The following is a 121,896-nucleotide window of genomic DNA, read 5'->3' as shown; positions in this document are numbered from 1 at the left end:
CGAACATATATACAATTCCAATATATACAATTCTATTTGACAAATATACTTCTGCAAAGCTGTGGGGAAAATAAAAGGAAGGCGTGGGCGGGGAATCTGAAAAGTGCAGGGCATTACTGAGAAGCTACCAAAGGCTTCAAAATTCAGAAATAAGGACATGGGGGTAGTCAAGGCATGCTCTCCCCTCAGAACGATCAACAGCCTGGTCTGGGGTTGCTCTTTTCTCGTACTCAACCTCAAATCACTTCTGTTAGCAAAGCGTGGCTGGATTCGCTAGAAAAGGCCTCTGCTAGAACAGGAGTAGGCCCCTGGCAGAATGGGACCCAGGGGGTCCCATGCATCCAGCCTCCAAAGGTCCCACCCGCACCAATATGGATAATGCTTATGAAGAACACAGAACACAGAACACAGAATTTGGAATCAGGAGACTGGGCTTCTAACCTTTATTCATGAAACCTCTAAATTCTTGTCCAGTTCTAAAATTGTGTATAAAAAGAGTAGGCTTTTGGAGGAGAAAACTCAGGATTGGACTGGCAAAGAGGTGGTACAAAAGTGACCCCATCCTACCCCCTAGTGACCCAGATCACAGTTCCTCGTTGGGAGCACACAGAGGGCCCCAGGATCCTTCTGTACCCACTCCTTTGGTCAGACTTTACAAAGCGCTCACCATCAATTCATGAGTTCAGACTCACCTGCCATCCCTGAAGATGTTGAGTTAACAGAGGAGGAGATGTCATTTCCACTTGGCCAAGGCCGGGCAAGGCTCTGGAGTAACAGCTTCTAGATCCCCGAAGCCTCCACTGGGCATCAGACTCTGGAGGTCAAAACGCAGGTTCGACGCTAAAAGGAAAGACAAGGAATCAGCACAGTCAAGACAAGGTCCCCGAGTCCTTTGGAAACAGTGCCTGAAGTCGAGCGCAGAGACACTTCCGCGTTGAGTTCTCAGAGATGCGGAGCAGTGTTTGTGATTCTGGTTGTCCTTTATAAATTAAATTCTTCTCGGCCAAGCGAGGAAAGAAAATACACAAGTCTGTACACCGTATTTATTTGGCTTTACCAGAAACTTATAAAATTCAGTTGTTCTATAATAAATGAAGCACCCACGGAATCCTTATACACAGAGGAGAGACAGATGGTATAGAGTCTCTCTCTGCTTGTGTGCACAGAGGGGATGAATGTATAAGATATACAAAGAATTGAATGTTTAGAGATTGTGTGTATATTATACACAGCTGGAAAATCCTGGAGTCATCTGCTCCAGAGTTTCTTGAAATGAGGTTTACGAACCATCTGCCCCAGAGCCTCCTGGTGTCTGGATGGGGGCCCCACCACAGACCTTCCTGAGTGGGTCTCTCCCAGACTCCACCAAGACTGGTCCTGGGCAATGGTGTCTCACCGGCTGGCAGCTGTCTCTTAAAGCAACAAGCGCTACCCTGTGACTCTGGAGACCGAGGCATGTGCTTCCGGGCACAGCTGAATTTCATAGGCAAATGTACATGCATTTTAGACTCAACAGTGGATTTTATCCCTCGTTAGCCCTTTCTTCCACTCTCGGCAAACTGTGGCTTTAATCAAGTGTGCGTTGCTTTCTTTCATTAGTCCTTCCTTCTGGGTTTGTAGTACACCATGTTGAGCTACGGTGAAGCTTCTAGAAGCATCCTTTGTTACCTCTGGACTTGCCTCTTCCTCCTAAGTCATTAGAGTCTCTTTGCGGTTTCCTGGCTGTGCCCTTGACACCATTAAATGCTCCTGATTTTCTGAAATCAAATAATGAAATGGGCAAGAATGAGCTAAGGCAAAATGAACATGAGCAATGCTGCATATTTATACCCTTCTCCCTGCGTCTGGAGGCAGCCCACAAATTGAAGCTCATATGATTAAGCCAGAACGCAGCGATCTCTTTATCATTATAGAAAAGCAGGCCCCTTGGAGGAGTACATTATGGCACCTGTTTAGTTGCATTACAATCACTACCCAAAAGGTATAGATAAGAATTAAGTAATATACCATAAGTGACAGAAACCGAAGGGAGAATTTCGGAAGTTAAATGTACTAAAGGTCTCAAGTTGGCCAGGGCCCCGAGCACAGAGCCTTAATTCGTGGAATCCAGTGACGGCTGCACCTGATAAAGGACGGACAGATCGAAGGGCCTCCTAGCATCATTTCAGGACCAGAGGGAGGAAGGTTGCTGTCCACTGACGAATTACCTGGACTATTCTGCACAAACAAGGTGGGCCGTCAGCCTGAGGGTGAAAACGGCAGCCTCGGGATTCCAAATGCTAAGCCAAGCTCCTGAAAAATGCTGAACCACATCCAACGCGTTTTGGGGTGTGGAGTGATTTTCTCCCGGAGAGCTATTTTCCCTTAGCATAGGCGGGCCTCTGGGCCGTCTTTGGGAAAAGAGCCGTTGGCAAAATTTCTGCTAACGGAAGAATCTCACAGATCTTATTATGCTACAAATTGTTACATGCAACCTGGAGTAAAAGTTTACGGCCTGACCTGTGGGAGTCAGACCCTGATACAACACCTTGACTGCTGCCACCTCATCCGGGAGCTAACATCACCCAAACCCCACTGCAGTCGTGCAGACGGGACTCTCATACCTTAATACAGAGGATACATCAGGCAGAACTGAGTGAGAACGCGTGACTCAGACGATAATGGGTGGTCAGGAGTGGCAGAAGAAATCAGCGTGAGCCACAGTGGTTGGGAAAGATCTCCTGGAGGAAGGGGATTTGAGGTGCATAGAAAATATGGTGATATCTGGAGATGCAGAGAGCCATTTAATATGCATCTTTGCACCTAATACTTCCATATGTTCTCCATGTGCTAGACATGGTGGGGAGGCTGAAGAAATATGAAATGCACTTTCTACTCTTAAGCGGCTTAGAGCCTAGTTGGTGAAATAGAACATATGGGAAGTGACAGAGATCAATACTAACCAATAACCAATTTAGGGCTAAATTTTGCTCCATTATCTCAAAGTGCTATAGAGTTTCGGAAGACGAGAGATCAGTAAGGGGGGTGGGGTGGTCAGAAAAGGCTTCCTGTGGGAGGTGGCCCTTGATCTATGGATTCAAGAATGCAGGGGCCGGAAGGAGGGAATAACGCCCCTAAATGCAGGCGATGGGGACAGGACATGCTGTGTTCGTGAGTCAGTGAGCAGGGGAGGGGGCAGAGGTGTTGGGAATCTTCAGTAGCATCTCCGTATTTGTGGGTTGGGAGAAAGCAGGTCCCTCAAATTTACCCAGAATAATTTGGAATTAAGGTCTATACTCTATAAGTTAAACCATGAAAGTCATATGCAGGGAATCAAAGCAAGAAGTACAAAATCACCCAAGAGAGACTGCCTCCAGCCCTGTGGCGCTCAGCAATGGCAGGGACTTAGACATGTTTTCTCTTCCTCTGTAAAGATAGGGCCGTCAGAAAGAGGGATCGTCGACCACAGAGCTAGGAGCCTCATCGAGTGAGTGTCCGCTATACCCGTCTCAGGTTGTCCACTCTGAGTAGCCGGGGTAGTTGATATTTTTAATCACAGCGGCCTCTGCGAGCATAGCGAAGGTGGGTCCTTCCCCAAGAGGACCTCGATTCTTCTCACAAATGAGGTGGTCAAACCTCTGAAATGAATGGTAAGTCCAGACTGTGGCAAAATTGCCCCACAAAGCCACTCTCTAGGGATGTGCTTATTAGCCACCAGACTTCCCGAGATGACCCCAGGGCCATTGCACATGCCTCCCTGGTTGTGCACTGTACAACTCCAGGTGTCGTCACCCTCTCTCATGTGTGCACCTGGCAACCCTGTGGGATCCCTTAAATGAGGTTCTATTAGAACTTCAATGAATAGATGATGAAGGCCCTCAGAAATTCTCGGTGCTGGAGAGCAAGGAGAGCTAAGTTAGAGCCCCTTTCTGGGCCCCCTTGGGCTCTGGCAGCTGATTGCTCTGAGTGCAATCACGGGCAGCAGGGAGCACATACGAGGGAATGACTTCTCCTTCGCCACCACCACGGGGGGAAATACTCCACATTCATGTCCTATCTTTCACAGAGCCCCGGGTTCTGGCAACTGTCAGAAAATCATCAGCGTTCCCAGGCTTGTGCACCAAAGAAACAAGATTGTGGGACCAGCTACAGCAGATACTTGAAAATTCCAGGCTGTGCTTATCTGACCTGACATTGACCTGATTTCAGAGACAGTCTTGTTTTCCTGATGGTTCATTTTGTGTCAGGAAACGCTGCTGTTTTATAAATGACCAGCCAATACCGCTGGGCAGTGCAGGGCTCCTGGTGTTGCGGTTGAGGCAAATGGCCCCAGGAATCTTGAATAGAAATGAGGCTAAAATGAACAAATCAGGAGACTATAGATGTGGAGAAACGGGCACCCTCTTGCACTGTTGGTGGGAATGCAAGCTGGTGCAGCCGCTCTGGAAAACAGTGTGAAGCTTCCTCAAAAAGTTAAAAATAGATCTACCTTATGACCCAGCAATAGCACTGCTAGGAATTCACCCAAGGGATACAGGAGTGCTGATGCATAGGGGCACTTGTACCCCAATGTTTATAGCAGCACTCTCAACAATAGCCAAATTATGGAAAGAGCCTAGATATCCATCAACTGATGAATGGATAAAGAAATTGAGGTTTATATACCCAATGGAATACTATGTGGCAATGAGAAAGAATGAAATATGGCCTTTTGTAGCAACATGGAGGGAATTGGAGAGTGTTATGCTAAGTGAAATAAGCCAGACAGAGAAAGACAGATACCATATGGTTTCACTCTTATGTGGACCCTGAGAAACTTAACAGACGACCATGGGGGAGGGGAAGGGGAAAAATAGTTACAGAGGGAAAGAGGCAAACCATAAGAGACTCTTAAATACAGAGAACAAACTGAGGGTTGATGGGGGGGGGGGGGGGGTGGGAGGGAGGGGAAGGTGGGTGATGGGCATTGAGGAGGGCACCTGTTGGGATGAGCACTGGGTGTCATATGGAAACCAATTTGACAATAAATTTCATATTAAAAAATAAAAAAGAAAGAAAGAAATGAGGACATCCCTGACAATAAGAAGGTGGCTCTTGAGAGCCCTGGGGTCTTTCACAGAGCAGGGGCTCAGTGCATCTCTGCACGTGGTGGAGGAGGCATGCCCACATTATCCGAGCAAGGGCATGATCCAAGCCACCTCGTCACTGATAACTTTCCCCTCGGTGGAAGGAAGCCAAGAGTCCTTTCGTGCCAGCTAATCTCGCTTGATGTGTTAGGGGCCTGGAACCTGGAGAGGAAGAGAACAGACTTTGGGAACGCTAAAGCAGGAGGGAGAAATCGTGTGCGTTGGAGGACGGTTAGGATAAGAGAAGGGTAAGGGGTTTTGTTGAAGCTGGCTGGGAACTGGCAGGAGGGCTCCTACATAACACCCAGTTTCTCCATCTGAGCTCAAAACCCATAGAGAGAAAGATACAGTCAACGGCTGGAGAGCCACAGGTCGGCTTTATTACGAATAAGACGGCACTCAGTGCGGATGTAGATCTGTAGCCTAAGGGGTGTCCCTGAAATGCCCAAGCAGATGAGAGCTCAGCAGTCCTCCCCCATGGGGATGGGCCCCTCTGCAGGCAAAGGAGCACCAGGATGGATCCCCCCTGTCTGCAGGCAGATCTGGAGCAGGAAGGAGCCAGGAAGAGCTGAGCCACAAAGACCGAGATTCTTCTCCTAACACACCGACCAGACAGCTGACTTCCTGCTAAGCCCGAGGGTTGGATGTAACTAAGGTACCTTAAAAGTAGCCCCCTCCTCATGGAAACATAAACCCAGGGAGCAAAGTCCCCCCAGCCCTTAACATGCCCTATGCAGGCACAAAGCAAGGGTTAGAATCCCCAGTCACTGCATGGCAAGGCTTCCCTCATGTGCGCCTGGTCTACACGGACTAGGATCAGATACCTCTCTGAATGTCCTGGAGACTTCCAGGATGCGCATTGGTCATTTGCTGTCACCAGGCTTGGTTTTCCAGGCCCAGAGAGGCCTGTACGTTGCTATAGTGCAGACCGAATTCTGGGAACAGAAGAAGAAAAGTGTCTGTGTAGGTAAAGAGGGCAGCCCCAAACTTGCCTGTATGCCTGTGCTTACTGAGTGTTGGTCATACCTCTAGACCAGAATGTTCGCTCCTTGAGACTAGGACACAGGCATGGTCTTTCTCAAAATTATCGCTGTCCGTCCTCAGTTTGCACACATGATGGTTCGGCGATCTGGTCCCCCTCTGTCCCATGTGACTAAAAAGTGGCAGACAGAGAGTCCCTAGGACCGTTCCCACCCATCATTATCGCCAACAATAGATCCCACAGTTGGAAGGTCACCTTGTCCAATCTCCTCCCCCATTCCCAAAAGATTCCCTCAGAGAGGCAGGGGCAGTGTGTGTGTGTGTGTGTGTGTGTGTGTGTGTGTGTGTGTGGAGGGGGGGAATTGGGGGAAGGAGGCCAAAAGGTACAAATGTCCAGTTAAAAGTTAAATAAGTCCCGGGGAGGTAATGTACAGCATGGTGATTATACTCTATTTTGTATTTGAAAAGTTTCTGAGAGAGTAGATCTTAAAAGCTCTCATCACAAGAAAATAATTATGAATATGTGAGATGATGAATGTCAACTTATTATGGCAATCATTTTGTCATATATGCATGCATCAAATCAATGTGTTGCACACCTAAAACGAATACAGTGTCATACGTCTGTTCTATCTCAATAAAACTAAACAAAAATTGGGGGCGCCTGGGTGGCCCAATCGGTTGAGCATCTGACTTCGACCGAGGGCAGGATCTCACAGTTTGTGAGTTCGAGACCCGCGTTCAAGCCCCGAGTTTGAACCCAGCCTCACTCACTTCGGATTCTCTGCCTCCCTCTTTCTCTGCCCCTCCCCTACGCATGCACTCTCTCAAAAAGAAATACAACATTAAAAAAGGGAAACTGAACAAGAACTTGTTAAAATTCTCTCAACAATCCCTTTCAGAGAGTTGCCTGCATAGCTTCTGTTTTCCATACCTCCTTTAGTAACGGTATTGAATCCCACATTCATTCCGGGACTATAATCTCAGTTAGCTGGACCCTTTGTGGTCAGATTGTGTTCAAGTTCATCTTAAGCTTACCTGGTGCCTCACCCCTTCTTTTAAAATGCTGTGGTGTTACAGAGCTTTCTAAAATATGTTGAAGGAGTTGAGGCTCTCCTTGCTGAGCCAGTTTGGTGGGGTTAATCTGAGACAGGACGACGCTAACGGGCTAGGGTTGAATATTTCGATGCCGGTGGGGGTTACAGCGGGAAGCCAGGTGGAAAACATGGGGGGACCCTCTCGAGGTTGCTAAGTCAGGCCACAAAGAGAAGAGGTCAGAGTCAGGGAGGGTTTCCCATTAGGGCCCAGAGTCACAAAGAGAAGGCCCTCAGGGGCAGAGAGGGAGCGGTGGGGTCTCAAGCACCAGTGAAATTCTCTTCACGAAATGAGGCTGCTGGGTGACTGTTAGTCTCCAGCGTTCTGCTTCCTTTTCAAATCCTGGCACCCTGCCGTATGAGCACCGGAACCTGGACACAACTACAGACGTTGCAACACCCACCAGAATAATTCTGAACCTCGTTGTCCTATGCCAGAAGACTTTGCCTATATTAAGGCATTAATTACTTCCGCGAAGCACTTCCATGTACCTAACAATGGTAGTAAAATATTGAACGAGGTCTAGCGCACCACGGATACAGATGGAATGGAAACTGGAGTTTTTGGTGTCCACGTTACAGAAAGGTCAGTGTAATCGTATTTAGTCTCCTTTCCAACTGGCTTCTTGGCTATGCGGTGATGTTCACCAAGACTGGGAAGCTCTTCTTCTTACGGATCTCCACCCAGATCTGAGAAAATGCTGCTCTCCCCCTGACGGAAGTAGATGAGGTTAATCTTGCTTCTCTGTGTGGCTCTGGAGGGCACCCAGGATCTAGACAATGCGACTTTAGGAAATGAGGCTGCCTGTGAATCCAGTTTATTTTTGGACTCCCGAGGCTGGAACATTCACCAGAGCAAAATAAACACGTAGGAGGTAACTAATTCCGTGAACTGCCTTCTGACCACTGTTTCTCTCTCTTTGCCCTTTAATATAGTTGAAATGTCCCAGTTTGAGCTAGAAAATGAGTCTGTGCTTGTTGATGAAATCCAATTGTGTGGATAAGATGGTGTTCATAAATCCCCTGAATTCAGCCCTCTGGAATTTTCCCAGATTGAAATCAAGTACTCACCCTCCTGCCTGGCTTTCCAATTCCAAGTCAGTAGAGTTTCCCATCACACACAGCCTGTACGTGACATTTTAGTGGGAGGTTATCATAGCGTAAGGACTGTGCGAGTACTTGGGGCTTATCTAATCGGGTTTTCTTGACGCTTGTTTTATTGCATTCAAATCTCACCACCTGATCAAGTGACTGCACTGTTTAGCCAGCTGTCGGAAAAGAGAGCTTCCTGACCAATCTCTGCCCTTGTTTTAAACCCATTCTCCCGCCAGGTAGAGGAGTTTCTCTTCCGGGTTTGGGCTATATCATTCGTTCCCGCCTTGTCACTGACCTGGAAACCTGAACCCTAAACCATCTCTCCAGTTTTAGGAAACATTGCTGAATGGGGTAGGTGTTTGGTCAAGAAGATTCTTAAGCTCCCTTTCAAGTGTTGTTCTCAAATGTGGTTGCTACAGCATTCCTGCCCACTGCCACCAAAATAAACATTCAATAAATGTTCGTGGAATAAATGAATGAGTGAAAAAAGGAACACATGAATGAATCAATGAATAGAATTGTCAAGTGACCACAGCCTCAAGTCCTTCTCCTAAGTTCTCCCCGGAAAACCATTCTGCTTTGGATAAAAATTCATGCAAATCGGTCCTCTGATTCCAAGCACGCTCCCTGATACGCCAGAGGTCCAGGTAGGCCAACAAATGTTACTCTGGGGGTTCTCACACCATGGAGATGTAACCGATACCCTTCAAAACAGATCGGGTTCCGGGGCGCCTGGGTGGCTCAGTTGGTTGAGCGTCTGACTTCGGCCCAGGTCATGATCTCACAGTTCGTGAGTTCGAGCCCTGAGTCGGGCTCTGTGCTGACAGCTCAGAGCCTGGAGCCTGCTTGAGATTCCATGTCTCCCTCTCTCTCTGCCCCTCCCCAGCTCATGCTCGCACTCTGTCTCTGTCAAAAATAAAAATAAACTTAAAAAACAAAACAGATCAGGTTAGCACTTCCCCCCATTAAGATGGCTATTATTTAGAAAAGGAAAGCAAGTGCTGGTGGGGATGTGGAGAACCTGGAACCCTTGTACGTTGCTGACAGAGATGAGAAATGGTGCAGCTACTGTGGAAAACGTTCTGACAGTTCCTCAAAGAGTTAGGCATAGAACTACCATGTGATCCAGCAATTAAACTTCTAGATCCTTATCCAAAAGAACTGAAGGCGGGACCTCAAACAGTTACTTGTGCATGAATGCTCATGGCAACATCACGCTCAATTGCCCAAAGGTGAAAATGACAACCAACAGGTGAATACGTAAACAAGATGTGCTTAATGTCTACGCGAAATATTATTCAGCTTTTAAAAGGGACATTTTGATACGTGGACGGTATGCACGAAACTTAAAAACATCGTGCTAAGTGAAATAAGCCAAACACAAAAGGACACATTTCGTATGATTCCACTTTTTTAGGAAATACCTAGAGTAGGCATATTCACAGAGGCAGAAAATAGAATAGAGGTTATCAGGTGCTGAAGGGAGTGGAGAATGGGGAGCTATTATTTAAGGGGTACAGAGTCACAGGTTGGGAAGATGAAAAAGTTCTGGAAATGGGTAGTGGCGATGGCTATACAATATTGCGAATGTACCTAATGCCCGTGACTTGTATGCTAAAAAATGGCCGTGATGGCAAATTTATGCGTATTATAGTGCAATAAGAATTAGTGAAAATAACTAAACAAAACGAAAGGGGTATGTAAGGGACCAGAGGTAGAAGAAGGACATCAGGTAACTTTTGCCTTAAAATCCTGCTAACCACAGGGGCTGGCATTTCATGGCACTCTCTCTCATATATCACGACCTCAAGCCTTACAACATCCCTGGGGGGGATTATTATCCCATTTCCCCAACGAATAAACTGAGGCTTAGAGATGTTGACTCACCCTACATCACGTCACTAGCCAGTAGCAGAGCCGTGACTCGAACACCTGTCTTCGCACTGGAAATGCGGAGCGCTTCCAGCCTCCCCCCCAGCCGCCTCCCTAGAGTGGTCCCCACGTCGCTTGCAGAAAGGCTGCCCACACTTAGGACCAGCCAGCGAGGCTGATGAGGCAGGGGGGTGTGAGGACCCCGAGAACAAGAGCTTGGCCTACAACCCCCAGCTGACCTCACTCTCACCCGCCCTAGGAGAGAAGGCAGGTCCCAAAGCCAACAGCTGCACCGAAGGCATTGAAAGGCGTTCGCTTTGAAGATAATATCTCGACTGTAAAATAAACAGAACCCTCAAGCCCCCCTTCCTCCTTAAGGCTTATATATTCAGGGATCTCTTCAAGGCATTTGACATCAACTTCTAATCTTCTGCACATAGAATCGCACACTTCTCCCACGGCCCCACAGGCAGTCTTTCAAGAAAACTTTCCCACAGTTTGACGTTTGAATCCAGCATCCTTGGTGTGAAATCAGTATCTGTGGGGATCACGAGGCATTTCCCCCACCTGGTAAAATTCATGCATATCATTTTTACTTTCTAGGTGAGGTTAATCTTTTCAGGGCCCCATTTACCACAGAGATAGCCATACATCTCCTGATTTTATGGTCGCAGAAGTCACTACATCAAACCATCCCCCGGCTTGTTCTGAGCAAAATGATCCATCTGTGTAATTAATCTTGACCACTCTCCTGCCAAAACCGGGCATGTTCAGCACTGCCTGTTGCTGTCCATCGCAGCTTGAAAGGTGGCAACAAAGGCCCCTCCATCCTGATTTTCACCCCCAAGCCGTTCACCCGTGGACTTCTGTTGTTCTTGGCATTAACAGCAAGTGTGCTGTTAATTAAACTCACCAAATTGGTATTTTCAGACAGTGGCTGCCTCAGGGTGCCAAGGGCAGGCCATGCACACTCCGCCTACCGTCCATCTGGCCTTGATTTCCAGTACTCTGTCTCTGAAACAGTGAGTCTTGAGTTCCCAGGCCTGACAGCGTGTTCTCCCAAACACCTGCCCACTGCAGCCAGGGGGCGGTAGTGGTACCTAGTGGGTAGGAATAGGGGCTCAGAGACACTGCTGGGGTTTTAACTGCCACTCCACCATGAACAAGTCCTGCGACTCAGTTTCCTCGTCTATAAAATGGTGACAGTAATAGTTTGCCCACCTTTGAAGTGGTTGGGGTTCAACAGATTCTACTGTGTAAAGCATTTAAAATAGTATTGGCAGCAAAGTAAGAACTCAATAGAGGCCAGTCCCTACTGCTCTTAGTATTATTAATACGTACCAGAATATACAGAGCAATTCACCGAAATGCTAATCTTCAAAAATTTCCTGGCAGCACCTTGTCAACACCCACGATTTAAGTTCTCAAGGGCAATCATGTTGAGTGACCATCCTTGGCCTTCCCCAGATCCTCTATAAATCTTCAGAGGCTGCAGCAACTTGGAAGTCGAAGATTATGAATGTTCAACTGCCAGAGTTTTTGAGTCACTTACTCCTACACTGATTGTTTGAAGAGCACTTCATAATTTACAGGAAACTTTGCCCTCATAGTTCTCGTCACCTGCCATATTGATTGAGCTCTTTGATGTCATGTGAGTTCTGGCGCTCCTTTTGCACATGCCTTTCTCTTTGTGTGGCATGGCTCCTTGAGGACATTTTGACTTTCCCCTATTCTCCATAACTCCTCATGTGGCTCATCCTTCTAGACCTTCATGCATTGCCTTAGGTTTCTCCTTCCTTAGGGACCTTCCCAACAGGTCTTGGCCCAGTCCGCATGACAGCATCTTGTATTCGTCACATCCCACTGTTGTCGCATGTTACTTTTCTCTGCTAGACCCTAAGTTCCTTGAGGACAGAGACCATTATTTCTTGTGTTCTCTCTGGTCCTTACCATAGTATTTGGCATCTCAAGAGTGTTCAGAAAATAACGTGAACCACCCCTTGAGGGATACAGAACTGGACAGGGAGGGTCCTTGGAGAGGAGAAGCAGTCAACATGACTGGGAAATTTGGGAATGGCTTCCCAGCATAAGTGACAAGTGGAACTGAGCCTTAAAATTTTTTTTTAATATTTATTTATTTTTGAGAGAGAGAGAGAGAGAGAGAGAGAGAGATAGTGTGTGAATGGGGGAGGGGCAGAGAGATAGAGGGAGACACAGAACCCGAAGCAGGCTCCGGGCTCTAAGCCTTCAGCACAGAGCCTGAAGCGGGGCTCGAACCCACAGACCATGAGATCATGACCTGAGGTGAAGTTGGTGCTTAACCAACTGAGCCACCCAGGTGCCCCTGGAACTGAGCCTTTAAAGGTGAGAAAGATTTGGCAAGCAGAAGAGGGAAAGCAAGGGTCTCCAGACTCAGCAACTGATAGGAGTGAGTGAGACTCGGGTTGGAGATCTGCTGAGGCCAAAACCTGGAGGGGTGGGGAGCTGGAGGGAGGGAGCACTGGGCTGGAAGGAGGTGGCCAGGGTCTGCCGAGAATGGGAATCTGTTAAAGTATTTGAAGCAAGATAGTGTTTTAATTTTTTTAAGTTTATTTATTTTTGAGACAGACGGAGACTGCGCACGAGCAGAGGAGTGGCAGAGAGAGAGAGGGAAAGAGAGAAAATCCCAAGCAGGCTCTGTACTGTCAGCACAGAGCCCGACGTGGGGCTCGAACTTCAGAGCCGTGAGATCATGACCTGAGCCAAAATCAAGAGTTGGACACTTAGCCAACTGAACCACCCAGGTGTCTGGATGGTGTTTTAGAAAGACCACACCTGAAACAGCCAGGTGTAGTGATGCGGCCTGAGCTCACATCCGCGGAGAACTCGGACAGATAGGTCCTTGTGCTGATATAGGCACTCGCCATCTCTGGAAAGACATACTCCAGAAACTGGTATCAGCAATTGGCCCTTCACAAGGGAGCTCTTTGGGGAGACAGGCGTGGTAGGAAGACAGTTTTTGTGACATTCTGTTTGCACGGTTTCCGTTTGCCCATGTGTTTGTATTATATTTTCTAAAAGAGTACAGGTTTTAAATAGCTGGTAAAACTGAGCATGAAAAATGAATTGACAAAAGGAAAGAAAGGAAGGAAGGAAGGAAGGAAGGAAGGAAGGAAGGAAAGGAAGACAAAAGGAAAGAAAGAAATGAATCATGCATGGCAATGTGAGAAAGTAAATCGGCGGGGAGACAGCGGGGACACGGAGGGGGAGGGGTGGTCATCGCCCACCCAGGGCTCTCCTGTCCAGATGGCCAAGCCCATGGCAGCCTTGAGCTTGCACGCTCCCAGACGCAAATTCTCAACCATAAATCTTATTTCAGGGGCGCCTGGGTGGCTCAGTGGGTTAAGCGTCCAACTTCAGCTCAGGTCATGATCTCACAGTTCGTGGGTTCGAGCCCCATGTCAGGTGCCGTGCTGACAGCCCAGAGCCTGGAGCCTGCTTCGGATTCTGTGTCTCTCCCTCTCTCTGCCCCTCCCCTGCTCACGCTGTGTCTCTCTGTCTCTCAATAAGAAATAAACTTAAAAAAAAATCTTATTTCAAACTGTGATCCCAGCCTCGAATGTTCAACAAGGCAAATTCCTCCTCAGTTGTCATCGGAGAAATGGCTGTCATTCCTCTGTTGACCTCCGCTCTGCCTCACCCCCATCGGCGTCCCCATCGGCGTCCTCAGCTGACAGAACCTCTGTGGGCAGGGTCTGCTTCCACTCAGCAGGTCACATTGCTGCAGCTCTGTGCTCAGGCCAGCCTCTCTTGGGGACACCAGTGGACACTAGCAGGAGGAAGGAGAAGAGGTGCTCCCTTCCTTGGAAAAGCACTTCGGAGTGTTGACCAGAGGCTTCCCCTCCCAGCCTCCAAAGCCTGCTGCTCTGTTTTCAGAACATTCGGAAGCTGACGACCAGGGTGAAATGCCATGTCATGTGAGAAGTCCAGATTCAGGAAGATCAAATCAACAGGGACACCTATCTGGGCTCTTACAGTGGCCTTGGGCTTGTGACGAGCTAACAGTTTTGGGCTGCCAGTGAGAGAAATTTCTAGAAAAAAATATTCACCGTATTTTTCACTCAGGGACGTATCATTTAAGGTACTGACGGCAACACCAATACAGGTATGCCTCGGTTTAAGAAAACCCAATTTTAAAAACTCTGGACTTCGGAACTGGATGTTTTAAAAGAGTACATCAAACAAAAACGTAACTTTCCCAGGTCTGGTCTCAGGAAGACCTCTCCGGCCCTGTCTCGTCAATCTTGAGCAAATCATTTCACCCATCTGGGCTTCAGGTTTTCTTTTAGATCCACGGGATACATTTCAGCTGTCTCCTTAATTCTAGCAGCAAATATTTGCCCTTGGAAAACTTATTTGATTTATTCATCGATGCCGTTACCCGTTGACCTGAAGTACATCCAGCACTGTTTCTCAAGCTTCTGGCAGCTGGTCTGAGGTCAGGTCGGGGGGGGGGGGGGGGGGGGGCGCGGGGGGGGGGGGGACCTGGGGCATTTCGATCACCCAGAGCTTTAGTCTTTCAAATATTGGGGAGGGGGCTGCTTCGTTTTGCTCTAAGAACACCCCCGGTGCCGCCCAGCATCTCACGACCCAAGCTGGGAGGTGCCCGTGATAGGGGCCCTCTTGGTGGCAGCAGGAACCTCCTCTTTTGCACGTGAATTTGTTGAGATGAAAACCACGCTTCTGACACTCCTCGCAGACCAGCGCTTGCGTCTGTCAGTTTTTCAAAAGCCTCTGTGGATGGGAGCTGGACTCCTGCTTGCTAACAGGGATCCGAAAGCGGTTTGAAAGAACTTGAACAAATTTTTCAAGATGTGCTTGCCTTTTAGGAATATGCAGCAAATAGTAAATATCGTTAAAATTAATTGCACCGAACACACTCTCACAATTTAAATGGAATTGTCAGCTTTGCGTAATAAAAGGTTAAAATTATGCGCCGCACAAGGAATAAATTTGACCCGATTATTTGACTCAAAATTAAATTAAAGACTGAATGCACTTACATGTTAATATGTTTTACATTGTTATATGACTTCCCTTAGAGTCATTTATATCTCAGCCATATTTCTTTAAAGCAGGTAATGTAAATTTGCTACTTCTAGTGTCTTTTACATTCCCAAAGCATACGATATTTCTTCTAAATAACTTTGTTAGCTGGTGATAATAGTTCATGCATCTTAGTATTTCTTTTTTTTTTTTTTTTAATGTTTATTTCTTTTTGACGGGGGAGGGTGGGAGGCACAGAGAGATAGGGAGACACAGAATCCAAAGCAAGGTCCGGGCTCCCAGCTGTCAGCAGAGAGCCCGACGCGGGGCTTGAACTCACAAACCATGAGATCATGACCTGAACTGAAGCTGGATGCTCAACCAACTGAGCAACCCGGGCGCCCCTGCATCTTAGTATTTCTAACATTTGCTCTCTCTTTCTCTCTCAGATTCACATGGAGAACAATCTATTTCCATATGGTCTTTAATCTGGGGTGACCCTATTGGCCATCGTAGCAAATGCTGAAGATACTGATCCTTACTCCTCCCTGTCCAACAGATCCTGTGGCGTGGAAAGACCAGACAAAAGAAAAGACCAACTGGCCTGGACTTTTATTTAAGTCAGGCAACCCAATACGAGAGCCCTGCTCCCATTCTCAGCCTTCCACCTCTGCCTTGTTCTTCCCCTCCTCTCTGTATCCTCTTCGTACTATGCCCACTGTCCGTGGTCTTGCTCACCTGCTTGCTCTCGTGGCCCCCTCCCACACTCACCCATCTTGAAGCGCTGACCCTGTGGACAGGGTGCTCCCCATTGTAGGCCTCCATCTCTAGCCTTGGCTAGACGGATGGATAGACAGCTAAGCTTCCCTCTCACTGCCTGGGCTCAGTCTTTTGCCGAATATTTCCTATGTCTGTCATGCCCACGTGCTCAGCTCTTTGCTGAGGGTGACAGGAGGGATTCACCCCGGTCCTGAAGCACCTTTTTTTCATGGCGGTGGGTGACCAGAGCACATGGATGAAACTAACAGGAGACAGAACCAAAAGACCATCACCCTGGGCTGGGTTCCTAATGTACAGGAACTTCTTAATGTGAGCAGCCCTCGGCCAAGACCACAACCAAACCATCCTGTGTGTCTACAGACCATCCAGACCCTAGAGGATGTGCATCTGCTTTCTTAGTACCGAGTCACTATGTCACGAAACGAGCTGGACTCAGAAGAGCCCAGGCAGAAGGCAGTGACACTATTTTCTCTGTGCTAAGTTGACTGCTTCTTCTTTGCTCCTGGATGAAACCCCAGGCAGGTGCTGTGGGATTAACAAACCTCATGTTTCAGATAATAAAGTGTCCAGGTCAATCCAGATATCCATTTGGCATACAATTTACAAGCCCTCGCTTCCTGCCAGATTGGGCCTGATACAAGATTAGGAACCGGAGGTGAAGTCAACTCCGTGATTGGCTTCCCTCACGACTTTCACTCCTCCTGTCGGATTCAGGCCACCCCGGAACCGGAGGAGAGTGAAAGGAAGGGAAGCTGGAAAGAAAGGACTTGCTTGATTGTCACCATTATCATCTGCTGTCAGGCTGATTCTTCGTCCTGTGCAGCATTTTTGTGGGTTCTCTGGGGGGGTCTTCCCCCGGCACCTTGCTTAACCTCATGGGGCTCTCCAACTCGAACTCTTTCAAAGAAGTCACAGTCGTACCCAGTTGGCCACGCACCCCCCGTGACCGTCGCCCCTGGTATACCCCACGTTAGGGTACCTTTGCCTTTTCATCTTGTCTCTTTAGTTGGCTTCCTGGCAAGGAACTCCAACCTCCCACCTTCTCTTTGGGCTTTCCAGATGGAAGGCAGACATCAGTCTACACCCACACAATTCCGGGCCACACAGGTGAAGCTCTCTGAGTGGTGTCTGAAGTCTCTCTCACTTTGCTTAGGTTGAAGGGAAGATACGTTTTCTCTTCCTCCCAAGCCAGGGTGAGGACAGGGTGGTGGGGACGCCCAGCTACTGACAACTGTCTTCAAGCTAATCCTTGCTACTGGCTGCTTCGACTTCCTAATAAGTTCCTGGCCTCCTCTTTGAAACTCTTGAAGTGGGTGGCAGGCAGAGCAAGTTTTGGACCACTCCTTTGCCAGCCCCACACAGATGGTCTAGCACCCTCTTTGGGGGAGTTCTCAGCTTTGGGGGCTCACCCAAATTTCAATGCAGGAAGAGGGTCACATTAATATCCTATTACAGTTACTACTTAGGAAACTATATGAGAGAATTGAAAAGTCATTTATAGTCAGAGAGCTTGTAGAAAGCTAATTATGCTAAATTTTGCCCTGTTTTTATCCTGCATTGATTTCTCAGGTGGGTGAGGATCACACAAAGACTACTGAATGTACTAGGGGTGTTCAGAAGGGAACACTGGACACAATTACACGAACTCCTTCTATTTTTGGAAAGGAGATTTCAAAGGAGGAAACGTGCATCTCAAATGTTCCCATGCGAGGCACTAAAAGGGACACGGGGCCTACGGTACTCTGAAAGTCAGAGTTATAACAAATGCTCGGGTGACCAAGACAAGGGGCGAGTCTCTAAGGAAAGCCATGTGGTCGTAGAGTATGTCCCGTTGAGCTGGGCACCCGAAGGACATGGGCGTAGGCTACAGGGAGACCACAGGCAGAAACACACGGAGAGGAGCAGCCCGAACCTGGAAGGGAAGTAGAAGGAGAGTCAGAGGCCACAATGAGTTGAAGCTTGTGAACAGTCAGGACAGCACATGTTCTGTGTTCAATGCAAAACAAACAAACAAACAAACAAACAAATCCACTAGGTTCCACTAGGCTCAGTTCTATGCACTTATATTTGAACGTGTCTGCGCATCACAACGACTAGGTACTACTATTATCTGTATTTTACAGGTGGGGAAATGGAGGTGTGGAGAGTTCAAGCAATTTGCCCACAGCCAGACAGCTAGAACGTGGCAAAGTCACGATTCAAACCCAGGCACCCAGACTTCGGAGACCGCGCCCTAGACTCCCACCCACTTCCTCTCTGTTAGTTCGTCCATTCTGAGTTCTACCAGGAGCTCTGATCCTCTGAGGGGGTGGATTGTGTTTTGCTCACATTTGTAATCCCAGGCTTTAGCTCAACGTCTGGCGTGCAGCACACCCCAAGTTTGTCCAATTGAATTAAACAAGTGTAACAGGTAGGATGAGCGCCTCCTGTGTCCTGCTTTTGCCAAAGCCTCCAAAGTCTTTTAGAAAGTATTATCTACTTTCTAAAGAGAGGGGCTGGCCACATCCACCTTGAACTTACAGGAGCCCGAGCAGACCCAGCAACCCCCTATGCATATGGCTTGTGGCTCTTAGGAGAGAAGAAGATTTCTTTGCACTTGTGGCCCCACAACATCTCCATTTCCCCACCTGTAAACATGGAGGTGGGGCCCCTCCCCTTCCTCCCCGCAGCCTCCTAGGAGAAGCGAGGAGGGACCCTAGGGAACCATTGGTGGATATTAGAGTTTTCTTTTAAGGAAGGGGGTGCTTACACCTCACTTGCTGGCCAGGTCCTGGCTGATCTACCCGACCTCTGGGGCCTTCCTTGTGCTATGGCTGGACGAACACGGGAGGGCTCCTGGGAGAACGTGATATACAGTTCTTGGGTTTGCTGGTCATTAGACTCTTCCCTCAAGTGTCCTGAAGGTAGGGGTTGGCTGAAGCCCCTACAGGTGGCTGGGAGAGGAGAGAGGGCAATGGTAGGAATGCCTTGCAATGCCCTGGCTTGAAAAGGACCACAGCCAAGAGGGCTACCAGCTTGGACGAAGGGAGCCCAGGAGCAAACTGCAGAGAGGCAGAGCTGAGGGGCATCCTAAGAGGCCATCTAAAAATGCATTGCCCCCACTGGACGGTAGTGTCTTCCTGAAAAATCCGTGTGCATCTGAAATAGAGTGGGTTGGGGGTGAGGGGAGTGATAGTGGTAGGGAGGCGTACCTAATGAACCTACAAAAGGATCCCCTGGGAATTTTCCAGTGTGTGCACATTAGCAGTAAGGGGGGAGCAGTACACAGCTGAGAAAAGTACAAACCCATAGGCCCTTTTCCCTGGCATTGGCCTTGGCCCTGGCTCTGGAGTAACCAGAAGTAGCAGAGAGAGCACCGGAGGGGCAGGTCTCAGACCTGAGCTCAGGTGGTGGGCTGGAGAGAACAGAGAAGCTTCTGCTGAACGGAGGGAGCAAAGTTTTGATTGGATTGTGCTGGACTTTCTAATGCTTGAAAGTGACCAGGGCACGGTAAGATCTGCTAGAGATGCCACCAAGGCATGGGGACAGGAGAGCCGACTGAATGGGCCTGAGGGAGACCGTGGAGGGAGGAACACAAAGCTACTTCCTGATTTCCTCCTACCAAATCTGGCCTGTTCAATAACCCACCACACAAGGAAGTTTCCAGAATGTTAACAGGTAACACTGAGTTTTCCAATTTTAAGACACACTTTTTTTTTTTTTTAACATTTTTAGTATTTCTGAAATCTGGTGCCTTATAAATCCAAATGCACATTTACTATTTTTCCCCCTGAAAACATTTTTTGAATTTATGCTGCCTTAAAATATATTGCATTTTAGGACTGAGACTGTTTTGTGGAGCCATTTAGAGGTTTTACAAGTTTTCAAGTGCTCTCACTTGCATCACTGCAAGTTGAATGTCACTCTCTGACCTTCTGGCTCTAGGAAGTTGTGTTGTCCAGCCTAGGTTGGGGTGTCAGAAAAAGGGCAGGATAGGAATGAACAGTGAATGGCCGGAGACCGTAGGGCAGAAAGTACAAGGATCTCCCACGCCCATTCCCCGCAAAAGATGTCCCGGGAACCACAACACAACACAAGGTTTCAGAAACGGACCAAAGGGGGAGGTGGGGGTGAAAATCCAAGCTAGAGTAAAGGGTTGGTGACACAGCATTGTGAGAGTGAGTCCAGAGAGATTTTAAAGGATGGAACCTTACAAATTAAAACGAAGCAAGACAAAACAAAACAACAACAACAAGTATCCATTCATCTATTGATGGATACTTAGGTGTTTCCTTATCTCGGCTATTGTAAATAATGCTGCAGTGAAGGGGGGTGGGGCGGCATAGATATTTCTTCAAGATAGTGGTGTTGTTCCCTCTGGGTATATACCCAGAAGTGCGATTGCTGGATCATACGGCAGCTCTGTTTTTAATTTTTTGAGGACCCTCCGTACTGTTTTCCACAGTGGCTGCACCAGCTTACATTCCCACCAACAGCGCCCAAGGCTTCTGTCTTCTCCACATCCTCGCTGACATTTGTTATCGCTGTGAGGTGATGGATGTTAATTAAACTTACGGTGGTCATCGTTTTGCAATATATACATACATCAAATCATTATGTTGTACACCTCGGAATAATACAATGTTATATGTGAATTATACCACAATAAAACTGGAAAAATAAGCTATGGCAAAAAAAATTTTTTTAAAAAGAGTTGTAAGTGCATTGGGTTGGTTCTATTGACAAAAAGGGAAGCTAAGGGGGCCAAGATAGTATAGATAGTCACAACTGTGTAAATTTAGCCTAAGAAAAAGTTAAGTTGAACACTTTAAAATAAGGTTAAGCAATTTGCTCAAAGTCCCGCAGCTAATAGCCAACGTCATGAATCACCCCCAATTTTTCTTCAATTTTATCCTTTAATGCAAAAAGCCTTTAAAATGAAAATGAAATAAGACAAAGACACATAAGGAAAATAAAGCTTAGGATGGTAATGAAATCGTGCAAAACATCTAGCTCCAGATCAGAAATACAGCCTTCTGACACAGCCATGCTTCTCATTGGGGCCAGTGACTGACCTTGACATTGCATGACAGCAGGACTTCTTGCCGAGCCTGGATAAGGCTTAAGAATCCTGCCAGGGTCGCGCCTTGGGCAATAACCACCAACTGGACCTGTCTGCCCCCACAAAGTTGCCTCTACTACATGAATTTTGCCCTCCCCGGCCTGGATGTGATCTCACAGCGTCCAGGAAGAATTTAGAGGCAGATCCTAGAACCTTTGTCATAATCTCTGAGACATCTTGGGGAAGGAGATCTCCCAAATTTCAAAAAGGACACAGGAGGATTGCTACTTCCTGGCAAAATTCTAGAATTGAATATTAAACAGAGGAACTGAGGCTTCTTAGAAAATAAAGATCTGAGAGTCCACAAAAACAAATCATGCAATAATAACCTCTTTCTCTTTTCATAGTGTTTCTATCCTAGCACGTAAGGGGAATTCACAGACAGAGTCAGGCGTTGGATAAAGTTTCTTAAAAACAGGTAGAAATGTATTCATTGAATGAACGACGGTTTGGTAAACTCATACGTGATTGAAAGCCTATACCCAAAGAGAAAAAGCTGTTCCATGAGTAGGTATTAATAAATCATTGTCAAAAGAGAAGGAACATTCATTTATTTATTTTATTGCCTATATTGCAGTCAACATTCCTATTAATGATTTGAGGCGATAAAAAAATATCTGTTGGCGGAGTTAACTGACATTTCTGACAAGAACATGATTACTTGGGGAAAATAACAGATGTCTGATCTTTATTTGTGGGTAAGGATGATTTATACCCCTTGTTTATGGAGAACAATGGCTTGTAGAATATCCTAATTTATACCCCAAATCTTGTTTTTGGGCGAAGGGAGAAGGAACTTCCACGCTTGGAAGCTACTTTTGACTATCCCAGGTCCTTGGATGGTACAGTATGGATGTTGCTTCATAGTCGTAAAAGTATCATCTGATCAATCTTCGTGTAGCTTTTGGTTGTTTCTTCTGGCTAAACATCCTAAATTCTTTTAAGGTGTCATATGTCGTGACATTTATAGTTTTAGCCTCCTACACTCTGTGCTCTGAACACAGTCTAGCTTATCAATGTCCTTCTTAAGACATGACACCTGATTATCAATTCCAATACTCCAGGTGGGGTTTAATCACCTAAGAGCACAGTGTAATGATGTCCAGACTTGATCTAGAAAGTATCAAAACAGCCTAGTATCACATCAATTCTTTAGTATGTGCTTCATACATTTGGTTTCTACTGACTTGTGAACTGAAGTTCTTAGATCTTTTTCATTTGAATTGCTGTTGAAACAAGTATTCTCCCCCTTGTCCCCGTTGATTTTTTGGAAACAGAATGCATGGCTATACATTTACTCCTGTTACATTTGAACTTACTAATTTTAGCTTAATACATCAGTTACAAGTTTTTAAAAATTTAAATGTATCACCAGTGTATTAGTTTAGCACAGCTCATCTGCAGTATTCAACAAAAATTTTTGTGCTTTGGATATTCTGGGCATGGCAAAAGCAACAAAATTTAGGTTACGAGTTCCAAATATTTGTAATCCACCATAGAACCAGTATCTATTTATTTAAAGATTTTTATTTTCTATTTTTTTAAGTTTATTTATTTTTGAGAGAGAGAGAGCGCATGTGCGTGTACACGAGTGGGGAAGGGGCAGAGGGCGAGGGAGCGTGAGAGAGAATCCCAAGCAGGCTCTGCACTGTCAGCACATAGCCCGATGGAGAGTTCAATGTGGGGCCCAAACTCACAAACCATGAGATCATGACCTGAGCTGAAATCAAGAGTCAGATGCTTAAATGACTGAGCCACCCAGACACCCTAAAAGATTTTTAAGAAGATTTTTAAATAATCTCTATAGCCAAAGTGGTGCTCAAACTTGCAACCCTGAGATCACCAAGCCAGCCAGGCACCCCGAACCAGTATCTTTGAGAAGACATGATGAAGGAATTCTAGACAGTGGGAATGTATCCCTACTTCCAGCAGATTTCTCTCCAAGCATCACTTTGTGAAGCAAGGTTGTCCTGAAACAGGCCACCAAGCGTCCCCTTGCACTCTGCTTACCAGCTCCCAACCCTGCTTATTGCAGACAAAGGTTAGGTTCACGTTTTTCTAATTGTCTAAACAAGCTCTTCCGAAAATAGATCTTCCAATGACCCCGGTCCTGTCAAATGTCCTGGATGCACATGTCACCTCTCATGCCTTTGATGCTGGTGGCTTGAACTTTTTGCCCTACCATTAATTAATCACTGGAATGAATAAATACGGAACAGTCAGGCATTCCTTGGGGGGAGCATGGTAGCAAGAAAAAAATTCTGAGAGTGAGGAGAGCTGATTTTTCCTAAAGACTGGCTGTGTGACGGAGAGGAAATCATGCCACATCTCCAAGCTTTGGTTTCTCTGTCAGCTGGGGCGGGGAGGGGGGGTGGGGCCTGGCCAGGCGAGGATGCATCTCGACCATGGGATTGGCAAAATAACCACAACTCTTCCTTTTGCATGAGAGCTATTAAAGTGGAGCATAGAGAAAAATGATTATAGTTGAACAAATAGTTGTAGACAGTATGCTCATGTAACCACTGGGAGATCCTTTGGGAACTGCTTAAAATGCTCAGATTGAAAGTTCAACGGGGTGCCTGGGTGGCTCAGTCAGTTGAGCATCCGACTTCGGCTCAGGTCATGATCTCACGGCTCATGAGTTCGAGCCCCGCGTCGGGCTCTGGGCTGACAGCTCGGAGCCTGGAGCCTGCTTCGGATTCTGTGTCTTCCACTCTCTCTGCCCCTCCCCTGCTTACTCTCTCTCCTTCTCAAAAATAAAATAAAAACATTAAAAAAAAATTAAAAGTTCAACGCCAAAGTGAACTCACCGATCCCAGGTTGTCAGCTCACAAGAGCTGAGGGCCCCGGGCCTCCGTCTGGCTGATTTCTCTCTTCCAAGGCTGGAAAGTGTAAATGGCCACCTGCATGCTAAGTGGTCCTGCCTTGCCCCGGCTCCAAAGGAGCAGGATGGAGAACCTCCCAAAGGAACAGGAGAACAAGGGGCTTGCTGAGGTCACCGTAGGCTTCAGCCAGGGGTCCAGCCCTGCCCTCTGTCCCACTGGAAAGGCCAGCCCCAGGAAAACTTGAGAAACAGGGACACACATCATTGGAGCTCTTCCGATCCCTCTCAGGTGTCCCTATTAGTTACCTAACTGTCTTCTTTTTGATAAGGACAGGAATGCATTCATTGCCGTTGTCACACACAATCCCAGTAAGCCGCAACCGAGAGTGAGCTGAAAAGGGCTTACAGAGTAAATGCTGGAGAACACCCTGCCAGGCCAGAAGGGAAGGAGCTCCGAAGCCGAGCGACAGGAAGAAAAGCGGAATACGTCCCTCTGCCCCCTCTCCCCTTGCCCCAGGGATGGCCGCAAGGTCACTTCGGCACAGGCACCTTCCAGCGGGGCTCACCAGCTGTCATCCGTCCTCCCTTCTCCCTCCTCCAGGCCGGTCTCCCTCAGAGGTCCAGGAGTTTGGTTCATGGGCCTAGACGCACAGCTAACAAGAAAGTGCATCCAGCAAAAACTAAACCAAACCTAAAAGTGTGCATTTGAGTTTGCTGCTGCTCCTCACACAGGTACTACAGCAAGTTCGTGGTTGAGTCTAGGTGAGCACGGAACTCACAGCAAGACACTTCTATGGACACCCCAAACCTTAGCTGGTGTCATCATTGTTATCAATGACAATTTAAGGCCACCTCACCGCTGAGGGCTAAATACGGCAACATCTACCACCTGCACTGTCTGTCCCTTCAACTGCTTCCTTTTTCTCCATAAGAATTAATACCATCAGACACACTGTATTTTTTCTCATTTGTTTGTGCGCTGCCTGGCGACGTCCCATGGAGTGTCATGTCCATGAAGGCAGAGGCTCTGTTTGGTTCATTGCTATAGAGCATAGATCGGCACCTGGCACACAGGAGGTTCTCAGTAAATACTTGTGGTGGATGAATGAATGAATGAATGAATGGTATTTATAACAATACTTGACACATAAGAGGTCAAGCATTGGGTAAATAAATGAATGAAGAGCATTTAGATTGGCACATAGGAAGCACTCCATGTTGAATGAATGGATTGAAGCATTTAGAATAGTAACAACACAGAGTAAACGGTAATAATCTGTTTATTATTCAAATATCAAAATTCCATCAACACAGGCTACTCCTTTCCCCCATACCCTCGAAGGACAGGAGAAGCTCCTAATTTGGCAGAAAAGGAAGGTCACATCAGCCCATTCCTGAGATCTCCTGTTTCAGAGGGCCCGAGGATAGGAACTGGGAACACAAGGACCCTGTATGGGACTGAAGGCTTTCCTTGTACGTCCATACAGAGGTTTCCGTGATTCTCATCTAATCTGACTGTGGATCTCCAAATATTTGAGGGTTACCAGTATCATCTGCTATTCCCAGATGCAACATTCCCTTTCTATCAGATTAAGGAGCACAAGAAAGGGAAGTCTCAAGACGTAAAACCTTTTTGCTGTTGGTGTTAATGAATGAAACACCACCATTCAAGAGCTTAGCTTTTAAACCCTGAAAGTGTGTAAGCAGGATGCTTGAATTCGCAAAAAGTGTTAGGATCGCTCCAAGGATTTATCAGCTATTTACTTGTTAGTGTGAATTCGTTTGCTCCAAACTCCTTATTGATGCCAGTCTGAAGTCGAGAATGGGGGTTTTGCTTGGGACGAAGAAAGACTGAGGGAGGGGAATTTTATAGCCAAGCCAGCAGGGGAAAGAACAGTGGAGGCGTTGTTGCAAATATTTGGGTCTTCGAATGACAGAGTCAAGAGGATAGGAGGAAAGAAGTTTGGGGGCGAGGGTGGGATCGAATGTAAATTTCTCCCAAATGAAAACCAGGCATCACCAGCGTTGACTGTGCTCATTGTGTGAGGCCAGGAAAACCAATTCTCATGACCCTGTTCCAGGGCAATGGTTTGATGCTAATTCAGTTGGGCAGCTGGAACCCAAGGGAAACCTCTATGTAAATGTTCCTCCAAACTTATTTTTTCTTTTCGCTCCTTTGAAGGGTGTCAGTTTGCAAGACTAGGTCAATACTCAAGCAGTCCAACCGAAGCATCTAAGTATACCGTGCTCTGTGGCCAGGGATTGGCCTCGATTCAGTAAACGCACAGGCCTGGCAGCATTTGCCTGCCTCTCCCCTACTTGCACAGATGTTTTATTACTTCTGTAGGCGGAGCACGTCACCTCTGCAAATGCTGGCTCTTATCTGGAAGCAGCACCGCCATCCCCTTGCCTTGACTCTGCAGCTACAGAGATGTTTAGGAAGCATCCACTGTCCTCTGCAAGGATCAGGGGAGTTGCATGAATAAAGTTATACACAGGAACCACATTTCAAGAACACTCGCCAAAGGAAACCTGAAAGTCAACCAATGAGGGGGCTGGTTTGCAAAGTTTATTTCTAGATTCTGTTCCTTGATGGGTAGTCTACAAGACCAAAGAAACCTGAGGCAAAAATGATAAATCTCCAGGGCTGCTTAGAGACCTGTGATGCCCATTTGGGCTCTCAGAAAACTTAAAGTCATCAACACAAACAATTTGCAGGTCCTTCCATGTCCTGTGCTATGTTCTAACCAAGAGGTCCACAGCCCTACCCTTAAGCCATCACCTGCCATGGTGATGAGCCCTCACCTCACTAAAGCAATTGGTCCATCCTTGGTTAACTTTGCCTGCCAGAAAAATCCTTTATGACTGGCAAGAACAGGCAACTCAAGTTAATGATACATTTAATTTTACAGAATTAATTATGATTTTTTTTATGATAGTAGGGATAGCTCTAAGTACTCCCATTTTGGTTCTTACAAATCCATGGTGGTCACTGCTGATAAAATCCAAGTCTCAAGGTCCATAAGAGTGGCCCCTCCACCCTGCACTGGATGCTGGGAGCCTTAACAACAGGCAGGTTGGACTCTGTTAGCCATGGATAACTAACAGTTACCAGTGATGCAGTATTTATCACAAGATGGGCATTACGCCAGCTGCTGGCCCATACATGGATCATTCCATTCCCACCATAGCCCTTTCAAAGAGAATGGCATTACCTCCATGTTTCAGATTAAAACCAAAAACAAAAAAAACAAAAAATTGAGGTTAGGTGACAATGTGAGTCAGCTGAGACTTGAAGCCCAGTGGGTTTGATTTCTAAGTTCAGGCCCCACACATAATGTTCCCACTGAGGGTGGTCCTATCCCCAGCCAGTCTGCATGGACCCTTCAGGGCTGGGCTGGATGACGGCAACAAAGGAGTTCTCAGCTGACCACAAAATGACCTGATTGCAGCCATCACAAGGTCATTTCCGTTCTGATTTCTCCGCAGCCTAGTGGAAATGTGACCTGCCAACTGTCAATGCCTGAAAGGGATTCCAAGAAAGCACTAATATGCAATGGCATTTCTGGATTGTCTTAAAAATTGTGAGGCATACCTTTATCTTTTATATAACATTGAATTGAATAACAGACTTGCCAAGTTAGTTGGGACTTTGAAGATCATCTAGTCCAGGCTTCTTCCTGATGTACCCGTTGGGAATAACTTTACAAAGAAGGAACTGAAAATTGATGGAAACCAACCAAACATGAATGTGGACATGAACGTGGCTGGCGGGGCTAGAATAATTGCTTTTGCTGTCCAGCACCTTTGGGGAAGACAAGAGAACCTGAGGTCCGGTTGTTTCCTTGGAAGGATTTGGAGAGTGGGGAAATGAACAGAGCTGAGTTGGAGTCCTACTGAGCTCTGGCAGTCTGTCTCAAAGTCTCCACGAACCAGCTCCCGTTCCACAGCTCTGTATATTGAGGCAAAGGATAGAGAAATATCCCTGAGCATATAGAAGGTTCTCTGCTAGCTACATGGAGCTAAGAAGAAAACTATCACCCACACTTTTCCTAGAAACCATTCAAGATGAGAAAGGTGGGGTCAGTGGCAGTCCCTACTGTGTGAGGATGACCGCTACCCTTTCAGGAACCCCAGCTGTCTGGATACCCTTCCATTTCCTGACCAGTTGTCTGCTTCCTCCTAAGTTAGTTCGCATCTGCAAGCCCCAGGTTTCTTAAAATCTGCAGAAAGAGAATAACAAATGTATTTCTCTCCCAGGATTCCCGTGAGGGTTAAATAAGACAATCTTAGGAAAACTTGTGAAAATAAACTTGGGAAAGACCTTGGCACGTAGAAAGCCCTCAGCTTACACTGCTTGCCATCATTATTATCACTCTACCTACTGGCAAAAGCTAGACACGTCTTAGGGAAACACTTTTCGAAAAAAAGGGGGAAGCTTTATGTTGTGTTTCACTTTCTTTTTTTCCCCCCTTGCATTGTTGTTGCTGTTGTTGTTGTTGTTTTTTTAATATAACGTATTGTCAAATTGGCTAACGTACTGTGTGTAGTGTGCTCTTGGTTTTGGGGGTAGATTCCCGTGGTTCATGGCTTACATACAACACTCAGTGCTCACTCTCTCTTTTAAATTTTCTTGAACCATCTAATGTACCAGTTTTCTTATAATTCAGGCTATGGGGTATTTAGAACTGATGGTGAGATTGAACTTGATTGAGATTGTAGATGTGACCCCAGCCCGATGGGGGTGGGGGGGACAGCAAGGAGAGGAGAAGGTGAAAATATAAATGAGGGAATTTTAGGGATTCTTGTCTCGTTTCCTAAATACCTCAACTGAGAGGGACTATTTCTGCAATGTTTTTTCCTAGGAGGAAATTTTACAGTGTCCTTAGTTAATGTTATTAATGATCTATCACTGATTGAGGATTTAATGTGCTTAATCCCTGCGTACATGATCTCTCTTGATCCTTACGACCACTGGTTGAGATGGACTAATTTGTCCCATGCCACATCTTGCAGGGCTGGGATTTGAACCCATTTTTATCTTACCCCAAGGCTCAGGCTCTCAACCACCCCACTATACTAGAAGCTCACTGGAAAGACAGTGGATCTGGGCCCTATGGTCAGGTTCAGACCAATGAAGCTGAGAAAGAAAGGAGTATGTCACTGTGCTATTACCCAGAATACCTGCCCTGGGAAACCTAGGGATCTTTGAATAAATCTCTTTAATAAAGAATGGTTCTTTGAAAAACAGTGTTGCCGGAATCGGGCTCTAAGGAGCCCTGCCGGGCAGGTGATGGGAGCAGCTTCTATGGGGAAGTTTCACCGAGACAGACTTCAAACTGGCCAGACCTGAGGTGATTCACTTCTGGGAACAAGAAGGCACATCCAAACAGCCTCCAGGGTCACCTATTGTGAAAACCGTCTGGGATCCCGCCATCATCCCAGGATATAAGGGCAGGGGGCGGTGAGAGAGGGCCCGCAGCCCCAGGCTCCATCACTTCTTCCATCCACCCCAAATACAAATGATAAAAATAACATTTGATAGGGACAATTAACATTTTCTTAACCTTGTTTACAGTAAATGAAATCATCTTGAAAATTTTTAAAAAAAATTTTTAATACATTTTTGAAAGCTTATCTATTTATTTATTTTGAGAGAGAGAAAGCATGAGTAAGGGAGGGACAGAGGCGGGGGCTGGGGGGGGGCGGGTAGCGAGAGAATCCCAAGCAGGCTCAACACTCTCAGTACAGAGCCCAAAGCAGGGCTCGATCTCCCGAACCATGAGATCATGACTTGAGCCGAAGCCGGACGCTTAACCAACTGAGCCACCCAGGCGCCCCTTGAAAATTTTTAGGTGGAGTAATATGAAATCTGTTTTTTCAAATGCAGCTTTAAGGTAAGACCCCAGGGCTGGCCTCCTTACTGCCCTCATCCATGTTTCTACTTCATGTCCCTCCTGGCTTCCAGAGCTGAAGCCAGATGAAGCCTCACTGAGAACAAAACAGTTTGCTGACTATCTTCAGGATGTAGGGGAAGGCTGGAGAGACAAGTCGTCAGGAAAGAGAACTCTCTGGTCGCAGGTGGGGTACAGATGGAAGAGAGGTGACAACAGATGTACAGGGACAAAACAGCACTCATCACAAAGGCCCTGCTTTACGCACTTCTCTGAGAAGCGTCTGTGAAAGAGAGTTGGTACTTTGACAGCGACCACTATCCAATTCTTTCTACAAAAGGTAACATCTTGACCCAAGAGCTTAGAAAACGTAGCCTGTTTTTAAGTGTCTTTATTCTGCCCTCATACATTTGGTTATGGTTTTTCTCTCCCTACATTTGATCAGTTGTCTACCAGGGTACGGAATTCTACTTTGGAAATCACCTCCTTAAGGCTCTCGAAACCTTGCTCCAATGTCCTCCAGGATCCCCTGTTGCTCCTGAGAAGTTTAAAGACATTCTGTTTCTTCTTTGCTTTTTAAGTTTATTTATTTATTTTGAGAGAGGGACAGAGAAAGTGCACGTGTGAGTAGGGGGAGGGGCAGACAGAGGGAAGGGAGAGAATTCCAAGGGGGCTCCATGTGCTGTGAGTGCAAAGCCTGATGCGGGGCTCGAACCCTCGAACCATGAGATTGTGACGGAGCTGGAATGAAGAGTCGGATGGGCACCTGACTGAGCCACCCAGGCACCCCAAGAAGTTTTGTTTCTTAATACTTAGTGAGTGTCTAGTTCTTTAGGATCTTCTCTTTATTCCCAACTTCCGAAATCTGACAATGATGTGTCTTGATAAGAATCTATTTTTACCTACTGGCCTGGCATCAGGTGGGCCCTTTCTGTCTGGGAATCTATATTCTTCAATGCTGGGAAACATCTGTCAGTTATTTCATTGAGTATTTCCTCTCTCTGTCTTCTTCGTCTGGATTTTTTTTTTTTTTATTTGGATGTTCATCTTCCTAGACCAGCAATTTTCAATGACTCTCCTACACTAATCCTTAGATTTTTCTTTCTTCTTCCTATTTGCTTTGTCTTTTGGCTTTACTTTTTCATTTTTTTTGTTGAATCCTTCATTTCTACTATCATATTGTTAAATTTTCAAAAGCCTATATTTGTTGTTTCCTAAAGGACTCCTTTCAAAAAATAGCTACCTCTTCTTGTTTCACAGATGAAATATTTTTTTCTTACCTCTCCAAGAGTATTCATGTTAGTTCTTTCCCCAGTTGGAGTTTTCCCACATGGACTCTTTTTCCTCAAAGACTGTTATTTCTTCCACTTTATTTTCATCTCCGTCTTTCTTCTGATATATGCCCATCCTTGACTGTCCATGTTTATAAGGAAGGGAAACTGCATCCACGGTGAGATTTGCTAAAGAGCAGCGGTTCTCAACTTCAGTGTGTACTTGAGGGTCTTAAGATTTCAGGGCCCCACCCCTAGTGGTTCTGATTCTGTTAAGTCTGGAGCAGGGTGCAAGAATTTGCATGAAAAAAAATTTTTTTTAAGTTTATTTATTTATTTTTGAGAGAGCGAGAGCACTCACTGGGAAGGAGCAGAGAGAGAAGTAGAGAGAAGATCCCAAGCAGGCTACACAATTTCAGCACAGAGTCTGATGTGGGGCTCAGACTTACAACCTGTGAGATCATGACCTGAGCCAAAGCCCGACACTTAACTGACTGAGCCACCCAGGGGTCCCAAGATTTTGCATCTTTATCAGGTGCCTAGGTGGTGCTGAACCACTGATCTGACTGGTTGTTTTCTTGGGGACTTTCCGAGATTATCCTGAGGTATTTCTCTTTGGGCTGGCCAGGTTCCTCAGACAAGGGCCTCCCAATCTCATGCTCAGGGTCCAGGCCTGGCTCCAGTATTTCCTTAGCCTAAGAGGGCCAGGAGGGAGGATCTCATCATTAGATATGTAAATGGCCATTTGACCCGCCTCTTTTATTGTGGTGTTCTTGCCACAGCTACTTCTGGAGTCTTCCAGTCCAGAGGCTCTCTGTTTCACACTCCCCAGAGGTAGACACCTCTCGACCTGTGCCAGTGTGGGGAGGGATAGTCCCTCAGCTGGGCAATGTGGAAGAAGAGATCTGGGGATCTAAATGCTCCCTAAGCAGACCGTCAGCTGATGCTTTTAGAGCCCCACCACTACTCCCCAGTTACCAGATCCCCAGTTTTGGGGGGAAGGGTGCGAGGGACAGTAGGTTTGCTTCTCACTTCCCAGTCTGCCAGCATCAGATTCCCCTTTCTTGGGCTTACAAACCCAACTGTCCTTGTTTTCCAGCTTCCAGCTTCCAGGATTCTGTTGTTCCTGTCAGCTGCTTAATTTCCTCTGACCTTATGGGTTTCTACCCCTTTTATGCCCCGAAAGGCTTTCAAGAGGACAGGGAAATAAATGAAAATGTTCAATCTATCTTTCCCCCAAAAGTCCCTCACCGCACTATGAAAAGATTTGGTTTGGTATTAACTTCAAACCATTCTGAGCTATTTGTATTTGTAAAGACAGATGTGGCCTCATTGTGACCATTTCGGGTTTATGGGCTATTTTTTTCTTTCTGTTGTAAAGAAAGCTTCCTATTTCAAAATTATGTTGTTTTAAGCACATCTCTAATAATGACCCCTAGAAGAAAATATGGAGACTCTCACTCCTCTGGCTTCTCAGACTTCTATTAATTAGCAAATGCCCTCAAGAAACAGTGAAGCTCTAAATCAGATTCATTTTGAGATTCCATGTAACATATTCAAGTTGTCAGAATTTTTACAATGCGTCTAATGAAGTGCTCAGCATAATGAATTGTACAATTATAACAAAATGGGGTTCTAATGAGCAATTCTCATTCCAAGCAAGAACATTCCAGGGTCTTTTTATTCTCCTTCTCTCAAACTGGAGGCTAACAAGTAGTTATGAAAAAAAATTAATGGGGAGTATGTAGCACAGAACTCAGTTGAAATGACTCTTACAAACTGAGTTTTGCTCTAAGTTTGTAGGTGGCAATATAGCTTTAAAAATGGGTTCTCAGGGCTGTTGGTGGGAATGTAAATTGGTGCAGCAACTCTGGAAAACAGTATGGAGGCTCCTCAGAAGGTTAAAAGTAGAACTACTATATGACCCAGCAATCCTACTTCTGGGTATATATCCAAAGGATATATATATCCAAAGGAAATGAAAATAGGATTACTATAGTTTACTCATATGTTTGTTGCAGCATTATTCACAATACAGAGACAATATTCATGTCTGTCAATGGATGAATGGATAAAGAAGATATTGGTGTGCGTGTGTGTGTGTGTGTGTGTGGAATATTATTTGGCCATGAAAAAAGGGAAACCCTGCCATTTACGACAACATGGATGGACATGTAGGGCATTTTGCTAAGTGAAATAAGACAGAGAAAGACAAATACTGTATGATTTCACTTGTATGTGGAGTCTAAAATAGCTGAACTCTTAGGAAATAGAGAATAGAATAGTGGTTATCAAGGGTTGGGCGGGAATGGGGGGGGAATGGAGAGATATTGGTCAAAGGTTACAAACTTCCAATTATAAGATGAATAAGCTCTAGGGATTTCATGTAAAGCATGGTGATTTTAGTTAATAATTCTGTATTATGTATTTGAAAGTTTGTAAGAGAGCAGATCTTCAATGTTTTTACCACAACAGAGAAATTATGTGGCATGATGGAGGTATTAATTAATTCTATGGTAGTAATAATTTTGTAATATATAAGTGTATCAAAATCAACATGTTATACACCTTACACTAAGGTCTCAGGTATGGTCCCAAGATCCTTCCTGATCCACATATATGAGATGGAGCTGTATGGATGCGGAGGTCAGGCAGAAATTAGTTACTAGCTGCCCTTGGCTGTGAATTGTGTCTCTTCCATGGAACACTACCCTTCCCTTCTGTCCTATGAATTTGTGGTCTCATGTGACAATAGAAACGTAAATGGCCCAGAGGTTCTTCATTGCCATCAAAGATCTGAGGCTGAAATGTCTGTGAATCATTGCTCTAGTTAAAAGCTTCCTGTTGCTGAATGCCCATCTTGTATACACTGCAATCACTACATTAGATAGATGATTTGCTGGAAGTGATTTTGTATTCTTACAATAATCTGCAAGGTGCGTATTGTACAGATGAGAAAAGCTGAAGCTTTGTGATGCTAAGGGAAATGGCCGAAGTCTATAGGCAAAAAGAACCAGAGGCAGGCGTGCCTGGCTCCACACTCCAGCCAGACTTTAAGGAGCCTCCATCTTGGCTGGACTCTCCCTGGTTTTCTTACTAATCCTCTCTGTGACCCAGATGAATCTGTTTGCTCCCTGCCTGCTTCCGGGACCCTGCTTTGCACAGCTCCAGGGGCGCTGATCACGTTATGGCCTAGACATTTGTAATGTGGGAGCTCCGCTTTGACCGTCTGCTTTCCTCACTGGGATGGTGAGTAATAATAAAAAATTATCATTGTTATTGATTAGAGTGCTTCTACTGCAAAGAATAGGAAACTCCAATGTGATGAGCTTAGAAAAGTAAAGAAAATGGATTATCTCATGGAAAAGAAGTCTTGGTAAAGAACACCTATAAGCACGGTAAAGTGGATGACTTCACAATGCCACCAGAGTCCTATGTTCCTCCTGTCGTCTTGCTCTGCCATTCTCGGGGCACTGGCATTGCTTCAGCTGGGCTTCCCCGGGGCTGTAAGGGGGCGACTGCTATTCCAGGAGTCACATCCAGACACAACAGCAGCAGGTGGAAGAAGAGAAACGATCGGTGTTACCGCTCTTCCAAATCAAAGTGACAAGAAAACGTAGGAAAAAAGCTCCTTTGCGTGGACCCTAGAAATGATTTTTTGGATATGCCATCTAAATCACAAGAGATGAAATAAAAAATAAACACGCGGACATCAAACTAAAAAGCTTCTGTACAACAAAAGAAATGATCGGCAAATGAAAAGGCAACCTAGAGAATGAGAGAAAATATTTGCGAACCATGTATGTGTAAAGGGTTGATATCCAAAATATATAAAGAACTCCTATAACTCAAGAGCAGAAATCAAAATAATCCAATAAAAAATGGGCAAAGGACCTGAATAGACATTTTTCCAAAGAAGACATACATATGGCCAACAGGCACATGAAAGGTGCTCACCATCACTAATCATCGGGGAAACGCAAATCAAAACCACAATGAGGTACCACCTCACACCTGGTAGAATGCTTATTATCAAAAAAGACAAGACACAACAAATGCTGGCGAGGCTGTGAAGGAGAGGGGACCCTTATGCACTGTTGGTGGGGATGTAAAATGCTGCAGCCACTATGAAAACCAAGATGGAGGGTCCTCAAAAAATTTAAAAAAGAACTGCCATATAATCCAGCAATCTCACTTCTAGGTATATATCCAAAAGAAATGAAATCACTGTGTCGAAGAGATATCTGCACCCCTATGTTTGTTGTAGCACTATTTAGAACACCAAGACATGGAAATAACCTAAGTTTCCATTGACAGTCCATTGACAGATGAATGGGTGAAGAAAACAATATACATAACAGATATATCCATATATACATAATGAATATGTATATAATATTTATTTATTTGTCTGTTTAGGTAGTTAGCTATGTAGTGAAATGGTGTCCAGCCACAAAAAGAAGGAAATCTTGCGATTTGCAGCAACATGGATGGACCTTGAGGACATTGAGCTAAGTGAAATAAGTCAGAGATAGAGAAATATGATATGATCTCACTCATATGTGGAATTTAAAAAACAAACAAGCAGATAAAAATCCCAGACTCATAGAAGAAGAGATCAGATTTGTGGTTACCAGAGGCAGGGAGTGGGGCGGGGGGGGGACTTGACACAAAGGTGGTCAAAGGTATAAACTTCCAGATATAAGATAAATAAGTACTGGGGTCATGCACAACATTACGACTATAGTTAACACTGTTGTATGATGTATTTGAAAGTTATTGAGAGAGTAGATCCTAAAAGTACTGCTCATAAGGGAAGACAACACATTTTTTTTTTTTTTTGGCATCTGTATGAGAAGATAGATGTTACCTAAACTTATTGTAATTACTTTGCCATATATGTGAGTCAAGTCATTGTGCTGAGCATTTAAACTTATAGAGCACTGAATGTCAATTATATCACAATAAAACTGAAGGAAAATAATCAAGGTGCTATTTCCAACAAGTCCCCATGTAGGCCTGTACTTACACCTCATTGGGCAGAACTGGGTCAACCTTAAGCCTATCACTAACAAGAGGTCCAGTTTTTGTGATTATATCAGACTAGTTTGGGTTTGCTCCTGAGTCAGGTTAGGAAGAAGTGGCCAGCTGGACAAAACCAGGGCTCTGACAGCAAGGAGTAAGGAAAGGACCGGCCTTTGGATTGACGACCGACAGCAACTTCTACTCAAGTGAAGTGTGTTTAAACTTCTCTGAAGACAGATCACATAAAAATCAAGATTTTCATGTTTCTGTGTTTTCTACCTGTTCTTTTGATTGGGGAAATGGGTCTGAAAGGGATTGGCTGGGACCTCTGTTGAAGAGCTGCAAAGAAACTAGGGAAACTTCATCTATGTTAGGACTCCAACTAAATCTCCATGCGTTTGGAAAGTGCTGTCATAGAGAAGTGCATGTAACTATCAATATTTCAGGGCAGCAAATAGGACTGAGAATCCACGAAGAAATGGATATTTGTCTCTTAGGTTAAAGATTAAGCTACAGGCTGTCATCAGCTGATGAGAAACAAGTTGAAGGCTGTGCCAGAGACGGCATACAAAAAGAGTCACTGCAACTGCCTGAAATCTAATTTTGGGGTTCCGAGCTACACCGTGGAGTTTCTAGTTGCTCTGGTTCTCCCAACAGCACTTGGACAGAGTTCTCTGCCAGGCTGACAAGTGATGCCTCCTGCAACTCTCCTTACCCATTATAGTTCCATCAGTAGGGGGTTGGCTCAGTTCAGTAAAGTGGGTCATATAGAGACATTTGATTCTCCTGTGTTACTCTTGCAGAAACTGAAGAGTCATAATCTGTCATTTAGATGTCCACTGACCTCAGCCAACAATCAAATACATGGAAAAGAAAACATCTCTTTTAATAACATAAATCTGATTATGTTACTACCTATTCAAAAAGGTTTCATGGCATCCTTTTGTCTGTGGAACAAAATGCAAACTATTCACCCAAACATCCAAGACCCTTGGGAATCTAGTTTCTCTTCCCCCTCCAGTCTTGATGCCTCCAGTCTTGCCAGATCCCTTGGTGTTTCTGAAGGTACGAACTTTCACATTTCTGTGCCTTGTCTAAACTCACTGCTTTATTTCGACCACTTTGATGATACCTAGTCATCATTTAAGACCCTGAACAAACTCAGTTCCTCTAGCAGACTTTGCTTCTCCTGTGTTGATTAATCAGAATGAATCAATCTCATCTTTATGGGCTCCCCTCTGTGTTTCCACTTCTGTTTAATGCTTTTGACAGTTGTCCCCTAAGTGTCTTCTGGTCAATCTGGGCCACTAAATTCCTAGACAGAAGATCAGCTGTATCTTCATCAACCCTATTTCTTCTTTCTGGGCACATAGGGAGACCTCACCCAGTTTCCCTTGAAGTTAGTTTGAGGTTATATGTTTGGGTTCTGACTGATGGACTTGGGTAGAAATATAAGCGTCTTCCAGGAAGGTCTTTAGAAAGCTAGTCTTTAATAATACCTGATGAGCCTCCAGTCCTGTTTTGACCTTCTGTGGATCAAGGCCAGAATCACAGGCTAAAAGGAGCCTGGATCCCTAAGCGATTGCTCGTAAGACAGCTACCTATGGGAGAGCTGCCTATCCTCGCTGGAGATTGTGTGAGTGAGGAATAAACCAATAGTGCACCAGGCCATGGAGATTTGGGGATTTCTTGTTATTGCCATATCACCTAGCTTTTCTTGACTAATACAATTCCTAACATAGAGAGGATCATGTATTATTCATTTTTTATTCCCCCTGGTGCTCAGTGCTTTGCATGCCTTTCCAAAGCGAAACGAAGAGTGAATAAAATACCTGTCCTAAAAATTATATATTTTCATCTAAGAAAGGACTGAAATTCCCTTAAGAGCAACATGTCTGTTTTCTGTGAACATGAGATTAATGATTTAACAAACATGTGTTTCTGGTATTTTCTGGCAGACTTCAGCAATGAGAGTGAGGGGAAGGTGGGTGGAAAGGGTTGCTGCAAGGAACAACCCCATGGCGGTTCTCCCCGTGGTTGGCTTTCCTCCTCCTTCAGGACACGACTTATCGTCCACCTCTGCAGCAAGACCTTCACAGCTCACCCCACTGTAGGAATCCCACTTCTCTAATATTCTCTATCTTAGCAGTTATCTTCATAGAGTTTGCCCCGGACTTGAAGTATTTGCTTGGTTTGTTTGAATTCCAGATTAGACAGGAAGCTCTGTAAGGGAAGCAACCACCTCTGTCTTGTTCACTGTTGTTTCCAGGTACCGAAAGTATGTGTGGTTCATGGTAGGCACACATGCATGATGATGAGTAAGGGAAGGAAGGAGACAGAAGAACCATGGAGTAACAAAATCACTATCTAGTGGTGGTCGTGGTGGTGGGTCCCAACAGCTCACATTTCAAGACCCCCGAAGTCACAGTTGTACACAGCAAAATAACTAACTCTACTTCCCAGAAGAGTTAAAATTATGTTCAGGAAAATATACTGAAGAAGAAACATGACCGATGCACTAAAAATATGTCCACATGGCATGGTTCAAACACATTTTCACATTTATAGAAAGAAGTCTTAGTTAACTGGAAAAATTATCCAACCCAACACAATTCCTCAAAGGGTCAAAATAAGTATGATATCGCCAATCATTCGTTCACCTATCCATTATCATTGCTCAACAAATATTTACTCTGTGTCTAGTACACACAGAATACAGAATATTTCCAGAAGTTGCTGGGAATTCTAAGCAATAGATGACACACTCCTTCCTCCTCCTCTTCAGTGATTTATATATAATTGAAAACATAAAGGAAAGAGACTCTTGTCTCTTAGTTATATCAAGACCAGGTGCCGTGGTCCTATTTCCATTTTGAGTCCAGTGTTGCACCTGACCTGGAACCCTAAGGAAAGTGAATTTTATACTAACCACAATCCCTATTCTCAAATCCCTGCCTGTAGCCACCCCTACCTCCTTCTATAGTACTTTTCATGAAAAGATGCAATGCATTCTACATAGTAAATATTCAGTCAATATTTGCTATGTGGTTAAACAAAAACACCCACAAGCTCACATTTCTATGGATTTCCCCTCGTGAAGAGAACACATCTCCCCTCTCTTGTGCTCTACCAAAGGACTGGTCTCCACATTGTCACTCAGTTCCTGTAATCTGTGGGTCAAAGGCCAGCAGTATTTCCTGAAACCCTCATGGTCACTAGGACCTTCTAGAGCCATTGCCAGCTTGTCTCCCAGACTTGCCAAAATGGCTGCCTGCCCCCTCTCCCCATTCTGAAACAGCGGCTCCATCCTGGAATCTGGGGTGAGGTTCTGAGAGGCAGAGGCTTTTCTTCCTTGATGCCTATCTCAAGTGTAAAGCAAGTTGAATATTTCTGTTGACTTTTTAAACTCAAGTGATTCCAATGTGTTCCCTAGGAGGCAGCTTAGTAAAATAGAAAGAGCCCTGAATCCACAGTCCAGAAAACTTGTTTTCGTGTTCTGGGACTGCCCATAACTAACTGTGTGATCTAGGGCGCACAGGGTCTTAACCTCTCTGAGTTGGACCAAAAGGTCATCACCTTTCAACTCTAAAAAACTACAAATGTGTTTTTCATCCAAGAAAATATCTCATATGGCAAGGTGTGCCTTTGATGTTTCTTAGTCTCGGTATTCACTTGACACGCGGGGCTTTATTTCTACGGAGGCTTTTCTAGAAAATAGGATGTTTAAATCAATAAGTCTTATGGTATTATTTAAGTTAAACAAACAGCAATTTTGAACAGAAGCTGATTTGAACGCCTTGAATTTATTTGCACGTGAGATGATAATTAGCTGCATAATCCACTGCTTTGTTCAAGGCTTGTGCTGAAATCCCATGTCCCTGGACTGTGATTAGACTTCCTAATAATCCAAAGGGCTGTTCAGAGATTATCTCCACTTCACTCTGGAGATGGGCATCTGAAGGATACTCTCCCCCGAGCTTCCTGAATATGAAGAAACAGCACTTACAAATCCTTCATTAAGTAACTATTTAACTATCAAGGTCATGAAACTGAATGAAATGAAGCACTCAGTCAATCATTAAAGATAGGCTTTTTAAGCAACGCTCATTGTTACTGTCATTACTTCTGCTATCAGGAGGGGAAAGAAATCACTACCTCGTTTCTTTTTGCCAAGGGGAAAGTAGCTTCAGTGGGTTCTGGATCTAGACCTGGAGAGTTTTTCGAAGTCATAGAAGTTAATGTGGAGATACAGACTCCCGGCAAGAAGACTGACAGGTGACCAGGGATGGTCTCTGCTCTGAACTAGTGGGGATGTCTGGCCCGTCCCCGTTTTCTCAAGTGGGCTCGTCTAGGGACACGTTCTCCCAGTGAGCCTACCCTGTACGTTCTTTTTTGTTTCTTAAGCCACCATCTGGAAGCTGCTCACGATGCTGGTCCAGCCTAAGGGGAAATCACTCCCTCTCCATCAACACCCACCAGGCAAAAATAATCAGATATCAATTACTTGGCTGAGGGAGTGAACAGTTGCTAGTTAGAAAGGGACTGCTTTCCTTCGTGAATTGATAATTTGGCTTATTATAGTAAAAATAATTTTTAAAGTTTGTTTCCTCAGGAGAGACATGGCATAAACTGAAGGGAAGAGTGGGAAAGGTCAGGCATGGGAGGTTTCTCCTGCAGGATTTCTTCCCAATGCTCTCAATCTAAAGCCTCTGGCTATTTCACAGTGGCGTTTCAAGGGATCCCACCACGTGCCTAGGTCTCAGGATTGGTGAACGGCTTAGCCATGCTTTTGGGAGGCACATGTGGACAGGGTGCCGCCATTGTTGTATTTTGCACATGCTGTGTAAATGACTAATGTAGTCACCCTCCCCTTCCTCCAACGTAGCAGAGAGACAAAGCGGTGGGTCCTCCACTTTGGGCAGGAGGTCATTTATGCCAGAATGCCAAAATGACACGATGAAAGTCACCTGTGGTTCACCGTGGCTTCGTCCTCACCTCACAAGGAGGTGGCAGGGGGGCTAAGAGGCTACAGTGTATTGTCCCGTTTTCTCCTCTGTTCCTTTTCCTCTAGGAAATGGTATTTCAATGGGCTCAATATGTGCCAGGAATTACTTTAAGGGCTTAACACGTATTAACTCCTTTTATCCTGACAACAGCCTATGTGGCAAGGGCCATCCCTGCCCCACTTTAAAGATGAGGTAAATGAGACACAGAGGATTTAAGTAACATGGCCAGATCCACAACTTGTAGCTGGCAATGCCAGGATTCAAACCCAGGCTCCCTGACCCCACTGCCCATGCTCTCTACCATTTCACAAATTGAAATTAATGAGTAGGTGCTAACTTTCAGCTATGTGATGATACTAAGAACACCAGCGAGGAAAAACCACAGATACGGTCTTGTGCTTTCGGATCAGTTGCCTTTAGAGACTGCTCTAGTTGGCGCCGAAAAAACTACAGACGAACAAAACTGGGCTGTTTTGTTCACTCCTTGAAATCTACCCTCCACCTCCAGCCCAGGTCTCTGCTACCTGCCTACCTGGAAAGCCCACATCTCTCACAGTCCTAACCTGTATCCTCCATCGACGCAAGTTCTCCCAATTGCTGGTCCTCGAGGCAACGATTTCGGCTCTGGGTTCTCCCCACTGGATGCACAGGGACTCCTGATCCCCTCCCCTCTTTCCTGAAAGGCATTCAGCTGCTGGCTTTCTTCCCTCACTTCAAGTTTCTCCTCACTAAGCATCTCATCCCATACAGTCTCTTTTCTTTGACGATGCACTGTTTGCTTCAACATAAATAGAAAAAAGGCCAAATTCTGACCACCCAATCCAGGCCCCTGCGGGTCACGTGCCGGGGTCCATGACCCAGCTGTCTCTCCGCCTGTGGGTCTTCTTGGTCTATCTGGCCCTCTTGCTTCCTCTCCACCTGCAGGATAGATGCCCTGTGGTGGGCTATACAGGGAGAGAAAAGCCGGGCACAACCAGAGACCAGGAGGGGCATCTCACAGTGGGAAATGGGCACAGCTTCCTGAGTCTATTACATCATTGCTGCTATTAAGGAATGACCAATACCTGTCCAAGAGTCACAGGCAGGAAGCTGAGCGGAGTTTCCAGAGCATGACATCGGAAATTCATTTAATTCAGACAAATAGAGGCAAACGTTAGACTAAATGAGAGAATGTTAAGAAATAGATGACTCACGGGCCGCCTAAAGTTGCCGTAGCTGCCAGACCTGGCAGTCCCCACCAAAGCGACTGTTTGCCCCTCAAGCCTCGACAGTTGCTGGCTTCCTCCTTTCCTTCACGTTCGGTCGGCAGGTCGTGTCGGCACCACCTCCAACGAACGTCCTAAAGCTTTCACGTATCTGCATCTCCGTTTCTGCCTCCCTGGTCCACGCCACCCTCCTCTCTGCCCACACTCTCCCTCCAACGTCCCGGTTCCACGTCGGCCCTTCCCGTCCACTGTCCACACAATGGCCAGAGCAAGCTTTTAAAAACACACAGTGGATCCTGTGACTACCCTGTTCAAGGCCTTCCAAAATCCCTAGACTGCATAACGGAATAAAACCCAACCTCCTTGCCATAGCTTGCAGGCCTCTGCAGTTCTGGACGCTGCCGGCCTTTCTGACCTCACCACGTGTCACTCTCTCTCTTGGTCCCCAAACTGCAGCCACACCACTTTGTCTCTTCACTGTGCTCACCTCTGAGCCCCTGCTCTTGCCGCTGTTCCCTCTACGTGGAGGACTCTTTCCCGAGTAACCAAGCGGTTGGCAACTTCTCATCACGCAGGCCTCAGCTCAGACGGTGTCTAGAGAAATCACAACATTCCACAGGTTAGAACAGCGCAGCTCCCGCCAGTGTTGGACGGCAGTGTTTCCTAAGTGGCTTCTGAGTAAGTCTACGAATCCACCGGTGAACAGCTAAAGAGCATCTACTCAGAGAGAGGCCTTCGACGATGTTAAGTCGAAACCACCCACTCCTGCCTGGCCCTTTGATTTATCATATCACATTCTTGTAATTTGCTTTCTTCATACTACCTGTGCCCACCTGGAGTGCTCTCGCTCCTTTGTGTTCTGTCTTCCCCCCAGGATGAGAGCTCCCTGGCTCTTGCCCGCTGCTCTATCTTTAGCATCCAGAAGTGCCAGGCCCAGGGCACAGCATAACAAAGGTTACACACGGACACAAGGTACAAAAGGGCCTGAGACTAGGCAGCATTGAGCTTTCTTGCTGGCTTTCCAGTTACGAGCTGTGTCAACTTGGAAATGCCGCTTCGGTTTTTCCTTCACTGAGGCTCGGATGATAATGAAAATGCTGTTAAGATCTAGGTTCTACACATGGGAGGAAAAGGCTTAACCAAGTGGAGCGCTTGGTGCTGGGTCTTTCAGAAATGGATGGGAGCAGGGCTCCCGGGTGGCTCAGTCGGTTGAGCGTCTGACTTCGGCTCAGGTCATGATCTCACAGTTTGTGAGTTTGAGCCCCGCGTTGGGCTCCGTGCTGACAGCTCAGAGCCTGGAGCCTGCTTCTGATTCTGTGTCTCCCTCTCTCTCTGCCCCATCCCCACTCGTGCTCTGTCTCTCTCTGTCTTAAAAATAAATACAACATTAAAAAAAAAAAAAAGAAACGGATGGGAGCAGCTCTCAGGCCCTGAAACACTTTATGATTCAAGAAAAAATGAGCTTACGTTCTTTTTCAGTTTTAAAAGTCACATGTATTATATTCTAATTTCTCCTTAAATTGTTCTCTGTGCAAGGCCTAGGTTGTATTTCTCAATCAATCCCAGCATTTTCTAGATTACATCCGCTTGTCTCCTACCAGCATGGGATGAGTTAGTCTGTGACTCCCTCAATGACCACGAAAAACCTGGCTCATCATCTGAGTCTCTTGTCTCCCAGGTGGGAAGCCGAGGTCCTGAGGGTGTTATGAGATACCGGGGAAGATCTCAAATCCAGAAACTGTTCTTGCCTCCAGCCCACACTACAGCAAATTTCATCACCAAGAGAGCCGTCTGGGCTCATGTCTTGTCGATGGGCTACCCTGGGGCCCAAACAATGGTCTTATGATTCTTCAGCCAATAAACGTTTGGGTGTCTACACTGCCAGATACCATCCTGTCTCACAGAGTTTTCCCTCTGCGGCAGAAACATCAAAGAGTCTCACTTCAAGAGCCCAGAGTTCTATAACCCAAAGCCACTTTGGTCTTCCCTTCTAAATCGTAAGCTGAATAAGACCAGAAACTGCTCTATGACCTCAAGCTGTTGTAAACATACGAGGGTCTATTAATCAATTAAAACAATAATAAATCTATGAATGAATACGTTGGAGGTGGGGGACAAGCAGATGTTTTCAAAGAACTGGCACACTATAATCTATGAAAACCTGCATATTCAAGTAGGACACTTGAGATTCTTGTATGAATGAAAAGACTGGAATTTTTTTTTAAGCTCTTCCCAAAGTTGAGAGCTGGCCAAAGAGTTTTCTAGCCTACTGCCTCTTCCCTAGTTTCAGGATTAAACTGTATTTGATTTGATTATATAAGAAAAAGAGAAAAGAGACTTTGGCCTGAATAACTAACCACAGGGCCATTCTTATCTAAAAGTGCACATAGAGGTATTTTTTTCATCCCTAAAGTAAGGTCATTTCACACACGCACAGGCACATGAAACATGCCAGCGTGACAGATGGCTCTTTTTTCCGGGTCCTCTGCCTGAGGATGCAGAGCTGGTGGGCTGGTCTACACTGGCCGTAGACACAGAGAAAATCCAGGGTTCCTAGGAACTGGAGGGCTGCTTTGTCTTGGCTCAATGTCTTCAGCAAGCCAGCTGCTGCACATGGTTCCCTGGTCGTAATTCAGTCACAATGCTCTATAAAGTGGTGGCCTCCCTAGGGCTCCAAGGATCTAAGGGATCAAAGACAGAAGTGTAACTTCTGGTTCCCTTTGTAAAACTACGCAGAGAGCCCTATGGTCACCCCAGAAACACCTTCACTCTGCTTGGTCCTGGGTTTAACCCTATGTGTCCCCTGGGGACTTCAGTGTCTACTGAGCCTTCTGATAAGCCTGCTATGGAAATGCAACTTGGATCCAGCCACTAAGATTTCCAATCCCAAATCGGGACCCATGGTCTGGAACATGATCTGGTAAGGAGTCAATTCTGGAGTATTAATTACTACATTTATCACTTTACCGCTCATGGGAAACTCTACTGGTTTTAAATACTGAAATATGGGAATATGAATCCTGGCTCTGTCCTCTGTTAACAAATCCCTCCTGATTTGTTAATAATAATAATAATTTTTATTAATTATTATAATATAATAATATAATATATGATATAATGATATATAATAATATATAATATATAATATATAATAATATATAATAATAATATATATAATAATAATAATATTAATTATATCATATGTTATATATGATATAATAATTATTAATAATAACGAATAACAATTATTAATTATTATAATATAATAACATACGGTATAATTGTTATTAATTATTAATAATTATTAATAATAATAATGCCCCTGCAACCACTTCCACCACCCAAGATGTCCACACCTTAATGGAACCTATAACAATGCTACTTTACGTGGAAAAGGGACAAAAATTCAATTAAGCCTCTTGAGATGAGATGGTGACCCTGGATTAGCCGGGAAACACAGTGTAATTATTTGGGGTGCTACAGGTAGGAGGCAAGAGGCAGGGTCAGAACCACAGGAGGAGATGGGACCATGAAAGTTTCAGTCAAAGATTTGCAGATGCCATCTTGCTGGCTGTGAAAATGGAGGGCGGGGTCATGGGCCAGAGGACGCCGGCAGGCTTCAGAACCTGGACAAAGCAAGGAAGCAAAGTCTCCCCCCAGCCTCCATAGGGACACAGCCTGAGTCTGGCCAGCACCTTGACTTTAGCCACATACAACCCATATCAGATTTCTGACTTCCACACCTGTAATAGAGTACATTGATATTGTTTCAAGCCACTAAGTTTGTGGTTCTTCATTGTAGCAACAAGGGGACACTAATACAATAGCTAGTGTCATCACTTCTTCTAATCTATGCACAAATGCCTCTTTGACCACGGATTTGATAACCAAAACAGAATATTAACTCACTGGATGCTTGAGGAGATAAAGTCAAGAAGACCAAGAGAAAGATGAAGAACTCAAAAGTAGGGGACCAGGAGAACACAGATATCTCACGATTGCCCCTGCAACTTGCTTATTAGATACAAAGTAGGTAACACTGATTCGTTTTGTTTTATTTCATTTCATTTTTAAATGTTTATTTATTTACTTTGAGAGACAGTGTGTGTTCACAGGTGTGGAAAGGGGCAGAGAGAGACAGAGAGAGAGAGAATCCCAAGCAGGCTCCACACTGTCAGTGCAGGGCCTGATGTGGGGCTCAATCTCACAAGTGTGAGATCATGACCTGAGCCGAAATCAAGAGTCAGATACTCAACCAACTGAACCACTCAGGTGCCCCTTCACTGATTTATTTTAAAAAGAACTTCTAGGTTATAACTGGAATCAGTATCCAATTTGGCTCAAACTTTCTTTTTAACAACATCAGTATCTGAAGCACTAAAGTAGGATCCCAGTAATGAACTTCAGATCTTACAAGAGGCTTTTAGTTCATTAGCCCTTCTTTCTACTATATTTGCTCCATCAGGAATATGAACCGAACACATTAGTATTTATAAACACCCTTCTACAACAATGTAAGAAAAAAAAAAGAGTACTTGAGAGTTAACATTCTTTGGACTAGAAAATTCAGTTAATTAAAATATTCTCTAAGCTTCCATTTTAATCAAAGTTTTATTTGAATGTACTAATGGGTATAGTAAATCACAAGGCTGAGACAAGAGGGAACTCTTTCTGCACTAGAAATGAATGGATCCGAGTGCAGATTTCATCACGCCAGAAAGCCCTTCTGCGACCCCCTACCCCATTGCCCGATTTGATCATCTTCATTGACAATCGGAGCTTATGTTAATTATTTCCTTATCAGGTCCTTGCCTCTTTCTTCTCGCTAACATGCCAGCCCTTCAAGGACAGGAACTTTATCTTGTTCACAGCTACCTCTGTAGTACTCAGAGCAGTGCCCAGCACATAGTACGTGCTCAATAAATAGCCATTGAATGAATAAACTATTAGAAATTAGTCAAAGGGTCTTTGACTTCCATTGGCTTCCCCCATTGGGCCAGCATGGTGTGGAATTTCATGTAATCCTTGCAACTAGCATAGTAGCACGAGGGTGTTGGTCCCATCCTACACACGAGGAGATGAACGGACAGCACGACTTCTCAGCGAGTTAACACCAGAAGCCAGAAGAATAGCTTTTTCTCTCCAAGGGTTGGGTGAGGATGGAAGGATGGTGAAAGAAAATATGCAAGTGTCAGCCTGAGTTTTAACTGAGAGTAGCAGTGGGGTTAGCTGGAAACCTAGACCTTCGCACAGGCTCAGCCTAGTCACTGGGGGCCTCAGGTCTGCCCGGCTTACTTACCCTGCTCTGCTCAAACGTCCACTCCCACCCAGGCTTTATTTCTCCTAAGAAACCATCACTCAGCTCCCTTCCTTTCCAGGGCATTTCCTCTGCACACCCAGGCAGAGGGGGCCGTGGCTCTCAGAGACTGAGGGGACTATTATGTCTGCTGTATCCATGCCGACGTGGTCGTTGGCGCCTCCTGTGGGGTGAGACGTGGGTACCGAAAGGCCCCTTACCCACAAGCCTCTTCTCCAGCCACCCCACAACGCCTACATTTCCGCTACTAGAATTCCACTTTTGATTGAAACAAGGTGTTTTCAGAAGGTATCTGTTAAAATACAGATTTATTGGTTTACTTATTTTATCTTGGAAAGGATCATGGACACTCATTAATGATCTGACGTGAATTATTGTGTAAGATTCAACATCTGAGAGCAGATTTCTGAGACAACGAATGCTTAAATAGGTAAGTGTGGTTGGGGCAGGTGGGAAGAGGTGGGTGGGGGTGAGGAAAGAAGGAAAGGAACACATATGTGCCAAGCAAGGATTTCAGAGTCCTAATGAAGACATGATCGAACATAAGGTGTGATCCTCATTATGGTGGAGTCACTGTATATTTATCAGGCACATTTAACCGATCTTAATTTAAAATGAAAGAAAGAGAGAGACTGAAAGAAAACTTAAATAAATCTACATACCATGGATACCGTGGGACCCCTGCCATCCCACTTAACGGCCCATGTGCCCCACAGTGCGTGAAAGGAAGGAAGCATGAAATCACTGGTCTCGTGTCCTGGGGGCCTCTCAGAGTGTGAGCAGCTCCCTAGGCTGCGAGGGATTCTAGTGTTTGGAGATACACATTTTCCCCCATACAATATGGCCCTCAATTAGAAGACAACTACTTCACCAGGTGTTCCATTAAAGAAACATTATGGACACTGGAGGAAAAAACAACCTGCATCGGATTTAGTGGCAAATAATGGTTATCTTTGAGTTAATTCTTGATTCCTTTCTTTCTCCCACACCCCATCCAACCCCTCAGTTACCCCCATCAACTCGCCCTCCAAAGCATAAACTCAATCTGTCGCTACCCCCCCATCCCCTCACCGCCCCAAGTCCCAGCTCCCAGCATCTTCTGCCTTCACTGCTACAAATTTCCTCCCCGGTCTTCGTGTTTCCCTCCTCCCACGCTGCCATCCCTCTCCATGCAGCTGCCAGAGAGAGCTTGAAAAGGGGGACCGGTCACATCCTGCCCCTGCTCAGAACCCTCCTGGCACACTTGGAAAACAAATGAGCCCGGAATGATGTAATTCCCCACCTTAACCCCCCAGCCTTAGTTTGGACGACTTCCCCTTAGCCTGCTTTACTCTGGCTCATTCTCTCCTTAGGAGCTTTATCCCGGCTGTTCCCTCTGCCTGGATGATCTTTCCTTTAATCTTCACGTGGAGGCTCCTTCTTATCACTCAGATCCCCGCTGAAATGCTGTGCTGTTGGAGGGGCCTTTCCTCATCATTCCCTCTTACTCCTAAGTCTGCGAGTAATGCTTAATGTTCACAGAAGGGTGAGGACTGTCCCCCTCCGCCAAATAGCTGGGCCCCATTAAAGCAGTGACTTTGCCTATCTCGATCACCTTTGGAGAAAGGTCTCTGACACGCCATACAGGCTTCACGTGAATTCATCAAGGACACACCTAACTATCTTCGTTCTCTGCTTACTTGCTCATTTCAGAACCTGACCCCTGGGGAAAAAAAATATGGCTCCACTATGAAAATAAATAAACATTTTATAGATGAGGAAAGTGAGCCTAAAGAGATTCAGTAATTTGCGCACACATTTGAGGCACAGCACATGTGAGGCCACTTCTCATGACCTTTAAGAAAATATATTTTCCACTTCAAGAGAGCAGACAGTGGCTCTTCTCAGCTGGAGACAGGTACTTCAACAGGGTAGAGTGTCAGTCTCTACAGAATACAAGTCCTCATTTGGAAATAACACCTATACAAGAAAAGTGTGCCCCTAAAGTGTGTGTCCATTTGGGTTTAATCCAAAGGACCAATGACAAACGAGTCTCTGGTGTTCAGTGTAGGCCCTGGAGACCAGGGTCCATCAGCAGAGGAGGCTGGACTGCACGTCCCGGAGCCTGGGCAGCCCTCACACTGTACTCTCAGCTCGTGGTATCTCTAGAGCCCGTGACTTTCTCTAGAGGCAAACTCCCTTGGCTACCTTGTCAGGAACGCCCAGGAAAACATTGGAATCAGGGTTTGAGTGGCAGTTTGTTGGGTCGGGCCAGAAGAGTCAAGAATCAGAATCCCAGAGCTACTAGGAGTCTTGAAGATCGTCTAGTCCAAGGGCCCATCCATTGCCTGGACCCTCTCTACTCCATCCCACCACTGCCCCTTCTGAGCTCGAACACCTGCAGCAACGGGGAGGCTCTTCCCCTTGCGGAAGCTCCCATCTCTGCAAAGATCTGGTCAAACTAGACTATTAGAAAACTTGGCTTGTATTGATTGGAGAATCTGTCTTCCTTTTGCTTTTCTGCTCACCCTTGTGACAGTTCAAGGCTTTTTAACATGGAAAAGCAGCTCTGTTTCCTCTCCTTCAGGCCAACCTCCTACTTCCTTCAGCCTCAGCTATGTGCACAGGGATAATCTTGGGCCCTTTCGCTAATCTGATTACATTTTCCAGTCTGTCTAAATCCCTTTTTCAATGCCGTACTCAAAATGGTGAACAGTACTCCACATAGGATCTGATATGTTGTACACAGTGTTTCAGACAGTGTGGAGATACCATCCCTCATTCTGTATTTCTCTTAGGGTGGTGCAAGCATATGGACGACCATGTGCCTCAGATGTCTGTTGCTGTGCTTACCATCCGATGGAATGCCTCGGTCTTTCAACACCCTCGCCTGCATACATAGGTATCTCAGAGTCAAGGAACATTTTAGGGAAATTCGACACCACAGAAATGGTTTCACATGCATCCTGTGGACTCTGGTCAACCAGTTCTAATGTTCCAGCCTTTATCCGTAGCAGGGTCCTCGTCAGGACCTCATTCTAGGGGCAGGGCTTGAGGACTATGGGCCAAGTCATACCTAGTCATGGTCCTAAGGAATCCAGTTCAGGTGGCCAGGGCTGGTGTTTTAGCATCTGATCTTACAGGTGTGGGCATCGTCGGGAATTGTGCAGAGCTATAGGGTTGACCATGGGAACGTGAATCCAAAGATAAGTCAAAGCCTGAAGGGTCACTCTACATGTTTGTGATAAGCAAGACATGCTTATTACCTCGTAAGAGCCCCAGACGTTGTCCAGTCCAGATCCTTTCTAGCAAAGATCCAACACACAAGTGAGCAATATCCAGAAGTCTGGGAACAGTCTGGAGAAGCTGGGTTCTCAGATCTGAGAATTAGTACACTGGGGTGCACAGCAGTCCTCAGTACCAGAGAAACCAAAATGCAGGTCAGGAATCAGAACGGGAACACTGAGGTCAGACAGACACTGACTGCATGATGAATTGCAGCCTGATTCCAATTCAGCAACCTATTTCCTCACAGCCTGTAAGTGGAAGTGAGAAGGAGCCTCATCTTTGCTTGTTGTCCAACAGCATCAAAGGCTCACCTTCTCCTGTGTTCTCTGGCTTCCCCCGCGGAACCTCTGGCAACCTCATCTCTGGGTCCCAGGACACACAGTCAGGTCTGCACGTTCCCTGAATCACCAAACAGTAACAGCTGGTGCAGCTATAGATGCAAAATGCAAATTAGCCAACCACCACTCGATCTTTGTTTCCATTTTAAAAACCGATACCACAATTTCCCCCTTGTCTTCAAGCAAAGTTAGGTGCCCCTTTAATAAACGTTCATTGTATGCTGTGTTTTCCTTTCATGACTTTCGCCACAAACACAAGTAATTGTCTGTGTAGTAATTTGTTTGGTATCTGTCTCCTTCATAGACGGCGAAAACAAGCACTATGTCCGTCTTATTCATTGCCTTATCGCTTAGTACCTAAAACTATGTCTGGTGAGAGGCTAAGAGAAAAATTACCAGGTGTACTCACAACTGCAAAGAAAAGATCTTTCCCCTCCCCCGCCGTTCCCGAAACCAGCCAGGGCGCGCCCGTCATAGTCTGACATAAAGGCGGGAACCAGTCAAGTTCTGCTGAGCGTTCAAATTTAAATGTCAACCTATAACAGCTCTGTAACCTCAAAAAAAAATCCCTAACTTGTTTGTGCCTGTCTATAAAAGAAGCTGTAAGATCCTTGCTCGGGGCCTCTTAGCGTCACCGGCAACGAGTGTGCGGAGGACCGGGTTCGAACCTGCAATAAACGACCCTTGCCGCTTGGCTTTGACTCTGGACTCTGGTGGTTTGTTTTCGGGGGGTCTCTTGAATCGGGGCATATCATCTGGCACACAGTGTGTTCATAAATATTACACAAATACAATGAGCAAGACAAATCAGGGCCAGAGGTGGGATTCCACTTTGAGACCAAGATATTTCTATTATTCCCTATGTAGTCTTAAAGGTTAAAAGGTTTACCAGCTGGCCCACTCCATTGACTCAGACAGTTTGGGATCCGGTGCGTGATTCACTCCCAGCCTGTTGACAATATCCAGCCATCTTTGATGTCGCCTCCCTTATCCATTTTTCTGGTGTCCTTCCTCATTTTCCTGTCTTTGGATTCCAATTTCTTCCATCTCTGTTCTCTGGTATGGGTCTGACTTTCTTATTTAAAGGACTGTGGATACTATTTTTTCTTGGTTTGTTTTCTTCCTATACTATAGGCTGTGGTATTCTTGTATTTAAGGCCACCAATGTTGGATTGTCTCTTTGCATATTTTGTGAACCCTTAGCAAGTTCCTACAGGAGTCCTTCTGCCAATCTGGCCTCCCTGAAAGGCCAGATGCTATGGCCTGGATGTCTCTGCAGAATTCAGTTGACTCATTTTTGTGATTAATCCAGGGGGACTTTCATGCAACATTTATTTACATAACGATACAGAAAATTTAAGATTTCCTCCTTCTCCAAAATTGACAGTAATTTTTGAGGGAGGTGCTCTTTTACAACAGAATGGAGGAGAGAGAATTGGGACAATATCTAAGACAAAGATATCAAGAGGGGCAAAGTTAAATATCATTGGCTAGTTAAGAGGCATAGGCTGGCCATTTAATGAGCCACAGCTTCCAAATCTCTAAAATAAAGGAATTAGATAGTTTCTCAAGTCCTTTCCATTATGATTGTCTAGTATTTTGAATTTTAGAAAAAAGTCCTTTATAGAAATATTATTTTAAGAATAATTGCTAACTGTCACAGTTTGAACAATATCAGAACTTTGTGTTAATTTTTTCATAGTCCAAGTTGGATTTACATTTGTGCCTTTGACAAAATAAGTATTGGCTTTTTAGATTTTTTTAATTACCATGGGACTAGCATATTGACATGGTTCTCAGAGCAATCTTAGAGCACAGGGAACTGCTTGTAATTCTAGTAATCCCGCAGTAGGTTACTCACACTTTGGTGTTTGGTTTGACATTTACTTTTCTTTTTCACTCAAATTGATTTAAATATCATTAGCCTCCCAAAATGCACCAAAGGGTAATTGCATTGACTATTTTGGCTCTGCCCAGCTATTACTTTGCAATTCATCTTTTACGGCAAAACTTCCCTTGTGAGCAGGCCAAGGAGGGCTGAGCTTGAAACTTGGTCACACCTTCTGAACAAGCGTAGAGTCTATTTTAAATGTAACTGAAGCAAATCAAAGGACAGGACAAAACACTTGCTAAATGGCAAATGGCTGATTTGGAACTGCGTATGTGAGAGTGTACGTTAGGCGAGGTCTGAATGGAACTGTTGAATTGTGCTGTATGACAAAGGAAAAAAGGATAAACCAATTCCCATGAAGGCATCTTCGCTGAAAAATCTCCCTGATTGATTACACATCTCACAACATGGGTTAATTTGAAGATTCAAGTAACCCAAAGGCTTCTAAGAGCCCATCAAAGAAGAGAGCAAGGACCTTTGGGACTGTGGGACTAACAGTCTCCAAATAAGATACTTTTCTTCCCAGGGGGTCAGAGCCTAGAAAAAAAGAAGAGAATAAGGCAGTCTCTGTCACCTAGGAATGTAAATATTTTGGGAAACCGGTTTTTTGAAATCTCCTTTTTCTAACTGAGATTCCAAATCTTGGGGAGGTTGGGTTTATATGGGAGGAATCTGACACCGTCATCTTATCCTTCTAAATATCTGTCATGATATTAACGTGGGTTCTGTTGAAACTGAAAAGGAGCACTACTACGGTGGTTCTAACCCTAAACTGAAGCAGTTTTCCTTGTGATTCTTCTGCTGAATTTGTGTTATGGATCTTACTTTGCTAATAAAGCAGCCAGTGCCCTGCCTTTAGGACAAAGGAAGAGTCAGCCAAGATGGGGCACGAGCAGACAAAAGAATAAGAACAAGGCAACAAGGGGCGCCTGGGTGGCTCAGTCAGTTAAGCATCTGACTTTGCCTCCGGTCACCATCTCACTGCTTGTGAGTTCCAACTCTGCGTCGGGCTCCGTGCTGACAGCTCGGAGCCTGGAGCCTGCTTCGGATTCTGTCTCCATCTCTCTGCCCCTCCCCTGCTCGCTCTCTTTCTCTCTCTCAAATGTAAAAAAAATAATGATAAAAATTTTAAAAACATCAAAAAAATTTTGAAAACTAAAATTAAAAAAGAAACACAAGGCAACCAAAGCAAAAATAAACAAGTGGGACTATATCAAAAACCCTGTACAACAAAGGAAACCAACAAAAACGAAAAGGCAACCTACCGAATGGGAGAAACTATTTGCATGTTTGGTAAGGGGTTAATATCCAAAATATGTAAGGAACTCATGCAACTCACTGGGGGAAGAAAGCAATCTGATTTAAAAATAGGCAGAGAAACTGCATGTACATTTTCCCAAGGAAGACATACAAGTGGCCAACAGGCACATGAAGAGGTGCTCAGCATTACAAAACACCAGGGAAATGCAAGCCAAAACCATAAGGAGATACTACCTTACAGCTGTTAGAATGACTATTATCAAAAAGACAAAAAAATAACAAGTGTTGGCAAGGCTGTGGAGAAAAGGAAACCTTTTTGTACTGCAGGTCATAATGTAAGTTGGTATAACCACGCAGAAGCAGCAGGAGGGATGCTCAAAAAATTAAAAATGGGGTGCCTGGGTGGCTCAGTCTGTTGAGTGTCCGAATCTTGATTTTGGCCCAGGTCATGATCCCAGGGTCATGACAAGGCCCCCTCCACCCACCCCCATCTGACTCCATGCTGAGTGTGGAGCCTGCTTGGAATTCTCTCCCCCTCTCTCTCCCTCCCTCCTTCTCTCTCTCTCTCTCTCTCTCTCTCTCCCCCTCTCGCCTGCTCATGCTCTCCTTTCTCTCTAAATAAATAAATAAATAAATAAATAAATAAATAAATAGAACTCCCACACCATCCCACAGCCCCACTTCTGGATATTTATCTGAAAGAAACAAAAACACTACTTCAAAAAGATACCTCTGTGTTGATTGCAGCATTATTTACCATAGTCAAGACGTGGAAACAATCTAAGTGTGCCCTGACAGATTAATGGAATGGATTATTCAGCCAAGGAAAGGTAGGAAATCCTGCAACATAGATAGACCTTGAGGGCACTATGCTAAGTGAAATTGGTCAGAGGAAGACAAATACTATGTGATCTCCTTTTACCTGGAATATTTTGAAAAATGAACTGAAAGATACAGAGAATAAATTGGTAGTTGCCCAGAGGCGGGTGGGAAGGTGGGTGAAATGGGTGAAACTGATCAGAAGGTACAAACTTCCCCACAGAAGATAAACAAGTTCTAGGGATGTAATGTACAGCATAATGACTATATTAGCAACATTGTATATTTGAGAGTTGCTATGAGAGGAGATCTTGAAAGATCTCATAACACACAATAATTATGTGTGTAACACGATGGATGTTAATTAGACTTACTGTGCTGATCATTTCACAATATATACATATATCAAATCCTTATGTTGCACGTCTAAAACCAGTACAATGTTATAAGTCAACTGTATCTCAATTAAAAAAAAAATTTTTAGGGGTGCCTGGGTGGCTTAATTGGTCCTTACCAGTTTGGCTCAGATCATGATCTTGCAGTTCACGAGCCTGAGCCCTGTGTCAGGCTCGGAGCCTGGAGCCTGCTTCAGATTCTGTGTCTCCTCTCTCTCCGCCCCTCTCTTACTCATGCTTGCTCTCTCTCTCTCTCTCTCCCTCTTTCTCTCTCTCAAAAATAAATACGTTCTTTAATGTAAAAATATTTTTAGAGAATAAAAACTCAAATTCCTGTAGAGATCCCATTTTGTGAGGAGTTCATGTACTTTCCCTGTGTATTCCCCTCCCTTCTCAATCTTCCCTCTCTCCCTCCTCTAGAATTTCTTCCTTTTCTATAGGTCACTCTTTTCTTACCCAAGTCTTGAAACTTGACAACTCCAACCCTGGATTGGCAACACCGAGTATCTCAAGAAATGTTGGAGTATTCTCCCAGGAATACTGCTCTATTCAAATTAAAGTTTAAAAAGTGTATTTTCTCTCTTAAAAATCGGAAGCAGTCTCTCTCTGGTTTCCAGGTCTGTTTGTAAGGAACTTGGGAGTTTCCACCCCACTCTACCAACTGGAGAGCTGAGCAGACTGAAAAATTAACAACTCTTATTGGATCTGCTAGAGATGGAAGGATACAGGGCAAACCACCGCCCCCCAAGATTGGGGAGACAGACAGGAGAATACAGGGGGTCATGGCTTTCGGGAGCAGAAACTTGCCAGCGGAAAGTGCCCTGGGGACCAGTACCAGGGTAGGAAAACCTGAACTGAAATGGAGGAGTTGCTGGAGACTCAGTGCAGACAACACAGGAAAGTTAAAAACTCCAGGGGACTGAGTCATAGGGGAGCCTCACAAAATATGAGATTTAACTCAAGCAGCGCGGTCGGGTTCCCACAGTAAATATCAGGGGAAAATCCCCTTGTGCTTCTTGCAAGGTGGAAAGGGAACAAAACCATTCTCAAATATGCAAGAGCACTCTGTTCTCCTTAACAAGACCTGCCCTGAGGGGGAAACTAGTTAACCAAAGCCTAACTTACTGGGATATCATCAGAGCTGAACACCCATGAGGGAAAGAAAATACCCAACTGCAGCCCACTCCAGACAATTCCCCCTAAGGGATAGGGGAATGAGGAGAAAAAAATCCAAAAACACTTGCAAAGTTTGAATTTAGCACAGGCTCAGTAAAAGACTGAGACCTAGGGGTGCCTGGGTGGATCAGGCGGCTGAGCGTCCAACTTTGGCTCAAGTCATGATCTCGCGGTCCGTGAGTTCGAGCCCCACATGGGGCTCACTGCTGTCAGTGTAGAGCCTACTTCAGATCCTCTGTTTCCCTGTCTCTGCCCCTGCCCCACTCCTGCTCCCCCTCTCTCAAAAATAAACATTAAAAAAAAGAAGAAATGACAAGCCAATTGAGACAGAACAAGCATCAGAACCAGACATGGCAGGGATGTTGGAAATATCAGACAGAATTTAAAACAATGTGATTAGTATGCTAAGAGCTTTAATGGATAGAGTAGATGGCATGCGAGAACACGTGGGCAACATAAGCAGAGATGGAAATCCTAAAAAAGAAGTATTCCTAACCCATTCTAGGAGCCCAGCTATCAGGCCATGAAAAAATATGGTAGAATCTTCAGTGGATATGACTAAGGGAAAGAAGACAATCTGAAAAGGCCGTATGATGCTGGCTGCGTGATGCTCTGTAAAGGGCAAAATGATGGAGACAGGAGAAAGGTCAGTGGTTGACAGGGGTGAAGGAGGTGGGGAGGGAAGGGATGAGTAGGTAGAGCACACAAGGCTTCTGAGCAGTGAAAATTACCTTGAAACACACCATCATGATGGATACATGTCATTATACATTTGTCCAAATCTATAGAATGCTAAACACCAGCAGTTAACCCTCAGGTAAACTATCGACTGTGGGTAATTATGTGTCAATGTAAGTTCATCAGTTGTAAAACATATAACACTCTTGGGGCACCTGGGTGGCTCGGTCAGTTGAGCATCCAACTGGTTCACATCATGATCTCATGGCTCATGGGTTCAAGCCCCACATCAGGCTTTGATGGCAGCACAGAGCCTGCTCTGGATATTCTGTCTCCCTCTCTCTCTGACCCGCCCCCACACGCATGCGGGCACGCTCTCTTTCTCTCAAAAAAAAAAATAAACATTAAAAAAACTTTTTAAATATATCACTCTGGTGAAGGGTATTGGTAATAGAGGAGGGCGGGGGTGATGCAAGGTGATGTGAGAAATCTCTACCTTTCCCACAATTTTGCCATGACCTAAAACTGCTCTAAAAACAAAAGTCTAAATCATTTTTTTTAAGCTTGACCATAAAATACTTTTTTAATGTTTTCAAACGGGGCATAGTGAGGGATTTGAGAAAGAAAATATAAGGAAGTTTCAGAAAACTAAACAAAGTTAATACACAACCACCATAAATGGATAGGAAATGTTGAAATCTACAAACATATTGTAGAGTTGAGAGAAAAGGAACCACCAGATCAACATGCAGGGTGAAGCAGAATGGGATGGTTGTTCACCAGAATCCACTCCCACTTGTTTTCACAGTGATGAGTGGAGGCTGGTGTGCAGCCCAGGGAGCCACTGAATCTTGTGTGGCCCCTTGGAGGGGAGGGTGGTCATGTGACCACATTCTGGCCAATAGAAGGAAGTGTGCCGTTTCCAGACAAGCCTGTAACATCTGGCAACACGCCTCTCCACATTCTTCCCACTTCCTGCTGGCTGCAATCTGAACTCGGAACACATAGAGACAAGGGAAATGGTTTAGATGACGGAGAGTAAGACAGAAGCAACCTGGGTCCCTGAGCCACCACATGGACAAAGATTCTTGCTGACCTAGAGCACCCATCCTGGACTGTGAGGTGAAAAAAGAAACCGACTTCCATCTTAACTGAGCCATTATATTTTGGGTCTCCTTGTTAAAACGATTTATTCTGATGCTAATAATTCAGGTGCTAGTCTTTAGAAGTTAAATCCAAAGCTGATCAACAATGGGACTTTTTGTCAACAACCTTATCGTTGTTTTCTCAGTGGGGGGCTCTATCTCCGTGTCACTGTTCCTGACTGTGGGCCCTCTGAAGACTGGAATCACGCCTCCCCTCTACTTAACCGTTGGCACAGAAGCACTGAGCACGCACCTCAACAGCAGTCATGTCAGGTAATGCTCCATAGTGATGATGGGGTGACAACTCTCATGAACCCTTGTGAAATAAGTCTACATGTCTTTGTCTCTCTGTCCATTTGCAAAACTGGCTGAAGTCAGCAGGAAGGAAACCTAGCGTCAAGGTCACTCGTTCTCTGTGCCCGCTGATAACCACATATAACCGACACCCATGATGCCCTTATTTTCCCTTCTTCCAGGATGCAGCAGCTGTCCTGTGGGATGCCACCTGACCAGTGGCAACTTCTTTCACCAAACCATTGTCCGTACTAACGTTCTATCATCCTGAAGCTCCCTTGTGTCTATGATGATCGGCTTACCACAGCATCTCTTGGGTCTCACTCCTTCTGTGCTGCTAGAATCTTCTTTAGTGCTTTTATAAAAGGCCTTGGATGCTCAGCCATCAACCTCACTTCCACTGCCTGACCACAGCCCATCTCTCCTTAAGAGTAACTTCGAGGTAAGTGGTTACCTTAGGATGGATCAATTCTTATCATTTTTGCAGAATATTGTAGATAAGGTAATTAACTATAGGAAATGCTAGAGGTCCAAGTAGCAGACATACAATGCCAACTGTCTGTTCAAATCTATTTCTTAGTTGGCATGTGGCATGGAAGACAGCGCTGTTACAGTAAAGGATCAATCTTATTTCCTTGTGGTGTATTGGATTCAAACCATAGTAATAGTTCACATGTCCAGAAATTAGCCACCTGACAATCTCACTCATCTTGATCACAGCTCAAAGTCAGAATGTAAGGAAAGGGGCTTCTGGGTGACTACCATAGAGGAGGAGATGGGGGTTGAATGGAAAACAGAGATGACTCACAACCTGGGCACTGAAGGGCACGTGTTTTGCTCAGAGAAGAGCTCCCAAGCCCCTCCATCAATGCCTGTGTTCTTTTTAAATAATAGTTAAGATAACTGATTTCATTTGGATTCCCAGTCCACAAGTAACCAGAAACAAAAGCTGATCACAACAAATGATACCTCAGAGGCCGAAAATGATGACAGAGACAAAAAAAAAAAAAAAAAAAGCTATTAAAATGAGTACAACTAAGAAACCCATAGAGCCCAGGGGGCATTTAGTAAGTAGCTCACTCACCAACTAGCCTTTATCCCCTGAGGACAGCTCTGTATTTTTATAATTTAGTTCCACAAGTGATGCACCCAGTAGGTTTTTAAGCTTTGGTTTTAAAAACAACAGACTCTAGTTATCTGTAAATTTTAATGATGCTGAATTTCTCGCTACCAAGAAATGCCTTTAAATGAGATATTCTTAACTCATTAATAGAGATAAAGTCTCAGGATTAATTGGCCTGTGTTGTATATACTGCTTATCTAAATTAGACCGCCCATATCCTAAAATACACTCACTCCAGAGGAGGCCAGCACTGGGGAAGCATGAGTGTTCTCCTTGGTGACAAAAGAAGTAGTTACACGGGACGCCTGGGTTAAGCTCAGTGAGTTAAGCGTCCAGCTTCAGCTCAGGCCATCATCTCATGGTTTGTGAGTTCGAGCCCCGTGTCGGGCTCTGTGCTGACAGCTCAGAGCCTGAGCCTGTTTCAGATTTCGGGTCTCCCTGTCTCTCTGCCCCTCCCCTGCTTGCACTCTGTCTCTCTCTCTCAAAAATAAATAAACATTAAAAAAAAATTTTTTTAAAGAAGCGGTTACATAACTTGCCCAGCCTGGAGGTGACCAGGACACTTGTAAGGTGCATGCGCACTTTCTTGAGGATGGCCAGATGGCAACAAGCCCAAGATATGGCTGGGATACGAATCAGAGCCACCCTCGTGGCTTTTGCACTCACAAAGCTGAGTGTCTTCTTTGCAAAGTTACTGAAGGAGGTAGTCCCCACCTAAAACACCCTTCCACTTCTACCCTTATCTATCACCTTCCTCTTCTCTTAAGGTCAAGTTCAAGGCCTACTCTTGCCCACAGTGCCCTCCCTTACCACATACGCCCTTCCTGGTCTCCTCTCTCTCCTCTGCAGTCTGCTCATATTACTATCCGAAACATTCGTTTGGTGCTTGCCGTAACTGTTTTATACCGTCAGCTCTCATTTCCTTGCAAACTGGTGAGTGAGGTCCTGGAGGCCACAGACTGTCTTAGAGACCTTTGAATCTTCCATTGAAAAGAGCATGGGGCCTTGAACATGGCATACCTTCAATAAACACAGGAGTGTTCTGTTCCCTGAGCAAATGTTTATTGACTGCCTGCTATATGTCAGCTACACAAAATCCCTGTCCTTGTGGAGTTTGTAGTCTAGCGGGTAAAGACAGACAGTAAAACACGCTTAAAATGGACCGGATGCTAGTATTAACTGCTAACGAGAAATAACTATAACATGAAATCTGGGCGGTGGGGGAAGCTTTCAAATTTTAGATTGCGTGATCAGGGAGAAAGTAATCTTTGAGTGAAGACCTGAAGAAGTTGGAGAGTGAGCCACGGAGACACCTGGGGGAAACACGTTTCAGACGGGCATCGGCAGACACTACTGTTGAACCTCTCAGTTTTCAAGTTGGGATATTTATTTTTTAAATAAATAAATGTACATTGATATCAACTTTAAAAATGTCCTGCCTATTATATGTAATATAGATTTTATATTGTATATAATAAGGGTAGAATTAACATACTATTATTAACTTTTCAAGTATATGCATTAAGATATACACGTACATACACACACACACACACACACACACACACACACACACACACACGTATACATATAGTGATTTAATAAGACTGGTGTTAACAGCAACTCCTGTCGAATCCCCGGGAGCAGGACATTTTAAGCTGTAAGAACACGAGCCACATTAAACAAATCACTACTCATACCTTAGAGGATTAGACTGAGAGTCTTAAAATTTTTGTGCCCTTGGCCATATTGGCAGGTGATATCACTCCTTAGATTATCAGCCCCAGGCAGTTAGTTTACTTTGCCACAGAAGAAGCAAGATTGGCCCTAACGGATGGAAGAGCAGTCTCACTTGGGGCACGTTATCAGTGACGCTGTTAGCAAGCACTTCCATTATTAGCTCCTGCCAGAAATTGTAGTCAGGATACCTCCTTAGCTGCAAGATACACTGACAGCGTGAATTTTGCCCATCGTGAGGTTTGGTTTCCGGCTAGTCTGGAGTTGCCCAGAGGGGCTCAATCTGATTGGCTAAGCAGGTTATTGCCTAGCCAATCAAAATACAGTTAGGTAGTTTCCCCTTATCCATGGGAGATATATTACAGGACCCCCAGTGGATGCCTGACAGCATACATAGTACCAAACCATATATATATATACTGTGTTTTTTTCATATATATATATATATATATACATATATATACACACATATATATATATATACACATATATACATATATATGTGTGTGTGTGTCTGTGTATATATATATATACATATACATATACATATATATATATATATATATATATATATATATATATGATAAAATTTAACTTAAAAATCAGGCACCGTAAGAGATTCACAACAATAAGAATAGGACATCTATAACAATATACTATAATAAACGTTACTCTGTCTCTCTCAAAATATTTTATTGTACTGCACTCACCCTTCTCTTGTGATGATGCGAGCTGATTAAATGTCTACTCAACGAAAGGAAGTGATGTAGGCATTGTGTTGTAGCGTTGGGTGACTATTGACCTTCTGACGCTATGTCCCGGGGAGGATCGTCTGCCTCCGGATATTGGTTAACGGCAGTAACTGAAACCACAGAAAGTGAAACCACAACCACAGATAAGGGGGGACTGCTACAGTCTAGACACCAGTTGAAGAAACTTTTCCCAGCCCGGCACTACAGCGGCCTCTGGCAAAATGAAGTGTGAACGTACTGTCCTGTCTAACTTCTCTTTCCTTCTCCAATGGGCCAAACTATTCTCTTGCTTACTTTCCTTAAAGACCAGAGGTAGTAACCTCAAAGCTATTGTCAACACAGGATAGCATCAAGATTTTTGTCCTTTGGGAACAGCTGCATAAGATCACGTCTCCTCTCCATGTCCCTTCCCACCCAGAGCCCCTGAGCGGCCATAACGCTCAGCCTTGAGGGAAGGTCTTGCCTCTCCCTCCACCATCCTCTTTCACCGCTCCCCCCATCCCGCCCTTCTCTTCTGGAACTCCACAGCTGACTTTCGAGAGTTACTTTCTGCCAAGACCTTTTTTTTTTTTTTAAACATCTGGTGTCTGTGCCACTGCCAAGCTGGGATTGACTTACCGAACACAAGGACATTCGAAATCCACAGAGTCAGATCAATCTTTAATGAAAAACCAACAAACATTCAAAAGCTGCCACTAAGCAGCTACGGGTTGAAGGCAACTCCAGCTTAATTGGCATCCGTAGCACTTTCACCTGCTGCCAAGTTCCAGAGAACTGGCTCCTAGAACTGCTCCGCCAAATTAGGCCAGTTCTCCATCGGGCTCGTGTTGCTATGTTGCTAATTAGGGCGATGCAGAGCATGCCTGTCCAAATGGGGTTTCATCTAGGCATAGATGCTCCCTGAAACTGGAAGGTTTCTAAATGCTCCCTAAAACTCACTGCCATTTTGTAACTTGCATTGATCAGTGGTGAGGAAATCACTAAACAGTCTCTGTTCTCACCAAATGGTGTAATATCAACTCCCTGATGGTTGGGCGACTCGATGAGTGGAGACGTCTTTGGACTAAGAAGTATAATTTATATTGGTGGGGTAATATAAAAGGATTTATGAAATCTAAATCTTTTCAAAGATAGAAATATAAGGATTCTCTTTGTTAACCTTTCAACTCTCAGGATTTTTCTAATCAGCTGATTTTTGAAAGCAATTTTTCTCACCCCCAGCTATGCATTAGGTTGGGCATAGGGTGCTGGCACTCAACACAGATCAATCATTCAGAACCTCTGGAGATGGGGCCGACATTGGTCGTTGGCCTCCAAATCCCTTGATTGTAAACAGGAAGCTGGGCTAGAGAACTGCTGCTCCACAGGAATCGAGTTTGTTGTTTGAAACATTTATTTTAAACGAAGAATGGAGACAAAAAGTGTTGTGTGGGACTTCGAAAAGTCTGATGGTTATAATCCCTGCTTACCCCGTGGCTTTGGGTATATTCTCTCGTGGGGTACTTTTTACCTGCACGAGGAGTATTTTTCTCAGAGATGTCGAGAAAATGCGTAGGGGTGCTGTATTAGTTTTCTCAGGCTGCCACAACAAAGTACCATGGACTGGGTGCCTTAAAGAACCAGAAATCGATTTTCTTAACGTTCCGGAGGCTGGAAGTCCAAGATCAAGATCAACAGCGTTCTGTCTTCTAATGCCTCTCTCCTTAGCTTATTGATGGCCATCTTCTCTCTGTGTCTTCACATGGTCTTCCTGCTGTACATCGCTGTGTCCCAATGTCCTCTTCTCATAAAGGCACCAGTCATGTTGATTAGGGTCCACCCAACAACATAACCTCATCTTACCTTAACTACTCCTTTAAAAACCCTATTTCCAAATACAGTGAGCTTCTGAGACTAGAAGTTAGGACTTCGACGTATGAATTGGGGGAAGAAGCGACACAATTTAGCCCATAATAGGCACTTTTAAATAATAGTGGATTGTGAGGGGGGAGGTGAAAATTCCTTTTAACAAGTTTATTTTTAGGGGCACCTGGGTAGCTCAGTCAACCGCGTCAGGCTTCGGCTCAGGTGGTGATCTCGCGGTTTGTGAGTTCAAGCCCCCATCAGGCTCTGTGCGGACAGCTCGAAGCCTGGAGCCTGCTTCGAATTCTGTGTCTCCTCTCTCTCTGCCCCTCCCCCATTCGCACTCTGTCTCTCTCTCAAAGACAAAATAAAAACATTAAAAAAAATTTTTTTAATTAAAGAAAACAAATTTATAAGTTTATTTTTAAAAAATCGAGAAAAAACTCAAAAGTTGCCTGGGCATGTGTAGTGTAAAGATCTTGAACCATGGCCCATCATGATGGGAAGATCATGCCAGAGGAAGGAAGTCTCAGGACCCACTGAAATCCCAGTGCTGGGGTATTGCAGGAGATGCCTTGTAAAGATGTAAAAGATCACCTACTCAATCTGAATTCTTCAATTGCCTCCATTGTTCAGAGTGCCCCAGACAGCCTTGGGTGCTGTATCTGCATGATGTAATAGACTTTCCCTTCCCAAGAGGTCTCTCGTTTCTTGGCCCTTCAAGTTGCTCATAAAATTTATGTTAGTATAAAAGGTATACGATGCATAAATCTTTGGTAGTCTTGAATTACAGATAACTTTTAGAAATAGTAAAAACTATTTTTTTAATAATCTGCTCCCTACATTTGTGGTTCCTGGGAAATACCACCTCGGTGGGTTTGACCTTAGACACTGAGTTTAACTTTTGTAAAATTCAATATTTCTAGAGAAGGGAAGACAAGGAAGAATATAGAAGCGAAACAGAGAGGTACGTGGCGTGTGTGTGTGTGTGTGTGTGTGTGTGTGTGTGGTGTGGGGGTGTGGGGGTGGGGTGGGGAGGTGCATAGATAAGGCAACACAGAACCAGAAAAAGCCAAATGTAGGCTATGGCACTCTTGTGGAGGATACCATCTACCAGGGTTGTGGACGTAGAAGACCCTCACTAGGCAGGAGATACTCTGATTCTGAGTTACTGTTTGAATAAATCTCTCTGTCCCTTTACTTCAACAAGGGCAAATGTAATCATCATTTGGGGCAGATTCAGTGCTCCAAATCAGTCATTGTACCAGTCCCTCAAGAAATTGTTTCTGAGAAACTAATCTGTGCAGAGTACTGTCCAGAGAGCTGTGGCCAACACACAAAGGTACAGCCTATACCCACTAATCTCAATGAGCTTAGAGTCTAGCTGAGCACACAATACAAACACAGGTTCAAAGGTAAGCAACAGCATGAAACTTAGAGAACAAGGCAAAGGCTATCGTAAGATGATGGTCTATAATTGCCCGCGTAAGGCTCTAAAGGAAAATTTCAATCATTTCAGATTGGAGGCTGCAGTAAGAGATGTGAATTCAGAACCATCCTCATAGGCTGGGCTCAGGGCAAAAGAGCCCAGAGAAATGGACAAGAGAAACTTCGAGAATGAAAGGCAAGGACAAAATGGACTAGCCATCATTGTTTGTTCCTCACTGGTTTGTTTTAGGATGCACTTATTAGATTTGGGTTTCAGTAGAAAAGCGCTGAACACATTTATAAAAAAAAAATGCAAGTCAATTTTCAGTCAATTTCTCAGTTTCTATCAGGTCTTTCAGCCTCGTCCCCACTCCAAACAACTAGGCAAATAAACACATGACCTGATGGGCCAGCTCACACTATGACCACTGTCAGTGGGAAACTAGATCTTGGCTACGGGCACGGTCATTTAAAAGGGGTCGGTTTGGTCCTCAATATAAACTGGTCATTACAGAACATGTGAGACCTGACCCTTCTTCAGGAACTTGCCCAGTGTGGCTAAAATTGGCCTCCCGATTTAGACATTGCTAAGGAGAGAAAACACACCGTGGGCTGAGAGACTTTCAAAAGTCTTTTCTTTCTCTAAAAGGAAACGAGGCCAAAATCAGCAACCAGAGTAGACTCAAGTTTATGAAAGCTATCTAGCTTCCACCTCAGGAATGTGAAGGGAACTCGGGTCTTTCTTAAGCAATGTCTTTTATCCAATTTGCTTTTAAAAAAACTTTTTTTTCAAAGCTGCTGCTGCGTTCAAATTACCATTCCTTTTCTGCTATTTTGTTTTTAAATTCTGTTGCTTTAAAATAAAAGCCAAGTATGTGGAATACCATAGGAGATGATTGTTTTCAACCAGGAAGATTTTTCTCACTTCTCTGTCCCAGGCTTCAACACAGGAGCACGGTACTGACCTGCTCTTTGGACCTTGGAATGTGTGAGCAATGGGGGGCATGATCTGCCCGCCCTTTGCCACTCAGAGAGCAGGGCACCCCTCCATTCAGTGGCTGGGCCAGCAAGCCATTGTGCAACCTATTCTCCCCCACCCGGATCCCATGCTATTGCTACACTGTCTTTTCCTTTGATGCATAGGGAAGGTACCTCCTTCTAAATGGTAAATCCACTCTTGTAAGTAAACTGAAACATTTGCATTGGTTCTTGATTAGTGACCAACTAGGTTTCCTTGTTCTTAGCTCTGCTGGGTAGGCAGCAGAGGCGAATTATAGATGAACTTGAATTTGAGTAAGAATCCTCCCTCCCCAAATCTATACTTTGCCCTCCTCCTCTTCTTCCCTACCTCTTAGAAACACACATCCAGTTAGGGGCTAAGACCCTATTCTCTCCTTTCTAGAACCTCCACCTTCACCTAACTCTTATACCTCTCTGGCATTAAAGCCATCTTGAAAAAACCTGTGTCACACCACGTTCTTGATGGCAAACTCCTTTTGGCTTGCCAATCAGGAAGACCTAATGTGAGTGAATACAGATAACTCTGTGAACCAGCTAGACAACTCCAATATGTGGATTTGGTGGCATTTTTGCATATGCCCAGGGATCTTGGCACAGGCTGGTGTGATGGGGTTATTGTTATTCTACTCCAGCTCTTTGTTACCCTGTGGGAATACTGACCCAGTGTTATTGTAGGAGTTTTCAAGGGAAGCTCGAAGTCAGAGGAGTTGTATGTAAGATGTTCTAATTTTCCAAGGTTGGCTGAATTTTTTAAAGCATTGTGAAAGCCAAACAAAATATGTCTGAGGGTCATGTTCAACCTCTGGCTGCCAGTGTGAAATCTCTGCCATACTCATGGCTACCATCTTGAAAGGGATCAATACCTCCTGTTTGCATGAGAATTGACAGTTAATGGAAACATGGGGAACGTTCACTCCAAGGTCTACCTGGTTGCCTTCATACTTTAAAAATTCAAGACAGAGGTATGAGTGCTAGTGGTTAGCTAACTTAACTGTAGCTTGGTTTTGACTTTGCACTCAAAGTCCCTGTATGGCAGACAGCATGCTAACCACACACTGGGCACCAAATGGTGAATGTCATCTCTGCCTGGGTAGGGAGGAGGGGCTCAACGGGGCACGAGCCTCCAATTCCTTTCTTCTACCTCGGCTGCCAAAGCATGGGTGAGCTTAATAAAGGAGGTACCAGGCTAGACTAAAGCAGCCTAGACTTTTCTGATTGGGTGGATTTGGGGGAAAGTTCTGGGTGAGCTACATGGATTAACTCTCTTTCAGTCCAAACATTAGCGGGGATAATATACTGCAGGGAAATTATAGCAAATTGCTGTAGGCTCTCCTTGCCTTTCTAGACACTCTCATCTCTGGCCCTTCTCAGGTTTCTATATGCGCCCTATGCACACACGTGTGCTCTCTGGCTGTCCAATGCTACCTCTTGTCTCCCCCTTTATTCACACACCAACACACCAGGCCTTGTCTCAAAATGTCCACTGCTTCCTGCCCAACCCACTTTGCTCTAGTGATCCAGTTACAACAGAGGGAAGCTAGAAGCCATCTCAACCTGTAGAGCAACACTGTCTCATACAAATGTCACATGAGCCACAAATGTGAGCCTCAGATGTAATTTTACTGTTTTCTACTAGCCACATTTTAATAGGTAAAAAGAAACAGGCAAAAATAATTTTAATATATTTTATTTAATCCAGTATACCCCAAATATGATTTCAACATTTCATCAATATTTTTACAGTTGTTAATGAGAGATTTGATATTCTTTTTCTTTTTTTTTTTTTAGACACAGGCTTTGAAATCTAGTGTGTATTTTATACTTACAGCACAATCTTAATGTGAACTGGCCACACTTCAAGTGTTTACCATCCATATGAGGATAGTGACTACAGTTTAGATAGCGCAGCTCTATATTTTGAAGGAAGAAATTTCCCTAATACGGTGATCAAATTTCCACCTCCAAGTCTTTGTCAATGGGACAAACAATGCAATTGCTTAAAATATCCTATACTGATGTGTCTGAATAAAAATTCAACATGTTTTGGGGTACCTGGGTGGTTCAGTTGGTTAAGCGTCCAACTCTTGATTTTTGGCTGCAGTCATGATCTCATGATTTGTGAGTTCAAGCCCCGAGGTGGACTCTGTGCTACAGCTTGCTTGGGATCCTCTCTCTCCCCCTCTCTCTCTGCCCCTCCCCTGCTCTCATGCACACGCACATGCACTCTCTCTCTCTTTCAAAGTAAGTAAATGAACATTAAAAAAAAATTAAAAATGCTTTTAACAAACTAAAATGAGTAACTGACTCTTACAAAATAAAAGGCAATTAGGCTAAATGCAAAATTCTGTATTCAGACCCATAAAAGTAAAACATAAATATAAAATGAGGGAGATCAGCTTGGCAATTCATGTAAAACAAAAACAAAAACAAAAACGCTTGTTTTTAAGTTAATCACAGTCTCCTAAGAGCCATACCATGACAGGATTTTTTTTTTCATTGACACAATCAACATAGTAGCCTGGAACGCAGAAAATAATTGGTCAGATCTAAAGCTGGATTAAAAAGTGCATCAGCCATGCCAGTGTCCAGGGCTCCAAACTACATGCCCAATATCATAGAACATGTAAAAAGATGGAGAAAATGTCAGTTACCAGAATAATTCGTTGAACTTGATGCTTTCCAATCAGCTCATTGGCAGGAGCGCTAAGCTTTCTGAAAACATGTTTGAGTTATAAGTGAGGCTCGCTAACTAATGTTTAACGAGGTGGGTGCTATTAGCTACAGGACTTGTGTCCACTGGGTAGGGTGCTCATGATTGCACAAGAACTGAGCCCATGAGGGCAACAAAAAGGACCAAAGCTGCTGCTGCCCAACCTTCCCAGCCTTACTCCAAGTAACAGGCAAATATTCAAGGCACGTCCATTTGAAGGAGCATAAAACTATTAACCTGTCTAGAGTAGGTATAGTGTCCTTTTTAGGCCACATCTAGAGAAGTATGCTAAATTATAAAGACAACATTTTAAGATGAACTTTGACAAATTAGAGCTTCTGATGAGTGGTGAGGAAAGATAATATGGATGATAAGCAGTTGGTCAATTATCTCATGAGAATTTGAAGAACTAAAGATGTCTGACCTGTTCAAAGGATTCTCATAGGAAAGATGGAGTAGATTCATCCTATTTTCTAATTCCCTGGATACCAAGTGGGAGTCCAACAATTCACTTGATTTCTGACACTAACTACCACGAGTTAGCATCCAATCCCCCAAGACTGCCCTCAATTCAGATGCCAGTACAGGGTCCCTAGGTTACCCACATTTCTCCCTGCTTTGGCTAAAAATTCAAAAGCTCCCACAACGACTCCCCTCAGCTTTGATAATTAGCTAGAATAATTCATAGAACTTAGGAAAATGCTATACTTACTATTACCACCTCATTATAAAGGATAGAAATGAATAGCCAGATGAAAAGGTCCATAGGGCAAGCCTCTGAGAAGCCTCTGTCTCCCTGGATTTGGGGTGTGCCACCCTCCTAGCACATGGATGTGTTTGTCAACTTTGAATCTCAACAAACCCTGTCATTTATGAGTGTTTATAGAGGTTTCATTACATGGGCATGATTAATCATTGGCCATTGGTTATTGAACTCAATCTGCACCTCTCCCTCCCCTCCCCAGGGGTCAGGGTGGTGGAGCTAAATGCTCTAACCCGCTAATGATGGCTTGGCCTTTGGACCCCCATCCTGCAGCTAGCTAGAGTTCCCACCTAAGTCACCTTATTAACACAGACTCAGGTATGATACAAAGAGGCTCATTATGAATAACAAAAACACTCCAATCACTCAGGAAATTCCAAGGGTTTTAGGAGCTCTGTGACAGGAGCCATGGATAAAAGTGAAATATATTTCTTACTATGCCACGCTGTGATGGTTAATTTTATACGTCAACTTGGCTGGGCCCAGATAGCTGGTTAAACATTATTGCTGGGGGTGTATGTGTGAGGGTATTTCAGGAGGAGATTAGCATTTGAATCAGTAGACTGAGTAAAAAAGAACCTCCGTCACCAATGTGCTCTGGCATTGGCCAATCCATTGAGGACCTCAATAGAACAAGAAGACAGAGGGAGGGCAAATTCTCACTCCCTCTTCTTGAGCTGAATGTTGCCTCCCTCCCTTGGGCATCAGAGCTCCTAGTTCTCGGGCCTTTGGACTCAGACTGTATCATAGCACTGGCTTTCCCCATTCTCCAGTTTGCAGACAGCAGCAGATTGTGGGATTTCTTGGCCTCCATAACTGCATGAGCAAATTCCTATAATAAATCTCTTAAACATGCATTGTTTCTGTTTCTAGAGAACACTGCCTAATATGCATACATAGCATCCCCAGCACGGATAACTTAATGGAAGTTGGAAGACAAGTTTTAATTAAATATCAGAAAGGACCTCCTTAAAATTAGAATTCTGTTAGTCAAAAGCTGGGTACTTTTGTCCCTTGGGTACTGAGACACTGAGCTCCCTCATCTTCAGACATACGTGGAGGTAGGCTAAATTTGTCAGGGTTGTAGAGATTTTTCTGTGTTTGATAGTTGAACCCAAACACCTTTAAGATATCCTTACTATCCCTGATAGTCTGAACTATTTTTTGAAAAATCAGAGGGTTCGGATTTACATTTTGAAGGAACAGTTCTTTTAAAATGTCAGAGTAGGTGTAAACCACATGGGGAAATTTCAGGTTTTTCAGGTATCTTGCCAAATGTCAAAATGATGCTGGTGTTTGTCCTCAACCCCAAGCAGGAAATTCATAGAGTCAGCATTTGAGCTCCACACCATTTTGCTATTGCTTCACTAGGCACAATCCCCACCCCCAACTTGGTAAACTCATGCACAGATTTCTCTCAAACAAGCAAAGAGTTAGGTCTGGGGGAAGGGTGAAGGACGGCCCAAGAAAATCTGACTAATAGGAAGAAGTGTTAAGAATCTTCCAGGAAATGCAAACCAATTGGCCAATGTTTTCTTTTGCCTTTGAAAAATCTCAAACTAATTTGGTCAGAAGGCATAATAGATGCTGTTTGTTTAGTCAACGACTCCTCTCCAAGAATGCACATAATTATGACCGGACAAACCAAAATTCAGGTTATCTTTGTTAAAAGCGAGGAGATTGTCTGATTGGCTACAGTTTAAGTGTTTGCCTTATTTGGGAAGACCCAGTTGGTTGTTTGTGATTGGTTACCCTTAAGTTTCAATTTCTTAACCCTGAGGCTTTTATAGGTTTAAGTTTTGGTTTGCTTAGTAAGCTGCTAAGGTATGAGAACAACCTCAGTCGCATGGTCCCCTTGTTTAATCAATTTAATACTTTCTACTTTTATAACCAAATACCTTTGATTATTGGACCCGCAAGCTGCTCCAGGGCATCACTTTCCTTTAATCGGCTCTGTCTTCAGAATACAGTAGTGAAATTGCTTTCCAGGGGGCCAGCTAACAACAGCACTGCTACTCTGTGCTTCTAGCACCCGAAAGTACACATTAATATGTCAGCTTAGAAGCATGGCTTCTTGATGAAACAGAAGACCTCCATATTTCCAAACCCCATGGTCACTTCTGTGACTTCATCTCGCTCAACTTCTCAATAGCGTTTGACCTACCTCGTCACTCACTCCCTGTTGCCTGAGTTACTTTGTTTTCTAGGCTTCCTTAACAAAGGAGTGTGGCCCTCTTGCAGTAAATGTATTGTTGTCCCAACTCTTCACTGTTAATCTCCATGAAAGAATTACAGCTTTCCGCCCTAGTCACAATGAGCTTGAGCCTGGAAAGTAAGTGAACAAGAGAGGTGCCACATCCCGCCCCCTTGTTTAATGTGTGGGGTTCAGGAATTCCTAAATCACCTCCTCAATCTACAGCTGATATCTGAAATTAATTTTGGGGATTCCTTCCTTTGGGATTTCTATTAGGTTACAATTCTCTTGGGTGATGAAACCCTTAGAGACAACTGTAAGGATGAGGAAGTTAACATTTATTGAACACCTAATATGTGACAAGCCCTGTATTAGAAGTTGTATTGCTCTGTCATCACAATCCTAACATCATTCCCATTTTATAGATAGAAAAATGAAAGCTCCTGGAAGTTAGGTAAACTTATCTCTTAATCAATGGTCAAACATAAAAATTGGTTGCCGTGATTTGAACTGAGTCTGTATGTGCCCTAAGCCATAGTTCTTACCACTCTATTATGTTAGCTCCCTGTTTTGTCATAGACATTGAGTGAGAATGAAGAGGGGAGAGGGGCAAGAAAATAGCAGATGCCTTCATGGATGAACCCAGTGGACCCAGGATGTGGAAGGAAGCTGGTCACATTGCCTTAGAACCCTAGATGATTAGAACTGGAAAGGACTTGGGGCACCTGCGTGGCTCAGTCGGTTAAGCATCCGACTTCAGCTCAGGTCATGATCTTATAGTCCATGAGTTCAAGTCCCGCATCGGGCTCTGTGCTGACAGCTCAGAGCCTGGAGCCTGCTTCAGATTCTGTGTCTCCCTCTCTCTCTCTCTGCCCCTCCCCTGCTCATGCTCTGTCTCTCTCTGTCTCAAAAATAAATAAAAACATTAACAAAAAATTAAGAAAAAAAGAACTAGAAAGGACTTAAGATAGCATGTGAGCCAATCGGTCAATTTCACACGTAATGCAATAGAGGCTTAGAAAAAAAGATGTAACCTTTTCCAATGTGGAAGGATAATTATTTACATATTTCACTAGTAAGCTTTGGCTAGATTATACTATGATTACAAACAACTCTAGCCCCCAGATCTTAGTGGCTTACAATAAAGATTTATTTTGACCTCATGTTGCACATCAGCTGTGGGTTGGCTCTAGCCCACAGCTCTGCATCAGCTGCAAGTTGTCTGAGGGTCTTTTTAATAAGAATCAAGGCTGAAGGAGCAGGCTCTCTTTGGAACATACTATTCTCATGGCACCGGGAAAAAGTAAGGGGAGCTAATGGAAACATAGGGTTATCATACCATGTCTGCTCATCTTCTATTGACCAAATCAGGTCTCAGGCTAAGCCTGACATCAGTGGGACAGAATATATATATATATATATATATATATATATATATATATATATATATTTCACAAGGGAGAATGGCAAACCACAGCAATGTGTGCGGATGTCTAACACTTTTGTAGAGAGAATGAATAACCGGAAACAGTAACACAATCTACCACACATATTAATCTGAGTTTCATTCATACTGGATTTTGCCTTTCCTAGTGAAGATGGGAGCCCAGCTGTTGCATTTGCTTGTCTCAGAAGGGTTCGCGTTGCCAAGGTAAAGCGTAGCTTGCTGGTTTTGATTTTAGAAAGCCTAAGCTACTTGAGATGTCTCAGGGTAGGGGAAGGTGAGGAGGCGAGGGCCTTGGAGAGAAAAGAGAGAAGCTGTAAGAACAAGGGAGAGATTTTATTCTTGAAGCTTGAAAAGGGAAGAGCATTTGGTGGCAGGGGGTCAGAAGAGGTGAATACCTGGTCTCAAAAGTTGTAAGAATCTTCTCTCTGTCTCTCCCTCTCTGTCTGCCGCTCCCCCACTCGAACTGTCTCTGTCTCTCTCAAATAAATAAACTTGAAAAATTATTTTAAAAAAATCTGTGAGAATCACTTGAACTCTGCTACATCATGCGGGCTGGGGATGAGAAGACCTCACAGGAACGCGTTTCTGAGGTGTTCTTGGGGACGCCGAGGACACGAGCCTCAGTGAGAAGCCCGGCTTGGTTCAGGCTCTGTTCTCCATGTGCTCAAAGAACAAAAGGCTTCTCCAAAGGTTCTGGATGGTATGGGACCTCAAGGACCTGCACAGCTCCCCAGGACGTAAGGTAGAGGGGAAGCATCAGGCCATCAAAGTGACTATCAACCTAGTGGGATGGGGAGCAGAATACATTTGATTTAAAGAAATACAATAAGTAAGACATTTCTTCCATCTCATAGTGTGGATAGAAGTCATTCATCAAGATCTCACAGCTCGTAAGGGGCCAAACAATACTTGGTACTTTCATTTAAACAAACGGCCATCACTCTCTGTGCCAGGCAGAGAGTACTGGTTTGTTGGGCCTACCATAACAAAGTACCACAAACTGTGTGGTTTAAACAACAGAAATTTATGGTCCCTTAGTTTTGAAGTCCGCAAGTCCAAGATCAAAGCAGGGCCATGCTCCCTCTGAAGGCACTGGGGAAGGATCTATTCCAGGCCTCTCTCCTAGTTACTGGTAATTCCTTGGCTTGTGACAGCATAACTCCAATCTTCACGTGGATACTCTCTGTTTGTGGATCTGTGTCCAAATTTCCCCTTTTTATAAGGACGCCAATCATACTGGATTAGGGGCGCACTCTTGCCCTTAATGACCTCATTGTAACCAATCACATCTGCAAGGACCCAATTTCCAAATAAGGCCACATTCACAGGGGTCAGGACTTCAACATATAAATTTGAGAGAAACACAATTAAAACTGTAATAATTTCTGAGAGGCGCTGGGGTATAATGCCACTGACCCAGTCACAGACCCCGATCTCATGGGGTCAACCGTTCAGGAGAGGGCAGATGCTGAGCCTGTCAGTGTGAGTAGGAGGCAGATTCCAGTTCTTTCCATTTCAACTTCCTGCCATTCAGTCATTTGTGGGCTAGTTTCTAATTAAATAAACATCAACAACACTCTTAAGAGCCTTTACTGACACCTGGCAGCCTCTGGTGCTATACACACCCACATCATCCTCTCCCCTGAGGAAAAACTCAACAGCTTTCCTCCTGTGATGTGGCTTTGGCCAAGGAACACATCCCATAGGAACCCTCTCAGAACAATGAAGTTAACGTATTCCTTGTTTCCTCAAGCTAATTGAGCGGCTGGTGTCGTATTTCTAAAAGCAGAAGAAAGCCAGCAAACTCAGGTGCCCTAATTCCCCCAGAAGCCACCCTGGAAGTGGTCAAGGTGGCCAGAGAACTGGGGATTATGTCTTCACAACTTTTGGGAAGTCTGTCTTGATGTGAGGTATCACTTCTCGCACTCAAGCTCATCCCGTACCAAGCATATACACACACGAGGCTCCCCTGAATTACCCCCTCCAACTCTGTTTCATTGCCTTTCTCACCCATGTAAAGAGAGAAGCAACTTCCTTGTGCAGATCGAGCCACGTGTGGGACTTAAGAGTAAGTTTTTGAGAGCCTGAAATTGAGAACGTGCAGTTTGGACTACCTGGCGAAGGATGATCCCAATACATTTCATGAATGTTCTCCCACTTTGCATCTTTCCTGCACCAAATGATAATTTTTCTCATGCAATGAAAAGCTCCTGAGATCAGCTGATTTATGTAGAATCTGGAATTAGACGGCTGTCAAATGCCTTCAAACATGTTAAAGACCATGACCTTGTCTTCCATGTCAGCACTTTCTTTAAAAAAAAAAAAAAAAAAAAAAATTAAGGTGAAATGAGATGGGATGGTCATCCCATAGCTACAGCTCTGGCTGGACATCTCAAACACCCCCACCCTGTCTGTTGCCTCCTTTTCTCCATGGTAGATCTCTCTTCAGGGTTCTAGAGTCAGGAAAACTGTCTGGTTCACCAGAAAGTGCCCTTGGCCAAAGGCCTTCTGCATCGTGAATCCGGTAAGGTTGCCCTGCTGCTCTGGCCCAGACACTGGCACCGTCCCTGGGCTATGAGGCCTGGCCTCGGACAAAGGATGGGTCATCAGCATGGCTATTCCTTCCCCTCTACCTCCTTCCCATCAGGGATAGCAACAACTGTTCTCTATAGCCATGTGTCCTGCCTTTTCCATAGCCTGGCGATCTAATTAAATAATCACGGGATCTACCTTTCAAGGTTCTGACTCAATTTGGGAATGCTCAAGTTCAAAGAAAGGCGTATCAGAGAGGCATCACAGCATGGACTGAGATCTTAGGCGTGGAACTAGACGACCTAGGTCTGAATTCTTTCTCGGCCACTTGCTACCTACATTAAGTCAAGTGATCTTGACCTGTCCTCTTGATCTGTCCTCTTACTCCTATGAATATTTTATAATACTAATAATATTAATATTAATTAATAATCAGAAATATTACTAATAATACCACATATGACTTCAACTTGGCCTAAGTGGGTTTGGGACTGTGGGTTTCTTTCTTTTTTTTTTTTTAAGTTGGAGTTTTTGTGACTATTTTTCCATGTTTGGGTGAGTTTCAGAGGAAAGGGAAAGAGAAAAATGTGTTTATTCCTCCATCCAATAACTGGCAGATTTTCTGATGACAATCTTCAAATTATCCCAAAGTTCTAGTAGAGAAGCTATATTTCAACTTCTCCAGTCAGTAACATTCTGTCCCTTGAACTTACCCCTCTTCTCCATAAAGGAGCCAACATTTTAAGCCACTGAGAGCATTTGGACCTGAGCATGACACTCTACCTGGAGGCTGCAGGGCCGATGGGCCCTGTGTGGGGAGAGAAGGGGTTGATATAACCGCATGGTTCAGAGAAATGGACTGAAGGAATAAACATTAAAATGACAATAATAATGACAGTGGCCATTAATTGAGCACCTAGTACGCACCAGACTCCATACTAGGGACTTCAAATGTATTGCCTCATTTAACTCTCCCCATTTTACAGGTGACAATATTGAGGCCCAGAGAAGTTAATAAACTTATCTAACCAAGCAATGAAATGGCAGAGTTGGGATTAGAACCTATAAGGCCTCTACCTCTTGCTCATAGATTTTCTATTTCCCAGCTCCCCTGTGAGCAGGAGTGAAAGAATCTGTCTCATTTGACCCTCAGGGATCAAGACTGCAGCTTGGCTCCCTGCCTTGGAAAAGTAAGCCTCTCTCACTGTCCCTCTTCATGAAAGCTGGTCAATTATGTGTATTCTCAAGCAGGTTTCTAGAAGAGAAATAAGCATTTGCCATATTTTGACTGCCCAGCATCTGAACACCTACCTCGAGTTCTACATTCGTGTGAGCCTACATGGAAAGCAGCCAGGATATGGGCTTACAATGAAACTGCAGCCATGGTTCACCTTTGCCTAAGATTTTGAGTCTAGAGCAGTGATTCCTAGGATAATTTATAACCCATCCTGGGGGCACCACTGGCAGCATTCATGGTCCAGTGGCACTCATACAACCGTAGTTGTGACAGCAGCTCCCTACCCCGCCTGTACCCGATGTGTGGTGGTCTAGCCTGGGCGACCATCCACTTCCCTTGGTGCTTGCCAGACCCTCCCTATTAATTCTGTTAGCCACCCCATATTCTACCTATAAGTTCCTCTTCTGCTTCTAATAGCTAGAGTTTGTTGCTCACAAGTACGGAAGAGGCTTGAACAATTGCAGACACCCAATGAATAGGGCCGGCTTCATCCAGCTTAGGAGGAGATAAACCTTGCTCTGAGATTCCTCAGCTGTGATGCATCTCCCCTGGCCTCATCAAAAAACAAAAAAGGGGGCGGCCTGGGTGGCTCAGTCAGCTAAGCATCTGACTTCGGCTCAGGTCATGATCTCGCGGTCGGTGATTTCGAGCCCCGCGTCAGGCTCTGTGCTGATGGCTCAGAGCCTGGAGCCTGTTTTGGATTTGGTGTCTCCCTCTTTCTCTCTCCTCCCCCGCTTGTGCTCTGTCTCTCTTCTCAAAAATAAATAAATGTTTTAAAAAAATTTTTTTAATTGTCATCCTTTACACATTCTAAATTGCTTACCCTTTCACTGTGCTGAGCTGTTCTTTAGAAGAACTGCAATGAAGTAAGAATAGATTTTGAGCAAGAAGTCAAGGACATATAGGTGGGCCAAAGCCAGACCATCTCGCTCATTGTAGACTAAGAATCCTCTCTATTAGCATTTTGATTTTAATTTGTTGATATAATGTTTCTTTAGGTTATTTGCCACAGCTGCATCTTGGAACACGTTTAAGCAAAGTCCAGTTAGCCATGGCCACATGAGGAAGTTTGGAAGGAGCCACAACCTTCCTGGACCTGACCCCTGGGGAAGGAGTTGGGGAAATGGCCTGATGTGGTAGAGAAAACCTGATAAACCAGGACGAGGCCCAATACAGGCAAACAGCGTGTTTAGTGTTGGGACTGGCTATGACTGACACGAGGTATGGTTATCCTTTCCTCAGTCATGGGGGATTCCTGATTCCCAGCAGGCAGCTATTAGATAAGCAATGCAGCAGGAAGCATAGAACCAACCCTTGAGTGGAGAAGAGGGTGAAGTTCAGGACTCATGTGAAGAACAATACAGGGTCTAGCTTCTAAAGAGACTACAGAACCCCAGGTTTTACAAAAGAGTGATACAGAGAAAGAGAAAACAGGGCAAATACCAGTCGTCAGACCTGGGCACAAAGGAAAGCAGAGTCACCAGCAAAAATGGATTTGCAGCCCATGGCTAAGGTCATTACCAGGAGAAGGAAAGCTGTAGGGCCAGGCCCACAAATGGAAGCCTCATGTTCAAACAGAAAAAAGGACATTGCAAAGACTAAACAATCAACTTGTAATACATCTTGCCTCATTCAGTCTTTTCCTACAAAATTTTATCGTATTAGACATCTGGAAAAAGCCTACAGGATGAGTTGGTCTTCATCCCATCTAAAGACCAGTAAGAAAAGCAGAAGCACTCCAAAAGCGCCATTTTCTTCAATTTGTTTTAGGAAAAGTTTCCAAAATTTCCTTTTGTATCTGACTCTACTCTTTATTTTCTACTTTTGTTTTATGTCTGACTCAGAACCCTCAACTTTGATTAAAATTTGTTCAAGTATACTTATGTTATGTGTATACTTATCAGTAGCCTCAAAGATATTCCTTATTTGCTTCAAGTTCAAAATGATGTCACTTTATTCAACAGTGTAGAGTTTACATATTGTATTTTAGGTTTTGGGGATTCGAAAATAAATAAAATACAGCCCCACCTTTGGGAAACTTACTGTATTGTATACAGCTGCCTTTTTTCAAGACAAATCAATCCCAATTCCTACAAACTTGTTCGAAAATTTTAAAAGGAGAGGAAATTGGCATAGGATAATGGAAAGATAAGGGGAAATGATAAAAGAGATAAGAAAACATGCAGGGATGAGCCCCATCACTCCTATTTCTGGGATTGGCTACCTCCCGGCACGAAAGACAAGGGCTACCATGGTGGGACACCTACTGGTCCACAGCACTCATTTCACACACACAAGGAAAGCCAGTGTGATCTACTCCTTGACTGAGTGACACAGTTTGTGTGTAATAAACTATTGCCCATATGACTTTTGCCTCACTTAATGACAATAAGAGCACCAAAAATACACATACACACATGGAAAACTTCTCACTACACACACACATAGATATGGAAAGATTTATAAATATAAAATCAAAGGCAAAAAATTATGTATTCCTCTTCTATGTATCAAAAAGTATTCAGAAACAAAAGTTCAAGGCAAATGATCACCAGCAACATAATAAGAGCTCTTATACATAGAAGGGCTCTGATAATTTGGGAATAAAAAAAAAAACTAACACAATAGCTAAATTGACACAAAAGATTACTAGAAATTCACAAAAGAAAAAACACAAATAGTAAACACGTATGGGAAAAAAGTTCAACCTCTTTAGTAAATAAATTAATTAACATCATAACAAAATTATTCAAATGAGATGCCAACTTGCCTTTTTTAGGCTAATATTTATACAAATCTCAACATAAGCCAGAGTGTGGTGATGTGGACATTCTCAGATACTACTGTAAAAGAGCATATTGGTATAGCCTGATTGGAGTTCCACTTTCTCAGGCAAGTCACAACCACTCTGGATCCCAATTTCCTTGTCTGTGTAATGAAGGAGAAGATCTCAAAGAACTATTTACACTGAAATGGTTGGGATTTATTACACCAGTTCTTAAGCTCCAAGTCAACAGAACGTTCCAGGGTGTTCTGTGACTGAAATCTAGCAACAGCTGTCTTCAGTCAAGCTAGTGGAGAGAATGTCCAAAATGATACATTTTCCTCCAACATTTCTTTTATGAGACCCTGGGCCCTTGCCAGAGTAAAAGTAGAACAAAACCAAACAACAAGAGGCAAGCAAACATGAACATGAACCCCTTGAAACAGTCCATCTTACTTAGTTCGACAGTTTTATGGGTGTTGTTTTTGTTGATGATGTTGCTTATGGACATATGTGTTTATAATTTGGTGTTAAAAGATCATATGGCTATACTTTCTGCTGATAAGCTGTTCCTACTTGATATGATGGGATTAAACATAAATATTTTATGCCATTCCACAGGAGTGTCATGATTTCTTCAGGTCTTTTCACTTCAAGCACTCATTCCTGCCTTCAGTAGGTATTTATTACATGCAACTCATTGTTCTGAGCTGGGGACACAATCATGAGCAAAACAAAGTCCCCATTCTCACAGAGCTTACATTCTTGTGGGAGAAAACAGACCATAAACAATAGAAGATAAATATCTAACATGATAGATGGTGATAAATAAAACAGAAGAGAAATTCAGCAGGGTAAGTAGAATGTGGAAATGAGATTGCTGTCATCTACAGGATGGTCAAGGAGGGTCTCACTAATAAGGGGATATTTGAGCAGAGTCCCAGAAGACAAAGGATAAGACATGCACTTATTTAAGGGAAGAATATTCTAATTAGAGGAAAGAGCAAGGGCAAAGGCCCCTAAGGTGGGAGCATGCTTAGCATGTTCAAAGAACAGCAAGGAGGCCTGTTTGAGCAGAAGAGAGAGAGTAAGGATGATGCTACTGTGTGATGAGGGCTGACAAGTAGTAGGGAGTGGCTTTATAGGTAGGGTGACCATACATCTTACCTGCCTAAGACAGTCTTGTTTATGTCCATTTTGGGGGATGATTCATAGTAACTCTCCTTTTTACTCTCAAACTGTCCCTGTTTGTAGGACAAGTTGTACAGTCACTCTACTTATGGACCGTTGTAGGGGTTTGGGCTTTTGTTCTAAGCAAAGGGAGAGACCATTGGAGGGTTTAAAGCGAAGAAGCAGCATGTTCTGACTTTTATTTAAAAGGAACAGGGCTTTGGTAGAAAGAGAGAGATCAGCTAGAGACGCCTGCAGTTTAAGCCAGGCAAGAAATAATGGCAGCTTAGGCTGGGATGTTAGTAGTGATGAAATGGTGGAACTCTGAATATGTTTTAGAGCCTACAAAAGATTTCACTGGAGAGTGAGAGAAAGAACAGAGTCGTGATGACTCCAGAGGAATGTGTTTGGAACCCCTAATTTATTATATGTTTGGTTTCCACAGAACCTTCACACATCTTGGGTCTCGACTGCTTGGAGTTTAGATCTTGGCACACTCACCGTTGACGTGAACAAAACATTTGTCACCAAAAATAGAAAATCTGGTAAATAGAGATTATGGTCTGGGAACCCAAAGACCTACCAAATGAGGAATAATACACTTCTGGCATCTTTCTAGAGTCTGGAATCATAACTGGTACAGGCCCTACAGACAGTTCAAGGCTGTCCCAAGCCGTTGCTGATTCATATGGGTGCTATGGCTCAACGGACAGGTGCTTTGTAAGCTCTCTGATTCCAGAGCAAACCACTCTTCAGCTGTGAGAGAAAATGCTGTTTGCTGAATCTGGTTAATTCCTTTTGACTGCATCTGTAATTCTACACAGCCATTCTCCAGCAAAAGAAAATACATAGAGTAGATGATTTCTGCTTTGTGCTGGGATCTCAGTGATGATGAGTCTGCCCTGCCATTTAGGGCTGAGGGAAGATCACTGAAGACTTGGTTAGGTATGATATATACCTGATCTAAATCCCAAAACTATGAAAAGTATTGAATAGTGCTGAATAATTCAGAAACTTACTTAATCTGGAACTTGGATGCCGCATTGATGGTATTTTCTGAGCACTTTCTATAGAACCCTGTAGTGCTATTATTTGATTTTCCATTTAGCCAATAAGATACATGGTAAACACAGTCCTACCAGAGTAGCCTAAGTTATTGACCACTGCTGCTTCTCTCTCCATTTATTTCTTTGTGTTATTTCCATGAGAGATGTTTTATAGATTTCTTCAAAAAGATTTTTCACATTTTAAAAAATTTATTTATTTATTTATTTATTTATTTATTTATTTATTTATTTATAAGAGTGAGACTGGGGGAGGGGCAGAGAGAGAGGGAGAGAGAATCTCAAGCAGGCTCAGCACTCACAGCACAGAGCCTGATGTGGGGCTTGAACTCACGAACCACAAGATAGTGACCTGAACTGAAATCAAGGGTCAGACACTTAATAGGCTAAGCCACCCAGGCACCCCTTCACATTCCTTTTTAAGTATATTGTGAGTATTTTATGGTTTTATTGCTATTGTGAATGGATCTGTTTCCCATTAATTTTTTTAACAGATGATTGATGCGTGAAGAAAAGCAACTGAGTTTTGTACTTATTTTTTCTCTACATTTTACTGACCATAGTTACACGTTTCCTTTTTTTTTTTTCAGCTGATCTTCTTGGATTTTTTCTGAATGAAAATATGTCATTGGAAAATAATCATGTTTATGTCTTCCTTTCCAACTTATTATATGTATTCCATTTTCTCCCATATTTCTTTGACTATAGTCTCCATAACAAGGTTAGATGCTACAGTAATGGGGGTGCACATTCCTGCCTTGTTTCATTTATAGAATTTCTTTATTAATTCACTATTTAATACAATGGTTACTATTGGTTTCTGCTATATACTCATTGGCATATCAAAAAAGCTTCTTTCTATTTCTAGTATAGTAAGAATTTATTAGCATTAACTGTTTTTTTTTAATTTTTTAATGTTTATTTATTTTTGAGAGAGCAGGGGAGGGGCAGAGAGAGAGGCAGAAGCAGGCTCCAGGCTCTGAGCTGTCAGCACAGAGCCCGACGCGAGGCTCAAATCCACAAACTGTAAGATCATGACCTGAGCTGAAGTTGAACGTTTAACCGACTGAGCCACCCAGGTGCCCCAGGGTTTTAGAGCACCAACGGATATCACTCCACCTGTTCTCCACCTTGAGTCTAGAACCAGTTCTGAACACAAGAATCAGACTGATGCAGATTAAAACACCAGCTTAACTGGCAAGATTAATCAGAGAATGTGGCATAGATATGTGGACTCAGGTGGCTCCCTAATTGTTCACCTAGAAATAAATTCACCCAGGCAAATGTGGGTGATGGTAAGCCTCCTCCACAGAAGCACAGCTGCCCTGGTAAACATAATACCACATGGAGGAAAGCATTGCAGAAAGGAACCTCTCTGGCAAGTAAGCCCATCTAAAACAGAAAGATCTGAAGGGGCAGAGGCAAGAGATCTGTCTTTTCTTCAACATTCACCAGACATCCCCATGGGAGGAAAATACAGAGAGAGGACAGACACAATGCTATTAGAAATTCCTTTATGGACAGATGAGGTCCACTGAATAGAGGTCTCCCTCGCAAAGATGGCTAGTCAATTTTGCCCAAAGATCATTAGGCATCAGTATTAGTTATCTACTGCAGCGTAACAAATTACCACCAAGTTAGCCACTTAACACAAGATACATTTACTGTCTCACAGTTTCTGTGAATCAGGAAATCTAGGCATGGCTTAGCTGAGTCCTCTATTAAGGGTCTATTACACATTCAAGGCGTTGGTCAGGGCTAGGGTCTCATGTGAAGCCTTAACTGAGGGAAAGATTTGCTTCCAAGCTCACTTACATGGCTGTTGGCAGGAATTGGGTCATTTGGGGACTGTTGAACTGTGACTGTTGAACAATTCCTAGCTGGCTCTTGGCCAGAGTTCCTTGCCACGTGGGCCTCCCCAACATGGCAACTTGCTTTATCAAAGCCAGCAAGGGAGTGAGTCTACTACTAAGGGGGAAGTCAGAATCTTATAATTTAGTCAAATAAATGACATCCCCCTCAATGCTGCTAAAGGGTTGTTAGAAGCAAGTCACTCAAGGGGAGGGGACACCAAGTGAACACCAGAAGGCAGGGATCAGTGGGGGGAGTCTGGGATGTTGCCTAGCAGAGGCACCTATGAATTAAGACACAACTAATATATTTCTTAATTTTGAACTATCCTCAAATTCCTGAAAGGAAAGTTGCTTGAATCATGACACGTTATTCCTTTGACTTCTAGATTAGATTGCCAGTATTGTAGATAAGATATTTACATGTATATTTGTGATGTATTTGGTCTACAACTTTTGCCAATTTAGTGGGTTTGGAATCTGGATTTCTCATCCTTAACATTGTATATATACGTCTTCTGAAGTGTTTTCCTGGCCACATTTACCAGAAGTTTGTCTCTTTTGACATTTAAAAAAACCTGTCTGTATGGTTTTATCAATCTTAAATGTTTTTGTTGTCTAATTCTTTATTGATTTATTTTTCTAACTTTATTTTGGTCATTTTTTATAACTTTTTGAGTTAAGTGTGCTAATTTTCCATTTTTCTTGTTTGATCACAAGATAATTTAAAGCTGTGAATTTTTCGTGAGTATGGCTTTGGATGTAGCAATACCTACAGATTCCGATGAGTGCTATTTCACTTTTATAATTTCTGAGTAGTCTGGATTTTAGATTTGATTTCCTTATTTACTCAAGAGGTATGATAAAAATAGTTTTGCTTCAATTTTTAAGTCACTAGACCGTCTTTGTTATCTTCTAATAGGCAATTTCCAGTTTATTATATTATAATCAAATAATATATCCTGGAATAGTACTAATTTTTGCATTTTATTTAGATTCTCTTTGTGGCTTAGTACGTGATCAACTTTTGCAAATATTCATTTGGAGATTTGGAAAAACTGTAAAGACCAAAATTTTATATGTCTACAATTAAGTTTATTATATATTCAAAACATTTATGGTCTTATTTCTTTTTAAACTACTTAATCTGTTTAACACTGGAAGAGTAATTTTAAAATCTACCACTAATTCTGAAATCTATTAAATTCTCATAAGCTTTCTAATAGTGTCATTGCATAAAATTAATATACGTTATATACAAATATACAAAAATATACATTTTTGCTATGTTAGTGTAAAAAGCTTTATGATTATGATGGGTTTTGTGTGTTTGTATCTTTTGTTATTTATAATTATCATATAGTCCCGTTTAGATCCTTTTGTTGTTAGTTTTACCTTGTGTGATAATCTTACCATTCTGCTGTATTTTTTATCATTCTAGTATACCTTTGCCCATCCCTTTATTTTAAACCTTCGTATGACTTACTTTTTAAGTCAATCTTATAACAGATATGCAGCTAAATCGTTTCTGAAACAATCTAAGAGTCTTTGTCTTGACAGATTTTAACCTATTCATGTTGACTGAGTGTACTTACTTAACGTTGCTAGAAATGTAGTACACATGTCTTGGACACACGAGGTGGTGGGCTCGTATATTCCATAAGGGTTTTCTCCCTTGTTCCTATTATCTAGAGCTGATCCTGCAGAAAATGATCAGCTTTGTGCTGAATAAACATAGGACCTTGGTGAACTTCTTGGGGCAACAAAACTGGGTTGTTAACTGCCTCAACTTAGGTCGATTACTGGCATCGTATACTTAAATGAAATGGAGGCAAACAGTAGAGGTCTGAGAGCTGTTCTCTGCATTGCAAAAACTACATTGACAATATTTCGGTACTTTCAGCTCTTCTGCGGTGACGACGAACGTGGCAGCAATGTTGTCCCTCTAGCAATGCCCGTCCTATAGCAACGCGGTCCAGTACCTGTAGGGTACTGGAGTACAAAGGAATACTGAGAAAGCTGCATTTGTCAATTCTGTCTTTCCTTTAACATGGAGATAGCATCCTTGCTCAAGGGATAGTATCCTTGAAGTTAATCTCAACAAATCCCCAGGTCTCCAGAAAACTTTTGCATTCTTCATCACCCGAACTTCTTTAGTAATTGGACAGAAGTCCATGCTGTGCACTTTGGAAGCTCTGGTGTTTCCCTATGCTGTTAATATAAGAATTTAAACTAGAAGAAAGACAAGGTGACTGTATTGAAAGGAAATAGATGGATTGGATAACAGTCCTCTTTCGGTCTGCCTGGGGTATGCTAAATAAAATCAGAGAAAGAAAAAAATGGCATGGTGTTATCCCATGCCCAACTCTGCCCCTGTAAAAACTACTTGAAAGAAGCTTCTACAAATGTGGAATCCTAAGTAAGAAATGAGACAGCCTTGCAGTGTCTTTGGAAGAATAAAAGGTAAAGTTTGCTTTACTGTACAGTTACTAAGGGTGATAATGTAGGAAGGAAAGATGAGGAGTTTTAAAATGATATTTTTAAGTTCATACATAATTTCTCACTTTTGTAACTACATCCAGGCACTTAAGCAGGTGAGGTGTTAAACGATTTTATGTATATTCTACGACTGGACAAGTATATAAATACATGAGGACAGGATTCTCACTGTCAGAGGAAAAGGTTACAAATGAGAAAGGAGGGGTTTGGACTGGAACTAGAGGTAATATATACTTATGGTTTTTAATATGTGCACAGATAGGTAGAAATGGAAACAGAGGGGCACCTGGGTGGCTCAGTCAGTTAAGCGTCCAACACTTGATTTCAGCTCAGGTCATGATCTCACGGTCCATGAGATCGAGCCCTGGGTCGGGCTCTGTGCTGAACATGGAGACTGTGTGGGATTCTCTCCCTCCTTCTCTATCTGCCCCTTCCCCACTTGTGTGTGTGCACATGCACTTTCTCTCTGTCTCTCCCCAAATAAATAAATATTAAAACAAAACAAAACATAAACAGATGTGTGTCCAAAATACATATATTTCTTATCTCTGCCCACCGTGAGAGCCCAAATGGAATGACACCCCAAAAGCAATGAGAACAATTAGCTACAAGATCTTAGATTCAAAAATAGATTCAAAATACCATTCTCCAAGGAAAGGAACAGACTTCCTTGAGTAACTGGCTAATTCCAGGGCTGGGGCAGCAGAAGGACAAAATGAGCCATATGTCAGAAAGTAAGAAAGTGCCCAAAGAATGGTAGGAACATGTCAAAAGGACAGAGGAACCTCTTTGAAGGGGCACCCAATGGCCAAATCTGGGGGTAACTTGAACAAGAAAATAAACCACAATGGTGATGGATTATATAAATCATAGAAGAAAATAAGAATCATGAACCTATGCTGATATAAATAAACAATTTTACAATAAATAAATAAGGGAGAAGAGGAAGCTCTTCCTTATTGTGTAATTTCAAGTAATAAACAGAGAAGGAATGATAAAATTAAACACATCCTGGGACGCCTGTGTGGCTCAGTTGGTTAAGCGGCCGACTTCAGCTCAGGTCATGATCTCTCAGTTCATGGGTTGGAGCCCTGCGTTGGGCTCTGTGCTGACAGCTCAGAGCCTGGAGCCTGCTTCCAATTCTGTGTTTCCCTCTCTCTGCCCCCACCCCCACTCACACTCTGTCTCTCTCTGTCTCAAAAATAAATAAAAAAAATTAAAAAAAATTAAAAGCATCCCTGTGATAATAGCTTCAGGTAAGCATCATAAGGATGCTGAAAGTAGTGAGTATCAAGGTATCTCCTCATAAGATGGAAAAAATAGGGGAAAAGGAACCACACTGAAGGAGTCTGGCAGACATCCTCTTAACCAAGTAATCAAAGTGGACCTTACCAGTAATGGGACATATCAACATCCTGATATATGCATGAAAACGCACAACCTGAATCTAATCATGAGGGACCATCAGACTAACCCAAACTGAGGGATATTCTGCAAAATAACTAGCCTATCATCTTCAAAAGTGTCAAGGTCATGAAAGACAAAACAGAAAAAGTTGAGGAACCACTTCAGATTAAAGGAAACCAAGGAGAGGAAAACTAAATGCCAGGTGAGCTTCTTGATTGGATCCTGGACCAGGGAAAAGAACATGAATGGGACAACTGGCAAAATGGGAATGTCTGAAGATTAGGTAATGACATTGTGTCAGTGTTAATTGCCTGATCTTGATCACTGTGGCCATGTAAGATGTTGAATTTGGGGGGCTTTGGGTAAGGGATATATAGTACTTCGAAATAATTTCATTTCAAAATGAAAGTTAAAAAAAGAGAAAAAAGTCCTCCAGGCAATACTTTCCTGTAGACAATGTGTTCTTGCGACCTTGCCCTCTCCTTGTGGTTTTGAGCCCGGGAGTTTGTTGGGCTGTGATCCCCCCATACCTGATAGCACATATGACCGTAGTTGAGGCTTCCAGAAGCCGAGAGTCTAGACAAGGTGATACTACACCACAGACACGGTCACGGTCATAGCCATGGGGCAATTAAATGAACTCAGAAGTTCCTGTACTGGTGAAGCCACGGAGAAAAGGAAAGTTAGAAGCCTATAGAAAGGGACAAACAAAAGTCTTATCTTTTTTCCTCAGTGTATTTTCTTTTTGCTTTCTGGCCGCATTGAACTAAACCTAGGCGAGGTCCAGTCTCTTCAAAATACGGGCTGACATAAGAAGACGTGTTTCTCATACTAGATTCAGGCCTCTAGTGAAAGCTTCTGAGAATGGTGAGGGACAGGGGGTTGGGGAGGGACAGGCTATGGCTTACAGGCTCTCCTCCCCAACTTGGGGAAACTCTGCTGGCCAAAACCTGTAGCTGGACAGACAAACGCTCAAGTGCTCTCTGAAAGGAGCCCAAGAATCCAGCCTTCAATAAGGAATGAAACTGACTCTGGTTCGCAGGCATCCTCAGGGAGCCTCCAAAGACCAGAAGGAGTCCTGACAGGGAGAGCCCAAGAGCCAAGCGTGGACCTCCTCTCTCCCCAGGCATCTTGCTGCCTGTGTCCACTTCTCCTGCAAGACTGCTTCTCTGCTGCAATTTAGAGGTTCCAGAAGTTTATTCTTTGTATTCGCATTCCTTGAACGCCTGGTCAACCCAGTTCATCTAAATGAAAATTATTTTAATTTAGACCCAATACTTGACATTTCTTTACAAAGGTTGTTTTGGCTGTGGGTTCAATTCACACTAACTCTGTTAGATTTATTCTAATCTCCTTGGCTACATGGAAAAATCCAGGGTGCACCAATTCCCCTCCGAATCATTGAGAGACTATAGGTACGATAATTCATGGTAGCTACTCTATAGGTAACACTAGGAATAGTTACGTTTTATCAGTGTGAAATAAGCAGCCACGGGTCCCCTTACACATTTCTTGCATTTTTAATATAACTAACGCTGCAAAGTGGGTCTGGTGGAAGGAATCCCTGCTGTATTCGTTTTCTGCTACAGATATGGAAAATCATTAGATTTGTGTGGGGGCAGGACATCCTATCTTTCTGTTTAGCCCTTCAGACACTGTGTGTGTGCCTGGAATCTCAAACAGATGAGATGCCTCCCTAATGATCCAGGAGCTCCGACTGGAGGCTTCATACAACCTCTGAAGGAAAATATGCAAGACTCCTGAGCGGTGCTAAGGGGATGCCATTTGCACCGACTTCTAAATTTTCCTGCAGGTGGGGAGTCAAAATGGCAATCGGTAAATTTAAATTTTAATTCGAACCCCTCTTCTACCCACTCTAAACTTCCTCTCGAGACAAGCCGCTTGGTCATCTGCATGCGTGACAAGTTCCCCACTCCTGCTGCCAGATGCTGCTTTGCTACTGAGTGAAAAATGTGTTTAAAATTAAACCTTTTTTTTTTCCTTAAAAAAAAAAATCCAAGACACTAAGATAGGGTACTTTTTCCCAAAAGGACTGGCACAAATGGAGAGTTTTTAATGAATACTGATAAGTCTGAGTGCGAAATGAAACATTAACAGCCATGTAAGCCAGTGACAGATGTTGCAACCCAATATAATGCAGCCTCAAATGCCACGGGCATCCCTCCCAATAGAATTAGAGAGCAGAGCTGCTCGTTAACATAGAAAACATCTCCCCTCTTTCTTCCACTTGGAAGGAGCCACTCGGTTTCTTCGATACCAGACTGGTTGTTTTAAACACTAGTTACAATGTATTGTCTTGGCATGGGCTCTCGGGGCAGGGGGAGCCTTACCGTTGAATTTTATTCATATAAATCTCATTACTGTTTAATTATTTTGCAGCAAAACCCAAATTTGAAGACAGCACTAAAATACACAAGCAATTCTAATTTATATTCTAAGATACAGCAAAATGACAGAAAGCCAGAGAAATAGCATTTTTAAAGTCTCGACCACCTAAACCAGGCAGCATTCATAGAAATGAGGCGAATGAGAGCTAAGAAGACACTGTAGGTAAATGCTTTGCTTGGTGTTCACCAATCCATAGAAAGGTAAATACTTTTCTCAGTAGTCACCAATTGGTGGCAAAACCCGCCTTAGAACTGGAAGTTCTGGGAGCATCTGGGTGGCTCAGTGGGTTAAGCGTCCCACTCTCGATTTTGGCTCAGGTCATGATCTCATTGTTCATGAGTAGCTCTGCACTGACAGTGTGGAGCCTGCTTGGGATTCTCTCTCTCTCTCTCTCTCTCTCTCTCTCTCTCTTTCTCTCTCTCTCTCTCTCTCTTTCTCTCTCTCTCTCTCTCCCTTTCTCTCTGCTCCCTCCCACTCACGTGCACTTTCGCTCAAAATAAATAAATAAACTTAAAAAGAGGGAAAAAAAGAACTGGAAGTTCTGGAAAACTTGGCCAGAACAGAGAACAGAAGGGTAGGGGGCAGTGGAACAAGATGTTCTTTGCCATGGTGAGATCATAAAGTCCTCTGATAGTCCATAGTTTAGATGGGTTGATTCTATTTCTCATCTCTCCTGACAATGTTACTTTAGAGAACTAACATTGTGAATCTGAATGTAACGATGTCAGATGTAAACCTCCTTTTTCACTGGAGCCATAATTTACACATATATCAAAAATATAAATAAAAAAATAAGGATCCTATGATTTAAAAAAAAAATACGACCTACTTTGGAGAATCTCAAAATGCAAGGACAGTACAAGTTAGGACAGGTTAGTGAGGAGGCCTATTTATCTGCAATCACAAAAGGAACTCTCTTAGACATTTTCTTGGTTGTTTTCTTACAATTGGCTATTTGAACTTGACTTGGGGAACCGTGGGTCTGGAGGCACAACGGGAAAGAGCACTGGAAAACCAGAGCATTCCAAAACACTGGAAAAGCAAAAGGGTAGACAAATTTGTATTTCAATGATTTCTAACTTGACTTTTAATATTATGCCATGCTATGTGTTTTCTTCATGGCATTTATCACAATCTGTAACCATTCAATTCATTTATTAGTCAGCTTATTACCCTCCTCTCAGATGCAAGCCTTGTTCAGTGCTCTAAAACCAGAGCTTCACCCAGAACCTGAGGTGTGGCACACAGGCACTCAGAGATGCCTTGTAACAAATAAATAAGTATGTGAACGAAGGAAATTCATAATCAATAAACCAGTACAGAATCAATAAGGAATCACTGAGTAAGTACATCAATAGAAAATAAGATTTGATTTTTAAAATTTAATGTTCTTTTATTGCAGGCATTCCTACCATATAAAGGCCAAGTGGCCTCTAATGTTCTGTAACTAAGTGACACCATCTTGAATGTCTCCCATAGATCATGGGACCTATGACATGGGTACACCCATCACCAACACAAGTCTTTAAGGACTGTTGGTTCTGTTTTCAGTCTTGTCTACTCTGGAATGATCCATAGGCTTCATAGGCTATTTTTTTTTTCTGAAGCTTCTGTCAGAATGATAAAGGCTCCTAAGTTAACATTTTGGACTGAGTCACTGAGATACAAGCAAGAACATTTTATATACCTTCTTATTCTCAATTAGCTGAGGAAGCACTTCTTAAAAGTCTGTGGGGGAGAAATTACTCCTCAGAAGCCAGCTGGAAGTGAAGAGAAAGTTGTCTAAGAAAAGTATGGGTTGTCAGCAAAAGACAGAAGTTATATGACGGAAGTTTAAGTTTTTATGCTATTATTGTAACCTCTTTTTACAAGTAGGAACTTGAAAGGGATTTGAGTGAAGACATTGGGGCAGCTTGTGTAATGAGGGTGCCTGAGACACCAGTCGCTCTGAGGCAAGTCCCAGACTATCCCCAGTTCTGATTTGGTCACTCTGAGCCACTTCCTAAAAGGCATCTGTAGCCTCCGCCGCCATCTAGAAGGCTACAGTCCTCTTGGCCCCGAAAAGCTGGAAGGTGCCAGAGTGTGTTCAGGCCCCTGGAAGGAGAGGCCACAGGAGGGTCTGTGTCAACACTGCAGGGAGCATTAGGGCTCTAAAGAAAAGAGAAGCATTCCGGGGGCTGATGCATTTGGGAATAAAGAGGAAAATTAGTGCAATGCCGGACCGTTCAGGCTAGAAAAGACTTTCATTTAATAAAAGAGTAGCTGGGACGCAGAGAAGTAAAGTGGCTTGTATAAGATGAAATCATGGTAGAAAAATAGTTGGCAGGCAGGATATAGATCTTAAGAGGATAGAAACATGGGCCGCCTGGTGGCTCAGTCAGTTAAGCATCTGACTTCAGCTCAGGTCATGATCTTGTGGTTCGTGGGTTCAAGCCCCCTGTGGGGTTCTGCACTGACAGCTCGGAGCCTGGAACCTGCTTCCGGATTCTCTGTCTCCCAGTCTCTCTCCACCCCTCCCCCACTTGTGCACACACACTCTTTCTCTCTCTCTCTCTCCCTCTGTCTTGAAAATAAATAAATAAACATTTAAAAAAATAATAGGATACAAACAGAAGGTCATGTTTGATTGTGAAACAGACTTGTCAAATCCTCCTGTCCAGTTGAGATTGTTCAGGAAGCCCTTAGCCTAAAAACTGTTCTCTTTCTGGAACAGACTATCCCTGTGCCGCTACAGCACAAACAGAAAGGAGACAAAAAGAAAATAACACTGCAGCAAGTACACAGGAGAAGTTCTGGCATGTGCACCGATCGGAGGGGGAGTAAATTATAGAAAGCTGTCTCTAGAGTATTCGAAATATAGTTAATGAACCCAAGGACATTCCATTCTAAACTTGATTCAACTGTGCTCAGATGCAGGGGAGTTTTTGCAGTTAGTAGGAACGCTCTGGTAATGTCAGTGAGAGCATTCTGACTCCAACCTGCGTGGAACAGAGAGGAGGTGTAGCAGTGACAGAAAACTGTGACAATCAAGAGGAAGGTCCAGATGGACGTGACATTGCCTTCAGCCACTGCAGGCTAAGGGTTTCACAGCAGTGCCCAGCGCCTAGGTCTGTCACCTGCACAGCCGTGGATCCCAGGGTGCTTTGATGAGCATTGGTTATGCACATATAGTGGCGAAGGGCGCTGCTAAATTGTGTAGACATCATTCCCTACCAGGCTTCTGTTGTTCTCAACTAATCCATTTAGAGGGTCCCTGATGTCTGAAAATTTTTGGTAAAGGTAAGAATTAAATTTTCTGGGTTTGTCAACATTAAATCTTACCAACTCACAAGACTGGGGGACCCAGGTGGGATATCCCAATGGAGAAGCACACCTCACAGGGATGTGTCTGAGGAAGGGCGATCCACCCTGAGCGTACTGCACATGACTCATGCTTCTCTGAGGCTCTAGAAAGAGTCAGAGAGGGGCCTCTGGGTGGCTCAGTTGGTTAAGCGTCTGACTCTTGATTTCGGCTAAGGTCATGATCTCATAGTTGGTGAGGCCAAGCCCTGAGTCGGGCTCAGGCTGACAGTGCAGAGCCTGCTTGGGATTCTCTCTCTCCCCGTCTCTGCCCCTCCCCTGCTTGTGTTCTTCTCTCTCTCTCTCTCTCTCTCTCACTCTCAAAAAATAAATAAAATTTTTTAAAAAAAGGAGTCAGAGAAACCTGTCAGGGCAGAAATTTACATCCAGAAAAAGCACGAGTGTGGGGATTGGGCAGACTTGGGTCAGAACCCTAAGTTCTACAAAGAAGTGACTGTCCTGGCCTTTAAGTTCAATGACCTTCTCTTTCCTTATCTGTGTAATAGGAACAAGAAAGAGCCTAAATGTCCATCGACTGATGAATGGATAAAGAAGCTGTGGTTTATATATACAATGGAATACTACTTGGCAATGAGAAAGAATGAAATCTGGCCATTTGCAGCAATGTGGGTGGAACTGGAAGGTATTATGCTGAATGAAATAAGTCAGTCACAGAAGGACAGATATCATATGTTTTCACTCATATGTAGATCTTGAGAAACTTAACAGAAGACCATGGGGGAAGGGAAGGGGAAAAATAGATACAAACAGAGAGGGAGGGAGACAAAACACAAGAGACTCTTAATACAGAGAAGAACAAACAGAAGGTGGACGGAGGGGGGGTAGTTTGGAAATAGGAAAAATGGGTGATGGGCATTGAGGAGGTCACTTTTTGGGATGAGGACTGGGTATTGTATGTAAGCCAATTTGACAATAAATTATATTTTAAAAAAAGTAAAATTAGTCTTAGCATAGCACCTGGCCACATGGTAGGTAAAATTTACCATCCCAACCCTTAAAAAAAATTTTTTTTAACATTTATTCATTTTTGAGAGACACAGAAAGGCAGTGTGAGTGGGGGAGGGGCAGAGAGAGGGAGACACAGAATCCGAAGCAGGCTCCAGGCTCCAAACTGTCAGCACAGAGCCCGACACAGGGCTGGAACCCAGATCATGACCTGAGCTGAAGTCCGATGTTTAACCGACTGAGCCACCCAGTCCACCCACTCCAAAACTCTTTCCATCTTGAAAAAGTGAACTTCTATACCCATAAATACGTCCCCATTTCCCCCTTCCCCCAAACGTTTTAACTGAAAAAGGACAAATCAAAAAGTAAGAACTTCAACCACGACACTGAACAAGTACTAAGAATCAAGTTTATCTAATGAACTCAACTCCAGATTTAAAAAATATAGACATCATAAGTTGTTCAACAATTAGCAGTTCGTGAAGGAACACGCGGTAAGTTAAAGTGTATGGGAAGATTGAGCTGGTAAAAGTCCATTTTAAAAACATTACAAGGGTCGGGGCGTCTGGGTGTTTCAGTAAGTTATGCGTCAGACTCTTGATTTCGGCTCAGGTCATGATCTCACGGTGGTGAGGTCGAGCCCTCAGTGGGCTCTGTGCTAAGTATGGAGCCTGCTTGGGATACTCTCTCTCTCTCTCTCTCTCTCTCTCTCTCCCTCCCTCCCTCTCCTTCCCTCCCTCTGTCCCTCCCCTGCTTGCACACGTGCTCTCTCTTTCTCTCTCAAAATAAAGGAATAAACATTTTTTCAAAACCCAAACATGACAAAAGTTTAAAAATCGCCATATTCTATTCAAACTGCCAATAGAAACGTATACCTTCATCACAAAGACAGTGTCCTTGCGGGGCAAACATGTCACAGGCTTATGTGACTGGGGTGGAAAAGAAAAGAGGAAAGTTGAGTACACAATAAAGCTGTGTTTTCCAGGCTTCTCTGTCGATAAGAATCATCCAAGATACTTGTTAAAACTACAAATTCTTGGGCTCCCTCCCAGGCCCACTGAATCAGAATCTCCAAGTTGGATTCCAGATATAAAGTTTTAAAACAACAAACTTCTAGAGGGTAAGAGATCCATATCCAAGTACACATCCATCTTTGGCAAAAGCTGCCTGGTAACACTGATTACAATATAAAACAAGTAATCCAGTATGGTAGTTCCAATCTGTTCAACTCTGAAAGGTGAGCTCAAATGTTTATTCCAAGCACAGATGCTCAATTAGTTGCAAATGAGGCTAATTGCTAGGGGACACTGTTAGGGGCACTTGGACCAGAATCAGAGACATGGTGCCTGTAGGATTGGCGTAGAACTGAACTAAGGGCACAGGTCATAAATATAACACGGGAGAGCGGGAAGGGCTCATTCATACCCATGTCACAGGGCCTCTTCCAACTTCTAAAAGAAAAAGGTATAACTTTTCACAACATCATAGAACAGAGAACCAGTTTTTTTCTTTAAGTTTATTTATTTATTTTGAGAGAGAGAGCGTATAAGCACGAGCAGGCGAGGGGCAGAGAGAGAGAGGGAGAAAGAGGATCCCAAGCAGACTCCGCACTGTTGGCGTGGAGCCCAACACGGGGCTCGATCCCATGAACTTCGAGCTATGACCTGAGCCGAAATCAAGAGTCAGACGCTTAACCGACTGAGCCACCCAGATGCCCTGAACATGGAACCAGGCTAATACACATGGCTCTATTTGTTCTTTGACAATGAAAACTTCACTAATTTTTCATCACAGTGGAAACTGAAAGCAAAGAAAAGCTATGTACTACCTTTTAGAGAGATCTGTCTATACCACCTGGAGCTTCTAGTCCCAAGAGCAGGACCTACTGCCAGCAACGAGGGTGATAATGTCTTAAATATCTCTATTTCAATTTACATCAGAGAAGAAAACTAAGAAATGCTTCTGTGCAAAGTCACTCAACGTTCTCAATTCGTTGAAAAGCGAGCTTTTCTTACATCTGCACATGTCCTCCACCTCTAATAGTTTAAGCATTGATTCATATGCAATTCACTTGGCCAGATTTTCCATTGCTTTTCCTTCCGTTGTTGAAGGATTAATAGATTGTGTCTAACCAAAGTCATTTAGAAGGCCGTGGTGTGGGTGGAGGAGAATGTGGGGGCTGTATCAAAGCCATGCACTCCATGTTTAAAGAAATTCCATTACATCTAAAGTCTGGACTAAAGCATGTGGCCTCAGATAAATCAGTGTGTTTCAATCCCCACTTCCTTCGGATCCGCATTACTGAAGCGTAGCACGTCATTGTGAATGAATGTTATTCAAGTCACTGATGAAAAAGCACAAACAATTGTAAATCCCTTTTGCTATTGCAATGTTTCACAGATCTGCTGCTGTTGCTGCTGGATCGTGGTTCAACAGTAAAGGAAGAACTACTCAAGGTCAGAGGACGGTGGGTGAGGCAGGAAGAAAGGACTGGAAATACGGGAAGAATGGAATATGTCTATGAGGGTCCATAAGTTTTTAATAAGATTCAGTTCTCAAAACTGCCCAAACTTAACACACGTTTGCAATTCCTTAAAATACATATACTCGAATAAAAACTCTGCCAAATTTTTTTCAGCAAATACGTATTCTACAGAAAAAGTAGATTTTTAGAATGCTTCATCTATCCGATAGGGCGATCTTAGAAATTACTTCTGCTATAACTAAAGAATTAGAAGCACACATTTAAAGGCTACATTAACCTTTCAAACCTCCTGAAAGTGAGATTTGTACCCAGGGGAAAGAGAGAGGATAAGGGTATATATAACTCCACCTTAGTGCCAAAGAGAAATGCAATGACCGAAATAATTTTAAGCAGCAGGAAGTACATTATTTTCCCAAGCTTCCCAGTAGTCCTGATTATCCACTGGTCATTGTGTCAAAATAATAGAGACGGAAAGCCGTATTATTCACAGAGATAAAGCTACATATACCAATATTTTATCTGGATTCCACACAGCAAATGCCTAGGTATAGCAACATGCAGGGAAGTACTAGGGAGAAATGAACCTAAAGCAGTAACCCTAGAAATAAGGAGAAAAACTAAGCCAGTGCAAACAACGGCTCACAAATTAATCCCACGGCAATTGCTTAGAAAGCCTGCATTATAGAGACTTGCAGCTCCTCAGAGAGAGCCCCGGTGATTGGGAAAGGTGGCGAGGAGTCCGGTGACTCACAGGGTCCCTGAGGCTCAGAAGACAATATAATATATAACATATAATTAATATAATAATGATGATAATTCAGTGATGAATGTTTATCAAGCATTTACTACCTCCCTATTCTATGCTAAGGGCACGAAATACATCCCCTCGTATAATCCACACAATATCCAGTGAGGTACTTGCCATTATTATCCTCACTTTACAGACTAAGAAACTAGGTCTTGCGAGGTAAAGAAAGTTGCTCAAGGTCACACAGCTGGTTGGTAGCACTAATGTTCATGGTAGAACTTTCTGGAACTTCCTAACATTACAGAGTATCGGAGCTCTACCATTTTAAACTTTATGTTCCAGTCAAGCAGGAGTGTTGCCTCCCTGCTCAGAAAAGCTTGGTCCCATCTACCTATGCTGGCTGACTTCTACTCACCTCTCAATTTCAGGTCAAATGCATCCTCTTTGGGGAAGCTTCTGTTCCCTGGTATTCTCACGCTCCCTGACACTTCCCTGTTACAGAACTTAACTCTCGGTACCGTGAGTTCCTGATGACTTACGATTTCCCCCCTGGAAGACTACCCTCTTTGAAGGCATAAGTCTCATCTCTGCTACTCACTGTTGTACCACGGTGCTGAACGCAGTGTCTGATACACAGCAGCTGCTCAAAAACAGTTCTGGAATGGACAGGTCCTCTAAGTGTTCCATTTACTGCTGAGGAAATGAAAAGTCAGAAAGGTTATGTAGCAGGGGCGCCTGGGTGGCTCAGTTGGCTAAGAGTCTGATTCTTAATCTCAGCTCAGTCATGATCTCATGGTTCGTGAGTTTGAGCTCCGTGTCGGGCTCCGTGCTCAGTGCAAAGCCTGCTCGGAATTCTCTCTCCTTCTCTCTCTGCCTTTACCCCACTCGTGCTCTCTCTCTCTCTCAAAATAATTGAATAAATGAAGTTAAAAAACTTAAAAAATAAAAAAAAAATAAGAAAGGTTATGTAGCTCGCCCTATGCCCCACAGGACGCTGGAGCACACACAGAAAAGCCGGGTCCCTGGACTCCTGGGGTGGTGGGGGGGTGGCTCTTTCCACTTTGCTGTTGCCACTTTCTTACCTAGAATGTCCCAGTGCTGCTCATCACTATCTAAATCCTCCCGCCCCTCCTCAGGGGCCCTGCTCCTATCCCCTCCTTGCTCACACTGACTCAGAGGGTCTATCAAGGTCTAAAGCATTCACCAACCACCTTGTGCTAGAAATCCCACTGTGGTCTCCACTTGCTTTTGAAAGCTCTCCTACCCATAGCTAATACTCTTCGGGCCCCCCAGCTGCACCCCCACTTTGCTTGCAGCCTGCAATAGGGGTGCCAGCCAGTATTAATTTGATTTTCTTGCACCAGGCAACGTGCAGACAACCCTTCCTCTTTCCAAGGGGAGTGACAGCAAAACAATGAACTGAGCGTTCCCTACCCCAAGGTTGCTGGAGAAGGCAAAGTGGATTCCCCTTCCACATTCTTGCTGCAGAGCTAAAAGTGCTCATACATAATACCCAGTGATTCTAGTCCTAGTGGCCCAGTGTTTTCTGATACCTGTCTCCTCCCTGACCATATGTATTGGTTTAATGAGAGGCATCAACCAGCCCCGTTAGGAGCTATTCAAACCAGTTCATAGGATTACCTCCAGAAACACTGCAGGCTGGTCAAGGGATGAGAACAAATAATGCCGAGGTTTCAAAGCCACTACCGCATGGAATGCTGAGGGCCGGAAATCAAACACAAAGGAGAGAGAGGACGAGATTCAAGGAAGCCACCAAGCTGTCGCCCTGACCCTCAGGCAAGAGAAGTAAGGGGAAACCACAGACCGTTCCATATACACTGTCCCCAAGAGAAGAAAATATTAAAATATATTATCGAAGTGTAAAAAAATCTGGTTGCAGGAGGAAAATCTTGGCCCATTTTATTGCTCTGTTACACAGTAAATACATTCATTCATCATTTAGCCAGTGTATCTCTTTGAAATTCTATAAAATGCTGTCTACTTCATCTTGAAATATCTGTGCTTGGAGAAGAATGTGCAGTTTAAGCACAAAAGCTTTAAAATGCCACAGGAGTAATATCAAAAATCAGCTTAAGAACTTAATGCAACAAGACAAAAGACCAATAAATCCCAAGTATGAGTGCGCGTGTGCATTTTAATAAGAGAATTCTTGAGTACGGTATTATAGTTTTGCTTGCCAAACATAAGATACTTTCCAGTGTCCTATGTTCTAAATTGTAATAAAAGGTCTTGTTGTAAATTCTACAGTCAGGGGCAGGGGGGCATTTTAGATTAAAGAGTTTTATTAAGGAGGCTGATTTAGGATTGCTGGGAAAATTTAACACTGATTTTCCAGCTCAAATGTAGGATTTGAAACAAGGCAGTTGAATCTTGCCTTTTACATTTTTTTTCCCACAGCTTTTAGTTTTAGTTAAAAATGGTTATTACATGGGAAGCTCCCACAACTTTTATTTTTTACTTGATCAGAGACACAGTATTTATACTAGTATCCATCCACACGTTTTCCTCGAAGCGCCTAGGAATATTCACATGTATTTTTTTTTGGTGTTAGGAAAAACACCAACTTCTCTTCCAAACCTTCACTTCAAAAACACGAGTTCCCATTCAACATTTCAGCAGGTGACGAGAAAAGAGTGCGGTGTCTCCGCTTCTAGAGGCATCAGAGGGAGACTGTCATCAGACTTGCACGGTCAGGAGGCAGGCTGAAAGCAGGGCATTGGGCCAGGTGGCTCTTCAGGGATATGAGTTTGTTTTCCTGCATCCCCGCGTGGATGGGACAGAGTTAGAACAAAAACAGCTCTCTAGACAGCATGGCAGCTGCAATGTCCTAACAGATGGTAACGTTGTCCATGGACAGAGGAGAAAAATAGACAAAGGATTTTCTGCTTTCTGAAATCATGAGTAAACCATCTTCACTTTAGGATGAGATCAAGGTGAATTATTTACTCTCTACTTACTGTTATTGGAAACGCGCGCGCACACACACACACACACACACACACACACACACACAATTGAATTATGCTTACAATGCCTGCCTTCCATCCCTAGAAAAGTCAGGCAGGGGCAACTCAGCCACTGTAGGTACCCAGGACAAAGTACTGGAAAGGTCACACTATTGAAGTTTTGCAGAGGCCCCTGAGGTATCAGTAAAGACAAAATGTTTGAAAGAGAATTTAAGTGTTACTCAGGAAAAAAGAGTAAGAGTAAGGTACAGCACCTCATGAGGTCACTCTGCAACTCCTTTCTTGAGTCTCAAAGTGTATCACCACTCTGCGTGTGTGTGTGTGTGTGTGTGTGTGTGTGTGTGTGTTTTGACAGAGAGCACGTTACTTTCTATCAATCCCCTTTGGGCTCATAAGCAAGCGTCTGTTTGCAGGAAAAGGAAAAGTGGCTCTTTAGCACCTTATATTGACAAAACAAGCCATTCAAAGCGTATCATTGATCAACTTCCTGATGGCTCAATATCAGAAGGTCAAAATCAGAGAAGGGAAGAAAACTGACTGGGGAAAAGCCAGCAATTGGCCAACGTGCTAAGCGCTAAGTCATTATCTCTTCTGATCCCCAAAGGTGTGGAAGCAGGATCTCATTTGTTACCTCCTGGCATTTACTTTGAGACTCATTTAAATTTATCTCCAAAAGCACCTTGAACAGTCTCCAGTCCCTCTCCCTAATTTTATTACTGAGAAAGCTGAGCCCTAAGTAGGTTTGGGGTTTCCACGACTTTCTTACAGTCGTAATAGGAGATAACTAAGTAACAGAGCTCTTGGTTTGTGCAGGGTGGGGGCAAGAACCTATCTCCAGCCCTGTCCTGTGGTGGTGACGTCCATGTGCTCCTGTCCCTGTGCTAATGGTGATCAACACCGCCTTAGGAGTATGACATGTTGATCCTCCTAACAACCTGCATCCCTCTTCTACAGATCAGAAACTGAGGATCCGAGAGCTGAGGCCACTTACCAAAGTTACCTGGCTCATACATGACTCTAAATTCTTCTCCACTGCTTCTCTCTCTGCTATGTCCAATTTTTCAAACAGCTCCTACAGACATGCAAATCTTACAGAGAGAAAGAAAGAAAGAAAGAAAGAAAGAAAGAAAGAAAGAAAGGGGAAAGCTTCACATACCTACTCCTGACAAGTTACAATGAGGCTGACCCATCACGTGCACACGCCCGCACGCGCGCACGCACACACACACACACGCACACACACACACTTAACTGTGAAAACAATTGAACGGTACTTCGAATGCTTGTCTTAGATCAGTTTTCTGCATGAAGGCCAACATTTATTATTACAGTGCAAACTGAATTGAAATTGAAGTGAGATCCTTCAAAGAACTACATGATCCCACCCTGACTCGTGGACTATTGTTACTGCCATGTGTTTCTTTAACTTTTCGGAATGTCTAAAACTTACACTCCTTAGTGGAAAAATGAGAGAAAGTTGCTATTGTTATTGCAGACTGCGGGCAAGTGTCCATCCTTGAACATTTCTATTAAGTCATGTTCATCTCTATGTCCCCAGGACTCCATGGCGGAAAATGGAAAATCTGATATATTGTACACCTCAAACTAATGTAACACTACATGGTAACTATACTGCAATTTAAAAAAAAGAAAGAAAGAAAATGAAAATCTGACCCCACACAAGCACCAAGCACTGGTCTTCACATTTGGAGCCTCTCTGTCCAACGCAGAGGATTAAAACAGCCAGGTGCAGTCCCTTTGAGACCTGCCCCCAGATGCTGTTTGGAGAGCAGCAGTAATTCCAAACCAGGGGATCTGGTCTCTGAGCTGTGCTCCGAGCAGATTTCTATCATGTAAATGGATGTTCACAGAAACAGATTGGTACATTAGCCAAAACTCAGGGGCATGCAAAATGTATTAGGTAATTTGTAGTCCAACAAGTTTCCTGTGGCAAAGGCAGAGAAACATTTCCAAAATAAATGCCATTTTAATTCTTAACCTAAAAAGAATCAGCATAACCCCTACTAGTTTTCCCCTTTGTAATTCTGCATGATCACTTCTAATGGAGCAGGACAATATAAAACTGTGACAACCTTCTGTCCCTGCCAATACCGGTTTAGCAAATGTGCAGCACTTCTTGGCATTACCATCGTGTCTCCCAAATGCACAAAAGTCCTTTGGATTCCCTGAAATTACATAAACCTAAAAATGTGGCATATTGTGTAGGCTCTGTTAGTATACTAGGGCTATGATATTAGTATACTAACCTATGATAACTATGTTAGTATCAGTAATAACTGCCATTGCTAAAAATGATCTTTTGTGGTTGTATGTATTTACTGCATTTAAAATACTCATGACAGGGGCGCCTGGGTGGCTCAGTCGGTTAAGCGTCCGACTTCAGCTCAGGTCATGATCTCACGGTCCATGAGTTTGAGCCCCGCGTCGGGCTCTGGGCTGATGGCTCAGAGCCTGGAGCCTGCTTCCGATTCTGTGTCTCCCTCTCTCTGCCCCTCCCCCGTTCATGCTCTGTCTCTCTCTGTCTCAAAAATAAATAAATGTTAAAAAAAATAAATAAATAAAAATAAAATAAAATACTCATGACATTGCATTGTGGAAATAAAAGGGAAATGGAAAAAACTCTCATTACCTGCAGATATGATTGTGAGTAACTATAACTCTGGTTTTTTTTTAATGGTGCAGTAAAATCAGTAGCATAAATAAATAAATAAATAAATAAATGACTAAAATCAGACAAAGACACCACCAAAAAACAAAATTACAAGGCAATATCCCTGATGCACATAGATGAAAAAATCCTCAATGAAATATTAGGAAGCCAAATTCAACAATATGTGAAAAGGATCATACAGGATGATCGAGTAGGCTTTATTCTAGAAATTCAAGGATGAATCAATATCTGCAAATAATCAACATGAAACACCACATTATCAAAACAAAGGATAAAAATCATGTAATTATCTCAATGGATACAGAAAGACTCCAGATAGCCAAAGCAATGCTAAGAAAAAAGAACACAACTGGAGGTATCATCTGTCTGATTTCAAACTATAATACAAAGCTATAGTAATCAAAACAGTGTGGTACTGTCGTAAAAACCAAAAGACATTTAGATCAATGGAACAAAACATAGGGCCCAGAAATCAACCCACGTGTATATTGTCAATTAATCTATGACGAAGGAGGCAAAAACAGTGGGAATAATGGATGGCCACACACAAAAGAATGAAACTGGACCATTACCTTACACCATATGCAAAATTAATTTCAAAATGGATCAAAGACTTGAATGTAAGAGCTGAAACCATAAAACTCCTGGAAGGAAACATAGGCAGTAAGCTCTTAGCAGTATTTTCATGGACCAGTTTCCTCAGGCAAGGCAACAAAAGCTAAAATAAACAAAGGAAATTACATCAAACTAAAAAAGCTTCTGCAGAGTGAAGGAAACAATCAACAAAACAAATAAGCAACATACTGAATGCAAGAATATATTTGCAAATCATACATGCAATAAGAGGTTAATATCCAAAATATATAGATAATTTACACAAGTTTATATAGAGAGAGCCATAGAGACCATATATAAACTTATATATATTATATAAACTTATATAACAACCTGATTGAAAAACGGGCAGATGACTTGAATAGACAATCTTCCCAAGAAGACGTACAGATGACAAAGAGTCACATGAAGAGAGGCTCAACACCACTAACCATTAGGGAAATGCAAATCAAAACCACAATGAGATATCACCTCACACCCGTCAGGTAGGCTATTATTAAAAAAAGACAAAAAAAATAGAGGCTCCTGGGTGGCTCAGTCGGTTGAGCAACCAACTTCAGCTCACATCATGATCTCATAGCACATGAGTTCGAGCCCCGCATCAGGCTCTGTGCTGACAGCTAGGAGCCTGTAGCCTTTTTCAGATTCTGTGTTTCCCTCTCTTTCTGCCCCTCCCCTGCTCACACTCTCTGTCTCTCTTTTTCTCTCTCTTTCTCAAAATAAATAAACATTAAATTTTTTTTATATAAATCTTTTTAACGTTTACCTATTATTGAGAGACAGAAAGACACAGAGTGTGAGCAGGGGAGGGGGCAGAGAGTGGGGGAGACACAGAATCCGAAGCAGGCTCCAGGCTCTGAGCTGTCAGCACAGAGCCAGACGCAGGGCTCGAACTCACAAACTGCGAGATCATGACCTGAGCCCAAGTCGTCGCCCAACCGACTGAGCCACCCAGGCGCCCCCAAAAAATTTTTTTAAAAAGACAAAAAATAACAAGTGTTGGCGAGGATGCAGAGAGAAGAGAATCTTTATAAACTGTTAGTGGGAACGCGAACTGGTGCAGTCACTATGGAAAACAGTATGGAAGTTATTTGATTCAAAAGATTAAAAATAGACCTACCCTATGATCCAGCTATTGCATTTCTGGATATTTATCCAAAGACAATGAAAACATCAATTTGAAGAGATACACGCACCTCTATGTTCATTGCTTTTATTATTTCATATACTGACAACGGCTCTCTGAAAAAAGTGGAAAAGGTTTCTTTAGGTGTCGGACAGAGCACTCCTTCCGGCAGTCCTGAATGGCATAACAGAGCCAGACTAGAGCCTCCGATAACCACCACACCCTGGGCAGCCCTAGAGCCTTTAAAAAGCAAAAGAGAGAGGGAGAGAGATTGAGAGAAAAGCAGTGCCTCCAATTGCCAGAGGCTCTTTGCCTGTAACCTGGTAAGACCACCTGCGTCCTGAGGAGGAGATGAATGGACAGCTTGCTTAGCAGCTGAGTCCTCAGAAATTGAGTCTAAGTGGGTGGCATTAAGACTCTGAATCGTTAGCATATCTTTAGCTCATTGCCCCCTGGACAGCTCTGCAGAGGCTTTGTGTTGTGAGGAAGGAGGGAGGGGAGGTGGTGAACGTCTCAGAATAACAAACAAACAAAACCCTCCTTTAAGAGGGTTTCTTAAAACACGAAGGCCCTCCTTTGCATGGATTTATCAACCTGCTCAGGACTTGGGAATGTTCTGAGAGAACCACTCCTCCCTTGGCCTTTTTGCATCCTAGCTGCTAGCCTTTAATAAAATGGCCTCATTCAGAAAACGCAGGATAACATTTTTTATATTCAGCATTATTACAACCACATACATATTTTATGCAGCCAGGAAGAAAACACATCAAAATGCTACCAGCAGTTATATTAGATTTTTTCCCCAAATTTTCTTTAATATACATGCATTACTTTGTAATATAAAAGGGTCACAATAAATTTGGTGGGGGAGGACATTTTATTAGTGGTTCTGTCCCCATACACGGCCTACTGGAAAACACACAAGATATGCCGTTTGAATAATCCGTCGGGAGAGATGAGGACGGTCAGGCTTGTCAACAGCACTGAGCAGAATTCACAGAAGTTGCAAGGCTGTGTTGGTAGAGACGGCTGTCACCCTTCAACCATTTTCACTAGACTCTTTCTCTGTACAATTATTTTCCTGGCCATTCGTATGGGTCCAGCAGAAAGGTAAAGACACGAAGGACACACGACGTTGCTGCTTTAAGTGATGACAGCAAGCAAATTACTTCTTTTCCCTAAAATTCTGAACCGCCTAAGTGTTTATGCAAAGTGGATTTTTCATTCTTCAGCTTTTTTAAATTAGTATTCATTTGCACAACAGAAAAATATGCCTCTCGTTTCGACCAGATGGGGCAAGAATCAACTCAAGCCAAGTCGGTAAAATAAAAAAAAAAAAAGAAATCTGATTTAATTCTGACCACCCAAGGGTCCCCTCCGTGGGATAAAATGGACTGGCAAACCTTGTGTATTTATGTTAAATATTGTGACCTAGAAGTGGGGAAGCAGCTGTTTGGGGGAGGAAAGGAGAGAGAGATAAGCGAAAGCAAGGTTTATTAAACTTTCCTTATCTCGCCAGGGAGACCAGTGGAGGTCGCCGGCACTGGTGATGCTGAGCCAAGGTCAACTACAACAACCTTTTGATCAGTCTGCCTTTTCTCTGTCTGTTCTCTACTTTTCCTCTCCTCAGACTTTTCTCCCTCCACTGGCTCTTCTGCCTTGGGATGATTTCTCTCCACTTTGGCCTAGGCCAGGTGTCTGTGGTTGGTAGGTGTGTGGTTCCTTTGGTTCCCACCAAGAGGAGACTGGCCACAAACAATCCATGTTAAGAGCCACGCAGTGGAAAAATCTCTATGGTGACTGCTGGGATGTGGCAAGATCAGGTTTCTACTAGTCCAACCACAGAATGGTGCCCTGCAGGATTTAGGTCAGCACCTGGTTTTTATATGAAGATCCAACAACCCACGGGCTGCCCAAGGCCACAAAGCTAGCTTGTGGCAGAACAGACGGGGGAGCCCAAATGGCTCCCCGGCTCCTTCAGTTTCAAGTGGGAAGCAACTGAATATCATCCATGGGTGACTCTGAAAAATCTCAGGCACTCTGGTGGTTCGGCAGGTGCTTGGGTGCCTCACAGTGACTCTAGACGGCCTTTGCCCTCATCAAAGCCCCTCTGACATAGATAGGTCAGGGTATTACTTACCAGGGTGCTTGTTCAATGGAATGATGATAACCAAGAACTTACAGTAAGACGAAACCTTGTTAACAAAGAGGGAGTGGCAGATGGTATATTCCAAAAATGCTCACAACAGGATTTCCAGACCCTCAGGCTCTACTAGGACCTTGCCATTCTCTCATCAAGAGGTGGAATCTATGTCCTCTCCTCCCTACCCAGGCGGGCCTTTGTGATGGCCTGGACCAATAGAGTGTCACAAGACTTCCAAGGGTGGGTCATAAAAGGCTAAAGGACTTCTGGCTGCCTCCCTTCCCCTCTCTCTCCATGCACCTTTGGAGCGCTGAGCTGCCATGTAAGAAGTCAGGCTATTCTCACTTTGAGAGGCAGAGAGAGAGAGAGAGAGAGAGAGAGAGATGTCTCTTGAGCAGCCCCAGCTGTTACAGTCTTCCCAGTCCAGGCACCAGACACGCGAGTGAATCTTCAGATGATTGTATCCCCAGCCACTGCAACTGCACCCAACTGAACCCCAGTGAGTCTTGGAGGCAGGAACAATCAGGTGTGGAGAAGCAGGTGGGTTGGAGTGAAGGTTACCTTCACAGAGACGGTACAAATTGACTTGGGTCTTGAAGCATGACTAACAGCCCACCAGACAGTCAAGGGAAGAGGCTATCTGGGCAGGGGTAGCAGCAGGTGAGGTGTTGAGGCATCAAACAGTCACAGGAAGATGCAGGAAGTTCTGGGGATAGAAGTAAAGGACTCAGCTTATAAAGCCAAGGAAGGACATGGCAAAAAGAAACGGTGATCTGATTTTCACATGGGAAAGGTCATCCTGGCTGCAGTGGAGAGGGCAAGGTGGAGGTGACAACATCCATTAATGCTACGGAAATAGCTCAGGTGAGAGACAATGAAAGCCCCGAGTTAAGGCAGCAGCAGTTGAGATGGACAGAAGGTGGCAGCAGGGAAAGGGAAGTGACTCAGACAGGATTTGGTCCCCTGTTAGAGGGAAGAGGGAAGAAGTGTGAAGAGCATCCAGGTCTCTGGCTCAGATGGCTGATGGTGCTGCTCGCTGAGCTTTAGATTGCAAGTGGCCTCATGTCCCCCCCACGCACACTCCCATCTCTGTGCTCCCAGCGAGGATGCTCAGAGACCAGGAGGATGTACAGGTCTGATCAGCAACAGAGGCACTTTTAAGTCCAGAAAATGAGCGAGCCTTGGAAGGGTAAATACTCTAGCTATAAAGAAAGAGCAAGGACAGGATCCTGAGGCATACCAGCCTTTGACAGATGGACAGAGGAAGCAGACCCTGGAAACGAGAATGGGAAGAAAGCAGAGAAACAGAAGACAAGTCCAGGGACCAAAGAGCTGAGAGCTCACCCCTCCCCAATGCAAAAATATCAGCTACGAGGGGTGCTCGTCTCTGGATGGAGTCCAGATGCTTCTGTGGGTCCTTTCACAGATCTTCATTGCACAACATTCAAAGAAATGCATGAGCCAGCCTGACACCCTGATCGCTGACATATCACTTAGGGGTAGTAATAACAATGCAATACCGTGTTACTTTTTTCCAGTTTACCCAATGACTGTAGTGGTTTTGGTCAGAAGCTCACTTAATTCTTTAGGCATTCATCAGAAAGTTCAGTAAGAACACACTTGAAATTCAGGAAGCAGAGTGAGTGGCCTTTGGATGTCGCCCAATTGATACAGTAACCAGATCTGCAGGTATATCCAAATTCCTCATGGGCACACAGGACGAGTGAGCTTGCACATTTTTTAGAATAACTAAGGAATCCTGAGATCTGCCAGCACTTAATTAATATTGATGGGTCCCTTCCTAGAAATGTTGAGCTTTGAAAGCAACTTGGATGTCATCAACTCTGACCTCTCCAGACTTTGGGTGTATCATTAGATGGCAGGGGAGTTTTAATTCAACTGGAAGCAGACCAAGTAGGGGAAACTTGATTCTACACAGAGTTGACCTTCAGGTGTGTATAAATTATTGATGAGGACTTGCCTGATGAGTGTGGGGGTAAAGGTGGGTTGGCCACAGATGAATCATAGACTTTCTCTCGACTAGAGTGCCCGTGGCCAGGACTCTCATTTTCCAGATGAAGAAACAAAGGACTGAAGTGAAGCAACTTGCCCAAGGTCAAACCCAAGCTAGAGCCAGAACCAGGATGATTTCTGCAACTGAATCCCTTATAGTGTCCATTTCCTTCTGTGGAGCCATCTCCAGGCCATTCCTGGTTTTGTCTTATGTGTTTTATGTCAAATGTTGTAGAGATTGAAGGCAGAAGGTATTGTTGACACACGTTTTCCCAACATCAGCAGCCACTTGCGTTGGGGATTTTTTTTAAAGCTTTCCCAATGTCCCCCAAATGCAATTGTGGAATATGAAAACAAAATGCATACTGCGTATGGTCAATCTAATCCATCTGAGAGATAAGGTGCTTACTGCTCTCTTAAGATAGGTTTGGAAAATTGACTGAAATTTTATCCGCAGAGAGAACATGTAATTGCTAACTGCTTCTCAAAATTGAATTATGTTTATTTCTCGAGATAAAGCATCACCCTGGGTTACTAGGAACTTGGCAATTATAGCCTAAGCTTGTTGGCTCCAAGCACAGTACTCCCTTGAGCAGGCAGCAGACAGGAATGCCAGTATCTGCTTGAATCCTGCACTCAGACCACAGTCCTGCTGCTCTCTTAGGGGTCCGTGAGACATCCTATTCACTTAGTCCTGCTGGCTTTTTTCAGGCTTTGTTCTCCTCTGCCTCTCTACAAAAAATGGCTCCCACTGAACCTCTCCTTTGTACAAGCCTTTCTTCTCTTGGCTTCCACGGCACCAAAGACAGCAAAGAGTTTCTCTCTCAAGAGCCAAATCTGATTAATTAGCGTTGCTTCCTGGAGCATGGTGCTGGCAAGGACTCTGAGGCAAATCTAAGCTCTGTGGAGAAAATCTTCATGATCTACTAGTGATGTCTGCAGTGCGTAAAGCAAGAAAGAGTGGTGGTGATTGGTAGATCTGCTATCTGCCATTGCTGAATGCTGTTCTCAGTTCTCTGCCTCCTTTCCTAATCTTGCAAATGCTGGTGCTTTCTAGGCCCTCGGGCTAGCATAGTGTCTGGTACATTACAGTATACACTATACACAATCAGAGATTGTGAGTTATTTCTCCATATCAGTACTTTCTCCCTTATCACTCTCTCCTGTTGTTTCAACCACCACTGCCATATACCCAACTCTTCAATCTATATCTCTTGACCTGAATATACGCCTGCCTGATGGACAACCCTACCCAGATGGCACACCAGCATCTCATGTGCAAAATTTCTAAGACCAAATTACCTTCTCTCACCTGCATACCATTCCTTTCTTTTTTCTACACCTTATGCTCATTGGTGGCCATCTCACTTCCTTCCCTTTTCTTGCTTCCTTCAGGCATCCTCTGACTTTGGTCCCCGTCATCAGACAACTGCTGTCATCCTTTCTCTGGTCTGTTCATGCACTCTCTCAGCCCTCCGACCTGTTGTATACACGGCTACCCGGTTGCATTTCCTAAACAAAAGTGCAGATCCTTCGATTCCTGTCTTTGTTTTGATTCCTCCAAAAGCCGACCCTGAGAGAGACTACAAAGAAGAAAATAGATGGAAGTGGAAATGATTACAGATGGTAACAACTGCTCTGAAGACCTCAGACAGGAAGGATCTAGATTGGCCGGGATGTAGGGGCATGAGGGGACCTCTCTGGGCATGTGATTCTTCAGTTGAACCCAGGAGGCTAAGGAAGAGGCTGCCAGGGGAAGAAAGGTGAAGTGGAAGCTGTCTGTTCCACACTCACAGGGCAGGAAAGCCTGCCAAGGCTCTGTGGACAGTATTTGTCAGTACCTAGTACCTACTTACTAGACCTGGAGCAGAATCTTCACCCTGGGTCGTTCAGAAACAGGCTGGATGGTCAGCTCCCTCAGTGTGTCTATAGCGGCACCTCGGAGAGGCAGAGGAAATGGCAGCCTTTGAAACTGGTATCTTATGGAATGCGGGTGACAGCTAGATGGTGCCTTTGGTGACTCTCGGGCGGGTTCTCATTGTTTGCGAGTGTCTCTAGGGCAACATGCACAATTTAAGAGTTCTGTGGTGTAGGAATAGCTGATTTTAGAGGATTAGGCCAAGTGGTGTTGATGTGCTTACTAGAGACATAAGTTCCCTGCTCATTACTGCAATTATTACTTCATTAAAACAAACAGCATTTGTATAGAGACAGAGAGTCATAGACGCAAATGCAGGCAACATTAGAACGCAGCCAAGAACGAGGAACTACACATTCTCTAGGTGAAGGGGGCCAAATTCCCCACACACCTCTTTGGCCAACATGTAACTTGATAGAAACCCTTCATCTCCAGACAGAGGTTTTATGAGTAGCTTTCTATTTTACCATTTATATATTTTTAAAAAAGCAGTTGAAAGTCCCTCGTCATTCTGTCCAATGCTCTTGCGAAACCCACGAATAATCTCCACACTGAGGCTGGGCAGACGTTGTCAAGTGGACAGTGCCAGAGTTGAATTCTGAGTTTCCACATTTTCTCTTTTAACGTTTTCAGCATCTTCCAGAGTGTTGTCTGATATCTGCTTCCAGAGCCTTCAGGAGAAGAGATATACATTGCCAAGCCCGGTAGTTAATGTTTGGTTTTGTAGACAATCACACAGCCATCTGTTGGTTTGCCTCAGTGACTGAGAAAGCACTGTTTAACTGCTGTAGGGATCGAAATAGATAAGCTACACTGGGGCGATCCCATTCTGGGTCCAGTCCAGTGGCCACAGTTATCCTATTATGAAGATCTCAACGTGGTCGCCTGTGGTTAGGTGCTCCCATCACTTCTGTGTCCAACATGAGAGCTGACCCATCAAAAATCCTGGCTTGCTCACTCTGTAGTCTCAGCTCTGACTGGCATAGGTAGGCAATCAACCAATTGCATTGAATGAATGAATGAATGAGTGAATGAATGAATTTTGATCCTACAAAGATAAAAATTCTTCTATTATTGGGGGGTATGGGTGGCTCAGTCAGTGAAGCATCTGACTTCAGCTCAGGTCGTGATCTCACCACGCGTGGGTTCAAGCCCCGCGTCAGGCTCTGTGCTGACAGCTCAGAGCCTGGAGCCTGCTTTGGATTCTGTGTCTCCCTCTCTCTCTGCCCCTACCCCATTCACGCTCTCTGTCTCTCCAAATTAAATAAACATTAAAAAATTTAAAAAAAACTCTTCTATTATTATTTTTTTGGCTTGAAACAATAGAAATTTATTCTCTCACAGTTCTGGAGGCCGGAAATCCAAAATCAAGGCATCAGCAGGGACAGGCTTTCCTTGACGGCTCTAGGGGAGGATCCTTCCTTGCCTCTTCTAGGCTCTGGTAGCTCTATCACTCCTTAACTTGTGGCTACATCACTCCTATCTTGGACATGGCCTTCTCCTTTGTGTTTCTGTTACAACGCCCATATTTTCAAAAGAAGGAAGAGAATTCCCATTCAAACCTGCACAAAATGTTCACGTGGGTGAACGGTGGGTTTGTGCCGAGTACTAGAGCTGGAATCAAGTGAGGCACTTGGGTCTTGTCTTTACGTGTCCATGTTGTACAAGAAAGGCTCTTTCGATACGCCTTCTTTCCTTCCGATAAGCCTTGAACTGCTTTTATTTCATCTCTTCCATCTGGTTCCACTTCTTCCATTGTGGCTTGCCTCTGGTCTTGAGTGGCAGAAGGCATCCTTCTGATCATTCTGTCCTAGGGAAAGCTTTCTGTCCTTGCTCTCTATGGAGGCTTAACGTTACACAGAATTAAATCAGGTGTAATATATGTACTAATTCTGCTAGACTTTCTTTTCTAAAATTTCAGTCATGTTCACCTATGGTTGTTTTGTTTTGTTTTGTTTTGTTTTGTTTTGTTTTGTTTTGTTTTTTTCACATTTGCTTCTTGCCATACAGTAAAATGCTGCTTTGCAGGACAGGCAAGTTCTCAGGCCGGTCTAGGAAATGCCAGGTTAAGTAAACACAGCCAGCTTTCTTCACTGCAGGATTTGTCAGATGCTCTCGAGCACTGGGAATCTCCAAAGTTGGTCAGAGTCTCCAGATTTGTCATCAGTTGATGAGCCCCTGATGTATTTGATCCCAGAAAAACTTCTGGTGATGAACTTCTCTTGGGATTAGTGTTTCGGCCAAGGCACTTTGGGAAACCATAACATATAAGCTTCTTCATTGTCTTTCCTTCTTTCTTTTTTTTTTTTTTTTTAACTTTTTTTTAATGTTTATTTTTGAGAGAGGGAGAGAGACAGAGCATGAGTGGGGTAGGGGCAGAGAGAGAGGGAGACACAGAATCCGAAGCAGGCTCCAGGCTCTGAGCTGTCAGCACAGAGCCCTACACGGGGCTCGAACTCACAGACCATGAGATCATGACCTGAGCTGAAGTCAGATGCTTCACTGACTGAGCCACCCAGGCACCCCATGTTTTTCCATGTTTCCTTATCACGTCTTTTCTCCAACATGCCTTTAGGTATAAGATGATTTTCCTTTATCCAATTTTGGCTGTCTTTTAATCAAAACGTCTAATTTAAACAAATGGATATTAAGTACATTTGAAATTGAAGTCGCATTAAATACATTTAAGTGCTTGGCAGACAGAGAGAGGTTGAAATCTCAGGCCCCAGAGCACCCCAGGAGGCAGTGACAGCCCATGTTCTGCCTGCCTTGTGGGAGGGGAGGAGAACTCCCCTGTCCACTGGCAGCATGACCATAGGCTCTGGAAGGGCTCCTTTTCTGCACCCTTGCTCCATACCCAGCAGTGGTCAGAAAAGTGCTAGAAACTCATATCCCAGTAAAAGTTTTTCCAGGATCCTTATAATCCTAAACATGTGACTTCCCGGTATTCTTTGGGGCCTTGGAGTTTTCATTACTTTGCTTCAACAGCATTTCCTCTCATTTATAAAAATGCCAGATGGCACACGTTCATGTCTTAAATTGGAGTAAATTGGAATTAAAGTTGATTTTTGTTTTGGTAGGATGTCTTTGAGGTTGGTATGACCCCCTTGAGAAAATTGTCTATCTTGAGATCCCAGGAGTCCTCGAGGCACAAAGGTCAGTGGAAAATAAAATTCGTGTCCAAGAGGACCCACTGGCAGACTGTGCTCCGCCCCTCCCCCAGTCACCACCTCTGTCCTGATGCCTTGCAAGAGTCCCTGCCTCACACACCATATGACAAGTGGCAGTTCTGGCCGGGGGCCATGGAGGGGGGCCCGGAGATGAAAGGACGGGTGTCAGTCACAAGGGACTGCTTCTCCCCTACACAAACCACACCCAAGTGTGACACCCCTTTTGCACACTGTAGCCCCATGCCCTGGGGTTGTGACAGAGCCAGAGAAGCCAGCAGACTGCCAGCTGTCCTGACCCCGTGGCATTCACCCATCCTGAACAATGTTCACAAAGTGGTTTTCAGTAAATGAATTCCTTCTGGGTTTACTATGGAATTTCCTACCTTCACTGTGCTTACAGCAGGTTGCTTTGTCTATTTATTCTGCAGGCTGTCTCAGGACGTAGGTGTACTTGAGAATTGTTTGGGGTCAGAGGCCTTCTTTCCATGTCTAACTTCCTCCTGAGAACAGAGATGTCTGGCATCTGTTCATCCATTGTGTGGCCTTTCCTTTTTCCCCCCGCATAAGCCTCGGGCACCTTCCTCCCCACATGTCCCCTATCTGCCTCCCTTTTCTCCAGCCCTAGGCTTGTCTTCTCCACCTCCCCCCGGTTTCCTTCCAGCCCACTCCGCTGTGACCAGCCAGGGAGGCTGAGGATCCCTCTGCCTCCGCTCCCAACCACAGCCACCAGGAACCTAATCATCTGTTCGTTCCCGCAGGCCTGTGAATGGGGCACTTGTCAGTCAAATTGAATTGAGGGCTATGCTTGCTTATAAAATCCAAAGTCTGTTCTGCCCGGGGCCTGAAGTTTAATACAGCACACTGAGGAAGCAAGACCAGAAGTCCCTGAGGTGGGGCCATCAGCCATCATTGGTGGAAGGAGCCTGGGCTTTGTGGACAGATTTGACTTTGAATCGAGACTCTGCATTCTGCTACTATGTGATTTTGGGCAAGTTGCTGGGCCTTTGGTTTTCTCCCCTCTGAAGGGGACTTCATAGAAATAGCTACCTTTCAGGCTACGGGTATAAAGTATGTAAAGTGCCTGGTACTGGGCTTAATAACTGAAATCCGTGGCTGTTTAGATTGGGCCTATGGAGCATAAAGATGGAAATGAAGCCCAAGTGCTGGCAAAAGCGCTTTCCCCCCACGGAGGCTCCGGCTCTCGCTATGCTTGAGCTACACCAGCCAGCTGGACAGCATTGGAGCCAAGGGCTGATGAGGGTCGCCGGTGATGCCCACCTGGGCAAGCGCGAGGGCATCATCATGCAGACTCCAGTGTGGACGTCTCCTCCTCATCTGAAAAGACCCTGTGATGAATTTGTTTGTTGCCTGGTACGAAGCAAGTGTATTCCTCTGCCCTCCCTCCTGGTAATTGTCATATATAAGGAGGGGAGATGGCACCAGCAGGACCCCTGGGACTGGCTCTGGGAGGGAATAGGAATCATCCACGAAGCATGGCGGACTCCTGGTTACTCGGCTCGTGCTCTCTGGTTACTCGGTGCAGAGTGCTAAGTTCTCGTGCTCTCCGGCAGTCCTTCCTGGCCACCAGACGGCATCCAACACCTTCTAGAAGTGGGGTTGGTGAAGGTGGTGAAGGGGAAGGAAAATTTAAGGAACTACTCATTTATTTCCTTTTCTTTCTTGGAAATACAAGATGGCACTCACGATAGGAAGACAGCATGCTACCTTCTGTACACTATATGAAAACCTGTTACCATAGTAATCAAAACACTCGCTATTGTTTGTATCTGCCTTGTACCCATTTCCTGCCCACTCCCTTTAACTTAGTGACAGAAAATGCTCCGCAACGGAGAAGTGGGCATGGAACAGACTGGGCCATCTCTCGGGCCAGTTATCAGTCCATCAGCGTCCCCCCTCCCCGGAATTTTGAATGCTGACATCAGGGGAGAGATTCCCTCTTTCCTCTCTGCTCTCTGAGTCAGATGAGTTTTGGCCCACAGAGTGGGTGGCAACATTCCCCACAGTGTGGAAAAGTTACTCCTAGGACCAATCCCACCCCTGCCTTCCTGGTATTTGGTTGCATGAACCAGTTTATTTATTTTTTTCCTTTTATTTGTTTGATTAAGCTAGTGGAGTGGGGCTTCTCTCTTTTGTAACTTAATGAGTTCCTGACTTGCCCAAGTTCAAGTAAAAGAGCTATGGAATCTCCGAATGCAGGCGGTGACCTTGATCCCTGTTTGAAGACAGGATGCCTAGTATCGTGGGCCAAGTCTGCTTGTTTAGAAGGAAAATGTTCTGGTTGCTAGAGCCCTTAAAAGTTAAATCTTTGGGGAATTCTGAAGAAGACCCGGCCAGAGGGACAGTACCCGTGTCCTCAGACACTTCTATGCTGGATACCTTTGGGTGTCAGCTGCTTTGAGGTGCCATGTTGAAGTTGTGCCTCCACGTATTATTGGAAATTCACTAGCCTTTCGATTAGTGGGTATTAGCTTTACATTCGGCCATTCTATGGGCTTTGGGCACCAGCCTACAGGAAGACTGGCTTGTGTGGGCCTGTCAATAGATGTTGCTCATCAGAGCCTGCCTGGCGGTGGATACCCAAAAATCAGGAGACCGGGTAGTCCCTACTCAAACAGTATCCGACTCTATGACTTTCAACAAGTGATGGCACCCCTCTGGGTCTCTGTTTCTTCACCTGTAAACAGAGGGCCCCGGACTAATAAAGTCCTTTTAACTCTAGTAGTCTATGATTTTTTAATAGGATTTGTAAACTCAAGTCTTGGCATTTGGAGTGGAATCAGGGAGCAGAGACTTGGTATGTTGAACTCTTCCACCTGAGCAAACACTACACCCACAAAGTACAAATTCCCACCAGTAAGGAAACAATAGGACCACCCTAGAAGCGGGAGAGGTTAAGACGTCATCGGTCCAGAGAGCTTTCTCGGCAGCAAATAACACTATTGCTGCCAGATGACGGGATCACTGAAATCAATGAGAAATGGGAGCACAAAATAGACTTTTATATGTAATGTTAGAATCTCATCAGGGAACTAAATTAGCATGGTGGGTTAGATGTAGCCACTTTTTTTTTTTTTTTTTAAATACTATTCAGTCTCATTGCTGTATTTTGTGATGGAAGGGAAAATTGGTAAGAAAATTGGGAAGTGTTAGGAAGAGAGGTCATGTACACATGAAAGTCAACTTGGCTGGGTACAAAATTCTTCTAGATCCTTCTCCAAAGTGTTCTGACAGTGCTACAAAGAGGTCACAAGTCAGGCTGGTATTTGTTCCTGTTTGGGGGGTTAATTATTTCCTACCTGGATACTTGTAACATTTTTGTTTCTGTTTTTGTAATTTAAAAATGTCATTGGTATGTGTCTCATTGTGGGTCTTTTAAAATTGATTTTATCTGAAATATGTGAGCCTATTCAATCTATTTACTCTGGTCTCTTTCCAGCTTGGAAATGTTTTCTTCATTAAAGCTATTATCACTCTTCTGTTTCTGTTCTGATTTTTTCTTTAGTAATACTATCATTCTTAAATTGGATTTCTATTCTCTTTCTCAGTAGCTGTCTCTTTTTTCAGTAATTCTCTTCTCGTGTCATTTCTAATTCAATGTTCTTTTCCTATACATCCTAGTAGACCTCACAAGATTAACCTCCAAATCATTGATTCCATTTTCTACGCTGTCAGTTTTGCTTATTTCCACATCCACAATGGAGTTTAATTCTTCGACTGCATTTTTGGCCATACATTCTTATCTATCTCATCTCTCTTCATAGCTTATCTTGCTGAATTTTTTTAAGACCTGATTTTTTTTTAGAGATGTTTTAGATTTACAATAAAATTGAGGGGAGGTACAGAGATTTCCTCTATACCCCTTGCCTCCACAGCCACATGGCCTCTCTCATTATCCACATTGCTCACCAGAATAGTACGTTTTTTACCAAGGATGAAGCTATATGGACACATCATAATCCCCAAAGGTCAATAGTGTTTATCTTAGGGTTCACTCTTAGTGTTGTACATTCTATGGGTTTAGAACAAATGTGTAGTGACCTATATACCCATCATTATATTATCATACAGAGTATTTTCACTACCCTAAAAATCCTCTGTACTCTGCCTATGCATTTCCCACCCACCCCGTCCTGACAACCATCGACCCTTTTACTGCCTCCATAACTGTGCCTTTTCCAGACTGTCATACAGTAGGTGGCCCTTTTAGATGGTCTTCTTTTGCTTGGTAATATACATTTAAGTTTCTGCCATGCCTTCTCATGGCTCAATAGCTCATTCCTTTTTAGTGCTGAATAACATTCTATTTTCTGTATGGACCACAGTTTATTTATCCATTCACCTACTGAAAGACACATTGGCTGCTTCCAAGTTTTGGCAATAGTGAATAAAGCTGCTGTTAAAATCTATGTGCCGACTTTTGTGTGGACATAAGTTTTTGACTCCTTTCGGTAGATACCAAGAAGCGTATGGTAAGAGTATTTTTAGTTTTGTAAGAAACCATCTTACTAGGGGCACCTGGGTGGCTCAGATGGTTAAGTGTTTGACTCTTGATTTCAGTTCAGGTCACAATCTCAGGGCTCATGGGATCCAGCCTCGCACCAGGCTCCATGCTGACGACACAGAGCCTGCTTGGGAATCTTTCTCTCCTCTCTCTCTTCCCCCCTCCACTCATATGTGCTGTCTCTCAAAGTAAATAAACAAACAAACTAACAAACATTAACAAAAATAGAAACTTTCCTGCTGTTGTGTTAGAGACCAGTAGGTAATTCCTTATCTCTGGGAGACAATTGGGAATAAAAAGGGCTTCTGTACATCTAGTGGATAGATACTCTGGAAATTTACTAATCTATACACTTAAATGTATTCACTTTTCAAAATGCATGCTATACCTTGCTCAAGGTTTACTACAAAAATTATTATATGGTAGAACCACCTAAGAAAGCAATGAGCTGTATAGGATAAACTCACATATTTCTCAATAAATTTTTCTAAACTAAAAGAGAAAAAGAATCATCATGCTAACTTTTCATCTGAATCCTTTCTCTGTATGTGGTTTTCTGTAAGTCATAATGACCTTGTCTTCTAGGGATCAAGGATCTTAAAATTTTCTCGTGTTTCCTACGGTAAGCCTGGTGTAGAGGTTGGCTCCTTTTCAGTCTTTAGAAATATCCCTTTCTCTTTATCACAAGCCACATTTTAGTTGTTGTTTCTGTTCACCTATCAGAACATTTACCATATTGTGTCAGCATATAAATTTGGGCTTTATTCTCATATACCCCAACACCTTACACTACAGAAAAAAGGTAGGGTTTTGTTTTTGGTTTTGTTTTTGTTTTCCCTAAAGTCCTGGCTCTTTTTAGCCCTAAGGAGGTACCAACAGCTCCTTCACATTTCTAGAGCCTCTGAAGAAAATTGCCCCTGTACTTGGTGGTGTTTGGGAATTCTGGATCCATGCAGAAAGTGCTCAGAACTACTTAAGAGTGGGAGAGATTTAGGGGCACCTGAGTGGCTCAGTCGGTTGGGCGTCCAACTTTGGCTCAGGTCATGATCTCACGGTTCATGGGTTTGAGCCCTGCATGGGGCTTGCTGCTGTCAGCACAGAGCCCGCTTCAGATCCTCTGTCCCCCTCTCTCTCTGCACCTGCCCTGCTCACACTTTCTCAAAAATAAATTAAAAAAAAAATTTTTTAATTAAAAAAAAAAAAAAAAAAGAGTGGGAGAGATGTAGAGCCTGGTGCTTGAATGGGCTTGCAGAAAGATCCAGCCCAGAGAGGGAGTGACTTCTACGTGACCTGTGGGAACTGAAGTTTCTGCAGGTGATAGAAACTGACAGCCTGCTGAAGTGAAAAAGCCTTGGATCTGGGAGCCCATGAGCTTCACACCAGGCCGGCTAAGTGGGCAGTGCTGAGGCCTGTCTCAGACAGTAGCTCTGGTCGGGGGAGAAGGCCGGGCCTCTCCAGACAATGGGCTGCAGAAGAAGCTGCATCGAGGGCAGTGCCCAGAGTTCAAGGACAAAGGGCTTGTTCCCAATTTGAAGGCCTGCATAAGCCACCTGGTTTTAAGCTTCTTGCTGGCTTTGGTAAGGGGAGCGTTCAGATCCAGGTTTTATCGCATCAAGAATAATCAAGTAATGTGACTTTCAGTGACCTTAGGTCATCCTGGTTACACAGAGAGTGTTCCCGGAAATCTTCAAAGTAGTCCTGCCAGGCAGGCATTAGTATTCCCATGTTACAGTGATGCAAACAGAGGCACAGAGTTGGGAATCATTTTCCCAAGGTCCACAGCCCATGGTGCAGAATCAGTATTCAAGTGCAGGACCACCAGACGGCGAGCTCTTAAACACCGTACACCATTATATCCAGGGTATGAGGGTTCTGTGAGTCTTTTTTATTTTTTTATTTTTTTAACATTTATTTATTGTTGAGAGACAGAGAGACACAGAATGTGAGCAGGGAAGGGGCAGAGAGAGAGGGAGACACAGAATCTGAAGCAGGCTCCAGGCTCTGAGTTGTCAGCACAGAGCCCGACGTGGGGCTCGAACCCACGAACTGCGAGATCATGACCTGAGCTGAAGTCAGATGCTTAACCAATGGAGCCACCCAGGCACCCGGTTCTTGAGTCTTCATCTTTTTATGTGTCTTCCTAGGAAATTTGGCAGGAAGTTATTTTGTAATACACTTCTTCTCCTAACCCTTGGCCTTTGGATTGTCCCTGTGATTTGATGGAAAATGCTAATTTATAAGAAAGAGAAATGCTTACTTACTAATCTTAGGGGAGAGAAATTTTTAGATCTTACAAACTAGGGAGCAATACCCACCCCCCCCCCAAAAAAAAAAGAAAAGAAAGGGGGTCGGGGCACCTGGGTGGC

At 43.9% G+C, this 121,896-nt stretch overlaps 1 long non-coding RNA gene across 4 annotated transcripts; it reads right to left on the bottom strand.

Annotated features, from left to right (window-relative positions):
* Window positions 1-772: 772 nt before the first annotated feature.
* On the bottom strand, window positions 773-111,973 carry LOC122217455. 4 transcript variants are annotated; one of them, XR_006201512.1, is made up of 6 exons: window positions 107,905-108,041; window positions 98,943-99,037; window positions 62,429-62,580; window positions 51,174-51,292; window positions 42,766-42,872; window positions 773-840 (listed from the first exon to the last, which is right to left on the bottom strand). It is a non-coding gene; the product is annotated as an uncharacterized LOC122217455 (long non-coding RNA). The 4 variants fall into 4 exon arrangements; XR_006201511.1 differs by lacking the exon at window positions 773-840 and adding an exon at window positions 27,604-27,829; XR_006201510.1 differs by lacking the exons at window positions 773-840; window positions 107,905-108,041 and adding exons at window positions 39,910-40,048; window positions 111,777-111,973.
* Between the last annotated feature and the right edge of the window lie 9,923 nt (window positions 111,974-121,896).

The sequence above is a fragment of the Panthera leo genome, chromosome B1 (genome assembly GCF_018350215.1).
Source record: "Panthera leo isolate Ple1 chromosome B1, P.leo_Ple1_pat1.1, whole genome shotgun sequence".
NCBI classification, from domain to species: Eukaryota; Metazoa; Chordata; class Mammalia; order Carnivora; family Felidae; genus Panthera; species Panthera leo.
The sequence above is the reverse complement of the archived record's forward strand: the minus strand, read 5'-3'. Positions and strand labels throughout refer to the sequence as shown.